Source organism: Plutella xylostella, chromosome 6, assembly GCF_932276165.1.
Source record: "Plutella xylostella chromosome 6, ilPluXylo3.1, whole genome shotgun sequence".
In the NCBI taxonomy this organism is placed as follows: Eukaryota; Metazoa; Arthropoda; class Insecta; order Lepidoptera; family Plutellidae; genus Plutella; species Plutella xylostella.
In genome coordinates, this window is record NC_063986.1 from 8,370,243 (window position 1) to 8,511,482 (window position 141,240).

At 36.3% G+C, this 141,240-nt stretch overlaps 1 protein-coding gene and 1 long non-coding RNA gene across 6 annotated transcripts; one reads left to right on the forward strand and one right to left on the reverse strand.

Moving 5' to 3' along the window:
* Window positions 1-13,526: 13,526 nt before the first annotated feature.
* Window positions 13,527-88,490, reverse strand: LOC105398748 (homeobox protein abdominal-B). Of its 4 annotated transcripts, none has more exons than XM_038119943.2 (7): window positions 88,356-88,490; window positions 70,396-70,462; window positions 46,297-46,368; window positions 27,217-27,274; window positions 22,439-22,485; window positions 18,908-19,480; window positions 13,527-15,921 (listed from the first exon to the last, which is right to left on the reverse strand). In XM_038119943.2, the coding sequence occupies exons 6-7, from the start codon at window positions 19,452-19,454 to the stop codon at window positions 15,533-15,535; spliced, it is 936 nt and encodes a 311-aa protein (XP_037975871.1). In that variant the 5' UTR covers window positions 19,455-19,480; window positions 22,439-22,485; window positions 27,217-27,274; window positions 46,297-46,368; window positions 70,396-70,462; window positions 88,356-88,490; the 3' UTR covers window positions 13,527-15,532. The 4 variants fall into 4 exon arrangements, with proteins under 4 accessions (XP_037975871.1, XP_037975869.1, XP_037975870.1 ...); XM_038119941.2 differs by having other exon boundaries at window positions 27,181-27,274; XM_038119942.2 differs by lacking the exons at window positions 70,396-70,462; window positions 88,356-88,490 and adding an exon at window positions 60,306-60,580 and having other exon boundaries at window positions 27,181-27,274.
* A 5,250-nt stretch (window positions 88,491-93,740) lies between these two features.
* On the forward strand, window positions 93,741-113,554 carry LOC125488704. Of its 2 annotated transcripts, none has more exons than XR_007266422.1 (4): window positions 93,741-93,873; window positions 106,893-106,954; window positions 111,373-111,523; window positions 112,391-113,554. It is a non-coding gene; the product is annotated as an uncharacterized LOC125488704 (long non-coding RNA). The 2 variants fall into 2 exon arrangements; XR_007266423.1 differs by lacking the exon at window positions 93,741-93,873 and adding an exon at window positions 98,557-98,691.
* Window positions 113,555-141,240: the final 27,686 nt, after the last annotated feature.

Here is a 141,240-nt window from a genome sequence, read left to right on the forward strand (position 1 = left end):
CCTCTCCTTCGTACCTAATCCATATTTTACAAAACCTTCTGTTAAAAAGTTTATAAATTTAAACACGAGAAATAGCACAACACAAAACACCAGTCTCAGAGACAAACGACGGACAAATGTCGAAAATATTCTCCGACAATTGTTTATTTTTATGAAAAAAAAAGAGAAATTCTCTATTTATAAGTAAATTCATTTGAATTTGCATGAAAATGGCCGAACCCAACACTCAGAGCTGCAAACAATAGGAGAGAATATCTGACCTACTTTTAGGGATCCTCTTTGAATGTATAATTAATGTAGTTGGTTTTGCGCTTTCATGGGTTGGTATAGTAAAGACGAATTGAAAAATTCTATCTTTTTTCGTAAAAGAGAGAATATTTTTTAGCTAGAGCTTTAGAGACTTAAAAAGTTCGTATAATATTATTTAATCCTTAAGTCGGCTTTATAATTTTATATATACCTATTGCATTGCGTGAAAACATGTGTACATAGTTACATACTTAATATGCCTTCATAAATATTTAGCTACGTACATAAATTAGCCTTCCTATTACCTTCATACGTTTTGAGTGTAAGACCGTCATCATCTTAAAAAAAGTTTAGAAACGCAAGTCATACAAAATTCCAATCAAAGTTGACAAAGGAGCTAACACATTGGACGGGACGAAAGCATTTGTTATGTTAATTAAATTATACGTTTCCGAACGCTGGCACCGACCAAGCAGCGCATTCCTGGACGAAACTGTTTGTGTTCTTTATTTGAAATTCAAAACCATGTCAGAATTCTCTCAATAGTTATTTTGTAAAGTAAATGTTCACAGTCTAAATTAAGGATATAGTTCAAATAGGTACTTAGGTTACTAAAATTACATGAAAGCTCATCTCAATGTTTCAATTGTTAACAATAAAAAAAAAAAAGATCCCGACAAATTGAGAACCTCCTCCTTTTTTTGAAGTCGGTTAAAAATAATATATTGTTGGGTATGATTAGGTAATATGATTTAGATCAAACATTTTTTGAATGTGAATACATTGCTAAAACGTTCATGACTTGTTTTAATTTATCCCCAGGTTGGTATCCTACTAGCGATATCAATATTTATTCGTTTAACAAGTTACAAGTAGGATCTACATTCAAAGACAGCAAAAAGGGCATGCAAATTGAGCAATATAAACATTCATTCAAGACGCTTTCTCCAAACTACAACTAAAAGGGTTCATTGTATCCTTATCAAAGGTTTTTTCATGTATTGGAAAATAACGGATATTTCATTATAATTGCTAGAAAATAATTACAATACTTAACACACATTTTTACAACTTGTGGAAAGAGTATTTTGATAAAAGATCGTTAGATAAAGGCATTTGGTACAAAATTATTCAGTCACAGCCTCCTCGTGTGCCTTGGTTCAGTTTATGCAAGATAAGTCGCGCTGAAATAATTACAGCTCATCGTTTGCGGTCTGGACACGCTCCGTTAAATAAGTTTGGATATCTAATGAAAAAAGTCGGGTCACCCAATGGCTTTTGATTTGATGGTATGTGGTAAAATAGAAGATGTCCAACACTTGTTGACGGAGTGTGTTCGGAACGCTTCCGAAAGAAGGGTGCTACTTAGCAGCTTAGGATTAGATTGTAGTAATGTTAATGTAGGTGTATTTTTTAGTATTATAGCTGAACCCACTTCGATTAATGCTCAGTTAGTTTATAAATTCGTAAAAAAGTGTCTAGAATTAAGAAGAAATTACATTATGTTTGTTAAGTTTTTGAATGTTTACTATATAAGGTTACGTTATGATGGGATTGACATGGTCGCATATGTGTACCAAAATCCCTAAAATTAATAAAGATTAAAAAAAACACACACATTTTAGAAATCCTCTATGGCATTCCATGCTACTTACCTAAGCTACATTTAATCCCATTTGATTAGGTACACGTTTCATATTATTTACTTGCCTTAATTTCTTTATAATAGGTTTTAACTTAATACACATTTTAACCGGGTTCAATCTGTCAATATGAAATGGAATATTGAATTAAATGACTGAGGTAAGAATAACTTTCCTCATTTAAACTACCTACATTAGGTATAATACCTACTTACTATCATAATATACATATAATGTGATGCTTATATGTATATATACTTAACTTTACCACTGTTATATATAGAACTACGTAGATACAGCACTAAGATTTACGTATACAAGTAAATGTGTAATTAGGTACCTAATAATGACCGTTTGCATATTAAGACACATGATCAAAGACAAAATATAATTAAGTATGTAAAATGAATGACAGTAACATGTGTTATAAAAACTCTATATCGCGGGCTTCATGGCAAAGGGGCGTATGCGCATCGACCCTACTTTTCAGGAGAGCAAAAAAACATCATAACTTTTTAAATAAGTAATCTAGCTTGCTATAATTTTGCATATACCTTAGTTAATTATTTTTTGTTTTAATTAAAACTAAATTTTTATAATATCTATGCTTTAAGTACACTTTATGGCGTATACGTCTATCTGCCTTGACGGAAATTATTGTATTGCTATCCTTTTTTTATCATATTATGTATAGGAATAATGGGCGTATAAACAAACTTTTTTATTTGTTATCCAATTATATTATATATATTTTATTTGTTTTACACTTAAATCATTTAATATACTGATAGCAAAATATAACCAAAAATGTAACTGCTTCTATTTTTTTCGAATTTCATACGCCCCTTTGCCATGGCGTAATTTAACGGATGTTCTCAATTTAAGAGAGATGATACGCCTATAAAAAAATAACAATCTATTTAAGTAACTATTTAATACATAGTAAAGCTGTAAAAAACACAGAATAATTTATTAGAAACAATAAGAGTACAAAATAAAACAAGAATTACTGTTAAAAAAAAATTTACTCTTAATTAAGTGAACATAAACTCAAAAAACTCCTTAAAGAAATGACAGAGGGCTGAGGCTGGAACTTCGCAGAATGCAAGGGCTTTCCTTGATGAACTCTTTCTTCAAAAAGAAGCCCCAAAGAAGGTGGACCTGGTGCAAGTCGGACTCTGTCACGAAAAATGAAATCGATTTCATCATCATGACTGATTAAGAGGCACATATTCAGATATCTCAGGTCGGTTTAATCACCGTATACTCAGAGGAACTCTGAATATCGACCTAAAGCTTGAAGAACGGCGACTGATGAAGTCCACCCTCTGACCAACTCTGCGCCAGACCACTGCATATTATTTATAAATAATGTAAATAATGATCTACATGAAATTAAATCTATAAATGTAAATGGACATATAATCACTGATCCCAAATCTATAGCTACGAATTTTAATAATTATTATATCAATTTGACCAACAATGCTAATACCAATAATACAAATCACACAGTTAATTTTAAAAAAAATAATGAAGTACAAAATTCCATATTTTTATCACCAACAGACGAAATTGAAGTGTACAAAATAATAATGTCATTAAAAAATAGTAACTGTGTAGGCTTCGATGGCATTAGTACAAAACTAATCAAGTACTGTGCAAGGCACCTCGCTCAGCCAATTGCCTATTTGATTAATTTATCATTTGAACAGGGTAAATTCCCTGACAGACTCAAGTTCTCGAATGTTAGACCATTTTTCAAAAAAGACGATGAACAAAATATGGGTAATTATAGACCAGTGACAAAAATACCTATCATATCAAAAATTTTTGAAAAAGTTATGCATGATAGGATTACTAGATTTACAGAAAAAAAAATATAATCAAAAACGAACAATACGGTTTTAGGAAACGTCGATCCACAACATTAGCAGGGTTTGAACTAATTCGTAAAGTAACTGATAACATGGATGGTGGAAAACAAACAGCAGCACTATTCCTAGACATGAGCAAAGCATTTGATTTTGTTAATCATTCAATACTACTAACAAAATTAGAGAAATACGGAATCAGGGGAAAGGCATTTGAATGGGTAAACTCTTATCTTAAAAACCGAACACAATGCACGGAAATTGACCGTATTATTAATGGTAAAAAAGAGACTTTTATGTCTGAGTTTAAAACAAACGCTTGCGGAGTCCCACAAGGTAGTGTTCTGGGACCGCTTCTATTTATATTATATATTAATGATTTACCGGAAGCTACTAAAAATGAATGCATCATGTTTGCGGATGATACTACAATAATGGTTAAAAATAACAATAAAGATACATTTAACTTAGAAATTAATGACACATTGAATACTATTATTAAATGGCTAGAAGATAATAATCTAAATATCAATTTGACTAAGACCAAAATAATGCAATTTTCGACATATAGATCTAATACAATTACACTTGACATAAATTATAATAATAACAATATTGAAGTAGTTAATGACATAAAATTTCTGGGTTTTATTATTGATAAAAATTGTAACTGGAAACATCACGTGCTTAGTGTCTGTGAACGAATTAATAAATTTATATTTGCCCTAAGAAAACTACGTAGTACCTCATCATTAGAGACTGCACTAGCTGCTTACCATGGATATGTCGCATCCGTCCTGAACTACGGCCTAATACTATGGGGAAACTCAACTGATGCAAATAAAGCATTTGTAGCACAAAAAAAATGCATTCGTGCACTTTGCAAAGCACGAAAACGGCAGTCTTGCAAAAAGTTATTTAAAAAACTAAAAATACTCACATTAGCAGGTATGTACATAAAACAAATGGCAATATTTGTGCGCGAAAATAAATACTACTTCCCTACACATGGTGATACACTGAGTAGACAAACAAGACACAAAAATAGATTGTGCTTGCCACATAATAAATTAAAAATTTACAAAAATAATTGCTTTTGCATGGCATTTAGTATTTATAATAAATTACCAAATGATCTCAGGAATGATACAATGACAGATTATACCTTCAAAAGGAGAATAACAAAATGGCTATTAGAAAAAAACTATTACTCAATAAATGAATACTTAAACGAAAGGAGTTTTTAGATTGTTATTTTATTCTGTGCGCTGATAAATATGTATTGTACAGATATATATATCTTTTTTAAATATTGTAGGCCTTTTGTATTATTATTTTTTGTATGTTTGCATGTCAAAAACTTGACAGGAAGTGCTGGACGAATTATGAAACTTAAGATCTTATTGTATTATTACCACTTTTACGCAAATAAATGATTTTTACTTTTACTTTACTTTTTACTGCAACGACGTGATCAATGCAATACAGAAAGATGGCACTAGGTTCTGTGCAATGTAAAACACGGGAAGGAAGTCTAAGCTTTCAGGGGGGACTCTTGGACTTACGGAGACCAAACGGCATGTGCTGGACCATTCCGTCAGAACTAGAGGCTCTCAACAAAATGATACGCAAGGCTATTTTCATTGTGACCTCCAGTGGTTTAACACACTCCGGATTGAAGAAGCTATTAAACAAAACCGGGGATCGAATGTCTTTGCCAGGCGACTTGAAGGGACCCTAACGAAAAAATTTACAACCAGCCATAGCAGAATCGTCGAATCTGAGCCGGAATGCACGATTGTACGCTTCACATGCGCAACAGCCAGAACCCCAGATGTGTAGGTCTATTGTTTTTCAAGAAAGGAGACAAATTTGCTCTTAAAAACCTATAGACTGATCACACTCTTGACCACGTGAATAAGATGTTTATGTACATTTATAACAGTCATCACGAGACTTGATTTGATGAATTTCAGCCGCTGGAGCATGCCGAATTTCGTGGGGGTTATAGCACCGTAGACCACATACACACAGTTCGGCAGATTATACAGAAGAAGGAAAAATATAATCGGCCTCTGTGCCTAGCTTTCGTAGACTACGAAAATTTTTACTCTGTCGAGATCTGGGCTGTTCTGGCATCCTTGCAGATATGTCCAATAGATTGACGATACATCGAGGCGCTGAAGTGCCTAATGACACTGAAACGATTACTGTCCAAGTATAGAACCAGCCACAAGATCTATCCATAGGCAAAGGGGCGTGAGGGAAGAGGACGTAATTTCTCCGATACTGTTCCGTGATGCATTGGAAGATGTATTAAAACTCTGGTCTGGAAAGGACTAGGCATCAATATCAACAGTGAAAGCATATTGTCATTTTATTTTGTTAAAAAAATGCACATACGTCTATATGACATGGCGATAATTATTTGAATGCGCCCCACTGATTCTTATACGCCGTCTATACGCCTCTCTGACATGGCGAAATTATTGAAATGCGTCCTACTGATGTTTATACGCCGTCTATACGCCTTTTTGATACGACACAAAATTATTGATACATCGTATACGCCTTTATGTTATTTATGAATATCTCAAAATCTAGTTTACTGAAAATTTCAAAAAAATTACAGAACGTGTATTACTAGTATAGGAATCGATTGGCATGAAAAACGCAAAATCGATTTTTTGCGCTTACGCCCCTTTGCCATGAAGCCCGCGATATGAATATTCGTTGCATATGCATATGCATGCGCACATTGACACCGAAAACGGAACTGCAATTTGTAAGCAAGACATATTCTAGCTTGACAAAAAACCAACGGACCAGAGCTAGACATTTAATTGTAATTATTTCAAACAACGTAAGACAGAGTTATGTTTAGCGCAGCAGCCGTCCGAAAATTTGTTTTTGTAATCTAGCCTCCTCACCTCCCATGCAAGCGTGATTAGCATACGCCTACCCGCGCCGGTTTAAGACTACACTCGACTCTCCCGATGCTATCAGTTCAACCCACACTATACCGAGAAATGCGAAAGGCCGCTGTTGTACCCTCGTCATCACATGAGCGCTAACTGGCATGACTCCTTTTTAATCGAACGGGTTGTAGTGAGGGCAAGTCCCTCTTGCACTGGAGTAGGCGCATCGCGCTCACTACATATTCAACTTAGTACGTAGGTATATGTAAATTTGAGGTTATACTCACGTGAAGAAAGCTTCGCTTCAACAAGTTCTCGCGTGCTGAAATTGCTTGCGTCACTGAACAGTTCACAGGATAACCTCCGTGCACTATCACATCGCGTATCAACGCTTGCGAATGCCGACTGATTTTTTTCCCGCGTAACGGCCATTAAACTTGTAGATTTCTATCTCACTCGGCCAGGAGCGGCGTTAGAAGGCGAGACAAAGAAAGGTTGAGGTTTATAGGTTGTTGATAGAATTGGTATCCGCTTCGTAACGTTTCGCCGCTGTGTTGCATATTTTTATAGGGTGTGGCTTTGCAGAGGCGGGCGCGTTGACGTTTCGGGCGCTACTGAAAAAAATTCGGGAGTTCAGTGCCGATGTGCAACCATTTTGTTTTTTTTTATCTGTGCGTAACAGTCACTGAAGTTGACATCATCAGGTGTGATTATTTAATTTATAAATATAGTACTCATAGGTACCTACCTACTTAAAAACTGTTAAGTTTATTTTGTAAGGAATCTTGTTTTATATTACTTAATGCTTATAATATTTCGCTATAGTTTTCAATATTTACAAATGCCTATTTTTTTACAAACGACGAATGGTGTAGCGGTTAGTGTCCGTGACTGCTATGACGAAGGTCCCGGGTTCGATTCCCGGCCAGGCAGATATTTCTTTAAGGACAGATATTTGTACCTACTCGGGTCTTGGGTATATAATCTATATAATAATTATGTACCGCCAATTTTACCATCTATGTTATGTATTTCCTCGTGTAATTTCTGTGTTTGTGTGCAATAAAGAATTATCTATCTATCTATCTATCTATGTATATATCTATTTATCTATTTATTGTGTATATATTATTATCTAGCTACCTTTCTGAAGCCCATATTACAGGCTCTGCCTGCCTAGTTTGTGGTTGAACGGGCGTGTGTGAAATGTCCCCACATATTAGAATGAAAAATATTTCGATTTCAAAAATAATTTTAAGACATAGTAAACAGAAGTATTCATCCCTATTGTTATTTTCTGTCTGTGTTAGTTTGAAAATATATTATAAAGATGAGAAAGTAGGTACATAGGTTCCGGTTCCGGTTCATATATTTTAAATTTGATAGTTATTTACAAAAAACTCTGAACAAAAAGTTCAGATTTTATCATAAGATTTTCCCAGCTACCTTCGAATCGAAAACGTCACTACTGAACTCTTCAAAGCAATCACGAAAATTACCGATCACACAGAAATTAAACGTCACTTTGCCCGCCCCGACAAGGCCACATCTCACGGAAAGCAGCCAAAAGATGTTTGGGAGGTACAGTCGGCAGCCGAAGCGCAGCGCAGCCGTACCGACCGCCGAACAAACGCCTTCAGCATTGGAGCACAGAGCATCAAAAGATGTTACGACCTACAGACGTGCGCCCGGCCGGCCCGAGACAGAGACACCCCACCAAACACACGAGACAGAAAGAGAGGCCAGATATTTTTGCACGTCGAATACTTTTATTATTCGCTACACAAACATTCGCCGGGTATCGAGCGAACTAGGGGTGAAGTTTATAGGAGTCTGGGAAGTAAGGGCTAACTTTTTGGTGAGCTCAGGTTGTATGCATGTTGCGGTGTTTATATGCACGTGGGAGTAGTATTGTTATTATTATATGTAAATTCATAGTAAGTAGATGATTTTTCAGCATGATAGGTAGGCATCGAAGTGTATTGATCACAGGATTGTGAAATTAAGGTTCTTATTAATATGTGTTAGTTTCATAGCATGTTTCAAATGTAAAAAAATATGATTAGGTTCTTATTCTCTATTCAATATATTTGTAGTTCTATTCACGGTGACCTATAGGTATGTAGGGTAGCCAAGATACCTATCTGGGCGGTGGAATATTTTCCATACCCTCGAAGTTTCAGGGCGGCATAATACGGAGATAAAATACAAAAGGTGCTCATTTCCTTCAGCTATTCGTGGGGTAATGCGGATGACAAAATATCCCTTTTCCTGGAAACCCGTATTAAGTTTTGTCATTCATAAGTCATGAGCTTTTGCCTCTTTGTTCAATTTCACTCTATATTTGAATATGGTAGGAAATATAACTTGGTTTGGATGTATGTGGACGCATATTTAGATAAGAGGACAGAAGTGAGTTGTGGCTGAAAATATGTTTGAAAACAAAGTTTTTTCAAGTATATAAATAAAAATAAATAATTGATTACGAAGTAGGAATTTAGTTAACATTAAGTACTTATGCATCTTACTATGAGAGGAGAAAGGAGCATCAGCACAAATTATATTTCATACTCTTCCAATAACAAAACACTTCACTTCCCAACCTTTCTAAAAATAAAAACAAAATACGATCGGCCTCTTTCATCCAATCCAATCAAACTATTACGTAACTCTCTAGCTAGTGATGTAACCCGTGGAGATATGTAGCTAGTGTTGTATTTACATGGCCGGGCCTAAGCTCCTCGAATAGATGCTGAGTTGGAGCTCATTCACATACATTACATATCGTCGTGCGTATGTGTGTGTGTGTTAGACTAGGGACCATATGAGTTGGTGCTTTGGAGAAAATATATACATATGAAGTACTTAATATTAATAGTCGTGCCGATTGCATAGAAATGAAACTTGCAAATTATCATCTTATTATGTCGTAAGAATATTCGATTTGTCGTGAAAATACCAGGGATATTGTGAAAACACGGATAATTAGAAAATGTTGATTAGTGATAGAAGAATCTCTCTCTAAGAGCCAGTTTGCACAATTACACATTTCAATACTGAAAAAATTAATTAGTGGTTAGCTGTTTTAGTTGGGTTATCGTGAAGAGAAAACGAAGTAACATTTACGTATCTGTATTTGACACTAATTAGGTACTAATTATTGTCAAATTCAGAACAATTTGAATCCAAAAATCTTTGCCAAAGCAAGTTCGCGTTAGGGGGCCAGTTTCGAAAGTCTTACATTTTTCCTCCACGATGGTGACCCTACCAAGATTCGATTTGCCTAATAGGGGCGCGAGGGGCGCACTCAATTACTGTGAGTGCGGGAGGTGTCCCGGAACATAATTACATTATCTGATAAATGCCGCGGGACCCAAAACTCCATCGTCGTGGAAAATTGGACGACCTCTTTTTCCCAGAAGTATATACTTACAAGTAGGTTTCGTGTTTGATGGGTAGAAATCGGAATGAGTATAAATGTAAGTAGGAAGATCATTATTTAAGTATACCTACCTACAATTAGTTTATTTAAGAAAATACACCTAAAATTAAATTTTTGCTTATTTGCAGGTATACCTAACTACCTAGGTTTGATACGGATGCTTTTTCAGTGCCTTAGCTCCTACAACTTTCTTGTTAACAAAAAATAGATAGTTAATTAAGAACGTTACAAAGTAAAATTTATTGGTTGAAGAAGTTTAGCTGGTCTTTCATTGTATATAAGTAGGTGTACAGACATAATAGCTATTATATGGACTATGTTACTATAGTTGAGTACATAATTATGTAGCTGAGCGCTATTGTACGACTGCTTGCATATACTTCCAGAAAGTAATTCCCCTTCATTTCATTTTCTCCTACCCAATTATCATAATACTCCGATTACTTTACAAAGCCGGGATCTCTAATGAGAAGCACAACCCACTTCACCGTTTATACTCCTTGGTTGGTATTTACCACGCACTCACCATTGAGTCGACTTTCATTACCGACAAACATGCGTACTGCGTTCGAAATCTATTTTATTATACCTCGTCCAGAAAAATAAACCCAAAGAACACCAACAACAAAATATCCAATCTCGATAACATTTTAAAACGTTGCAAGCTTTTATAAAAATAAGAGGCTTAGGCGAATCTTTCCACGCGATATGCGAATGATATCGGCATTGAATATTGTCCGAGAGGACACATAATGCTAAGGCAACACACCCATATAACCTGGACCTCAATAACACTAAACTTGTGATTTCATTACGGCTGCATATCCCCCACTTTATATACCCACCGCCTGTACAAAGTTGCCTTAATATCACTGCTTAAGATATCAGATATGTAGAAAAAAATACACCGGTAGGTGTAAAATATTGTCGATATTTTATCCTAATTATCACCGGTATACATACCTCTGCGGATTTAGAATGAGGATTTTATTCGACCAATCGCGGCGGCTTCCACATTTAAAAGGTTATAAATGGTGACCAGTGGGCATTGGTCTGCAGCGTATCGAGGTTCTGATGTGGGTTGATGGTTAGGGCGGATCGCTAGAGGGTTCACATTAGGTTGGGTAGTTTATATGAAGTTGTCTCACCGACTGGGTTCATTTATATGCTAATCGGAGGAGGCGGATGGCTGGAACCGGTACAGTCGCCGCCGAGGTGCATTCCAATATACTTTGTACGGTTATCTATACACCTGCTTTTGAGATTATTCTCCGCTGCCTGTCCTGTTTGAAGGACCCGATAAGATATTATGGGATTCGTGGTCGTTGTCCATGTGAGTTTCATGTTTTTTTCTTATTGAGTGAAAGCTGAGAGGATCGGGATGAGGTTGGTGTTATGTTAGAAACTTTCAAAGTAAGGTAAGTACTTACACACACATGGAATAGTGGCCCATTCATTAACCCTACTAAAGTAACTACTCCTTGACCTATGTACTTTCAAGAAATACATAGTAGGCATTGCAATAGTTATTTTCATATTTCGGAATTCTCTTAGTATTTTTTTTACATAAAAGCGCTAAGTAAGCAACTTTAATCTCCCGCCTAATAAGTTAATGAACCGACCTCCCACATAAAAATGAATCATAATTTTACTATCGTCTCTATATGGAAACTCCTAAGGCCTTAGTGAATCCTTTGTTGTTACTTACCCTTTTTGACTATACCTAATGTGTCTTTGTGTCATGTTTATTGTAGGTGCATGTAATATTATATCTTACTCACAAAGTTGACGACCGAATGGTGTAGTGATTAGAGACCCTGACTGCTATGTCGAAGGTACCGGGTTCGATTCCCGAGTTATATCAGCTGTCCGATACCCATTTTACAGGCTCTGCCTAGTTTGAGGTTGTATCAAAGGTACTTCATTTCTTATACCTAGTCCACTGCACAGACGTTTATAATATAGACGTCTGTGGTCACCTGTTAAAAGATGTTATTGAACAGAATTCAGAGATGTAAAATAATTAAGTATATTTAGATTTTTTTTCATATAAATGAGGAAACATTAACATGTAGGTATTCTTGATTAAAGTGTGATCCAAAAGAGAATGCAGCGAGGACGCCATTTTTCACCAACAAACTACGCTCTACCAAATGGTAAGAAAAGTAGCCTGCTCTACACTGCGTGCCGGCCACTCGTCACTAGATGGCGCTAGTGTTTTTCCAAAAAAATATAGTATCTTTAATTTAATATTCTATTGCAGGTACTTAATTACTAATCAGACAAAGTTATCTGATCGGACTGGCTAATCCTGGAACTGCTGTGACAAACGCTAGCCCTGCTCTAAGTTTGTCTTAACGTGATCAGAAGGGCTAGTACGGGGCGCATTTAAGACGTGACAAGAGTTTTGCATCGCGCTCACTCACACCGCGCAGCCACAAGAGCGAGCGCGACGGAGAACTCCGTGCTACAGGGCCAGATGGCCTAGTACGGGGCGCAAGACGTGACAAAGGTTTTGCGTCGCGCTCACTCACATCGCGCGGCTTTGAAAGCGAGTGCGACGCAAAACTTTTGTCACGACTTGACGTGCGCGTCTTTCGCCCCGTGCTAGGTCTTCAGCTTCAGGTAAAACGTCACTCGCTCTCATATATGCTGCTGTAAGTCGTTATATTCTGGACCCTAGCGATTATAGCGATAGCGATTTCAATAATGTTTTATACATGAACGTGAATGTGTTACGTAGCTATTACATATTAAGTACATAGTAGGTATGCAGATGCATACTGGATACCACCCCAGGTCCCCAACGTTAACACTGTTCAAATTGAAATCAGCATTGCATTTCGCTTGGCATCTGTCCCTACTATTTATCATATACCTATTTAAGTATGTTCCTATTTATATACCATATGGGTTAGTTACCGGTGACTTAAATTGCAAAGGTAGGTAGGTATGTAATATGTATATTAGGTACTCCAGTTCAGTGTAGTTTCTGAAGCAACCATTAATTTATCACAGCTAAAAAAACCTATTGGACGTTAATGTTAATGCCATCAATCAAGTGCAATGTTTGTAAAAGATATTTTATGTTTTTTTTTGCCCTTGCTTTTATTTTGTATTTTGTAGGCAGGATTCAGTTTGAGAAGACGCATGCTATTTTTATTCATCTTTGATCAATACCTAAGTACCTGTATTATGTTATAGGGTATGTACCTGACTGATACTTTTCACTCAGTAGTATCGAGTACACCTAAAAAATTTAGAGAGGTTATTAACTTTGAGACGTTTTCCTGTAAAAACATTGTGTACCTAGGTTTATATAAATTAAATCGTTATAGGAAAACCAAAATTAAAAAAATAAAGGAGGTTTTGATAAAAAGGGTAAAAGAAGAAGCTCCGAGACACGACGAAATATTTATTTTTTCCCCTTTCATACATTCTTTTCTAAATTCGTCATAACTTTCGAGAGCACATTCATTTACTTTAATTATTATACTTAACAAAACCTTACATTTTCTGGCGTGATTAACTACATTAATTCAACTGTACAATAATAATTACGAGACCTTTTAATTATACATAGTTTATATGTCTAATCATTGTACCTCTCTAGATATCAATGATTAATGGTGTCGTCCAAGTAAAAAATGTTTAGGTATGATAAATAATGATTCTAAAAGGCAACTGGTAAGTTAATCATATTAAATCTACATACAAAGGAACTGTCCACATTATTGATCAACTTAAAATATCTGATTCAGATTTATATGACGTGAGAATTAAGTAAATTTTCGTAGTAATAAAAGGGTTACAATATCTGCAGTTGCCTTTTAAAATATTTACTTCTACAAAGTATATGCAATTTTTTATTAGATATTCCGAATCACTTTGCTGTATGTATATAAATATCAGTACGACACAAATGCTTATTTAATTACACTTAAATGTATGTATCGTTAGATTTTTTAAGATGTTGCATTGATTATTTATTCAGTAGAAATTCGGACACCTAGATGAGGTCGCATTTGTACAAATGACCAACTTCTTTTATAAATTACGGGACAATACAGATTTATTTTAATGAATTAGATCCGAATAAATCTCTAAGTTTACAGTAAAACATTTATTACATAGATATTATAAAATAGGGAAGATGTAGGGAGCTAAGTAGTATAAGGATAATAATTCTAAGCTATGGATTCATATGCTAAATCCTAGAATTGGATTCTTAAATTGATATCAATAACAACTGATTGATGAACTGATTTATACCAATAGATATAAACTCAACTGAGCTGTACAAAACCCAATTTAATCGTACATAAATAACTGAACTGATTGCAATTGTTACTGAAAATAGAAAAAATAAATAATAAAATATTAAAAGAAAACAAAAATAATAATAAACCCTAAATGGAAAAGGCTAAAGCGAACAAAATGTACGGACCAATACAGGACAAAATTAATGCACTTGCCCACATTTAACTAATTGATTATAACATCAACTTCAATATTTAAAAAAATATCCATAACAGTAACTTAAAGAATAATTCTACTGGAACCGAGTTAAAGCTTTGTCAGAAATTTATAATTAATATAACAAAATTTACGAATTATGAAATTAAACAGTAATAAATATTTGATCATTCTGCTTTATCTTACTACCTATTAAAGAAGTCAATTGTAATGGTAATAATATGTATTTATATAGAAGTAATCCTTGCTGCCATCATGATACTGATGAAGATCGACATAAGAAGAGATATCTAGTAACTGCCACCAAAGCAACCCGAGTAGTACAACAATTTGGTAACGAAAATAAAACGATTAAGACTAAAGTCACCCTATGATCAGCGATACGAATACAACAATAAGCAGTCTCACAAAATATGTTACAAAATTTAATTTCAATAAACTATCTAGAAACTATTTTCATCGGTGACATTTTAATACATATTTTAATTCATACTTAAATAATTCAATACACTTTAGAACTATGCTAGACATTAATAATATCAGGAATCGTTATCTACTCATGTAGTCTCGTTACAATAACATAATTTCGTTATTTAATACTATACACAAATCGACAACACAATATCTTACTATGAGATTCTCTGGGACCGAGCGATGATCCGCAGTCACCACTAGCAAATTGTCCACATTAAGTACGAAACGATATAGCTAGTATAACGTCCCTTCGCTATTCTACCTGGGTAACAATTTGGACGTCTCAACGAATCCTCCCAGAGCCATGAAACCATTCATGTATGCACTCCCGTCACATTTGTCCTTAACTCATGCCGAGTCCACTTGAGGAGGTTGTCCTCTCTACACAGGGTTAGCTTCGTTTGTTTAACTGGCTATACCGTGGTGGATGGGATAGGTCCCAGAGAAGGGCGCGGGTCACTGATGATGCTTGGCGGGCGGCGCGTGGTGCAGAGGCACATGGTGCGGCGCGTGGTGGTGGCTGCCGTGGTGGTTGTGGTTGTTTGCATTCGAGTTGTTGTTATTATTCTGCGCCGCCTGCGCCGCCTGCCGCTGCGAGTTCTTCTTATTCTTCATCCTCCTGTTCTGGAACCATATCTTCACCTGTCTCTCTGTTAAGTTTAGATTTCGCGCGAGCTCCCACCGCTTCTGTTTTGACACGTACGCGTTGAAAAGGAACTCTTTCTCTAGCTCGAGCGTTTGGAACTTGGAGTAGGGCTTGCGTTTTTTACGCACCGTCACTTGTCCGGTCCAGTCGAGTGGGTTTGTTGAGCCGCATCCGACCCCCACAGACATGGAGAGGGATCCTGCACAAAATAAACATATGGTTAATCACAATTTTTATAACTTAACTAACCCTACTACTTATTGGAATAGTTTCAGGAATACTACGAGAACTCCGAGAACTAGGTCAAACACGCAATTCCCTGTTGGCACCATCACAGACTTCGATTTGTGCAGCTTGGCTGCAGCTACTGTAACTTTATGCAACTACAACTATTTCAATTTCACAAAATGAAAACGTTCGCTGGGACTTAGTTATTAACTGTTTATTAAAATAGCTCTATCCATTTATTTTCCCATGTTTGCAATTTTAATGAGCGAAAATTTAAATAGCACTTGATGCACCATCATGCAGTTCAGAGAGAGAGAGAGAGACGTTTCCTTTTTAAACCGTAATTTCCATGCGGCTGCATTCATAGAAACAATTGTTGAGCAGAGGAAGGCGGGCGTTAGATGTTTCATAATGGCGAGGCTAACGTGGGCGGTCGCTTTGATGAGATCACCGCCTACAACTTTGTATGCAAGTCGAGACCTTCCAGTCGATAGTGATGCATGCACTGCGTTGCACCATTTCCTATTATTTCAAATGGTTGCCACGCTTGAAACGTTGCGAAATATCGTACGTCACATTATCACGCAGATTTCTTCCGGGAGTTTTGTTTATTCCGAACAGTATAATAGTTTTAAATGTATTTTTCAGCTTTCAGTGACTTACACAAATGTTGCTCTACGTACTCAAGTTTTCGTTTTATACATTAGACCGCGTGGGACCAATAAACCTGCCCTACCACAAGACCGCAACCGTTTGTATTCGTAGCTTACGTTGTTGTATACATTCAAGTCTTTTTATTTTACTTACAATCGTCGTTTTTATTAGTCCATATATTTGAATGTTGATCATCATCCAGTCTATCTTATTCAAGACTATAATTTGAAGCAACCTAGTTGATTGAATTTTGATTTCATAATTAACTTTTATTATATGATTAATATACTGCAGTTTTTAATTGCTGCAATAAACAAGTATTAAAAACATATATTATATGAATGATATACCTACAACTTCATATATTGTTATCTTTACAATTGATTCAATACTTTCATTGGCGGTGGAGATTTTTCGAACAAAACTACATAACGTCTTCAGCAAATTTGCTTATGCAGTTATTTTTATGAATCAATCTGGCGGAGAGTTTCAAAAAGGTTAGATAAAGTTTCAGTTTGCAATTAAATCTGTTAAAGAATTTGATTCGTCCTTAATTTTTTTGTTCTTTATTGCATAATTAGACTTATGCTGCGGTAAGAGAAATGAACAAATGTTTGCCTGTGGAAGTGGAGCCATAACAATTTCGCATAGCGGAACCGATTAAAGTTAAAGACCGCAATCATTTCATACATCGTTTAAGAAGTCGTAAATTAAAAAATCAAAGTCAATGTCAACTTTACAGGTGCTGTAAACACACAATCATAAAGTGACGTGAACACTCGTGTTACTTTTTTAACAATTGTTTCCTTTTAATGGTCCATTATATGTGTGTTTTCGCAAAATTATGTCAAGTTACACCAGCATCGTAACTGAGGCACGATAAAACTCATCTTTATGGCTAGCAGGCGATCTACAGCATACTGCTGCACTCTCACCGCAACCGCTCATGAATGAAACAAATTTTTACGACTCTCATATTGACATGGTGATTGTATTTCCGTAATTACTACTTACTACTGCGATTTCGGATATAAACTCGTTGTATTGCATATCTAAGTTGTCGTCACGGTTTTATGTCATCGTAAAATTGATATACATCTGTAGTGTCTGAGGATCGGTTGTATGCAGAGTGGCTGGTCCGTCTGTTTCTACTACACCTAAGTTTTATCACCTCATCAGCCGGTAATGTGTTTATTGTGGCAATATTTCGTTTATTGCGTCTACTTAAAGATCGACCGTTTACTGTTTTAGCGCTCAGGTATAATGTTTATTTATTAGTTATACATTTTTATTGGCGCTTTATTTTACGTTAACTTTAATTTATTGTCGGTTGTATAGCGCCACCGTTTTACATTGCCTATAAAACGGTGCTTACGATCCGTTTTTAAACATTCGTAGCACGTGTTCCGTTCATTCATCAAATTTATGGTAGTCTGTGGGAAATTGTTTTGATTTGTCCGTTCCGTTTTCTTTCAAGCGAATGGGAAGGGATTTGATAGGATTTCGCTTTCTGTTTGTTTAGCAACAGGCTCTTTGGTTAGAGGGTTTATGAATGTACGTTATTTTACCTATTTATATCAGAGTTACGTGCCCACCTACTTCTTTTTATATTTTATGGATTGGGTAGAAGGAACTTTAATATCTATATTTATGCATCTATACTATATCTTATACGACTGATACTTACTGATACTGATGACTAATTTCGTGCCCAAGACAAAAGTGTAATCAATTTTGAAATCGACGGCCACCAGACATTTTCTTGTGACAGCTGAACCATAAACATTGCGAGTAACATGCGTGACCATAAAACATAATTTGTGTCTGCAAAATCGTGCCAAGTAGAAAATGCATGAAACTGAGTTCTAGAAATCCAGCCACGAGGATGCACTGCGCCGTAGTGTGAGTGCGGCTGACACTGTGTAGACACGCGCGCCTGTGTGCCACACGCACACATGCACGCCCTCACCCACACAGCGCCACCCGCCCCGCCATCTAGCGGGGAGTAGCCCGCAACTGCGACCATGAGGGGTCAAGGTTGACGAACTCTTTCAAAAAACACTTTTTTATTTACAAAACTTCAAATTATACAAAACATCATACAAACCCAAGTTCATGAATGCCCAGCCGGAGTTGGAAAAAAAAGTGTTCAGTAATAGAGTTTACAATTTTGTTTGTAAATTTCCTCCCAGCTCTCGTAGCTCCGATAACTCCGACCGGAAGATTACAAACACTGCATGCACTCGTGAGATGACTGCACTGAAACGTGACTTTACCTAGACGTTAACTCAGGTAATACTGACCAGGGAGGGATCCGGGCGTCGGGTAGGGCGCGCTGGAGACGGACTCTGACGGGTAGTTGCGGAGCCCATACTCGTGGGAGAAGCCGGTGGCCTCCGAGACCGCCGCGCGCCGCTCCTCGCCCACGTAGCCCAGCGCCTGCTCCCCCCGCGGCGGGTACGGGTAGTTCCAGCACGGCTGCGAGAACCCCTGGTGGCACCCGCTGTCAGCGTACGGCTTGTACTCCCCCCCGCTCCAGAACGGCAGCGCCGACTTGCGCTCCCGCTCCACCGGCAGGTTGTAGTACGTGGGGCCGGCCGGGTACTGGTGCTCGAAGCCGGCCGGCGCGTCCGGCGGGTACCCCCACGGCTGCTGCGCGTGCCGGATGACGCCCGGCTCCGGGTCGTTGTACCGCTTGGCCGGGATGTGCAGCGGCTGCGGCGGGTTGGAGCCCACGGACGCGGGCGAGGCGCTGGACGCGGACGGGGGCTGCGCGGCCGCGGCGGGGGGCGAGCCGCCGGGCGGCGACGCGTGCTCCTCGTACAGCGCGCCGCCGACGCCGTTCATCATGTTCCACCAGGCCGGGCCGGAGGGCGCTGGCGAGGCGGCCGCCGCGTCGAGCGCGCCGGGCCCCCCGACATGGTTGTCAGGGTACAGGGTGGCGGCGGGGCAAGCCACGGGGGAGGCGAGCGGCACGCGCGTTCAGGCGAGGCACATCGCACCCACCGCGGCGAGGCAGCACATGGAAATTAAAAAAGCGGTCCCGATTTAGCTGCCGCCCAGACACCAGGTGGCCACTGACGGTCGAGGGAACAGAGTCTTTGCGAAACGAGTCCGAGAAGCCGCACAATACAGTCACTGATTACGAAAAACTATTTTGAGAAAATGCTTTTTCTTATTGGAAACTAGTTGTTTTGGTTGGAACTTTTCATGTAGTCTCTTCTTGATTTTCAGTCCGGAGAGTTTTTCGTATTTGTTGTTGAAGTCGAGGGTGACGCTCGCGTATTATTATTTTGTTATCGGTGTTGGCGCGCGCGGGTCGAGTTTGCGTGTGGTGTCGCGGCGAGGTCCAGCGGGCGAGTAGACGCGCGGCGGGCGGCACAGTCGCGGCCGGAGTGGAGCGGGGACGGCGGGACGCACACAGGCGCGCGGCGCGGCGCCATCTAGCGTCGGGCGGCGGAACTATGCGCGCCCCCCGCGCCCCGCGCCCGCCGCCGCCGTCGACGAGCTAGCGTAGCACTTGCGTAGCGCTTCAGCTTACGGTGTCGAAAGTATAGAGACGCTCTAAATGTACAGATAGACTACTGAAAATGTACGTTGATGACTGAAGTTTCGTTTTTATTTTTGTAATGATTAATACATTGTTAGGTTATTTTCATTGATTTTCATAAAATTTTAAATTAAAAAAAGTAGGTAGGTAATTGCTCATTTTATAATTTTCTTATTATTAAATAAAACATTATTGAGATACATTTTTATAATAATTTGGTAATTAATTAGTTACTTTTATAAAGGACTTTATTTAATTTGCCAATTGAAATAACGTTTTAAGTGAAATGAAAAGGTCTCTAGGTAGAGCAGCCGGCCGCCTGAAGGGTTGCGGAGGCTCGGCTAAGTGCGTAGTAAACCGATTAATGGAGGCAAAATAGCCATAAACTGCCGTTTAACCAAACTGCAAGCGTCACAACCAACTCACTAATAAAAAACGCGTGACTTTATGATGGCAACTCACTCACATTTTATTGTGAGTATAAAATGACTTTTATCGTCTGTTAATTTCACCACAAATAATCGTTACTAGGTTAAATTATATTATGTAATTTTATGGCCAATGTCAATGGCACGGTCTTGCTCTAATGCCTTAGATATGCTTTGAACTTTGCAGGTTATCGCATTAAGTGGGACAAAAATGATTTTTACGTGATTTTCGTGCTCTATAACAGGATGGTGCTATATTTAAGTACTTTTTACCATCAAATAGGTAGTCTAGTATGAACGTCTTGTTACGAACATTCTGGCGGTAGATCCACCCTACAACGGAGTGTTATTTGGCGCGCACACCACACCCTTCCATACAAACTACACATTCAGAGAAAGGGAACAATGGACGGTACAACCAATAAAGGCCGTACGTACTACAATATTTCACACCTATAGCGACATGTTCTGTTTACACAAGACACGGCTATAAAATATATCACCCGTACAAAAGAAAAACATACATAAGTATCAGAATTACTTGTTCACACTCACAATTTACACCTCTATTATGCTAATACAAACCAAATTGTCAAAATAAAATACGCCAGGCCAGATACTAATTTCCCACACTGAAAAAAGTGCGTGTAATTACAACTTTGACAATGAGGATCAAGCGTTCAAAAGGTTCAAGACGTAATAAATTCTTGGTTATTTGTTAACGTGTCAACAAAAATAATAAGTTGGATTAATTACTGATTTAAAAACGAAAAATTGTACTTTCAGATTCTACAATAGGGACTGCTTGTTTAAGAGTTCACCGTGTGTCATTCATAAATATACCATGGGTTTAAAACGTACCTGACGGTACTGGTCATTAACAAACTATGGAAGTGAATATAAAGTGGAATCGAACTAACCATGGCCATAGATCGAAGTTGATAATAAACTCTACCATTTCAACGTTCGTTTAAAAGCATGACATGACAGTCATGTTATCTATTTCCACATAGCACAAACAAGGCACAGACGGGCCTCAGCCTCGTTGAATGACAGAACCAAACAGAGGAACAAGCTGCGCCTGTGCCGCGATCGTCTATAAATATTTACATTAACATACTCTCCGACATTCGTCCGCCATGCCGCCCGCACGTAAATAAGAACGCTTTCTTATCTCCAGCCAGCGGCGGCGTTGCGCAAATGAACGATCAGGAATGGGGCTACCTACTCGAGGCGGCTGCCATTTTGAGCCAAGTGTAATTGGTAAGGAGCAAGTTTCCGCACCGACCTGAAAATTTAAATATCGAAGCCGAACTTTCTTTTCGCCTCGGGTAACTTTTTTATGCTTTGTAAAGAGGTTGGAGCCGGCCATTAACCGAAAGAACTGTCAGTGATTATTGTATGGAACGCCGTAATTTAGTAGTTATGTCTCTCGCGAATAAGGACACGATTTTTATTTGCATTTAAATTGGATTGCGTCTGATTCCGCGAGCTTTTCCCACGCGTACGGCGGTTGAAAAACCTCATTTTTAACGGGAAGTAAAGATCAGTGACTGTAAGATGCGAAATATAATAGGTTATAATGTTCTCAAACATAGAGGTTTTATTATTACACTGCTCAGGATATTCTCGCAACAAAATAATCAATAAAAATATGTTTTTAATATCTCCGTTAACATCTACATTTTATAATAACTGCAGTTTTAATAAATGTCATATTTATGCATTTTGATCACCGCTGCCTTGCGGTTAAACAGGCAGTCGTTTCAGCCTACAACTTAATAAAATTCTTGTGCCTTGCAGGGCTGATGTTTACGGGAGGGGGAACAGTAAAGTAACTAAATTATTATATTCACCTTGTCTTAGACTGGCCAGCGAGGACTGCGTGAAGGGGCAAGGCAATCTGGGAACAAATCAACCACATGCAAATCGTTTTAATACATTACAAATTTTGTAGGTAGCTAATAAATAACGGGACTGCATGAGTTATTTAATTTTGATTACAAGTGGAACCTAAACTACATCACTTTGTGGTGATTAATCAGCAACATTCGAGTAAACTAAAAACAATATAGCTAATAGGCACCTAAAGCATGCAAGAAAATCAACGAGGTACAGGTACGGTGGCCTGCGCCTAAAAGTATACAGGCGGAGTTTTTAAAATAGCGATCTCAAGCTCACATGCTGGCTCAAGCACATCCACATAAACACCACTGCTACACACATCTCACAACACATTTCCGGATTTATAACAGATGTAGCTGGTCCCTTCATCATCAGGGATCGCTATTTTAAAAACTCCACCTGTATACTTTTAGGCGCACGCCACCGTACATAGACCTACCTAACACAAGCTCTAGGAATTTTTACCGTCAACTCTATCAATGATTCCAAAAGGAAGATATTTTCTTACCTAAATGTATGTAAATGTTTTTCAAGTACCTAACTGTTTTAGATTTACTACGATGACGTGACTAACAAGGCTAAGGAACTACGCTTAAATCATCACAGGCGGGCGTGTAACCGAACGCGCTCCAACGAATTTCAGCCGGGTTTATTTTTACATCACTACCTACCGGACTCACCCACCAACTATACCATTTAGAAACTCAGTTTGGTACAAAGAATAATTCTTTTCTATGGCTTGGTACTTTACTAGTCATGTATAAGCCTTCTAAGTCATTCGATACGGCCCTGAGTCACGAAGTTTACATAAAACAGGCTATTTTCGCTGAATACTGTCGTGTTTTTTCTTACTAACTCAGATTGGGGTGTCGAACGCACCAATCCACCTCTTGGTTGTAAAAAAACATGTTTACAGGGTTTTTTCGTGTTGACAATTAATGGTAATATGTGAAGGGTCGTAAATTTTGAGTTCTGTTGTATGGTAAGGTTTAGATAATCACGTAGTGACGATTGATTGTTAGCAGTTAGCTGGAGCGTGGAAATTTGGAAATATTTCGTCAGAAAATCGTTTGGTTTGAGAATATTTAACTCCCTCTACATCAAGTGGTAAGCTATTTGTTACCTAACTGTTTTGGCATTTTTACGTAACTAGGTATCCTTTATATGTGAAAAACCCTTAACTGGCATGTTTGTTACTGTTAACTTTACTATGTATAGACTTATAATTCCATGCCATTAGTTTTTCATGCTTCATAAATTAATTTATTTGTCATCTTTCTGTTGCCGCCGATGCCTTTACATGTATTTTTTTCACATTTAGTACCTACCTAGTAAGCAATGCATTCCTAAGTATTTCACACAGAGCTAAATATCTCACAATCAACTTCAATTGTTTTTTCTCCAGTCTGGCGTGCGATGGCCGGCTCCCGCCGACGCGACGTTTACGACTCAATCCAGTGCATGGCCCTACCAAATTGCTACACAATTTACCAAATTAATCTGGTCTACGACTCCTTGATGTTTCAACTCACTTTGCTTAATGAGTGCCGAGGTCAATTTAAACTGGCTGCCTTCGAATTGAATTATTCTGTAGTGACAGGCCATCGACGCCGTTATCTGTACACTTGCATTCTGTGATATATAAATTGTTATATAAAGTAAGTGCCTGCTCCCACGCTTCTCTTAATATTCAATGACTGTTTCGAAATACTTCCACCGCTGTATTCCGAGTACTACAAGTAATATTTTACATAATAACTGTTCATGTGCCGTATTTTATATCCTGTTTGCCCTTAATAATATGTTGTTTTGAACTTACATTTTACCACCCACTTATTTTATTTAGGTACCTTTGCGAGTATATATTTAGCTATATATACCTTATTGGAGCTGTTTTAGTCTTATATTTACCTTCAATATGTGTTCTTCCTTAGAGTTTGAATAAAATGTATCGCGTTACAGAACATCGTGATGACCGCCAGACAAGAAACACTGAACGTTTTATTGTCCGAGCGTTTGGCAGTTGTTGTGTATGAAGGAGCCATGTTTATATATCTCGGGGGGACTAAGGGAGGTCCGTCCGGTTAATGGTGCGAAAACTGACACGATCATATCTCAGCTTTACGACACGAAAGTAAGCGGAGTCTGAATCATTTGCAATTCTAACTCGCAGTTAGACACGCTCGGCCTGAGATCCTGATTCGAAAACAACAGTATTGTCACGCTTCATAATGCAAGTTATCCCGGGAATATGTCTGTAGCTTTGGTGATGTCACATATCGGGAATTTAGATCGCTGGAGAATTTTCTTGGAATACAAATATATGGCGTAAGCGTTCAGAGAAACTATTCATGTTATTCACACTGAAATAAAGTCGAAGCTTTAGATACCTATATATGTGTAACAAAAAATAATACCGTCGGTACGGCTACCTGTTTATAAGAGCAGGTGGAATTAGTAATAAGCAAGCATGCCAAGATATTAGCAATACAAAAAAAAAAAAAAACACGCACTCACGCCTTTTACTAATGTACTCCCTTGCGGGGTAGGCAGAGGTGCATTGCTGCACCCACTTTTCGCCAGAGTGTTATGTTAGTCCCAATGTAATAGGGGGTGGGCCTATTGCCATTTTACGGGCACATCCAAGACCCGAGAACAAATATCTGTGTTTAAACAAATAACTGCCCCAGCCGGGAATCGAACCCGGAACCATCGGCTCAGTAGTCAGGGTCACTAACCACTACGCCATTCGGTCGTCATATTAGCAATACGTAGTTACTTATATGTATATAGGTAACCTAAACTTTATTTTTTAGCAACCTAACCTAACACATATGCCAAGGTACAAAATATAATAATATTCTTAAAGCTAAAAGAAGGGGTAAATGAATAATTCATGGCTCAAAAGCATTTCTCTATAGTTCATTGGCACGGAAAGCCGCCATAACACCCAGTGAGTAGAATCCGCGGTACATACGCCGGGAGGGTCACTCTTTATAACAAAATACTAAATTACGGAGAGCTGGTACGCGAGCTAGAACTCTATCTCGTGCCGAAAGCTTTCGTTCATTCGTTTTTCGTCAGTATAGAGTTACCCCCCAGATCCTGTTCCATGGACGTAGGTATTGCACGCACAACACGCACACACTTTTGGTGGTCTCGATTATTATTCGATTACTTAGTATTCGATTCGTCTAGCCTGATTATATCGCCAAGGACAGGCCGCGTAGTGATTCGTAAGCCCGGAATAGATCGGGACACCGATAGTAGGCCTATCGACTCACTTAACTTCAAGCATAATTATGGTATGGAAATCCCGTGGTATTATTCGGTACCTACATATATTGTATTGTAGACCTCTATTGGAACTTTAGCTTGTTTTCCATTTATGAAGTCCCAATATGACAGGCGACTATAAATGTTAAATCCAGTACATTATGGGCCCAGTCAAATTATACTTGTATAAATAAATATGAGAGCAGTGGGAAATTTTAAGAATATAATTCCTAAAATTTGATTACAAATAGGACACGAAAACTTAACTTCAGGGTAACTCTTTTGTTCAAATGCCCTCTATTTTGTACCCGAGAATAAAGAAGTCAAAAGCTCTTATCGCAAACGACGCGTTCCGAATTTAAACCAGTAGGTATTTTATGCAACCATTTTGTTTTACAGATTAAAACATCGTCGTCAACGATTTACTTAATTGAAAGCAACAATGTTCACAATACTAAACTTATGCTTATATATTTTTTTAAATATACCTACGTTAAAGCTTTTCCCGGCACATAAATTTTGTTACTGAATTAATAAGACAGGAGGCGGCGAATCAAACGTTTTGTATTTTTAGTTTTTATGTGTTGCATCTCACAGGTTGTAGCAAAATATATTTAGGGATACATTTCTCATGCCTTGTCATATGGGATTAACAATAAGATATATTTTTTTATAATGGTACAGGTTCAATTCTACCATTATTTATGAATAGGTATGTCTGGTAAGTTTTTGGAATGATTTGATTTCTTTTTGTGATGAAATACATTACAATGATTCTTATTAATTAAATAATTCATTTACTTCTATCATTTCATTTAATCTATTATATATTTTATATACTTAGGTGCTTCAGTAAATCTAGTGGCCTAGATGCCTATTTTAAAATTACCAAATCCCTCCTTCACCACAATAAGATTATATTTAACTTTATATAGTGACCAATAGGATCTCAGTAACACTGTGCAAAAAGCTCAGATTATTTCATTATAAATATGTATGCGTGTGTGGGTACCATATTGTGTTGTACGTAGGCGCGTAGGTAGGTATATACTTAGGTACATGGTCAAACTGAAACATCTACGTGTTAACACATAATTCAGATATATCTAATACTCTATTATTATATACACTATATGTATAGGTACCTACCTATCGTATCGTATCGTAAGGAAATTAATTCCCTTCCATTAATTCGTTTGTAAGAATTAGTTTCCTTCATTTGCATACAAGAATTATTAAAATAACCTAGCCATACCATTATCGATGAGACTTAATAGCAATAATTATAGAAATAAGTGCGAAAGTGTATACCTACCTACTTATAATACAATTATATACCTATACCTAACTCGGTTACTATTGTAATGAAGTGCTTTTAAATGAAATAAAAAAGCAATAATAATATTAAAATTCAAACCTTAGCAGCATGTTCTTGTGGACGCCGCGGCCTCACCTGTTAAGTAAGGTCGACCGCAAGTAATGTCAGCTCTCGAACCTTACTAGGCTGTGGCCTGAAACAACCAAAAATTTACATGTTAAAAAATATTTCTTTTTGCTAAAGTCATTAGAAAAACTACTTCTTTAACACAGGGGTATAATCGTGACAGTTCTGACATTGCGAAAAAGAGACGCTTAGCTACATTAAGCGTAAGAAAGAAACGTTAAGCTGTAAATGTTTTTTGTCCTTTTTGCTGTGGCGCCTGTTTACGTCAGTTCTCTGTGCCAAACAATGAAACAAATGAAAAATCTGTGCCAAACAAAGGCTGACAGTTACAACAAAATTTTCTAAATGCTATTTATTTTTGATTTGCTAGTGATTTGTGGGTGTTTATTAAGTTTATTAGACTATTATCATCACTTAACGAGTGTGTGACATGGGTGGGTGGATTTTGTTCGGTTGTTCTATGCATATTGAACGAAAACACGATGGAATGATGGATGAGATATATTTTCACATGTAAGTAGATACTATCCAGTTTAACAAGCTTACATTCATCATAGTACTATCTATTGGCTCGATTTTAATATAAAACGATACTAATTTTAATACTGTAAGGTCTTTTAGTATCAATTTTAAGTAAAAATTACGAGGTACCATATCATAACAAATCACATGGTGTTGCAAGTTATTGAAAATTTATTTTACCCACAAATATTATAGTATGCAAAGAAAATACTAGAAATTGTAACGGACTCGGGTTGGGTTTACAAATGGGGCGCACGAATTCGGTTTTTGTGAAGATTGTATTTTGTAAAAGTCATTCTCCTCTTTCAAATGAGGTGCCTCTCATTGTGAGGAAACGTTCGTTTCGTTTTTTTCTTCTATGTGTGATTTCTTCTGTATAATATAAAGTTTATTGTATTGATACGAAATGCGTGTTTCCTTTAAAAAAAACCCCATCACATATTTGGCCCACGATTATAATGCTCATGCTCATCCATTTATCTCTGCTTCATAGGTTACCGACAGAAAAAAAAATATCAAGAAAATGGATAGACATTACCGGTCGCACAAATTGGGAACCAAAGAAACATACAAAAATTGTGTTCGGCACATTTTGAAGAGGATTGTTTCGATTGGACGAAGACAATGAATCATACAATCCACTCAGTTTGTGTATATTAAATAATTATATTGAAATCAAATAAGTATGAGTAAAGTTTTTTTTCTTATATCGTCGGTTGACAGGAAAAACTCACTAAGGCTGATTTTTCAATATTCAGATAAATGTTATCTGGGTAATACAAACATTGAGAAACATTGAGACGCAACAGCATCAAAATTATTTCCCAGCAAAACTTTTATCTGGCTATTGAAAAATTAGCCTTTAGTGTCTTTTTCCTATCAACCGACGATATACTCAAGTTTTGTTTTTGTTATTATGATAAGTTAAATTTCCCCATATTTAGGTTTAATTTTTTTGTCGGCAACATCTATGGTTTGAGTGAGAAAGAGAATAGTGCACACGGCGATTGCCAGTCTAGAGGTAGTAGGTCTATGTTCTTTAATTATGTTTTGTTATACATATTACATTTTTTTTTCATAAAAATATTAGCACATAAACGAAGTATCTGATTTTTTTCTAGGTTCAAAAGTTTCCTTGCATGGTCCAGTGGCGCCTCTAGCGTAGCTTTTTGGAACTATTTTGTGGGTGTTACATCTAGGTAGTGTATCTTAATTTCGTGTCCTTTACAAAATAAACCAGAGTAAGTAAAATAATTAATGAGCTTTGTATTGTAATTGTGCTAGCTATAGTACCTACCTACCTACCGTATAACTTTAGGATCTAGATATTTAAATGTTACTTTACTTGATAGGCACATATTATATGTACCTATAGGTATTCAAGTAAATTAATTATTATTTTTATTTTATTTTTATTTGTAAAACATATAAAAAGTTTAGTAGGTATAAGAAGAAAAAAAAAGTAGGTACATAAATATAACGTGCATTTTCTCAGCTGTAAAAAAAAAGTAAACTAAGATACAGTCGATATGTTTAAAATTATTCACAAAAATTTAACAGTTGTACTTCCAGTAGCAATCATACAAATTCATAAAAAAAAAACGTTTAATTATTTCTGAATTAGGTAGTAGGTGAAACGCACATTACATTAATAGATTCTCAGAGTAGAACCTAACTGAAGCGTAAACAACTAACCTAGCCCAACGTAACATAACACAGAATGTGTTGCTTTGTTTTATTTACTACCCAAAATAAGTAGTAGAGGGATAATAAAACCGCATTATAATGTTTGACGCCTACGACTGGCTAGTGGTTCAGTTTACGAGTACTTTGTAAAGACTCCCAGATATTAAACTGTACAAAACAATAAATTAGGAAACAATTTAAATAGTTCTTAGTTCTTACTGCCCTTATAAAAACAATGACTGCCTTCACAAATTACTGACTGTTATTTAAAATGAAACGGTTTGACATTTACAAAGGTACTTGTTGGCTACAAAGTTGCAAGCCTACGTACACTTGTCCAAAATTAATAATGCACATGCAGATCTTCACACCCGAATCATTTAATCGTAAGAGTCTTAATAAAAACACTTGCATTTTGCACCTTGTTCGAAAGAAATAGGAATCAATATCATGTGTCACATAATCGAGAACAACCGATCTGTCAAAGATTTCTATGCGCATTATCAATTTTGGAGCACTGTATTTTTTATCGATTCATATTATATGTTAAAAGTATGTAGAATAGTTCGTGGGATTCTAGTTTAAAGGCTCTAGTCAAGTACATTTTAAAGTTGGTTTAGCGTTAGTATGTAAGTACCGATATAATATACATACTATATAGGAACGTTTAGTTTTACAGCAAATGATTGCTTGTCACGACTTCCATTCGTGATATAAAACAATGTGTTATTAGAACATGGTAGAGCCTATAGGGATTAGAACCTACATTTCTGTATTTTTTTTAAGGTTTTGGATTTTTTTTCGTGCATATTAAAATTACCTATGTATATTGAAATTCCGTATTACCTATTTTCATTGGCATTGATATGGCAATGTATATTGTTGTGTAAGTGTACTGACTTATTCCTCCTTATAGAGTTTCCCCGTAGTGAGGTTCCATTAGCGGGAGGGGGCATACCCTCCGCTGAGAAAGCTTTAGAAATCTCAGCAGTAAATGCTCACAACCGCTAAATTCACTTTTATCGTCCCTTCCACTTAAGGAATTATACATACCCACATAATAATGTATTTCTTGAAAATCGCTTTCGTTTCCCGCCAGAACGCCGGATCATTTTTTCGATGCAATAAAATATTTATACGTCTCTAATCAATAATTCACGAGATTTTTCCGCGGATTCAGCTTGTTCTGAGATTCGTTAGCGACGTTTCAATTTATTTATTTTGTGTTTCTTTTATACTTTATGTACCTAATTACCTATACAGATACGTTGGCAACTAGTTATGAAATTATTTTTGAGGTCGTGATACACGAATAAGCATAACCTACCAGTGTAAAACACGCACATGACAAAAAGGTTTCTCAGTACTCGAAAACATTAGCTGAAAAACAGCTCACAGTAAATTTAGCCCAAGCATACCTAGTTGACATAAAGATTGTGCTCAAGTTTGGATGCACGTCTCGGTTCTGAGAAGCGCAGTATCGTGCATCTTACACCGTCGCCGCCGCCGCCGTCGCCGCTCGATCCAAGCCAAGATACCAACTTGTGCAGACGAGATTACACTAAGTGCTTTTTATGGTACTAACTTAATTGGAGCTTATTATACTTGGTGTTTTTGCATTTAGTCCCAACTTTGTTTTGTAGAATAGGCAGCTGCGGAATAGGTAGTTAATAGTTTAAAAAAATATATTTTCTTTAATTATACGAAAATTTTAAATAAATAAATAAATAAAATAAATAATTAATAATAAATAATTTTAAATATTGATTAAACACTGTTAAAAATAATTTGACGGTATTTTTTCATGCACAATCTTGCATATTTGTCTCATTTTAGTACCACTACGCCACCACATATTCCTAAGCTCATGTAATTTAACGTCTCGCAACATTTGATAAAATTTTATGCGTTTGTGCACCAAAAACGTGCAAGTGCATCCTTTATGGTGTGGCCCTCATTTGAGTCGGCGGAGATGAATGGCCGTCTTTGTTTCGTGGCATTTATGCACAGTTTTACTGCTCAGTAAACCAACAAGACATTATGTGAGAGATACCGACATAATCGTGATAATTATGATTTAGGAGTTGAAACACTGGCGTTTCGCATCGCATAAACTATGTTGTGTGTCTGCCTACCTGCGTGCGTATGATATTACAATGCCTAGAATATTGGTAAATTGTTGCTTGAGGCCTAGACTTTTTTACCTACCTACTTATTGGCTACTCTAAATTAATTCTTTAAGCAGAATGAGTTATTTCAATAAGTGACACGAGGCTGTTTATTATTTGTCTAGCTATAGGTCGTATTGTTATACATACATCTAGGGATATGACTGATAAGAGTAAATCGCCGCAGTTTCCTTGTTGTTATTTCAATATTGCAATATCAGATATAAGCCTGTGACTGCGAGGGGAGGACCGCTATGATTCAACATAAGTAAGTAAACCTCCGCAACATATGTCGTTGTCCAGATAAACTCATACATACGGGTTTTATTAAAAACATTTTGTTTGGGCATACACATTGTGATTGTCTTATTGAAAAATATGTTATTTCATTTTTAGCGGTACCTAGGTACATAGGTAAGTTTAGTGTAGATAGAATTGAGCATAATATCAAAAAGCTTGCTTTGTGCATCAGAGAACTGTTTAAAATTTCCGTCTAGCTTTATTCTTCAGTAAACCCCGGTCTTCTGTAAACATCAACATGTAACCCGCTGGCTATTTACCAACCGACAAAGCGGTACATCTGGGCTGAAAATAATGTTCGCCGCGCACCTCATTCTGAAACATTTGCGCTCGACATTTAACAAGAAGAGTCGCGTGCGGCGCGCTTTTCATCTCGGGAGCGCTACATTTACATTTTCGTCTCATTTATTTGCTATTTCGGGACAACCGTTGCCCCCTCCCTCCCCTGCCATGCCCCACCCCCCCCTCGCCCGAATAAATAAGTCCTCACTGTGCGTCGGAGGCGAGAGTGAAACGAAATTGGGATGGAACGCTCTATAAAGTCTAATTAACTTTGGAGCAAATGTAACGAAACGCAGGAGAAATGTGAGAGGAGCGGGGAATTTTATTTTCATATTTCTACATAATTTCGAGTAACGTTCTATTTTTGAAAAGGACTCATTATGCACAGAATGAGGGAGCTTGTGAAATCACAATGGACAAGTAATTTATAACGCCTAGCCGCAGGAAATACATCCTACCGTCTTACAAAAGGAAGCCGAAGGCATGTTTAGAATTTAATCGAGTAATTCCAGTTTTTATTAAGATATTTACGGGAACGAGAGTGCTTATTATTCAGGGCTTGTTCGTATAAAAACAATGTCCTTCGTTTAGTTAGGGGCGGCGCGTGCGAGCCCCGCTACATAAAGTGGAGAAAAATTCTGAGTGACACCCCTTGTTGGTATTCCTGTGATGCAGTGGGCAGGATGCACCCGTATTTGATAGAATTTAAAATATATATTTTTTATATTTCGAAATTGAAACTGAAGATCATAGAAGACGCCTACAAAGCAAATATGGGCGTGCCGGTTAGTACCTATTTGTTATACCAGTTCACATCTTGAAAAAGTGAAATAACGCCACCGTGAAATATTCTTAACCTTAAATTTTACAATTATTTGTCGATGGTCAAAATATTATCAATAATAAAAAAAACCGACCGATTTAGCAGGATGATCAGAAGAATGGCAAGAAAGAAAGTCGTTTAATAACGAGTGCGTTTAGCCGAAACAATTCAATGCTACCTATAAATTCCCACCCGGTCCATTCCGACCTGTTTGAGATTCCACTGGCGGCCCCAATAAGGCCAAGCACTATTTCTATGGACGATATTTCTGCACAGTTCGGGCCCAGATTTCTCTGATAGAAAAACATCGGGCCACCCCGTCCCCGGAATATAAATCGTCTAGTTATATTTTCCGGTACATTGGCATTCATGAAGTTGGCCAGCCTTCACGATCTATCCGCGAACCTATCGCGGGAACCGGATATTTTTGTGACATGCCCTTTGTCATCGGAAAGTTTTATTAGAATTATCGATCGACCGGGGAAAATTCTTACGCATGGTGGTATAGACATGAACACGGTGTGAGTTTTTTTAATTTGATTAAATATAAAATTCTAAATACTTACCAAAGTATATGGTATCCATCTATGGAATCAATAATAATAGCTTTAGACCAAGATAAACTTTGACATAAAATACAAAAACGACGCAGGAATTCTAATGACTATCTGTTCTGGCTTAAAATTAAAACAAGCTAACGCTGACTTACGATAAATGTTAAGAAACTTTAGAAACAAAGAATTCTATAAAAGCCAAACTTAATTAAGTTACTCCTACGCAATTTGCATAAAATTATAAACATCTTCATTTTATATTTAAAAATCATTTTATTTACATTCGACCAAACTGATATTTAAACATGGCGGCAGGTGTAGACTATGTTATTTATTTTTAAGAAGCATTTACTGAAGACGATGAGAATAACATCGGTAAAAAGCAATTTGTTTCTATATTGGACGCCGGTTGATTATTATATTTTATAACCATTTAACTGCTTTTATTTTGGTACCAAGCTAAGGTGGTAAGGCGTCTCTACAGCGGTGAATCATAAGAAATCATGGGTGTGTTTTTCTCTTTCACTCAGCTAGAGAAAGAAGAGGAGAGGTTGAACTCGACACCGTATAATTTTGAGCCCAAAATAGACAGAGAGTCAAGATATTTTAACCAAATTGACGCTTATTTCGCATAAATTCTCTGTAATATGCATTTCAATGTGCTTTCTCTTGTGAAGGGTTCTTTAAAAAGTCTCTGTATTCAAAGCCACGGTAATTATAATATAATGCAAATTTTCTCCTAAATGGGCGGAGGATATAGGCTGTTGTTTATTCTGCTTTAAAATACCTTCAGAACTAATTTTGGCATTTTTTTTCGAGTGTCGTCGGTATTATTTTAATTATCTATAGGTAGCTTTTACAAAAATAACTTACGGGTGTCGAAAATATGTGGGATATTTAAAATGGAATCGCTGAATATGTATGGAAGTCACTTTAATTGCATGTAGGCGGCTTGATAAAGAAATTCCGTAATACGAAGTCGACCAGCCCGTAATAAAGAGCATTCATTATTGTACAGGGTATTAAGATTGTATTAATGTATCTATAACTGTATGTGTCTTAATGTAGCTGTAGGTAGGTAGGTATAGAACCTTACCAATATCATTATGGATATTTAGCTATACCTACTTATACCTAGATGTTAACTTTTAACCAGTTTTTGTATCTCCCGTGCATCAGACACAATTTATGATCTTTATCATGTATATCATATAATTAAGAGGCAAGAAACTTATTAACTTCATGCAACCAACACATGTATAATTAATAATTAGTCTGTCTTAACTTTGCCGCCGGTGGCTTTTTTTACTCCTTATAAGTATTTTTTACTTTAGAAAAATTAATAAGAATAAAATTGTCTAGAATACATTATGTTTTTGTTTTCAATTAATATATATGCCTATGGAGAGGTACAAAATTTAGTCGAAGTTAGGTATTTTGGCGTAGTTACGATGAAAAAGGTGTGACATTTTTATTGAGAGAGCCATTATTTACTAACCTTCATAATTTTACCTACATTATAATGTATTTGTACCTATGTATAATGAAATTCTGCAAAGACATAATTGAACTCATGAAGTTATATCGACAATAATTAGGATTAGGTACCTACTAGAGTGTAACATACCACATACATATAGTTTTTGTTTTTCCTTATCCAATTAAGAACTTTTCGAATATAGGTACTGAGTAGTACTGACCTAACTAAATACTCGAGAAAACAATGTAGGTAACGACACAAATAAAACAACAGAAATACTCCAAAGCAAATTTTAGCACAATGAGTCGAGAATGAACGCGTCGATTTAAACAAAAATAACAAAAGGAAAGAAAAAAGGGTTACCAAAGAGGAGGTTGCGTAACAAAGGGATGAAGGGAGTATGAATATGAATTACTGTTTGTCGAAATTGGGGCGATATTTGCATAAAGAAAGCTCCACGGACCCACTAGATATTGTCACTGGCATTTTACACGACGACATGCTGACTTAAGGTCGGTTTCACAAGGTATTAATTTTCGTAGGTTGTTTCAAATTACCAAAAGTTATTTAGGATGACCCCCTTTGTCGCCCCTTTTCAGCTTAGTAATTACCTACCACTTCTGCAACAGCCTGTATATTTATTTTATAATATTAAAATAATGTAGTTATCTACCTATAGGCTAGATGTATAGTCTAGTGCCCAACCTTCAGACGCTAACAAAGAAACAGAATATCATCAACGTCTAAACTTCACTCTCAAAGAAAACGCTTCCATAGCATTTCCCTTATTCGCAGGAAACGTCATCTAGCTGAACTAAACAACTCATTCTGAACGAATGAAACCCGCACAACTGAATATCCTAACAGCCCATACTGGACAGTCAAATGTATTCTTTAGGCTGCAAAAAATACGGCATAGGTTCCTTTGAATAAGCAGTGAGACATAGATTAAATTAACGTAGAAGGGAAAAGCTTTGCTGTGTCAGTAAAGCTCCCTGTGACGAGTTAATCCGTTACCGCAAAACTGAAACTCTGCAAATAACTCCGTAGCTATATGGGCTCCTGGTATAATTTTGTTGGTGGGTGGATAAATTGTTTGTTGTTGTATGAATGTATGTAGTGCTTCCCATCTTTGTAATAAAAGGTTTTTAACGGATTTAATTACCTACATTATGTGAAAAAAATATTTAAGTATAGGTACCTACCTATAACTAGGTATTTGTAAAAATTATAAATAGTTAGTTATCTTTAGGTTCATTAAAGTGTCTATCGACAAAACATTCAAAATTCAATATACAAAATCTTAAATTGATTTCCGATCAAAACACAAACCCATTCTACGCTTTCGACTACAATCTATAAAACTGCACTTTAAACCGTATGTCAGGGAAGGTAGAGTCCAAAGTACAACAATATGGCTTTGTTATCGGCCCTTTTGTATCCAAATCGTGGAACGAGTTCCGAATTCAAATTATAAATACACGTGGCAGCATGTAGCGCGCGCGCCAATCAGCGCGCCGCTCGAGATGAAAGAAAAATGGCGGACTATCATTCCCTATTATTAAGCCAGTGAGAATGGACGGCTTACGGGAAACCAAAATGGATGCTTCGATTTAGTTATTTGGTCAAGGTGTGGGTACTAACTATAGGTAAGATTCTTTTAAATATAGATTTTTCTTTTAATTCTAGGTTGATCCATTTGTGTGTTTTTTTTTCAACTTAAATTCAGGGGGTTTCATTAAACTGAAGTAGGTAAGTATTTTTTCTTACTCACTGTTCCATGACATGGGAATATAAATCATCATCCTAATTATTTCTGTAAACTATGAACACATGGCCACTTGACTGCATAATCTAAAAAAAACATTATTTTGGCCTTGATAAGGCTGTAAGCACTCTTGCACATGTTGTAGGAACAAATTTTTTATCTAACTATAATATAATCTAATTACTTTATTACTGGCCTATGAGTACCTACCTAGGAGGGCCTACCTAATTGAGTAGGTAAGTACCTACCTATCGTAACATTTACAGAAAAAAAACATAGCATTGCATAAATTTACAATAACTATTATGGGTATTTATATTTATGTATATCTAAGTTAGATAGGTAACTTACCTAATAAGATATAGCTACCTATTTAAAAGTCGGTAGGTAAGTATAAGACTTGTATCAAAGCTGGCCATTAATTATTCCTAACTAATTGCGGCCATATTATAAAGTATGAAAGTATATTTCTGTTGAAGTGAAGGCGATAGGATCAGTCTGTCTGAAATGTTTGAACAGATGTTCGGGTGAACGACCTCTCTGCCGCCGATGCGTGCATAGATTAGGTAGAGGTTCCTATAAATAGATAGGACACCTTTTGTACTTAAGCTTTCAATCTAGACCTATGACTCAAACTAAATGGTTGTTATTTTATGTTTTTTATAAGTAAGTAGGTACCTTCTTAATTTTGTTGGTATTTACTACAAGTAAAATGTAAGTAGATTTTATATAAAAGCCTAAATAAATAAGTAAAGCATGTACTAAGGTAGGTACTTACTTATAAATACTTACCTACCTAATTAATTAAACTTGAATCGTTTTGTTAAACGGACGGAAAAGATAGTATCTTAGTAAGTAATTATAAAGGACAAAGGCAGGGTTCTAAGGACGTTTTGTACCACTATGGAAATGACGGGTTCCGTAATGAAAGTAACATGATTAGAGAGACACTGTACAGGTACACAAGTCAATTAATTACTAGATTTTTAGAAGCTGGGAGAAAAGAGAAAAAACGGAAAAAAGAATCTTTAAAATGTAGTCGCAATGGAACGTAAACATTCATACAGGAAGAATGGAACGTCAAGTGAAGTAATGTTTATGCCAAGTACTCTGTGATTTACGTCATAAATGTCTAGGTTGGATCTCAGTATAATGATAAAAATTGACAAACCAGAGCAGAAAAATTTAAATGATAAAAAAATGTGTCATGTCAACAACTAAACGTCAACACCATGTCAATATTGTCAACACTTGAACAACACAAGACGAACAACGTGAATAATAATTTGATAATAATATGTTATGTATATCAAGTTATATGTTTACGTTTAAATAAATACGGGACGTGCAACGTACATAATAAATAGGCTACTACTTTCATCATGGAATAATGTTATACTTATCCAACTTCTGAAGTTTTAAATTGCCATTCCGCAACAGGGATCTGCTATGCCATTTCGAAATGCTATATGTAAAGGTTCTACTTTATGGGTATGCATTTGGCGAGTAATGTAATGAAATAAAATATACTGTTTAAAAGATCATTGTTTTATTTACATAACATAATTTGCCTGGAATCAATTTTAGGAATTTTATGTTCCTATTACCTACTCTATTCTATTCTCTGTTGGCGTGTAAGTACCTGCACCTGGCTCTCTAGATGTGCTAAATCTAGATAGGTATGCAGGTTTCCTTCAATGTAAGTGTGATGGTATACATTTTAATTAAATTCAAAGAACACATTGGTACATGTCAGCGCCGGGATTCGAACTGCAGAACGCAGTTGTTCTTCTCATATTTGACTTAGGTATTTATCATCCTATGGTTCATAGAAAATATTGTCAGGATTTTGCGTGTTCTTGTTCTGCTGCTCTTCTCTGAAGAAGTGGGACGGGTGCCTGCCGGGGAGGTGGAATAGGAACCGGGTCTGGTTCTCCCCTTTGTCACATTTGTTCTATATCTTCAGCAGTTTCAGCGGTATTCAAAATATTAAATAATTAGGTTAGGTAATGGAAAATGAAATAACAACTACTATGACAAGATTGACAAGCAAGATTCAGTGTTATTAGACTTAAATATTCAAAAAATATCGATTATAGTGAATCGAATAAAGAGAAAAAGAAAATGGTTTACTATGGATAAAAGTCTTCAAGACTTAAATAAAATGATATTTTATAAACCAAATGTACTAGTTTTGGCACAAATAGTACCAGAACATGTAATTTATTGATAAATAAAATATCTTTTGTATTTAAGAATGTATCGATATTTCTATATTTCTATTCGATTACTTTTTTGCTCGGATTTGCTGGTAATATTCCGAGGTCTGGCACCACTGTTGTTACATTCCGTTCTCTATATGTTTGTTTTTACGTTCCATTATCCTTAGATTTAAATATTCTTCATTTATCATTTTTTCTTTTCCCCCGACTTCTAAAAATATTGTAATTACTGAAAATACCTTATCTACACTGTATCAATAAATGGTGAAAACATGGTTCTGAAACGCTCCAAAAAAAAGGCGGTACGCCCACTGCCGTTCTCCTTTAAATATATGTAATTTAGCCAAGTATGTAATAATAACAGGCAGTTTTGTTTATGAACAAAAGTATAATTTATAAACCTTAGGGTTAATTTTAAGTTGCTTGATGATAATAAACTGAAGTTAAATTATTAATGAACTCATTGTAATGTTATCCAGTGAAGGCACCAATATAATAATATTTTTATGAATTATTTATCACCTTATTTAAGTCAAGTTAACATTCATTAATATAATAATCGCGGTTAAGTTATACTTTTAATCATGTTTTTGTTAGAAATATAATATCAACTTAACAGCACAGCATGACGTCTATTTTAAATGAAACTAAATTATTATTTGATTTGACAGCCCGCTTATTCTGCCTACATTACGAGTACCAAAATTTTGTAAGTCATTTAATTAGACCTGTATCTAATTGGTAAATACCTACTTAGAATAAGGTACTTAATTAAGTAGGTAGGCAGGTATGTACGTATTATTAAACTGTGTTCCTATAAGATTCGGTAGGTAGGTACTTATTATAATTATGATTAGATAAGTTAGGCTGAAAGCAGAGTCGTGTGGTCTAAACTCAAAATTTTAAAACATATCTGGGAAGATAACAAAACAACTCTTTGAAAACGCACATTTTGAGTACAAGAGTAAACAATTTCATCAAAGGCAAACAAAGAAAATTTCCCGCTAAGATAGCGAAATAAAAAGATTCCCTTTGTTTCGCCCAAGACGTAATTCCAGACCGGACCATAATAGGCACCTAGTTGCCAACAAAACTCAAGGTGGATGATTTGAGAAAATAACATTATAAAAAAAGACGAAAGTAAAAACAGAGGGCGAACCTCTCCGGCGGCGAAAACTTCAAAGACATTATTATAAAATGTACAATTTAAATTCAAACATAAAACTCTCGCTTATAAAGTCCGTACGGAATTATTTTGTAATAAATAGCGGGAGATATGAAGTAAGCGTGATTGAGATTCGTCTCGGTTATTTGGGGAGCACTAATTTGTGTAGAGTAAAAATAGGGAATAGAAGGGGTGGATGACTGTGTAATAGATGGCCAGGTAGATAGTATAAATCTCTTGTGGGTGTTAAAAGCTTACGTGTGTATCAAAATATTTAGCTACTTTCTAACGTTGTGTTGTCGTATTTATAACGTTTTAAAGCTACAAAATGTAGGAGTAGGTACCTATTGGTTTGAGGAAATGTTTATGTGGCTGAAATAGTTTTTAGTCTTTAAATTGTTTTAATTTAAGTATTTAAAGTAGTCACAAGTTTTTGTTAGAATATAAAATAAGTATACATACTAGGTATTTATAATATCTACATAGGTACATAGTGTAGTACCAATTGGAACCTATAGGTACAAACATTCCAAGTTGCACCTTTCTCCTTCGGAATGGAGCGGGCGGACGTGGTTCGATTCCAATTTCCGAACAAAGTTTCCTAATAAAAACTTTCTTTGTTATCCGATACCTTCTACCTACGAACCTACGAACTCTTTCTTGCCAACTTTGAAGAATTTAAAACGTTTCTAAACGGAAATTTGAGATAAGGCTACTACAATGGAGCAGCAGATTAGTTTGGCTGGAAGGACCCGAAAGTTTTGTAGTAAAACCCGGTTTTATGAATTTAGTTTTGACGATTTTGTCGGTACGCATTGTTGTAAGCCAATCAATAGCCATCAAGGTACCTTTCATGAAAATTTGCCGATCTATATAGTTAGGTAAGCTTCTTTCAAAATTACAGTTATAACAGGCTCTGCCAAGCTTGGGGTCGGATGGTCGTGTGTGAGATGTCCCCGCACAATATCTAATAAATTTATTACAATTTGTAGTTTGTATCTAACCTATTAGGTAGAGTTCTGGGTAGCATCTATGAATTCGTAAGATAGGTTTAGGTACCTAATATAATAATATTGGTAGGTACCAAGGTACATAGGTAATTATTATTAAAAACATATACCCCTTAAAATAAGAATATATTTGAAAGTTTCCACGTCGGCTAGTAATGGAATCTATCTTATCTGTGGTGCACAATTTCTGAATATTCGCGCGGGTCTAATTAAAACGCGCGCCCCCACATTCCGCCGGGGCCTGACTTTAGTTACGGGCTCGTCCAGATTGGTTATACAGGGTGGATATTACATTCAAGGTATGGAAATAATTATGTGTAACTTCGTGTCCTAAGGTATCTATTTTGTTACTCTGTCTCTACTACATTTAATCAAATTTTAAAAAATCTCTTTTCAAAAACGTTGGACACTTAAGTGGGTACTTTTTTTTAGCACTGTGAAAATGTTATTATGATTTTTGAGCCTATCTGAAAAAAAAACCTATTGCAAAACAGGAAGGACTGGTGAAGATAATACAAATTTTCATGAAACATGGGACCCACACACTTGATCACTTCTCGTCTTAAAAATCTATAAGTAAACTTTATTTCGATCATAGAAGTGCTAGTAATAGAAAGAACCACAAAGGTAGGTGTATTATTATGCACATTTATAATATCTGTAGATCTAGCAACACTATTTTTCTAACCAAGGTGTTAGTCACAGGGGGTGCAACAGGAAGAGCCTACAAGATTCCTCCCCAGCTATATCCCTGCGTCTGTGCTATGAACTGCTGCGAACATTCCGCGAATAGCGACTGAGGAAAACATTTTCTTCCTTGTTCGATAGGTACTTGGTTTAAATTGGGTTGCGGTTTTAAACCTACATAGCTGTTTAGGTGCATGTGTAAATTGTGGACCCCTAAGGATAATCTAAGGTAAAAAATACGAAAAAAGGAAAACCTATTAACGAACAAGTTCTGCCGGTTTGTTTTTAAGAATTTTAATTTCTTTAATCAATTGTACTTTTACTAAAAAAGCAAAATGTACCTATATATTTTTTTTAAATATGTACGAAATAATTAGTTATACGTGATAGGAGATACCCAAGTATAGTTATGTACGTAAACAATAATTAGACTTTTTGTTAACAAAATATATTTTTAACCTGAAAAGTAACTCACGGGCACTTAGGTACGTTGCTAATGAATAAATAGAATAAAGCTCCCTCTCTATCTTTATAAGCATGAATTAACTAAAAAATGCCGCCGTAAAATAATCTAAGAATCGATCCATTCAAAAGTTATTTCCGAACGAAACAAACGCATTTTTCGAGTGAAATGAATGAGGAGGAGGCAACTTTCCCCGTCTAATCCCCGGAGCGAGACGGCCCGCACGCACGACGCCAATATTTCTAAATAATAATATAAAACAATAATACAACAGCTTAAGAGTGCCACTACATAAACTGCGCCCCGAAAATAAATGGATTACTTGTGTCCGTGCCGCCATCTAGTGGGGGGAGCGCGAACTGATGAGTTATTACCCCGGATTTTCCATCTCCCAACATGTTTTCACTTTAGCAGAAACAGTGAAGCAGCTACACCCCCCTTGTTCCCGAAAACCCATAAAATCTGGCCGAATATGTACGATTTGCGTTATTAAATTGAATTTGTTTTTCAACTCGTATGGTAATGCGAGTAAACAAATCTCGTAAAGTGGGATCTCGGTAAATACTGCTGCGACAGTAAAAAGTCTGAAATGAAATAGGGTTTTCAAATTTTCAATTTGATTATTGCAGTTTATGTGGTGCTGAGAATAATTATATCTTATTATGATAAGTACCTAGGTAGGTAATTCACTAGTCTATGAATTGGTATTTGTTTAAAATAACCATCCTAAAGAAATACCTGCATATATTTTGCAGCAGAAAACATAAAATGATAAACCTTTACAAATTTGTGTTTAACAACCTTTCTACCCAAGTAGTACCTACTACATACTACTAACAAGCTTTAAGAAACTTGTGAGTGATAGCCCTGCCTTATTAGCAGTAATGAGCAATAAAGTTGGTTAGTTTGTAGAACGGAGCAGGAATCATAATTTATCGAAGGCTTCGTGGTGGTGGAACACCCAAGTTGAGATAATGATAGGGAGACATGAAATAAACTACGTCTTTTGAAATGCACTGTACTTATCTACTTTCTAAAATTATGATGAAATGTAATGGATGAAAAAAAGGTATTTACTAGTGTAAAATATTGGTATTTGTACGAGTAGTATTGCTACGAGCACGTTACCTATATGTACATGGTTAAATTGTATTTTATTTAAAATTTAATAACGCAAGTTTAGGTACCTTCTATTCTGGCACCACGATAATAAGGCAAAGTGTAATATCGAATTCTTGGGTCCAAAAAGAAATAATTTATTTTTATATTTCTGCCAGAGGTTAAAAACCTGCACGTATTAAACGATCCAGAGGCCAAAACTTCTCGACTAAAGTCGAAACTGGAATTATTCGAATAATTTGTTGGTAAATTTATCATCGATAAATTAAGATGCTCCTCTCATTAGGCGGGTGGCGATGAGCGGGCGTCTGAATATCTGGGTTTAAAATATATTTAAATAAAAAGCTAAAATGAAACGACCGCACACGTTGAACATTTTACATGCCCCCGATTTTTGTAATTTACGTTAAACCGGCCATGCAGGAGCTTACATGCACAGATTATAAGCGATAACACTGATATTTTACACCGTCGATAAAATTGGAACATTCCGTTAAATATGCGTGATACCTACCTATGTACCTAATGTTACAATGCATTAATATACCTATTAAATACGTAAGTTTCAAAATATAACAAAAAATAATAATATTACCCTCTCCATCTTTCTCTCCTTCGCAAGATTGTTTTGACTTCGAACCAAATGGTCCGAGTTCGATGACACTTGATAATACTTTTTATTTTAAGATTTAATTTAAAAGCGAACATTTTGACACACAGAATAGCACTACTTTCGTATCTAAAAGTTGGAAGTGAACTGAGAATGATAGACGGCTGCTTTCTCTTGGCTGCAGAAAAAACCTTATTTGAATTTTAATAGAAATCTGGGTCAGTTAGTGTCGGTTCTAAGAAACGCCAGCGCACATTGTCACTGCGTCCCGTGAACGACCGTTTCTCCTTTGTCTATGGGTTATTAAAATTCAAATTAGAGCAGTTCAATACTATTGTTGCATTGTTACCCTTTCGTAAATATTGCATAACTGGTGCAAAGTTAGACAAACAAAATGAAACACTGAGATTTAGGTTTTTGTTAAGAATGCCGAATGTAATAAAACTGAGCGGCTTGTTTGGCCACGTGGGTTTCGCGCCAAATTGAAGCGGTTGGGATAGAGACAACCAAGGAAATCCATATCCTAGGTATTAATTTAAAAAATCAAAAAGTTATATGGAAAAGTGGAAAAATGTTTTTTTACTATTTTCGAAAACTTGTACAGCAAAAGTTTTTCAGAATGACCACCTGCATCACAACAACAACTCCGTAGCACTTTGCACTATTCCCTCTTTTCTGTCATTATTGTTTTTTTTAAGAATAACGCCATCTTGTTGAAAAACTATGAACTTAGTAGCTTAAAAGCTTGGTGAAAACGGAGTGAGCTTTCACCAAATCAAATGGGAGGATAGTGATTTGAAATATTAGGGAATCTTTCATGCTCCAAAAAATTACTTACAAGTAGTGTCTTCTGTCTAGTAGGTATAAGTATATTGTGTTTTGTTTGTAAGCATTTAATAATGTATTGTTGGAGAAGTGATAAAATAGAATTTGGTAATTAAACGGATGGGTGGATGGTAATTCTAGAATGAAAACTTTATTCTTAATAGGTACATATATTTATAGTTTTGGATCTAGTTTTATTAAATCCTTATCACATAATTAATGAAATAGGTTTATAAATTGTATCACCTTCTCAAATAAAGAAGAAGCTTTACCAAATTAGGATAAAGTTCTGTGCAGCGCCATCTCTACCATGAAACATTAACTATTTAGAAGTTCAAATTCAGTCAGGGGTTACAAACCTTTTCGGCAAATTTAATAAAATACCTATTAAAATTCTTAGTTTTAATCAGGCCTCACATTTTTATTGAAAAGCATATTTTTATATTTTTTCTCTTATTGTACCTTATTATAATTTTCATAACGTAATTTATTTGTTACATGGTTTTTGCCCAGAATAATTATTATTTGCATATTGTCACTATGATTCTATTTTTTTTTAATTGATTGTATCGTGTTTTTATGCATGAAATAAGTAATTATAGTATGTGTACATAATATACCTACCACCTACAAATCTCATTTAGAAGTCAGTTTTAAATAATAGGAAAAAAATAATGGTATAAAGATTATAGTTCTGTGCCTCTGAAATCGAGGTCCTCCCAATCCGCTTTTTGTGTACAGACACACACATCGAAACAAAATGTGTATGTGTGCGAACAAGAATCCAGCTGCCCGCTGCGATGTCATCTGTACCTCAATCGGCCATGTTAGTTTATTCTCTGTCTCTCTCGCACTCGGGTGCTACTTGCCGCGTTGGTTGAGAAGGGTGATCGGCAGTGGTATCTCTTTTATTTTCATGAATAAGGTAGATGGGAGAGTTGCCGGCAAATAGCAGCGTTCGTATTTCGATTCGAGTAGGGGAATGAAAAATGTAGAAGTATGGCGGAGTCTCGCTTGAACAGTTTGGTCGATAGGGGACGGGCTTGGACCCATATCAGCATAACTTGTTTCTTGGAACGCGATAGGTATCTCAGAGTGAGTAGGCATGTTATGAATACGTTAGTATTATTATTGTGGATGTAGTATTGTGGATTATTATTAATGGGACCTCTTGTTTTGGGTGTTTTGCGTTCTTTTTAGCCTTTACATATTTGAATGAATCCATAATAAAATAAGTAGTTAGGAATAATTAATAATATAAGTATACTTAACTGTTTTCAGGAACTACCCAGCCTTATAAAACAGTTATTATTGACGAGTCACTAGCAACCATACGCAAGTTAAGTATATAGTTAAGAAGAAACAGTGAAAAGAAACCATCCGTTAGAAATTAAATTTAACTTACCGTAAGCAAATAGCAAAATCTGAGGATTTATTCAGAAAAGTCTCTCTGACGCTCACACCATTTTGCTGAGATCTGAAAAGAGGAAAATCTTTTATTATTTATTATGCCTCGTAAATAAAATATGAGCAATAAATAGCTGACTGGGGAAATGAATGACCTCCATTCTGATTGACTGGTCAACAGCCTTCGACCTAAGGTAGGTATAATTTATAATCGATAACTTATGCAATCGATAAATTTTCCTGCTATAAACCGTATTATAGGCATGCACACTTTTCATTTGAAAAGACTAATCAAAAACAAATTATCTGCTACTTACAAAAGTATTAATTTTAACTATGTACCTACTTATGTAGGTTCATCGCCCAGTAATCGTCCACTGACAGACTGAGGCCTAGCTTCAAATTAAGAATAGTAAGGTACCTAAGCACCACCATATTATTATAGTACCTAACCTAACGCTATAAAGAGAAAAAGGGCTTACTTGCAGGTATACAGGCCCATTCAGATGAAAGCAATATCGCTGTGGCCAGTAGGTAAGTAATTATGATAATATCTACGAATATTGTTATTCGTATGATAATATGCTTACCGACACGGTGTAACGCTACAAATATAATACCTTAGGTCTAGAATAAGTACCTAAGTATATAAATGATATTCGTTTGCAAAAAATGCCCCATCGTAAATTAAATTGAGCCACCTGCCTTGAAGGTAGGTATTTTTAACCTGGGCGGGGCCTGCCCTGACCAGGCAGCCGTTATCCGGAGCAGCTTTTTATCATAAATTATGTACCTACTTGAAGAGAATGCACTATCCGCAGTAATTTACTACCAAGTGTACTTACTTACGTACAAATAAGCATATAAGTACGCACCAACGGTATGATAAAACATTTTTAGAACGCACGTTACACGATTTTGAACTCTACTGCGGTAGTCAAACAAGTGAAATCTACGTGCTTCTGAAAAGCGAACCTTGGAAATACACTTGACGGTGAAAAATCGTATTTAACACAAGGAAATTAAGGTATGGAATCGGTTATTTTAAGGAATAAGTATCTTGAGTCTGATACAGAACAGAACAGATAATCCTACCCAAGTGGGATACGGGTAAACTTTAACACTACAGTTTATGAGGGCTTAAAAGCTAATATGAAATTATCGTAAATTTATGTTGTAATGAGAGAGTCACTTTTAAGATCCTATTTTACTGAGACAGGAGCTTTTTTAAATATTTTGTACCTATGTTTTGGTAAAAAACCAAAAAAGCCAGACCTGATATTGTATCAGTAGAAACTGTACATAGTCGCCTACTAGTACCTAAGTTGATAGGTCTATTACAATGTCTTTAAATAATAAAACATCAAGCATGGATGTAACCCTGACCACAACTACTAAATACCATATTTTGCTAGCATAGTTACTAAATAAAAGGCTCAAGTATACTGGAAATCCATTAAAATAGTTGTAGTATAAATAAAAGTAATTTACTGCGGATCCCGAGCAAAGGTCGGCTGTAGCGCTTCGACGTATGACAAATCTAGGGTTGACAGTTAGTTTAGTACCTACATGGGACTCACTCACACATATGCCTAGAGTATATTAAATAGTGCGTAGCTCATTATATAAATATGTCTTGGTCAGAAATATTAGAATCAAAAAATTGTTCAGCATTACCCTCTTAGTCAGCCCGTCTCGGCTTATTATCTATAGGCCATGCTATAGGTACTGCTTTTTAAAACATTCTTTATTGGTAAGTATCATAACATCATTACATCCTTGCTATATCTTGAGCTAGTTTTAAATCGCTTACACCTGATAACCCTGAGTACCCTCTTGAGCCGTGATTGATAAGCAATAAAGTGAATTTACTACGAGACCGTCATAAACACACGTTAGAACGTGTAATCATCCATTAATCGTAATTTTACGCCTCGGAACTGTCAAATAATACTCAACAAACTATAAAAGTTTTTTCGCATAGCCGAGATAGAGATAGGTACTTGTAAATTCGTGGACAAAACTGTGACCAATTCGATTTATTTCTGTAAGTTAGTAATACCTGCCAGCTAAGAAAAAAACATCAAATTATATTTTTATAAATAAAATGTTAAGGTACCTAAGTAGGTATATGTTGGGATTGATAGTTAATAAGTACATAAATTAAAGTGTAGTTTAGATAATGTTGCCGAATACCGCAAAAGTTCATATTTTTACGGTATACTCCTAAAAAACTGGTGTTTTTACCAAAAGACACAGATATTAAACTAAATTTTACTTCGAATAAACACTTCGGCGGCTACTACTAACATATAACAACTTTACCGGCGTCTGAAAGTGACTATTAATTCCATGTGAGCAATAAAAATTGCATAAAACCACACGGAAGGAGTGACTAAACCCCAATAGGTCCATAACCTACCGCAAAAGTATGACATTACAACTGAACCCAATTGTTTCATTGTTTATCAAATAAAACTGAAACAGCCTTCGCTTTATGGCTGCGTTCAAGTTTACATGGACGTTGAACTTCCAATTGGATGATTACGGTATTTTAATGGGCCCCGTATATTTTGTTAATATTTCATTGTTCGGCTAAGAGTTTAATGATCGAGTAGGTGGGTGCATTGTTTTGCTATACTGGTGTGCACTGTGCAGTTCGTTATCTGAAAGCTGTAATTACAATAAGTTTTTACCCTAAAGAGTTAGGCCCGGGTCTCCTATTTACGCCGTAGGTCTCGTCCAGCGTCACGCCGTAGGCCGCGTCACGATGCTCACTATGGAAATGTACTGATACGGTCTCCCTCACACGCCGACGTTGGCGCGTAGACATAGTGAGCATCGTGACGCGGCCTACGGCGTGACGCAGGACGCAACCTACGACGAGAAATAGGAGACCCCGGCCTAAGAAAAACTGGAGAGCACAATTCTGAAGGCGCAGTGTAGTAGTAGTAGTGCTGTCAAAACCTATTCGACTACATGATAGTTTCAGTAAATTTCATTTTCCACTGCCAATTTTTTTGTTTGAGAATGTGAATTAAATTTAAGTGCCTTTAGAATCGACGCCATATCTATTAACATTCAACTTTGTACCATTAGTTACATATTTATGTACATTCTTATATTAAATTTAGGGTTAATTAGGTTTTCACCTAGTACACTGCTTATACCTAGCTTTTCTTCAAATTCCTTCAAAAAGGTAGCCAGTTCGATCGGCGCATGCGTACCGCGATCGCCCAAACACCGGTTGTTTAGTGATGTTGTAAATCAAATCATCAATTATCGACAGCCGTTTACATTGCATCGCCGCCGTGTAAACAATGCCTAGCATAAAACATGTAAACCGGTGCTTTACGGCTTTCAGATTCGGGGGAAAATCGATTTTATTCGCCGGATTTCTAATCGATACGTGAGGTAAGTCGCTTGGTGTATGGTTGTAGGTTATTGTTAGTGTGATTATTTTTTGTCTATGTTTAACAGCGGAAGTGGTTGCGGAATAGGTGGGTTTGGTAAGTATGGAGGATAAAGAAAGCGACTAGCGTAGGTATGGTTCCTTTTCAGGAAACCATGATAAATAGACTAAAATAAAAAGAAATCGATCCAGATGACTTACAAAAGTTAGCAAGGTACCTATATAAAATGCATAGGGTTGTGAGTACCTTATTTATTTTATGAGTACATATAATACAGTAAGTATGGAATTATTTACCTTTAAATGATCCCATATCACTAAACACTAACAGGTATGTAAAATTACAAAAGTTACATTATCTTTCTAATTTAGCTGCCATATGTTACAATAATAACAGCACTCACAAGGCACGGCTGTTCCAAATATGTGGCCGAGTGCGACCAACGATGGCAAAGACATAACTGAATCAGAGCGACCACCAATTGTATCACATACTCTCATAACAAAGCACCAACAAATTGATATGTTTATCTACAAAGAACTATAAATTCATTCAGAGCCCACCCTTTAAAAGGGTCCCACCCTTCTTATTTAAACAAAAAAAGTTGCAAAATATTACATAAATAATAAAAAAGTCATCTCCTCATACGGGAAGGGATCTGCGATGTAATTTGGAACCAAGCTTGGTTCCGGGCGAATGACCTAACTGTAAAACTTTCTCAAATTTAAATAAATTTTTGGATGACTATGGGTTTATTACGCCGTAAATAATATTTGTGATCATATATTTTTTCGAGTCGAAAGCAAATATAAAAATAATAATTTATCGTCTGTTCTCATACTTACTTACTTAGGTATGTAGGTACATAATTTAAAAACTGAGTCTGAAATCGCCTATAGGAATTTTGAATAGATACAGTGCTCCAAAATTGATAATGCTCATAGAAATCTTTGACAGAACGGTGGTTTTCGATTATGTGACACATGATATTGACTCCTATTTCTTTCGAACAAGGTGCAAAATGCAAGTGTTTTTTTAAGGCTCTTACGATTTTAATGATTCGGGTGTGAAGATCTGCATGTGCATTATTAATTTTGGACAAGTATCTTTTTTTACTTGAACATAATTTATTTTCCCTCCTATGCTATTTACTACTAAACACTGAAACAAAAGAAAAATCTTTAATCAACCTAAGTTTCATAACCACTAGAATTCGAAAACGCCGAACGAAAACACAAATCCAAATCTAAAAAAGTCATCAACAAAACCAGCGTCCCAAATAGTTCGAGATAGGGGTGTCCTGTGTTTTAATTCCGTCGCAGAGACGGGTTGATGGGAAAAGTTAAAATAGCTCTGGGCACGGCTTTAATTGGTCACAAGAGGCCGCCCCGCTGGCCCGGCGATTAAGAGCCGGCGTGGTTTGATCCCCTCTTTAGAGCTTATGTGCCTTATAATGTTGGGACTGGTATATATATATATACCAGTCCCAACATAACCAAAATTGTTGGATCTAGCCATGGGAATTTTGAATTATTTTGGGTTTTTTTTTTTTAATTTGTCTATGTGTTTTCCCACTGCTGGGCAAATACCTCCCCTTTAATTTTCCACTTCTCCCGATCCATTTTGGGTTATCGTACGAAAATGTTTTTGTAATGAAAATAGTAGGCCTAGGTATGTTTCATTTGCATAAGACAAGTGAAACGTAATGGTTCATAACGAGTTCTTATTTAATTTAAATTGTGAGAGTTTACTGATGCGTTAAAAGTAGAAGAAAGAATATCTTGACATATGAAGGTATATAATAGTTTGCAAAACCAATCTCTCGGAACTTATAGAAATTTCGAAATTCGACCTTCATAAAGTTTGAGTTCTGCTGCAAGTTTACAGCAGCATAAATCATACGCAACGAGGTTAGAAGGAGACAGCACTGGCGGAGCCGGATGTTGTCTCACTTCCTCTTTTGTGTCTGCTGGACGCGACTGAAAGGGTTATTCCTGAACCGTTAAGTTTTCAATGCAGAAGTTAGTATCATGTTATATAATTTCAGAAAAGAAGAAGGTACAAAAAATGCACTTTGCACTCATGATTACATACATGAATTTTGATTGTGTCATACGTAAATAGGTAGGCACTACTTATGTATTATTTCAATCAAATATCCATAATATAGCAGTTGGTACAGCTTTGGCCTGAAATTCTTATAAACATCCAATCACGGAAACCGCTGCTACAACAAACTGATCCATTATTCGATCGGGCTTAGTATAACCACCAATCATTCATATAAAAACAGCAGAAAACGAGTTCAATCTTGAAACACACTACAAAGATGATTCATTTGGGAAGTCCCTTAAGCAAGCACTAATTCTGTATGTTTATGAGTCGGTCCCGAGAGGCGTCGCTCCAGAATGCCAGATACCGACTCCCACGCAGCGGCACACGAATAAACAACAATTTTGAATTTGGAATATCCTCCCGCTCATCTCTATGTAAATTGAAAGCTATTTCGAAAAAAGAATTCTGATTAAAAAGTTAAGTCGACTTAGGTCGCGCGTTGAGGTCTTTTATAAGAATTTTGTTTATGCCTACGAGATTGCTACGAAATTTCGTAGCAATTTCGTAGTCTTTCCAAATTAAAAATATGAATTTCTGTTTCTAAGAAAATAATTATATTAGAATTCTAAATAAATGAAATACAAAAAATGCGTAGGTAGTTATTACCAATACGAAACAATCGATTTCGAAGCTAATAACACAGCCACTAGGCTCAAGCAAGAATACCACACGACAGCTACTCATTATCCCCCGCCTTAATTATTATTTACGAGCGCGAAATAAAAAGCAATTACTTCAGCACAAAGTTTATAATAATTGCAGACCATTGAGCTGATGGTCGTAACTACACTGAAATAACAGTGAAACGCAATGAAACACAAGTTTAACATTTTTAGTATTTCCACATTTGAATGAAGCGGGCACGCGTCAACCACTTCTTGAGCTATTACAACTGAATCTTAACTTTTAATGTAGCGATTAAACGGTTTTATTAGTTATTAACATGTGCTTTGAGTGTTATATTTGTAAAAACTATGTCAGTGCATTATCATTTAGTAGTGAGGTGGTGGGGGCTGAGTACAGTGGCGTTTCGTCTTTAGATGCAGATTCACATACCACTAGCTATAAATGGTGATAGTAATGACAAAAACAAACTTGATAAGTAAAATAATAACGAAATATTTAACTAGGTTTTTTATTAGGTGAAGATGCTTGTGATGGTTCTTTGTTAATGATGGCGCAGTAAGTAACCCTGATTTGTTGTGCGGTAGTTCGTGGGATCGACCCAAGACTCGGCTGATAATTGTTGTGCCCGAAGAGTGGTGAAATGCAGCTTGCCGTATCGGCCTACCTCGCAAAGGAGTAACAGTAGTTGTAGTTTACATAAGTACCTATACGAAATATTACTAATCTACACAAAAAAGGCTAAAATTTTAATACATAATAAAACTTCATAAGGAAATTTTACAATAAAATTAACATTAACACCCATTATAAATCAATTATTCGTTCAACAGTCATCGACTTTTAAATCGTAATAAAGTTTACAAAACGGCAGTCAATTTATTTATTGCTCTAAAGTTGTAAAACGATATTACATGGTATAATGATGTGTGGTATTGCTATTTATTTCTACCATTTCGGCTGCAATGGCCACTGATTCGAGCTTTATGATTATTGTTTAATTAAAAACAGATTAGTTACACAGAATAAACAAACATTTATAGTGCACCGTGAGGTTTATTGTGGTGTGAACGGCTCTATTCCTTTTTATGTGCTGGATGTATGTCCGTTTATTTGCCTTTCAGTTTCACGAAGGAACTTCATTAGGTGAACATGTACTAGCAACAGTTAATTTATCGTCAAATGCGTTATATTATTAATCTCTTCTTGTAGAAAATAAATCAAGGGATACTGTGGGGGTTACCTTCAGATTATGTAACTGTATTATTGGTAGGAGGCACCTACAAGTGATTTCACATATTATATTGGTTGAAAATAATACCTTCACAATATTTTATGTTATATTGCATGATAATGTAAATCGAAAACCGGCTACGACAGTGTTGCGCAAACGAAACCTACCAACCACATGCGTATAAATCCAATTATTTCACGCTATGCCATAAGCATCTTACAAGAACCATTCCACAGGCATTCTCACGGTCCATAATTCCTGTTTAGGACTCGATGTCATAGCAAGAACATAAAAAAATACAGTCAAGTAAGACACAGACATACACAACGCAACAATGTAAGGGCCACGCCACATGCAATGCCCAGCGATTTGCATCTGATTTATTTATTGCATCGAACAAAATGAAAAGTGAAACGCAAAGGATTGCCATGAAAGAAACCCCGATCTCATTGTAGACGAACCCTCTTATGCAAATGAGTTCACGCTGAAACCGAAAGCGATTTTGCAACAAAGGACTGGCCCTTACGCAACCTTTACATAAATTATCGATACGCTTTAAGTAAATTACGAACACCCTTTGTTAGGGAGGTTTGCGAGCGATGCAAGTCAGTGGAGGTATGACAACAACAAAAAACTAAATTATAGCACGCATTGTCTCGCGATTGCCCGAAAAGGGTGTTATTTGCATAATATTCGAATTAACTCTTTCGGTTAAATATTTTGTCTGTCTGCGGTAACGACACTTTCGTTTTAAAATTCACCTTTTTCTTTGTAATTGTAATCTTCCGAACTCACTCAGAGTTTGACTTTCGCTTAAGTAACAGTCAGTTACATTTCAAATGCTATTTTCGCTTTTACGTTCGTTGGCGCGTGAACATGTTAAATAAACCCTCGTTGCTGTATCAGTTTTGATAAATATGTAGCTGTTATAGTTGTGATTTATATTCAGGTGGGTTCGTGTCACGTTATAGTTAAATTTTTACGATGCTGATATGGGGTGGGTAGAGTAAAGCCGACGATTTGTTTATCGTGCAAGAGGAGGCGACGACAGGGCCAGGCAACATGCGATGACACAGAGATATCAAGTGTATGCCTGAATATACCGCTTTATGGTAAGTGTTATACGGACCCATTTATAGCTTTTAGTTTCCACAAACATATATTATGTCACGCTTGGCGAAGATAATATTGTTATTATTATTATCATCATAAACAATATGTAAAACCAACATATTTTCAACTATCACTTTCTTTGGTTTCATCGTAAATCATCGTGACTTGAACAATGAACATCCAATAAAAATTGTTTTGAAAAATAAATTATTAGCAATATGTTTTCATGCTGTTTTTTTAAAGAACAGTCTGTTATTATCTTTGCGTTCAAAAGTTAATTGGCTTGACTCAAACCAATCACGCTCAACCGACGATCACGCAAGTAAATAGGTGTTGTTCCTTCGAGTAAGAAATGGCGAAACAAAAAGAATACGAGATTCAATTAAAAGAGACTCACGATATATCTAAGTAAAAACTTATTTTGCTCGTGTAGTTTTTAACCCTTTGCGTTCTGAAGTTGTGCGTGATGATAATAGTTTTCTATTGTGTGGATGATGTCTGATTTCCCGTGATTCAAGCGGATATAATACATACCAAGTCTATATCTAGAGTCATTTTAATCTGCTTTCGATACAATACCTACCATTTTTGCAACACCCTGTAAATATTTTAGAACTATATGTTTTAATTTACAAGGCCTACCAACCAAAATAACTAAGATGCCCATTCAAAATGGCGGACAAAACCACATGCGGCTATTCATCACATAGCTCATAAAAATGAGTTAAAGTGACAGATCACAGAAAGAGTCCCCTGATTAAAGTACGACCACGAGTACCGACGACACGACGATAAATTGAAACATTGGAAAACGTTACTGAAAATTTTGGTCGCATAGACAGTAGCGACATCACAATGGTATATAGGTATAACCGAATAGGTTAAATAAAATGTACTTTTATTTCGATTACTTCAAATTGTCGTAAATCAAGCCCGCACTTTACAGCCCGCAGGCCTAATTATGATGGATACCACTCATATAATAAATCAATTAAAACGGACGTGCGGGCACATTTTTAGTTTTATATAAGAACTGTTTTTGATAGATGAGAAATTACAGTTCAAAAATAGTTTGGACTATGAGTCCCTAGACCTACCTACGTATGTACATATATGACACCTAGTTTCTAACATTTCCGTTGGAAAAAATATTTTCTCTTATTTCCCCAAAATGATTCCTCCTTTGGTTCAATATCCAGAGCTGGTACCTTTTAATTGTTGATTTTATTGACTTGACCGTTAATATTTTATGATCATTGATTATTACGAACTCTACGTGTAGTCAATTACATTGGATTAGCTCTATCGGTATTAACACATCGGTAAACTATTGATACAAATAAATATGGACTTGAATCATACAACAACGCAGAGCGGGTATGACTGTACTTAGGTACCTACATATAGGAAAGTAATCTAAACGGGCATTATCAAATACATACACCTAATTGTAACGATATCGATGGCGTCATAATAATGCATAATATTTTAGTGTTGGTAATTCAATTAAGCAATATCGATAAAATAATACCCATCTATCTATTTTCTATTCTGTTTTGTCCATGCCATAACTGTGTTTAACCCGCTGGACCAGCCGCTTTAATTTAATGATATAAATAACTAAAACTATTTTCTAAACGATACCTGTAACATTATAGAAATAATTAGAGTGAGCTTTGTAGCGTGCCCGGTGTAATGTACACCACATTGAACCGAATACAAATATATATTTCAAGGGCCATTATCTTTCAGTAACCGGGCGGTATCGCATGGGACGCCGAGGGCCGTAAATAAGACTGGCATTTCAAGAACCTTGCCAGTACTTTACGTGCATTCGCAAATACTCAGGTACAATGCGCCAATAAACATTTTTGAAACGCAAAAGCTGTAAGGAACACCCACGAGTCGCAGTAGATTAAACTTTATGGCGACTGAAAAAGGGCTGACTTTTGTATGTTTTTCGTACCATACATGGCACGGTTTGGGTGTGGTGGTAAGAACGGCGACTCACGATTTGAAAACAGATTTATGATCGGCCACGATAACGGGCTTGCGATAAAAAATTTGCCGTTTCAAAGAACACCTACCCACAAAAATACGTGGTTAATGCAGTTGCATTACATGCAGTGATACAAGTTTAAATTTATGCATGTAATTTATTTCAATATAATTATGAATTTTATACCTTTTATGAAATTAAAGATAGTATAAGAGGTATAACTAGTCTTTCTTTCTGCATGCCTACAAAAATTAAAATACAAGGTATGTCAATTAGATCTTTGTAACTAACACGCACGATATAAATTAAAAAACTATTTACCCGCTTGCTAACTTCACGAAGTCGTGAACACAGTAAAGTAGGTAAATTAAAAAAGATAACGAAAAACTTTTTCGCCGTCACGGTTTTACTTATCATGAAATTTTGTGCCCAACAATTTGTACACGTTTCTCTTATCTTGTACTAAGTAATACACAATGTATTCCATTCCATGGTACACGATACCTACGTACCGTAGTATTATTATGTAGGTATATCCTGATGGTACTGTATACCTTAGTTTTTAACTTTACAGATAGGTAAGTACCTACTAGGGTTTCTGCTCGAGAATTCTCGAGCTCGAGAAGATTCGAGAAATTCGGCTTGGTTCGAGACGAGAAAAAAATCTGAAGACTCGAGAATTTCTCGAGCCTTGAGATAAAAATTAAGAATATTCAATTCGAATTTTCCAGTGCCGTTTTTAACAACACACACGCATACCATGCGCGTGTATTATGATTTATTATGTTTCATCTCCATTTAAGCTAGTGATGCACTGATAATACCAATGAATGATTAAAAGATAAAGTAGTAATAGTTAAGTACTGTTTCTTAGTTCAGGTGGACCAAAAGAAGTCATCCGATGATTGTTTGGCTCTCATTTTTTTTCCAAATGAAAAACTTCGATCCTTTTTTTTATTATGTTTATTTGAACCTTTACAATTTTAATGGTAAATTCGAGAAGATGATATCGGCCAAATGGGCGCCGTCACAATTGATTGCCATACGGGCTTGTTGTAGTATATATGTATGTTTGTATAATATGTATGTATATAATTATGTATAGTATGTATTGTTTATGGTATGTATTACAGTATTATAGGTTTATATTAGGCTATTATAAGTAGGTACATAGTTAGTTATATTATTATTTTGTTATTGTTGGTACACCGCCCTCTAAATTGTCACTTTGTTTCCGCTATATATAAGGTTGCCTGTAAGAGATCGCCCTCAGCGATAAGGCCGCCTATTGTACATTAGTCTAGTCTATAAGTATGTTTTTTTTGTATGTCTGATTTATGTGGTGTTCAATAAAGCAATATTCTATTCTATTCTATTCTATTCTTGTTTTATGGCATTTCTCATCACTTGAGCGAAAACTTCGGGCGAGAGATTCTCGCACTTGTGTCGAATTATGTCCTTAAGTGCTTCCAGAGACACGGGTTTATTCACATAAACACGGGACTTCAAAAAACCGCAGATAAACTGTCTGAAACGGTTAAATCAGGCGATATTGCAGGGAAAATGACAGATAAAATGAAAAAAAGGCGACCCGAAAACTGAATAAACACAATTATTCCGCGTTCTTGGGGAGTATATCACTCCACGGCTTCTGAACTTGTATTCTGCATTTGTCTAGTCAGTCCACCAAATATCAAAACTGATTTAAAATTTACGGCCATTTGCACAACTGAGAGCTGAGAGCAACTTCCAAAAGGGTGATTACTTTTGGCCCACCTTGTACTAGTAATTAGCTGGCTGGCTGCTAGCTAGACCGCTAATTATGAGTATTACTCGTAGTAAAGTATTTTCTTTGTGATTAAGTTGATAAAGTAAAAAAATGAATTTTAGTGCTTTTAAAAAAAATTAAGGCCTTTTTCTAAAGGTTTTTTTAGAAAGGCTCGAGACTCGAGAAGACTCGAGAATTTGGGCTCGAGAATTCTCGAAGCTCGAGAACGAAAACAGGTCGAGAAATCAGAAACCCTAGTACCTACACTGCCGGGCAATGAAAAAGTTCCACTCACAAAATGCCGACACTAAAAGACCCCATTTTTTTCAAAGATTTAATTAAAAATTGGAACAAAATACTTCCGTTTTTAGTTGTTAATATCCTGATGCTCTGTTAAATGTACTGCAATGTTGCAGAAGACGTCATTTAAGCTAGCCTTTTCCGTTTAGAAGTAATTTGGTGCCTTTCTCAGTGGAACCTTTTCATTGCCCGGCAGTGTAGGTACTTACCTATTGAATCATCGTCTTGTTAGCTCTCCATAAAACGCTATCTGTCTTCATGCCAGTGCACTTTGGAATTAAATTTAAAAAATAAACATGTCAAACGGAATATAGGTACCTAATCTAAATACTGTATTTTTAATTGTACAGTAAATTATATCAGGCGAATACCGCCGTTGGGAGGCGGCCAGTGGCGAGGAAATAAAGCTATTGTTACGAACCCGTGATCTTGAGTGAGCCGGCGACACGGCCGCAGGAATGTGCCATGATACCTACTATACAGGTACAGGGTGTTCAATAGTAAGACGAATTTCAATAAGTCGTAGAACAAAAGTTGATTCAAAATAAGGAGCTGCTGGGTATCCCCATTTCTGGATATACCTACGTATGTATCTATCGCTTTTCAAATATCTTAGGTATAGGTGTATTACAGAGTGTACCACTGTCTTAAACGGTAGATACCTAAATTTGAAAGCCTTTTCCATCAAATATATACATATAACTAAGAGGCAAAAGCGATCAAACGTGCAAATATAGTAATAATTAGTAGAACTTTAATATACTGCTATAGGTAATATTAATAAAGAAATGAATAAAAGCAAATCAAAAATATTAGTTAAAATTGAACTAAGAAAAACGTTTTCAGTACGAGCGTCACACCGCCCGCCCTCTCTAAAAAGAGTTTCCCATAAGATTCTGGTACTAAAAGTAGTGAGAAACACTCGGAGATAGTGGAAGCATGGCATCATAAAGTAAAATTAATTTTGAAAATAATTTCAGTGTTTTATTCGTCACGAAAATACCTAGTAGGCATGTAGTAGGTACAAACATACATAGGTAGGAAATTACAAAAATACTTCCTCTACCTCTATACATTTACATACATAATTATAATTAATATGTTATGACAAAAAAACGATATAACAATACAATGCTATAATGAAGATATACTGAACGTATTGTTAATAAATTGCCTGTGACTTCTTTCATCAACGCTCCGGTAGGTTGGAGGTATGTTGGCAACTACGCACACTCTCTATTAGGCAGATACCGTAGTAAATAACAGAGGTTTTCCCCAACTATTAATTTATAGGCAAAACAAGGTAGGTGTTCACCTCATAATTGATTTCCATTCCGTGACTTCCGTGCAATCGATCGAAATAATTGATTGTTAATCGCAGTTGGAAATTCGCTGCGCTAATTAAATACGAACAAGTAAACTAGAACAAAAATCTACTTACGAATCACAAGAATAAAGACACAACCATATGGCACTAAAGTCATTGAGTCATAACAACTGTTACTACTAGGAAAATTGAGTCACAATAAAGGCACTCCGATTTCTTTAGGACACCGTTCGCGAACACGTAAACCGAACTATTTGCAAGTCATTGGATCTTTAAGCGTTTAAAAACAAAAGTATTTCAGGTATTTGAAATTTGAATTTAAAGTTGGAAAATAGCCGCCATCTTGGTCGGGCGTGCGTACGCGCCTGCGCGGCGCGACCAACGCGAAATTACAGGCTGGCTGGCGCGCCGCGGAGTAAAAATAAAACAAAGTTCAGCCAACGCCAGCCGTGCACGTGTGAGTGAGCCGGTATTTATTTATAGGCAAATAGCTATGTTAATACACCCAATACCACCTATACATAGGTATAACAACCAACTGCTGGCTTTTCTTCTTGCGGTTTCAAAAACGTCTTAATTTAAATAAGCTCTACATATTTAACGGGTTATGACGACGCCATAGGTCGCTTATACTTAGTAGTAAATTATGTTTCATAATTGAGGTTTTTAACGTGTTCAAGTTACATCCGCCTGGAGAAAAGATTAATTGTTAAGTTATTCTCAAAGCAATTAGACATAAATCCAGATTATATTTTAGAATCGCTGTGGTTTTAATAATTATGATGTCATTAACACACTGTTGAAAATCTTTAAAACTTAAACATTAGCTACTGAATAGAAAATAAGAACTATGATAATTCCGGAATAAAAGACCTTAGCCTAGGTATATGTGTTAAGCTTATAATAGGTACCAGCTTGCAGCATCCTTTTAAAAGGATTTATTTGAGTTTACATGTTTTTAATTTATGCTTCTTTAAACAGTATTAAAACAAAACTCTCCTTCTACAAACTGCTTGTGGTAGAGTCGAGAGATTGCATACGATACGATACGATATATTTCAGTACCGGGCGGCCATTGACCCCGCCGCGCCGCCCTGTGGCACAATCTTATGTGGAACCACAAAGAAAGTTCAATATCTTTTAATGAAAAATTATATTCTGTTCATGAGATCCTTGTTCAGAATGTAGAGTATAGCGCTGCTAAGGCATTGTAAATAAATTATTACTATTAGAAGTTTTAAGTTAAATGCAAAAGTGTAGGTACATACTTAAACAACTTATTTTAATTATTTTCAGGTTTTTTTATCTCAAACTGTATCCAATTCACATAATTAGGTAAGAATAAATGTTTAGTTATACTTAGTTATTGAGCCTATAGATCCTTTTTTACAGAACTCTACATTCTCTGCCTCCGTTTTACATGTTCAGATCACCAGGGTTACAGCGCAAAAGGGAGTGTATGGGGATAGTAATTATTGACTGGAATATAGAGGCATGACATTGTCTTTATAATATTTACCTATTTAAATGTAGTATAAAAGAAAAACATCGAAAAAAAACGTACTTAATGGTAAAGTAAACTACCAGACAGTCCGAGGAGTGTGAAATAAGTTTGTTGGTTATATATAAATATATAGCTTAATACAATTTGAAAAGACACACTATTGTAGAAAGAACTTCTATGATCTAGAATGACTTAATAGGATTTATTATCACAATGTCCACTTAGATCTATATTTTTTGTAAAATTTTCATTCCAAAACTAAACTTCAACATTTATAACCCGGCCAAACTTCTAGGCTTTCCAAACTAGTTTTATGACTTCTCAAGAAACTCGGCCTGATATAATAATTACCAGTAAAAACATTCGTAATAAAACCGTACACAATATTTAGTTGACGCAAACCCCCCCGAGAGATGCGATCACGTCTTCACCGTTTATTTATCCTGACTCGTCGGAATGTTGGTATCAACTATCAACCCAGCATGTTTAGTTATGTTATGATCGGTACAGATCGTTATCGTACCAAAGTTTCCCTACCCCGGTCCACATATCTCGAGATGTGCTCATAAAATTCCTCCTCCACTATTGTAGGAAATCATTAAGGATTCCCTATAAAATTAAATGAAGAAATAATACATGATGGATAATTTATACAAACAGATAAAGCAGTAACAATTTATTAAACTTTTTTTGTGATCTAACGATACAATAGCACCTTGATGCAGTTACAGTTCTGTTCAACAAAACTGTTGTTTCGTTATCTTTTTTTATCATAAACTTTTCCAATATCCAGAGTCGGCTCTTTCCGCGTTTTTTGCTACAGTATCAAAGATACGATCTGGCAAGACAGCACGCCTTGTGAAATATCCCCACGCTACTCCCCTAAGACGTGTTTCCCCTCTGGAGCGATAAATATGTCAGAAGAAGATATTACAGGACTAAGTCGGGCTTCGTCTTAAGTAAATTATTACTTAGGAACTTTGCCTGATGAGTTTCGCCTTCGCGTTGTAATAATGTTTTAGTTTTTATAGGCCTGGATTAGTTGGCTAAATTATTGTCTGGATGCTCTTTCTGTTTAGGGGTAAATGTGTAGTTTTGGATGAACGGTTTTGGTGGTGTATATTTAAACTTTTATTCTTTAAATTGTTTCACAATTTTTACTCAAAAAGTTACAACATTTGCAGTAAGTAACAAAAGCATTTTTCTTGATAAGAGTTTTCATACAGCCGTACCGTGGCAACAGGCAATATTTCCTGTGCAAATACAATCTACTTTATGTAGGTACCTATTCCAATTCGTACGCAGTGTTATCAAAATGCGTGCCCAAATTCAGTTAGGAAAGTGGAATTTCAATTTAGATAAAACACGCACCGCTTGTGCGTCAGTTTATGTTCACTGTGCGCATTGCCTTCATATTTCCTTTTAAATTGTAGTTCGGTATGGATGCGAGGCACGGAAAGGTAGGTAAGTAAATGACAGTTTCACACGATACCTACATTTTCCTAGAGTCCTTGGGAATAGAGGTATGTATGTAATTCATAGACTGCCTGGGTACCTACCTCTCATCACGACCCATTACGTCCCCACTGCTGGGGCACGGGTCTCCTTCCAATGAAGGAAGGGTTTAGGCCTAGGGTACCTACTGTATGTACCTATATACCTGCATTTCCTAAGGTTCAAGAACGAGGTAATATAAAAAATACACTCCTTTTCAAAAATTCCTAACCAAACTTATTACCAGCAACTAAAACCCCAGATCCATATTCCTCTCAGGTCAGGGAAAGCACTTAAAATACATTGTAGACCGGATCACGCTCCTTACAAAGCAAACAAAACAGTTTCCCGCAAAAAAATCAGGAAAAAGCGCGCCAGAGAAAAACAACGACGGCCATAAAAGAATCAGCAGAGTTGGCGGGCGAGAGAGCCGAGAGCTGGTTCAGCACGATGCGCTATTGGCCGGGCCGAGACCCCCCGCCACCCCGCGCCGCCCCCTCTCCGGCCGTAACTCACTGTTCACTTGTTTTTATGGCCGCCATTTTGTGACGTTCGTCCGCGCGGGAGCTCGCTCTAATCCATACTCGCAGTGCTACCAACACTGCTACGGAAAACTCTGTGCATGTGTGCGTGCCTGGTACAGTCAAGCTGATGCGATGTGGTGGTCGTGATGTTGGCGCCACTGGGTGTTCAGTTGAGCCGTTTCGCTGAAGCGTATATACTATGAAGAAGTTAAATAGTTTTGTGCTGAGAAAGGCAAGATAGGTAGGTTTATTAATGAGCCACGGGCTAAGCTACACGGACATCTTAAAAGTGCCTCTTATCTACTGTAATTAAAGCATCTACTACGACACAAAGACTTTACGTCCAGCTTTAAAAATTCAAGAATGAATCAGCAAGCGGTCGATAAGAAATAAAACATCGCCATCATCATTAAGAGGGGTGTGTTCGGCTTAATGAGTGACATCCATAGATGCATGAGGAGCCCCTCTACAGGGTGTCTTTACGTCTTAATTCCCCATTAGGCCTAAGAGGCCACTCGTTAACGCGTAGAGATCGAGGTGGAAATTTGCAGCTTTGGTTAATATGCCGACGGCGTCTGAATGTTTTTAATGCTAAGACTAAACACATATCTATAAGCTTTTATTTATACTTTACAGTACCTAGGTATACAAAATAAATACATAGGTATTGGCATTTTGTAGAATCTTAAAAGAAGGCTACCTATGGCTAATGGCTAGTCAGTCATCAAAATAGGCGTCTGAAACAATTTGAAAAAAAAAAAATTACTACCTAATGAGTTTTATGTTAGGCTAGCTGGTACATAAACACCCCAATATTTTTTGTTTGGTACATATAGTTACATACGACATACTCAAATCAATCGCAGAAGTTTCTAAGAAATTATAAGAAGGAAGAATGCAAGCATACGGTGTTTCTAAGAAACACATATTTACTCCGCCAAATCAATTATATTTAAGAGAATAAGTTTGATCATTCCGCTAGTAGTTACCTACCTAGACCCTATTTAGCTAGAAATAAAATGGAGGACATAATCATTCGCTATTGTTTTAATTCAAAGGCGCGTCTTCATTACTACAATGTGACTTTGTTAGCATCAATACTAATTGTTAGTAACTACTAACTATATGCTAACTTTAAAGTGACTATGATGATGGACTTGTTAAATAATTAAGTAGATAGGTATGTCGGTACGGCACTAAAGTATATTATAATTATCTAACTACTTATGTTATATCTAGAAGTGGATTGTGTAGGTACCTAGTACAATCTGTCATTTGGAAGAGCATTTTCCACATTCCTATCTATTATTTTGAAAATTATTACAATTTGCAGTGTTTTTAAATGCTGCGATAAATCATCTACATTATCTAATGCGTAACTATATAGTATATACAGTTAAGCACACTATAGTGTATCTACACTATAGTGTGCTTAACTGGTTTAACTGATTTTCAAATTAAATTAAAATTCTGCCTCTAGATACATATTATTTACCGCTTCACTAATAAGCATTAACACTATTTCTAACAAATTATTTGTTAAACATTTAAATTAACAGTAAGTAACGTTAAAGCTTAAGAAAGCTCAAGCCATTGTTATTCTAATGTTTACTCCAAAACTGTTGATTGTATGAAAAATTTACATTTATTTACCCTTTTTCGGTCTCATTATTGTTACCATAGGTCCGTTGTTAGCCGACCGTAAACATTAAAGTGAGATAATTGATCGTAATGGGCCATTAGGGGAAATTACGTTGCATAATTATAGGTAGGTACAGGATGTTTCAAAAAGAGTTACCTAATTATAATTTTTAAATCAGTCATTAAAGATAAGGTTTTCCTATTTTCTGAAAAAAATGCATTATACCTAGAACAAGAGTCTCTGAAATTGTAGGTATATAAGCGGTAACGGTAGGTATTTTTATACAGGTAGGTATAATAAGACTAATAAGGTAACAACGTAGTACGTATGTGTGTTAATTAAACCAGTTTACTTAGATAACTTTTTATGCCACACTTCAGTGCACAATTTTGATGCCTTGACATCATTAAAATTTCAGTTTGTAGGTTAGGTTATCGTCTACCTACATCATCATCTTGTCGTACCTATTTATAGGTTCTGAGGATGCAAGGAGCTCCTCAGTTGGGGCTGTTTTTTTTCATAATCACAAAAAACACACACACGCACTCACGCCTTGTACTAATGTACTCCCTTGCGGGGTAGGCAGAGGTGCATTGCTGCACCCACTTTTCGCCAGAGTGTTATGTTAGTCCCAATGTAATAGGGGGCGGGCCTATTGCCATTTTACGGGCACATCCAAGACCCGAGAACAAATATCTGTGTTTAAACAAATATCTGCCCCAGCCGGGAATCGAACCCGGGACCATCGGCTCAGTAGTCAGGTCACTAACCACTACGCCATTCGGTCGTCATAATCACCAGTATTATAACCATAGATAACATTTTTAATAATCACCAGTATTATAACCATAGATACCACTATTTTTCATCCCTCACGTGTAGTTTACGAAGCGTGAACACATAGCGTGAGTTGACGTGAGCGTCGTACGCCATTACGGGAGTTCCTGAGAGATTGATGGATCCCTTTCTTAAAATAACTGAAGGAACCGTGTGGGGGCGAGGGAGGGTTCCATGGTTGGACAGTGGAATCGGTAGAAGATCTTTTTTTTCATTTTAGTATAGAATATAATTTTATTTCAGACCAAGTCCATATAAAACACACAAACAAAACAGTAGAATATGTGTGTGACAATAAGATGATTATCTAACACCTAATTTGAAGATAGGTATCAGTTCTATTTTTAATATCGTTTGAATATAGAGTCTAGTTCTATTTTAACTATCATGTAGGTACCTATCCTATGTTATGTAAATTGAAATCAAGGTTGTATTTAAATTATGTTGCTCTACAGCACTGGATTTCCGCATACGGAAATACAAACGGAATTTTTCCTGTATGTTATTTACGATGCTGATCTACCGTAGTTTAGGAGAAGATTCTCGTACGCCAGCAGTGGGGACGTGATAGGTTGTGAGGATGAGTAAAAATGATTTAGTACTTTTGAACCTATCAGATCTTAATAGGTATACCCTTCCACCGTGTCTTGAAAAAATCGCTTTAAGCGATAAGACCATCTATCCTATTCTATTCTATTCTCTGTGGGGGTGTAAGTACCTGCACCTGGCTCTCTCGAGTGGAATCGATAAGACCATCATTTTTGTACCTATGTGTTAGTTCGTATATAAGTTTTGTAATTTATTTTCTGTTTGTGTACAAATAAAGAATATTCTATCTACTTATCTATTAAGATTATGGAAAAATCATTCCTTTCAGCAATGTTTCCGTGTGCTCGCGGCTCTAGGTGTTCCATATGGCGAGGTGTCGCCGAACTGTCGATACATTTCACAATTGTCGTAAACCGTAGGCGGAAGGGGGACGATAAAATTATCATTTTATGTCCTCCAAGACTGAAATGACACAGGAATGCTGTAAAACTGATTTATTGAACGCATCCTTAGTTTTGAAACTTTCATGCGTTCTGTTTCTTTGGTTTTCTGTTTTTGTGGTTGGTAGGAATTAAGGATTAGATTTTGACTATCATAAAAATATGCCTATATATAATTGTCCTTTCTATTTTTAGTAAGTTAGAAGACATGCACCTATCAGGAAAAGAAAGAGGAGAAAAATGTGTATGAGTTTTAAACCCTGACTTTTTGTAAAAACGCCTTGCCAAAGTTACTACTCAGGTGATCTTTTTTAATAATCGGCATCCGTTGTATGAAATTTTTATTCCACCTATCGGTAGACATAAAGAAGCTAATTTACGGTCAATCTTAAAGCTGCTAAGGCTCGTTAATTGGGGACTTCTAAAAGCAATTTGTGGGCCCGAATTCGCACGTATTGGATGAGCCTTTGAGCAGAAGATGGTACAGTCACTGAGACGCATCATATAGTAATAGTGTTACCTATTTTATATCATCATCATCATCAGCCTATAGCAGTCCACTGCTGGACGTAGGCCTCTCCCAAAGCACGCCACTTAATGCTATCTTTAGCTTTCCCCTTTAGCTATTTTATATGTTATTATTTATTTAATTACAAAAGTTTAAAATTATGTGTTACAGTTTGTACGACCACTAGTCATTCCTCTAGATGTAGGTAGGATAGTTAGAGAATGTAGGTATATATTATATGACCTATAAGTAATTACATAAAATTAAACATAGTAGGATATTGCACTCGTATTTTTTGCTATTTTATGCTTATAATGTTATTCCTGACTGAAAAATATGTATTTTATATGTTATCATCTGCACAAAGTTCTAAAAGTAGCGATAAAAAACAACCGCCGTTTTTCTTAAAGGTATGAGATTAAAATATGATTTTAATAAACCTATTAACTAATGACGCTTTTTTCTTAAATATCGGCATTGTGGTTTGTCTAGTTCATTCTACTAGAACTCCGATATATGCTCGGTGGGCCGAATGGTCATTACCTACAACAATTTGATTAAGACGCTTTCGGCCGCGCTTTTATTGCCCTATATTTCCTGATTAGAAACCCACCGCTGCCGCACTGAATGGAGATTGTGGCCACTGATCGGATTAGCTTTAGCTTCTATACCTACATAAATATAGGTACTTATAGGTATATAGGTACCCACATAATATTGGTAACTACCTAAGTACATGCACTTGCACGCATTTCTCAATGTATGAGGGTGTTATTGCATACTTACCAGCAATGTTAGATCTGAAGTACGAATGGTACAAGGTTGGAATATTAATGGATGAAAAAGTTTTCATAAAAACATAATGGCTACACAACCATACAAATTCAAATTCAAAACCTATTTATAAGTTAAGTACCATTAGAAAAATCAGAATAAATAAAGAGATAGGTAAATAACTTATAGATAAAACAATTGATTGTAATCAGCATACATTATCTCCCCCGTGCGCTTATACATAAACGCCGATTTAGGAATGCTTGAAATGGTAAATACTCATAATGTATAAAAAGTTTTACTGTGCGCTAATTAGCGTACCAACCGTAAACAAATATTTAACGGAACATTAACACGATCGTATCATAGCATAATTTAGGGCGTCCACTTTATTATGGGCTTGAATTATAACATTTTATCGCCTACCCCATGAGAACCGATAAGCGTCGAATGAATTGGCGCGACCTCTCGCGAAAAATACATTAAAACAAACAGTGCCGTAAAAATAAATCTAACTGCCTATAAAAGTGGAATAACTATCACTTAGCCAGCCGTCGGAGCTGCGACGTCGCGTCTTTCAAACAGTGCCGCCGGTAGCGGTGTAGGAAGCTGCAGAGTCAGTTATATGCAATATTCATCCGAACTGAAACTTATTACCTATAACACTATTTAAAATGCTTATTTTTTGTATTAGTAAGTACGTTGTCTACCTTTTTATTTATTTAAAAGCGTAATGTTGTAAATTCGCAAAAGAAACGTTAAATACTTAAAAAGGTAAAAGGTAGTAACGCTAAATTAAATATTTAACAACAAAAAATGTCGTTGGTGAGAAAATATGTATGCTAAGGATTATGACAATTTATCTTGCGAAGCCGGTAAAATAGAATGCAACTTTGTTTGATCATAGCTTTATGACGCGCTTGCAAGCAGAATCCACGCTAAATATGCGTCTAAGTTTAATGTATATAGATAGTTGTAAAACAAATTTACAGCGCTGTTGACGCCAAGTCATGGGGACGTAATATGTTGTAAATTAACGTAAGCACCTACGTAAGTAAGTTTAAAAGCACATTAAATAATGCTGAGTTATGAAAAAAATAGCTAAGTATGTACCTAATACTAAAAAAATACCCACCTGAGGGTGCCCTATCTAATATCTATGGCTTCCAATAGGTATAAGTAAGTAGGTATTTAGCTCTTTGGTTCAGCCAGATTATGTATAAATAATCTGCCAAAAAAGCTATCTAAAGCTAAACATTACCTAGTATATTATGGGAACCAGCATTGTAATATAAACTTTGTTTTCTAAATATTTTACTACTGTATGTTAGTGTTTAGTGTTCATTTCTTATGGTGTTGCCCTTAGAAGATAATTTAATATTTGATAAATCTTATTTTTTGTAATTTTTATTCCTATTAATACACCCATCTGTGACATAATACCCTATACACATAAAGATACACCTACATATAGTGCAATAAAATGGACATCTAAAGAGCTGAAACTGTTGGTACAAATTCAAAAAAGACCAAGAGCATTATCAAGTTAAAATCAAAGTGCCTGTATGTAACCGAATCACGTTCAGGAACTCAAGACGCACTATCAAGCCCAATATAAAGTTTATCTCGAGACCAACATAATAATAATGTGGAGAGTTTATTGAGCCGCGATTCGAACTCGTTATCGGCTTCAATTAAATGTCCTTTTTATTGGAAACCGTTCGGGAACGAAGAAACTTTACATTACCTACAGATAATATGACGCATATTTGAGGTGGAGGTATAGGTTGTATAGGTATTTAGTGGGTACATAGTATAGAATTAGATGATAGTTATATATGGATACACATAGGTTTATAGGCACATGCAACTAGTTTTAAAACGAGAAAATTATGCAAAATTTGGAAATAATTATATCATATAAGTAGGTACCTTAGAGAAGGCTCTGCTTGATTAATTGAACTGATTAATTTCGTTGGTTTTCCATTGTAACCTGTACCTGAAAGAAGAAAAAAACACATTAAAATATGATTAAGCATGGTAAGTGCCTAGTTTCTTTTCTACTGTGTTCTATTTGTAAGCAGGCTCGCAGACTCAGATTGACCTTTAAATTGGATTCTCTTGAGAAAAGTATTTTACAAAATGCCCCTAATATTTAAACGCTAAGAAAGCATCATGATCCATAAAACGGAGCCGGCCTCGCTACAATGAATAAAAAAACACGAAGAAGACGGTAAGCGCGGATCGCTTTCCTTCAATGGTTACTTTATATGTAAATTCTTGGCAATAAAACTGGGAACCCTTCTTCTCTAGGTTTACGCTGAAAGAGCGTGGAATCCGCCATTTTATGTATTCGCGAATCCGAGCAGTTTTATTAGTATCGAGTATCGATTCCGCCGAATCGGATATTTCAACGGAAAGCCAGCAGGTTTGGAAGCTATACCTAAATAATTATGCACATGATAAAGGGCAGCTTACCTAGTTAACAATCTTTTACAATATCGATTATAGAAAGAATAAAAAATAGTGCAAGCTGATATGGCCAGCCATATTATTATATGCCGACGAACTGATGACCGGTGGGGTAAACGAGTTCTCGAGTAGAGACCACGAACTTGCAAGGGAAGCGTGGGACGCTCTCTGATTGGACCTTAGACAAGTAGCCGGTAGTGTCTGGATGAGGAAAACCGAGGACAGAGTGTTTACAATTCAATGAAAAGTTGTACCAAACATAATCAAACCTTTTGTTATTTACAAGCACGTATGTTTATTATTACAAACATTGAAACACTGATTGATATGTGCTGTTACATAAACTCAACGAACATTATTGTATACCTATGTGCATTCAAAAGCTATTTTTACAATAATTTGTAAAATGATGTAAAATAAAATGATGCCGAACGAAATGATATCCAAAAAGCATGACGACCATTAATGCTAATGATAGCATATGTTTTGCTTACAACCTACACAAAATTGGCCATATTCTATGCATATAACCAAACAGCCTTGGCTTTATACTATATTTATGTTTAACCCATGCACACGTAGGTGTCGGATGATTCTGTACATACGTACTATTACGAAGGTATGAAAGAGACTGGAGATTACATTCTCTGTGGAGCGGTGGCGTGCGACAAGGATCTTATATTTCCATAAAGTGTACATTTTACGAGCACACCTGCACCCTCCCCGCGCCGCGCCCTTCCCCCTCGCACGTACGGGACTGAAGATTTTAACTTTTTAAATTTTCAAAGCTGGAACAGAACACCTCATGCATCCAAAACAGCCAGTAGGTACCTACACTAAAAGAAAAAAGTTAATTACTTTGGTTGGGTTTTACGTTTTCCTTTTAGATGAGAGATAATTTTATTTTGATAGTTGGTATTTTCTGCATGCGATGTTTCAGGATTCCCTGCTGTAAAGTTTTAAAATTCTTCAGATCAGTGAATAGAACATAAGTTATAAATACCGTCAAAGGAATCTGTAGGGTTATGAATTACCTAGTTATGTTTGAATAAGTCCAGTTTTACGTACCTAAATCTACTGTATGAAAAAACCAACTATATAGAAAAACTCACACAATAGGAACAAAAATATATCACCCAACCAATTATAAACTTATTTAATATTTTTTATTCAAGCCAAGATTCTATCTCTAAAGTTATGGTTATTGTGACACGTAATTTCGTCGATCTTTGTATTTTTTATTTATTCGTGTAACTAGAACCGTGTTGGCTTCACTATAAAATAAACCTTTTAAAAAACTGCCACTCGTACCCATATCTTGTGAGTATTATGATCTTTTTCGTTTATACCTTCAACTCAACCCAAAAATGTCCTTACTAACTTACATTTTCAAGGGATTAAAGTGTCTATTTTATAGGTCTTACGGATGTTTTTTTCATAATGAAATATAAGGTTAAAGATTAAGATGAGCAACGCCTTTTACATATTTTACTCATAATAATTCTGGTACGCAGAGTAGAGATAAATAATGATGATAGTTTATGTTTTCTCCTTTGATATATACAGCAGATTTGGTAACCTATGAATAGAGTTTTAAATTACCCAAAAATACCTAATACAGTTCCCATGTTATAGAAACAAACAGTTCATAAATGGCCAATTTGTAAGGCCATAGCAGAGCTCATTTCCTACTACAGAACTTTAAATTACTTTGCACTCACCGACGCAACCCAATAAATAAGGCTGAGTTAATCCCAACAATGTTGCAGAACATCTAAATTACCGTAGAGTCCTGTCCAGTACCTAAGATATATAGTAACATAAATTAGGATACGCCCTCTGTACTTATTGGTTGGAACCCCACGAAGCACAGCGGGACGGTCGATAGTCCCATTACCGACGTATCTTTCAGTATAAAGCCACATGAAATTATGGCCGATTATTTTGATTGCACCTACCTGTTTTGCTTTTTGTTTGGATTCCAGTAAGAGTTTGGTTCGAAGAATATTAAATGCCAATGAGTAGAATGATACGGAAGTATACTTGGTTTGGTAATTATAATAAATAAAAATCTCTATTTCACTCGTTCAATAAACTGCGGAGTTGTTGACTTGTGTATTTATTGTCTGTAGTTTTGTAGCGTAGAAACGGATCGCCTTCGGTTGTTTTGAGTTTTAGATCAATCATCCTCTGGACTATCATGGATTTAAACATCGTTTTGGCAAGGTATTAAATAACTTACATATTTACTAAGTTATATTGCAGATGGTTTCCTATACCGACTAATAGGTTGCTATTATCGGATGCACGCGGGGTGCGCCGGGCGCGATTCGCTTATTTCGCGTTTCTTTTGTGAGCGCCCCAAATTGCCGACATAAAACTACGGACCATCTCTACGCGGTGTCTGCATTTTTTACTGCCCACATATTCCAATATTTTCTTAAAGCGAATCCCTCTATGCAATTGAACCGCTTTTTGCTTTCCTTTGTTGAAACGTACTTATACCTACAAAACAAATATAAACTTTTTCATCTTCTTTGTTTTCAGAACAGCGCAAGAAACGTAAAGGAAATTAAGGAGGGGGCATCAAATATTCGCATTACGAAGCGGCGACGTTGCCAAAAACTTTTTTCATCACCAAAAAGATGGAGCGCCATAATGAGGGTTCGCTCCGCAAAGTCATAAAAACACCTACAACTTAATAAATTAAACGGGATCCTGAAAGATTTATCACATTGCCCTTATTGCGACTCGTGACTTCAGAGAATAAAAAATTAAGATATAATCATAGTTTTGGAGTCCGCCTGCCAACGTAGGTAATTTAATATTTAGACATTTCTTAGTAAGCCACCTAGCGTATCCTTCTGGGTATTTCAAAAAACACTACCTATATTTTTATATATAGCCTTTCCATTTCGAACTTATAGTTCCGTAATCTATTCTGAAGGCGTAGTGGGCCACGTAGGTATTCGCTCCACGTAGCGAAACCTTTAGGGGGTAGCAGGTGCTGCTCTATCCAAACAGTTCGGTGCTGTTTTATTGTCATTCCCACTTCGCGAATTGAATTTGAAACAAGCAGAGACGATCAATACCTCGAGCAGACAGTAAACCCCACTATCCGGTGTGCATAATCGGTGGAATGGAACGGAATAAAAGCAATGTTTAGAGCGATATTTATTTGCATTCCAAGTGAGCGAATTTCTCATTCCGTTTTCGTTGTTTGAATTTGTTAGATTTGCTTTGGGGAGACATGTTTTACGAGTACCTACTAAGAATGGTTAATTTTACTGACAGCGGATAAAGTCCACGTATTTTTTCAAGTCCATTTCATCTTCCGATAGCGGTGTCTTTTGAATTCATTCAACTTTTCTTCAGAACACAATTTAATTTAGCGACGAGGTTTGTTCACCCCACCACGTCTTCCGTCCAATTTTAATTTCGCCGTCGGTTCCCAGTTTGGGGGCTTAAGACAGCCATTATCTTACCCGTTTATATCTCCCATGTAATCTTGTTAAGAGGGCCCCCGCGCTTTCGCGTAAAACTCGCAATATCGTGAAATCCCGAGCCCAGGCCAGGCTTTCGCTGGATCTTGAAGATTTCCGACACCAACGGAAAATATATTAAATTGAGTTTTTTTAATGCAACATCCTGTATAGGTACTTAGATATTTAAAGATTTCCCCTTTGAGGCTTATTATTATAATGAGGGTCTTCCCATTATGTTCTGATAAAAAGTTCTCACTTATTCTAAAACTTTTACCTAACTAAGTTATAATTATTGTCATTGTATAAACACATCTGTAAAATAAGAGCACATTCCATGTCAAGTTACAACCATTCATTTATAATGTAGGTACTAGGTACCATCTTTTTAAGTAAAGTTTGCTATTTGTTCCAGGCCGCGGCCATGCGAGGAAAAATTGGGATCACCTCCAGCTATCCGAACGCACGAAAATGAAGAAGGTTGCATGACAATTAAATTTATTTAAATTGTTATAATAACTAACTATCGTTACAAATTAATGAACATATACCTACTTACCTACCTAGTAGTTGTTAGATCCATAACAATTATTTTTTAAACTTGGAATTCGATAAGCTTCGCTCAGTATACTTCAGAAAAGGTTTGATGAAAAATGCTATTCTTATTCAGTGTTTTTTTGTGTCCCCTTTAGCAGTGTTTCACTTTCAAAAAACGATGAGGTCATTAAGCTTACCTATATAGGTAGCTATCACTTTTTAAAGATATGCTATCAAAGTATGACCACAATGCATTTATATGATACCATGTTGATACCTATTAGATATTAGTTTAAGGTTCTATTGAAAGATATTAAAATCTATCAGCAACTGGATGTTCTTCTGCAGTTATTCTCAAGACATGATGTTAAATAGACATATTTTGTAAAAAAAAACATTTACTTCTGCTTTGTATCTTTCTTTTCGTATGAGAAAATAGCAAGATAAAAATATAAGATTCAGAAATCATTGGAGTGTACTATGTATTCATCTCAGCGGCCCTCCGAATGATGGGGTAAACTAAATAAAGTCCCCTGCGATTCAATAAATCGAGCATTATCGAGTAAGTAGTAAACTTTACGGCCATCACAGAGGTTTTGATTCGTCCGCTTCATTTATTAGCGTAAATTCAAATGGCACTTAAATGCGTATTAGGATGTTATAGCTTGGGAACTGTCTCTGTTGACAAAAAAGATCATAAGTATAGGTAGATCATGGGAAAGTTCTTAAGATACTGCATTATTTTTAATAAATAAGTCTGCTGCTCAGTCGGCCGGTAGACACTTAACTTCATTTATATGCTTTTTTTTGTTCCCACATATGTGTAAATTATTACTCGGCGATAATCCCGATCGATTTTAAAATAATCATTATACATAGGTACCTATAGTTACTGTATTATTGTAAAATGCAAATAATATGATATCCTCTCTATGATAAATTAAATCAAAACCTACAAAGAAATTATAAGTTACTGATGAATCTGATGATGAATCATATATATTCAGCAAAGCTCTAGTGAAAAAAGATCTTTATATATCACGCTTTAAACCTAGGTACCTACTTATGGATGCTTATGGACCTATATATCAAAAATATATAAAATAACTGTATAATACCTATATACAAGTAAGTGTATCTTCAGATAGCCAAAAAGGTCTTCCATTTTGAAAATGTTAATTAAGTGGATCAAAGGCCCCGTCTCATTAATCCCGTCCCTCTCTGCTACGTATTAAATGTCACATGATTGGATATTTTAATTATCATGTCTAGAGGGGACCCTCCACGGAGATGAAAAGGGTTGATTTTGACTAAAAAAGCAATGAGATTAAAGGCAACCAGTTTGATGGTGTCTTTGTTTTGAGGAACTTAGGATGTTTTTTTTTTGCTTTTCAAGTTTGTCGTTGGTTGCTTTAAAAAGTTGTAGTGAACTGAGCCTCCTATTTAACTACTTTTTATAAATGTTCTGCACATCTAATTTTATTGAGGATCAGTCAAACCAAATAAATACACACCCGGGCACAATTTTAATACGTGCTTCGATACGTAGGTACATGTTCTGTTAATAGGTAGGTAAGTATCTATATTATTTCTGTGTGATATTTCGAATCTTTATTATAGGTACCTACCTACATTCTAAAGTAAAGTAACCTAAAGAATGAATAAAATACATTACAAAGGCACCCGCCCAAAATTCTGCAGCAAAAGGAAAGTTTGCCAGTTTCCCGGCGCGATAGCGGCAGTCACGTCCTCCCCCTAGGGGATAGCCGGGGGAGGGGAGGGGAGGGGAGAGACATAAAAAAGTAAAAAGAATATCTGCCTCGAGATAGCGAGCACTTTTGAAACGGTCCCGTCGTGTTTTATTACTGAAGGCACGTGACTGAAAGAATGCTCTTTCTTTGAATTTGAACGTGAGATGGAGATGTTTGTAGGTAGGTATCTAAATGTTACTTAGGTTGGTGTCTTTCAGGCTCTGTACTTTTTTAACAGCCGACGAAAAAGAGGGGTGTTATAAGTTTAACGAATCAGCGTTTCTGTGTATCTGTCTGTGGTAGCGTAGCTCCCAAACGGATGATGTTCTAATTCATTTTTTTGGGTCATAGTTGTGTTACCCCGAGTGTTCTTAGTATATTTAATCAGAATAAGCCGTTCAAAAATTGCCTACCATTCGTATACAAGTAAGTATTTTTATATATTTTCCTTCTTGCCTTATCTATGTACCTAAATACATTATAAAGTATTCTTAGTAGTAGCGATCTTGGTTAACTTTTTTTTTTTTTTTTTTTTTTATTTATCATAACAAATCTTAGTTTTATAATACATTTTACTAGCATATTTTAACCACTAAGGTTAGTATTAATGCTACACAGTCGTTAACAATTTAGAAAAATACACAGAGAGGTTAATTGTAAACTAAAATTGTATCACACAAGATCAGCCTAAACTTTACCATTACGCTATCACGTCAACAAACTAAATCCAGCTCACGCGACAGAGCTTATTTAATACCTAGTAGCTGTTGCCCGCGAGCTACACCTCACCTTCAAAAGTTTTCCCGTGGGATTACAGAGACAAAAAGTAAGTAAGTATGAGTTGACCCTTAACGTCAACTTTCTATACACACCCAACATCATCATTTATCAAACGGCTTTCCCGTGAAAATGTAACAAACATACCTACCGACAAACTTTCACGTTTATAATATTAGTAGGGTTATCTTGAATAACAACAAACCTCCCTGTAAGATCTCGGACCCAAGACCGAGACCCAAGGGTCCATACCCCCCCTTCTATATTCATAACTATCATAAAAGGGGACCCTCTCAGCTTTGTCTAGGAAACATTAATAAAACGACCGGTCCATGTCCCCACTTTGCATACATATTATTTGTAAAGAACAGGTTCTTGTAAAGTAATAATATTTTATCTACCTTGCTATTTTAGAACAGCTTTTAAAGTTTCGATTAAATTTGCTACCTGTGAGATAACTCAATTAGAAGATTTCATGGTTTTAAAATTGTTTTAGGAATGTGATCGTTTGGCGTTTGATTTCCGGTTTACTACTACTACTAGGTATTTTCGAGAAGTTGCTGGAACTAGAGTATAATAATATCAGGTATATAGGTATACCTACTCTATGAGTTGGAAAATTCCTATAGTTATTCACATGATTATTTATTTAAAATATAGGTTGTAAAACTGTGGAAGAGGACTAGCTAGAGTCTTGATACTTTATTTAAATAAGTATAAGCACCCAGTGGACGTGCATTGCCTCACACCTTAACGTTATTTAATGCCACCGTAATACGGTGGATTATTTTCATTATAATGTATGTAGGTAATGTAATGTAGGTATGTGGTATGTAGGTCTGAGTCCGCGGGGAAGCACTGGATGCGGGCCGCCTCCGATCGGACAAGGAGGAAATCATTGGGGGAGGGGTACACTACAGAATTCCGAATTACTTTTTTACGAATATGAAAATAACGATTTTCATAATTACGAATTTCATAGTTCCGAATAATTCACAATCCCGAATTTTAAGTTTCCGAATAGCGAAAATCACGAATAGTATAATAAACGAAATTTCAAACAACAGATTTATTAAAATGACGAAAGTCAATTTTCCGAATATTATTATTTCGATGTTTCAAAAGTACGATTTTTTATTATATCGAATTGTTAAAATTACGAATTCCGAAGTTTTAGTATTCCGAAAATACAAATTCCGCAATGTTTCTTAGTAAATAGTCAGTATTTATTAACAGCATATTCCGTATACAAACAAAAATAAATAAGCTATATTATATGAAACGCTCCGCTCCGCTTCGCTGCGCTCCGCTTTGTTTTTCGATATCTATGTGCACCTAACACGCTCCTCCTCGCTTTGCTCGTCGTCGCACCTATCTTTAGGTTTAGGTCCTAAGCTTTTTAAGATTAAACACCGTAAAAATCCGAGCAATTGTATTGATTTGTCCTGTAACTTAACAAAAAGTACTACAAATAGTTTACTATTTAACAAAACTTGACAAACTTTGTTTACTCTATATTTGAAACGCTCCGCTCCGCTTCGCTGCGCTCCGCTTTGTTTTTCGATATCTATGTGCACCTAACACGCTCCTCCTCGCTTTGCTCGTCGTCGCACCTATCTTTAGGTTTAGGTTCCAGGGTTTTTAAAGTGCGTATGCTTTGATTTGTTGTGAAACTTAACAACAAATAGTTTTCTGTTTAACAATATGTGTTTTAAGCCGTATGTTAAACGTTCCGCTGCGTTCCGCTTTGTTTTTAGACATCTTTGTGCACCTAACACGCTCCTCCTCGCTTTGCTCGTCGTCGCACCAATTTTTTGGTTTAGGTTCTAAAGTTTTAAAGACGTTTATGCTTTTTTGTCAAAATCACGAATTATCATATTTCCGATCGGGATTTTAATTTTTCGTGATTATAATAAATCGGTATTTTATTTTTCGTATATTAAAGTAATCGTATTTTTTAACGTTCGTATATTTAATAATCGTAATAATAAATATTCGTGATTATAATATTCGAAATTATAATTTTCGTGATTTTTATAATTCGGTATTTAAAAAAATCGGTATTGCAATATTTCGTAAATTACATATTCGGTGTTATCAAATTCGGAAAAAAGTTTTTCGGAATATTTGGGTGTTCCCTTGGGGGAGGCCTGTGTTCAGCAGTGGACGTCCTATGGCTGAGGTGATGACGATGATGTATGTAGGTACCTGATTTGTAGGTTAATTAAGTAACTTATTACTTAGTTAGGTACGTAAGTAAGTATAAGAAAGTTTCTATAAGAAAAACTGGCATCTTTTATAACTTCAATTCTGTTCCATTGTAACTTCTTACACCTAAAAGCTCCTGCTAATACTTAAATAAAATTTTGCTACAAAGTAAATACCTTATGTAAAAAGAACTATGTGAAAATCTAGTGGCGCAATCTGTCCTTTTCCGAGTGAACTAAAGCAAGGCTGAAACAGCGCATGCGTAGAATTCAAAATGGCCGACGATCAATATCTTATAAGACCACCCCTTTCCTCCCCAATGAATCTATTCCCGCGTCTTACAAGCAGATTTAGGTCTTATGTCTTTGCAGTTAGAGTCATTTTGGGCATCGTAAATAAACTGAGACAAAATCGCAACGCTAGTCACTGAGTCGGCACAAGTTAGATATTTCATGAAGATACCTACCTAGTCTATTTTAGTAGGAAGGCAGGTATAGGTTATCAATATGGTTGGTACCTACTTACACAATTCAGGGTAGGGCATTAGGAACAAGTGTGGTGGGAAAATCATAGGATAGAATACTTAAGGTAAGACATGATATGAAAATGTACTCCAAAGATAATCTGAATAATTAAAAAAAAAGGTTAGTAGGCTTTGTTCTGATTGGTCTACAACTCTACAGCACTACTGACATATTTTGTTTAATTTCGATCAATATGTGTCGAATCAAGACTACCCATTTTGGTCATCGAGTTCAATGTAAATTTCCTATTAGGTAGGTTAAGGCAAAATAGTCCGAGTCCCACGACGAGTTATTCTAATAGTCTATCGATCGATGTAGAGTTTGAAAGAGTATAACTGCCCGAGTAAAAATATTTCATAGAGCTTTTATAGGTTTACAAATAGGTACCTACGTTGTGATAAACGATTTTTTGTTTTTTGACTGTTACAACTCTTGTGTTACAAAGTTCTGTTAAAACGTTCTCTAAACTTAAAATACCGTATCTAACATAGAATTCGCAGTTCAGCTACAGGACTAAATCACTTTTTCTATTCTATGCTAAAAAAAATATTTATTTTATTTATCGATTACTTGGATGATTTCATTACTTAGGTACTTATTTAATTCCAATAAGCTTTCACTCGCCTTTAGCTTAAAAAGCGCCTAAATGTTACCTAATGGGCATTTTTTATAAAAATTGATGCTCAAAATCTTTCTAAACTAAATCAATAATTATTTATGGAAAATAATATGATTTTTCAAATTATTAAACATTATGATAAACCTTTTAAACTTTAAACGCCATCTCTTGGTGAAATGCAAAAGCTTCTGATGAAAGCTCCAAACGCACTTGAGGCTTCTGTACTGGAAGAAGCGACATCTAGATAAAATGGACGGAACTAAATTGTCAACTAGCTGGAAAAATAAGTCGCATTGTAGTGTAGAATACTGTAGAGAGACAAAATGCAAGAGGTGTTTTATGAGTGCTTGGAAGTTCTTATGAGAATAGGTAGATAGCGTGATTTAGATATCCTAATATCTAATTTTATTTGCAATACCTACATTGATTGGGACCTACCAATTAATAGAAAAGCTTAGTTTAATTTTAAATTACCTATAATCGGTACGACGCTACAGTTATTAGACAACTTGACCTATTTATAATAAATTATTCTAGTATTATTTGCACACCTACCAGTCAAAGATACCTACTAGATAGCCTATAGACTAGATACCTAGAGCTACATACTACCTACAGTGTTGGTACAACTAGGTAAGTAAGGTAAATTTTACCTAAGTATTAACAAGTTCAAGTTAAGTAAGTAAGTACCTACTTATAAGTATTATAAAACTGCACTCCAACCAAACAAAACTATCACCAATTTTTTAAAGTCCACTCAATTAGCATAAATCATCATACAATTTAAATGATAAATTCCATGGAAGTTCAGTGTCTTGTCAGCCACGTCATTGGATGAATTGGGCGCCATTTGTAAAGGGCAGAGCTGAAGTAAGCCACGCCCACATTAGGAGGACCAATCGGGAGCCGCCCCGCAGTCTGCCATCTTTGCCTATGGCCCCTATGGGCCGAAAAATTGGGAGAAGGTGGGATGTTACCCAGTAGGCGGTACCCACCAAGCATGTTACCCGGCCAGATTGAGATGAAATAGCAGTTTTTCTTTTCTTATTTATATTATTATGATACAAAATTAAGTAGGTAAAGATGATAAATAAATATATCAATTTTGTTGGCGTGCTATGGTGAGGTTCTTTTGTGCTAATTAAATAGGTTTTTCTTTTCTTATTTATATTATTATGATACAAAATTAAGTAGGTAAAGATGATAAATAAATATATCAATTTTGTTGGCGTGCTATGGTGAGGTTCTTTTGTGCTAATTAAATAGGTTTTTCTTTTCTTATTTATATTATTATGATACAAAATTAAGTAGGTAAAGATGATAAATAAATATATCAATTTTGTTGGCGTGCTATGGTGAGGTTCTTTTGTGCTAATTAAATATCAGAGAACGGTTAGTACAGACCTACCTAAAGTAGTAGTAGTTAGTAAAGGCTTCGAATAAATTCAAAATAGTGACTAAAATACTTAACCATTCTTACCCTATAACCTAACCGAGAATACATATTTATGGTAAAGTTCAAAATTTTTGTAAGGTAAAAGTTCATTTAGGTACCTATATGTATAATAACATGTTTATTAAATCATCATTCATCGGATTTTAGCATGAGTGATGAAAAGTATTTTTTATAATCATTATCTTTAGTAAGTGGCTAAAAACTTTTTAACCAAGTCATAAATTTGAGGTAATGTAGGAATATAAATAGGTACCTACCTATTGTATAGTTATATAATAAATAATAAATATGTATGTCATAGAAAAGTATAGGCAGGTAAATAACAAATTCATACAATACCTAATAATAACAAAATTTAAACCACTTACTTTCAAAAACAATGACTAATAAGATGAAAAGCTAAGCGTTTACAAACACGCCCAGTCCACCAATAAATAGCGGCCGCTAAAGCCGTGCTTTTAAAAAGCGCGTTAAAAATAGCGCCAATAATTTGTGATAACATGTTACGGTAGGCGAAGCACCAGTTTAAACCATTTTATACCATTTTACTGTCCATTCGTAACCGTTTACGAGAAATAACAAGTTTAAAGCCGGTTTACGGTGCCGAAGGTTCATAACGTTTGTTAGTATTGTTGCTGCTGAGAAAGTTATGTTCGCTGCGATTTATGCAGTGAAGGTTGCATGCTGAGGTTTCATATTTCAGGGTTGCCCGCTTTTGTGCGTTGACTTTTAGCACAGATTACTAAATATTTAGGTAAGTACTTACTTAGTTCTTTTAGATATAGGTATATACTACTTTGGTATTACTTACGTATAATAGCACCATTAGTTTGAACGTTATATCTGCTTATCTGGCGACTCTTACGACGTAGGTATAAACTAATCAACAGACTTAGGTATTTACATGAATTTTTGTATGCAGGATGCTGACACCCTGGTACAACGCATACGCAAATTTTTATCCCCGAAATTCCCACAGGGAAACTTTTTTTTATTAGGAGCAAAAGTCACCTGGCGGGCAACAGCTATACCTACAAATAGCAGCTTCTATAGAAGAGTAAATGCGATTTTTTTCTCACTAAAACCGCAGTGGTCAAAACTGAACAGAAAGCAGCTAACCAGTTAGCGTACTAGTACCTACCTACGCACTATGCACCTAGGTATACCTACCTACTACAATCCAAGATAGCACGCCTCGAAGGTTGCTCCAGATTGACAAATAACCTAACCAACCTTAAAAACCCCCGCATTCAACCCTTAAAGTCTCATAACTTTTCAAAAGCTATGCCAATTTTGATATATGGCTAAGAACTCGGGGAAACGTTACCTACTATACCTATATTACCCTAATAGAACAAAACGAAAATCGGTTCAACCGTTTGAGAGCTAGGTACGCTACTACAGACACACAATACACAGACACGTTAACTTATAACATCCCTTAATGTCTCCATCGATTAAAAATAATCGAACGAGAGCTGTCATGCAATCAATACGTCTAATTCAGCAAGATAGAGTCGTGGTTAATGCAACTGCGTTTCGAAACTTCGTTTTTCATAAACTAAAGTGACCCCACTGTGCGCTTAATTTCAAGCTTAGTTAACTTTACAGCCTACAGTGATTGGATCTTGCTACATGTGATCGAAACAGGCATTAATGGCGATTATTTTTTCAGCCTACACCGCCCAATACAATTTACACTCACTATGCACTTGTAATTAGCCATCTCGGTTTTACTGCTTGTTTAATCAAATGTCCAATAAACATTTTTTATTGGTGAAAAGTTGCGCGGGAGATGGAAACAAGGTTTTTTTATTGTTTATACCTACCTAGATTCTTCCTGACAACGCTCGTTGCAGGGGTTAAATATTGGTAGTCTAGATGAAGGAAGGTCTAATTTAAATGAAGGAAGAAGAGTCCTAAAGTCCTAAGACATCTCTCGTCAGTAGCAGTACCTAATTACAAAGGATAATCGTTGCCCCAATAACCTTTCTTTGTTGTCAGCACTTGTTACTATTTAAAGGTAGCGTTTACCTTTCGGCATCGCATTCAGTATTCTTTGAAAATTCACACAAGTGCGTCCACTTCATCGGCTTTGCCGTCGCCGCCGTTTCTCCATACTTTTATAAAAATCCATTTGGTCCGATACGTACGATGAAGATAGGTCCACGCTTACCTTAATAAGGAACTGTGCGTTTGTACATACTCTACTAGAGTGAGTGAGTTTTGGTTTGAATGGCCATTGACTAATTTATATACTTAATGCTTCTTAGGTTGTAACTTTGTAAGTAGTAGTACTTAGTAATTAGTAGAATAGTAGATAGTATTCCTACCTACTTACACTGTATACTTAGTCAGTAAGTTTCGATAAGTAAGATGATAAATCATAAACCCCACGTTCCAGATTCGGCCCACTTCTAAAAGTCCCTTTTGTCCAAACTTATTCAAATGTGAATGCAAATCTGGCCACACAGCTGGACGGCTGTGAACCCGCTGCGTGAGTGTTTATGTGTGTCTATGTAGGCTACTATAAATAGTCATAAAGTACGTGTCCCTGAAATCAAATAGCTTCTGGTGCTTTCAGCTTTGGTCACTTTTGTTTCGTTCTCCTGACCATGAGATTTATTTCATTTGGATTTGGAATTTACTTAAATTATTTTTTTATATCTACTACTACATATTTATCTTAATAATACCCTAACGTATTGCTTAACCAAAATAATATTTCAAAACAGTAAGTAAGTACTGCCTCAGAAATAAGAATCCAATTTATAAACGCACCATTTCCTGAAACTTGTGTTGTCATTAGACCATCGTAGCCCCTATTTCAGGAGTTTTTCTCGCTATTTCTGTAGTGAAAAGTAAACACTGTCTAGCTGGTAGTTCGAACTCTTCCAGGCCATATAACAATATATAACATTTCGTGTTTACTCGGGTATCACTAACCAAACGTAAAAACTCTCACTCCGCACTAACAATTTCCCGAGCGCAACTTTTGCTGCGAGCGTGCATGTTTGTTCACACGTTTGCCTTCAAACGGTTCTAAGCTTTAAGGTAGGCCTCTGGTTTTTTATTCTGTTGGATCGTTCAGGAAACACCCGGCCCTCAGCCACGTGGGTGACTCTACAATATTATAGCTTTATGATGCCCGTTTGTTTCGGCCGTGAGGATTTTGTTGTGCTGATGCTTAATGTTCCTCAATATAATATAATATCTAATCTATACATGCCTACCTAGATAATGTTATGTGTCTGTAGGCTATAGCAACTTACTTATACTTAAGGTAAGCAGTGTAGACTTAGGCTATAGGATTTACCAGGAAATTTAAAGGATTCAGCTGTTTAAAACTGAAAAATAAAGTAAATGCCATTTGATATAAGTTTTGGTTAATTAGGTAGGTACTTATCTGTATAACCTACCTATTGAATTTTTCATTATTTAACTAAATCTCCCGCTCCCTTATCATCTGTATTTGATGATGATGATGTCCTCCACGACGTGTCCGTCGACGGCGACACCTTGTCAGTTCCTGGCATGTGCTCGTACGTGGCTTGCGAAGCCGAACTTGGTCTTAACCATCTGTATTTGGCAGTGGGTATATCACATAGGCTACCGATAGGTACCTACATATATTATTATAGTACTTACCTAGATGAAATTAATTTAATCATAGGTATCTTATTAACCTTAACATTCAGCTAATTAAAATAACTTGAAACGTGAATAATATAAACCAACCTAAGTACCTACCTATGTACCTAATTCCTATTATATGTATAATAACTAGCTAATTCCGCGAGCTTCGCTTCGCCTTAAAAAGTTTCCCCGTGAGAATTCCGCGATAAAAAGTAGCCTATGTTCTTTCTCAGGGTCTAGACTAGAACATCTGTACACCAAATTTCATTCAAATCCGTTCAGTAGTTTTGGCGGGAAAGAGTAACAGACAGACAGACACAGTTTCTTTCGCATTTATAATATTAGTTAGGATAAAAATATGGAGTTTGGTATGTACCTACATAGGTATCTACTTATAGGAAATTAATCTATTTTACGATGCCATTGCGTTTAATTGCTGTGCTAGTAATCGAAAGCTATAAAATCATAACACGTTAGGTACTAGGGCATGCAATACCGCAATACCGGTATTCGTAATACCGGTATTAGGGTCAAGATTCACGCTTTTTTCAATACCGGTATTGAAAGTTAATACCGGTATTGAAGTAATACCGGAATCGGACTTTTTTAGGCTATAATAAAGCGATTAAGATATAGAATTCCTATGTACTGTGAAAGCGCACTTGTTTCCAACCGTTTGATGCAGTTTTCGGCCGCTTGATATCTACTGTTGTCCATGCGTAAACGGATACTGGATGTAAAAATAATAATTTATTGTAAAATTTAAACTCTAATACTCAATTCTCGTAAAAATCTATTACAAAATACTGAATTTCTGCTTTTTCTCGTTTTATTTTGGCCTATACGACCTTTAATCACAATATATGCCAATTATTACAAGGAAATCTAATACCGGTATTAATACCGGGATCCCGGTATTGAGTTGCAATACCGGAACTCAATACCGGTATTGAAAATAGTTCCGGTATTGCATGCCCTATTAGGTACTATTTAAAATGTTAATGTGTTAAATTGTTCATGTTAATTCAGTGATTCCTTCCTTCATTTGATCCTTGTTGTTCAGGGAATCAACTCATGTGTCACAATTCTTTAGGTAGGTACCTACATCATCAGTAAATCTATCTAGGTATCTTCCGATATACGTGAGTGATGTAGTCTAAAAATTCAATTTTGGTGGGTATTATAATTACACTATGAGGTATGAAAAGTTCAGGTGGAACTTTTTCATTGCTCGTCAGTGTATTTTATCATGTTTGCTCTGGGCGGGATTCGAACCCGAGGTTTCACTACCGCCTATAAGCTAATGTGCCGTCAAATCAGCTGCAAAATTAAGGTATATTAGCTGTCCGACACCCACAACACAGGCTCTGTCTAGCTTGGGATAATTAATATAATAATGATATATTCTATTCTATTCTCTGTGGGGGTGTAAGTACCTGCACCTGGCTCTCTCGAATGGAACCTTTGTGCATATCCCCAAGGTCTAAACTGCCTTCCTAAGCTTGGACCATTTCCACACCACGCTGGTCCACTGCGGGTTGGTGGGTTCACATATCTAGATGTGCTAGATCCAGATATGCAGGTTTCCTCACGATGTTTTCCTTCACCGTAAGAGCGATGGTATAGGTACATTGTACTTAAGTTAAAAGAAATCATTGGTACATGTCAGCGCCGGGATCGAACCCGCATCTCTGGCGTGAGAAGCGGGCGCTTACCCGACTGAGCTACCACCGCTCTATATAATAATAATGATATAAAAATATATCATTATTATCCAACTGTGTTGATGAGTGTTGTTTTCAATCATTTCTTTAATAGGTACTTGCTTCAAAAATAAGGGAATATCCGGCGGCAAATGTATTTTAAGCAGATAGGTACCTCTAGCATAGCTTGGTAAGTAACAACAAAGTACCTATTACCATTGAAAAAACATTTATTTGTACTCATACAATCGAATCATTTTGAAGTTCATCAGATTCTGATGATAATGTTCCATAAATTAACGCACGCAGTATTTGGTAAGTATAAAGTATCAAAGTTATGTTTGCCGCCGCCAAGTCTTTGCTTGGTTAACGAAATATAAATTTTAGTTTACAAAACTTAACTACTGCAATCACGATTAATTAATTGCAAATTGAGTAAACCAAATAAAACTAAAAGTATTTAGCAATTTTAAAAAACACCAGATCAATGTTGCATTACACAAAATACCTATATACACATTCTTATTGGTCCAATTATTTGCGAGTCCCTTTCACCGTTCCTCAAACAAAAACCTCAAACGCTGACAACAAACATCCCTTCATCTAAAACAAGAAAAGAATTCACTGTAAACTGTCGACTTGTCGTACCAACACGAAGTCCGACCAAAGAGTCCCGACATTCCCAGAGCCGAGTGTTTGTCGAGCAAATAGACTAATTATCACTTACCCGCGACACGCGATCCGAGACACAACACAGCACAGATTTATAGTCGATAAAGGAGTATGATCACTTTAGTGGTGTTGTTTGGTAGTAAAGTAATGAATTGGGGGCACTGATGGCGGCACGGCCGGCCGCGGCGGAGGCGATGCACGTAGTGACGCGAGCGAGCGCGCGGGGCTAGGGCGGGCGGCGCGCAGACACGCAGGGCCAACACCGGTGCGAGAGAACACTCTACACGTATATCATAGGTATAATATAACACACGCTCTTGATGAGATTTGTTTATAGGTTTAAGATTTAGTAAGGACGAAGGAGTGTATAAAGGAAGGAATGATACTTTGTTTGACAGCTTAAATTTTTTGTTGTTCGGCGTTTGTGTGGTGGTAGTAGAATCGATAAGAGATTTTCATATGAAAGTCTTTATTGTGTGTCTGTAAGGATCAAAATCCCCTGGTTATCATTTGGTAACAAACATAGACATGGGTAAAAATCACCGCGCTTACAGGGTGATTTTTTTACGTGAAAAGCTCCCAGTAAAAGGCAGTTAGCACTCCATAATAATATAATAAATAGTTGCCGTGTAACGAATCATGCTGTGAATGGACGCACAATTGTGTTCATTGGCGGTGTATAAAAATCTTGATGACGTTTTATGAACCTTTCACGGTTAATGACCGCTTTGATGCGAAACACCCAAGTACCTTCGAAAGTGCCAAAGTAAATATCAAAACTGTAATAGACATTTATATAGAATCGCAACTTCATGGTCACGTGTTTTGAAATTCACTCCGATTTAAAGAGGTGATAATGGTGGTTGGGGTATTAATTTACTTTAATTGATATGGAGGTTTAATTAGTCGAGTTAAGTGGTTTTTCAGATGTGAAGCGGTATTTTTGCGTATAATAAATTTGGGTTCTTGTTCCTTTTGCGTATTTGTTATCAAATTTAAGTTATGATAAACACTAAGTAGTGTGTAGTTACGTACATCTGTATGTACCTTCTTAAGTTTACTTCACTGAAAAGGTAAAATAAAATAAAAAACGATTCTCACGTAACGTAACAAAATACAGACAACAATAAAATACTAAACTCATTGTGCTTAATTGATTACATAGAAATATCACAGTTTTATTAGCGCTAATGTAGGAAAAGTAAACAAATGAATATTCACAATTTGAACCTAATAAAGATTACTGGAGATATGAAGTGCATGAGAAATTAAACCACTCACCAAAGAATAAATTGTAAAAGTAATCATCAACCTTGTTCACAGAATATTCAAATTAACAACAACTGTTGCTACAACCTCTCTTTCTCTTTGATAAGATAATTTTGGAAATGCCTACTCACCGCTAAACTTTTAAACTTTTAAAACTAGGTAAGTAGGTATATGTAACTATAACCAATCTAAGAAGGAGATAATAATACCTACTTACCTAATTTGCATTCTGATATCACGGAAAAGAATCTTCATCAAATGCTTTTTACCGTTATTTTAGTTTTAAATTGTTTTGTAATTATAAATAGCACAAATAGGTACCTACATAGTTAACACCTAATAACCATCTTAATATTATTGTTTTACTACCTAAGAAGTTAGACCATATTATAAGCACTAACTATTCTCTACCGAGATCTTGTTGTAGTCTATAAATATAAACCTTAGTTTATGTTCTGTTTATTTCGATTTGATTATGATCATGCCTTCTAACGACTTTATTACTATTCCCGACTTAAATTGGTCATTGATTAAATCTAAATGGATTGATGCATATAAATTTTACTAATCGATCTACAAGAGCTCTTTTTTTATCCCAGTAAGTAGGTATATTCATTTATGACTTTATCATTGTAATAATGTTTTCTCTTTTAATGTCATTTTAATTTCTAAAAGGTGAAATACAACGGGATACACCCATAAACATTTTATTTACGATGCATTATTTTCAAAAGTCATTGTTTATCAAGTGGGGGTGATTGTTTTACGCAAGTCAGAAAAATAATGCGAATAACACATAGTTCAAAAAACATTGATTTGCGTGGTAACGTATAAGTAGGTAATTTAAACATGGAACGTCGTTTTCTCATCAGATATTAATGAGCTGAATAAGTAGATAATTAATTAGCTACCGCACCGACCAATGTCATTTATAAACGCAATATCATAAAACAAGTTTATTCCTTTACAACAGCTTATTTTGGACTCAAACTCTCACGAGCAATGAAAAAGTTTCACTTACAAAATGTCGACAACAAATGAAACATAATTGAAAAATCCTTATTTTTAAAAAACTTTTTATAATTGTTAATACTTTGATGCGTTGTTAAATGTAGGTACTTGAATATTGCAGAACGGTCCATTAACGGGACCTTTTCCGTATAGGAGAACCTAAGTTGATACTATGTCACTGGAACTTTTTCATTGCTCGCTAGTTTATTGATGAATGTTTTCTTAAATTTTTTATCGAAATATGTTGGTAATAGGCAGTGTCGGTAACATTCCGGTTAACGGACGTGCACGGATTGTGTTTGCCTGCGCCTGCGCAGAGTGACTTGCGCATGTAACCGATCTGTACCGATAGCAAAAACTTTAACTTGAAAAATTTCTGTATTACATCTATATGCAAAACAATACACTTTTTTCTAAGGTCATGTTGTGATATTTGGGGCACTCCTGTGCTTCATGATATGCCTTTCAAGATGCATAATGTTGACCTTTGAGACATCCTTAAAAAAATACTGCGAAATGTAGGTACTTATAATTTTTATAGTTACCTTATTATTCTGCTACCTTCAGTAAAACTATCACAAATTTTTCACATCATGAAACCTCGTCACATAATTTTCATGTAAATTTTCACTCTCTTAAATCTTCAGCTGACACTTACCTACATAACTATTCAATACAATACCTGCCCTTTTAGTTTTGCTGACGCTCCCCGCGCTATCTATAGGTGTTATTTGCAGAGTGCACCGCTAATTGCCATCTGGAGGCCCTGAACTTGACTCCGTATCCTTAGTTAACACCTAGCTCTATACCTGTAGACCTAGGCTATAGAAATATAGGTACAGACTGCAGGTTGTACAATACACGTCTACCTAGTTTAGGCTTAAGCAATATGGACAATATGGACATTAGTAGTAGGTAAATAGGACTTCTAAAAGGTTTATTCTTTTTGTTTTGACCCTGAATGAGAGTGCTCAAATGTACCTATTGTTTTATAAGTCATAGTGGGCAATTATAAATGCCTCTATCATCAACATGAGACTTAAACGAAAGTGATTTCCAGTCATCCTTACTTACCTCTTTACATTTCCAACGGATTTGAAGTTGGGCAGCTGTTACTTACAACTTTACTGAAATAAATATCCATTGTCAAACTCTGCTGTGGCAGAACAAACTCCAAGTATCCTTAATAATAAATTAAGTAATTATTTATGTTTTTATTTTGATTGGCACATACACCGTGGGAATAAAGATAACTAAAGATTTCCAAACCAAGACTCCTCGTCGAAATTAATCCTCGCTAACTAATCATCTGTACAACTTGCGAGATTCTCTTGTCATTATTAAAACCTAACACCTCAAATGATACTCACTAATTTGACAAAAAGCTAAAGGGTACGATTACGATGTCATTAGCCTACAGATAGGTCGTATGTGTTCGAATAAGACATTTTGTAACAATAGAGTGTTAAAAATATTATTGTTTCAATGAAAAATGTGTGGGGTAGAAATAGTAGACTGATGACGGTGAATTTAAAGATTCAGATTGTTTTGTATACCCTGAAGAAGATAAGAAATAAATGTATTTTACCTAAAGTTGTAAATAATGTACTACATTTCCTATAGGTACACATAGAGATTTAGACTAAAAAGTACACCTAGCGATGGATTGGTGCAATAATATCTTCTGGCTTCTTAGAATACCTATAAAATTATACAATAATAGTATTATGTAAGTAGCAGAAAACTTGTTTTCGCTCGCTGCCAGTAGTCTTTCGAATCGTCATGTGGATTGATCTATCCCTTGAAAAATCAGTTAGTCCTATGCTCGTTGTAAACATTTCCGAAATTGGGAGCCCTAAGCCCGTTGTAAACATATTTCCGAAATTGGGAGTAACTTTTTACACTACGAGCCGACGAGTGAAGAACAAATAAATAACAGCTGCGAGGACCGCAGGGACACAGGCTCACATCAGGGTGTTATAAATAGAAGTTCATATTTAGTTTCACACATTTAAGTAAGTAAGTAGATAAATGCCATATTGATAGTTAATAATCACTATTTCAGATCTTTTGTATTTGTTTGTGATGTGTAGAATTCTAAAATACTTATACACTATCCATAGTTTCATTTTATTATACTCCATTAGTACCTACCTATCTTTTTCGCGCTTCTATGTATAGGTACATGACATATATTCAAGATCAATAGCAATCGCTGAATCCCGAACCCGAACACATTAAAACGCTCCGGCGAGTCTCGCATCTTGATTCGATTCTAGAATCGTATCTTGAACAATTCCACGGGATGCCGAAGTGGATTGTTCCTCGCAGGACCCGATCGCGGTGATCTCGATGTTTACGACGCGACGCATCCCATCGCCTCGTAAACTTTAACGCGGACTTCGCTACCGAACCAACGCGCTATTGGAAAACGTTTGAATGTCGAACTGCTGTCGTGGATCCCTAAAAGGCTGCACGCTTGAGGTATGTTAACCTCATTTTGGCAGACTACCATTTATGGCAGCTTTCTTGCATGTGTCCGGGTTTAAAATGACTTTAGGACATACCTAATAGCGGTTATTCCAACACGATTTGAAAGGAAGATCAGTAATTGGAAATAACCCATGCCATGTTGTAAATCATCGCTCTATGACACAACCGCAATGCGGTGGAAATCCATTATACAGCTTCACTTTCTACGTATCTTTATAGGTATGTTCTCTCTCTGTGCGCCTATCTAGTATCCAGTAACTCAGAGTAATCTTACTGAAGAATAAACGTAAACAAAACACGTAGCTATTATTCGTTTCGTCACATCTCGGGCACAAACAGCGCCGCGCGCCGAACGCTGCTAAAGGGTTGTTTATCAAAACAACAAAAGGCGATCGGTAGCACCAACTTGTAAAAACATATTTTGCATACTGTAATGTAAATATTTATAGTAACAATGCGACGAGAGGAAGCTCCGGCACCCACAATGTGCCCCCAGTTGGCTTTCACTTTCGATTTTTTGCTGTTTTTAGGAAACCCTTCCATAAATATGCTACTGTTTGCGAGACTCATTTGCATGAGACTGTAGGACAATAAATGCACGTTTATTTAAGCGTTAAAAGTGAAAACGAAGGTTCAAGGTGATTGTCGGCCGCCGGTCAGTTAGACCCCGGGCCTGTGCCGTCTTACACGTTCACAAGGTGCTAAGACTTCTAAGTTTGAGCTGAAAACAATACCATAGTGATACGAAACACGGAAGATATTATGCGGTTTCCAAAACTTCTTGTGCGAGTCCAAAACAGGTATGCATGGTCCCTACTATAATATGAACCTCTTACCTTCGTTATAGAAAACTACCTAGTTAGGTTAACCTACTTCTTAATTTATTGATGGCTTATTAATGCATGCATGTACTCGTCTTGACCCTCATCATAAGGCTGTAATTGAGAATATTAAATTTGTAATGATTCAATTGGTTCAAAATCGAAACTACAATTTCATTCACCTTTACCATAATCTAGTATTTGGTCGGAACTGTGTTGTCCGAGTAAATATTAGTTCTCGCCAGTATTCGAGGCACGGGCGGCGGCGACTGAACTACATATTTCACACATTTGTTAACTTTGCAGTTGCTCTGGAGGTGTGAAATGGTTACTAACTGGTCATTGTTTGACAAGTTATAACATTTCTTTTCATTGGGTATGAATTGTAAATTATTTCTGTTTACTTCTTGTAAGTAATGTAAAAATAATTGTGGGTGATTCTCAAATGACGCGATTTAGGTATGTCCAAGCCATAAAATACATGAAATTGATAGTTTTATACCAGGATGTATTTTTTTTTGAATAATGTATCTTGTGACCGTTTTTATACATTAGTAATAAAATGCATAAATTTATAAAGAAAGCGACAATGATTTTTTTAAACTCAATATCATAAGTTCTTTGGCGCGTCCTTCACTTGATTTTATTTTTAGGTCAAGAAAAACTCACTTTTAAACGTAAAATAAGCTTATGATTTATATGTTATGATTATAACAGATACTTATGGTAACTGTAAATTAGGTTTCTATTCACTCTTAGGTTTAGTTTTCAAAAATATAACGCATTCAATTTTGTCCGAGAAAAAAAACTAACTTCTTTGGCGTAACGATACCGTCTTCCTACTCTGCGTTTAAACGATCACCGGATATAATCACCATGCGTCCCTGACCGTTCAGTCCCCCACTATCTTTGATCAGGAGCAGAGGAGCGTAAGTTTACGGAGTATGACGAAAAAATTTTTTTTTTGTGCCGTAACTTGTTTTGGTCAGGTGAGTGCCTAATTTCTTCGATTGTTACTTTCATGCTATTATTTGTTTTGGTTGCATACATATTTTTGTCCACGTATATCTATTCAAACAGTATGCACGTGTCAATAAGAGGTTCCAATTGTACATCAGCTTTCTGTTAAAATAAATTTTAAGTGATGATTTCTAATTTCGTTGGGAATAATTTCTTTGGATTTCTTTGGCATACTGCGCCAACGAAATTAGTTTTGATACAAATAAATTAGTATTGAGTATTAATTACGCTAACTTTATGCATTCAATGTATATTATGGTTAATTCTCTCATCATCATCATCAGCCAATAATCATCCACTGGACATAGGCCTCTCCCAAGGAGCGCCACAACACTCGGTTCTCGGCCTTCCTCATCCATCCACTACCAGCTACCCGCCTAAGGTCGGCTGTTCGTGGTCTCCACTCGAGAACTCGTCTACCCCAACGGTTATCGGTTCTTCGGCAGATATGACCAGCCCACTGCCATTTCTGGTTGCATATTTTGACAGCTATGTTGGTAACCTTAGTCCTCTGACGGATAACCTCATTTCTGATACGATCCATCAGAGAAACCCCAAGCATAACTAGAGATTTATGCTTGGGGTTTCTATGGAGAGCCATAGCACGCTGAGCTATTTTAAATCGGTGGACCAGTCCTACCGTCAGTGTCCACGTCTCAGCACCATACGTCATCACTAGCGGGACGCACTGTTTTAAGACTTTTGTCTTCAGGCTCTGAGGAATGGACGAGGAGAATATGTGACGAAGTTTCCCGAATGCAGCCCAACCCAGTCGGTTGCGCCTTGCAGCCTCCTTGTCGAAGTTGCTTCTGCCTAGCCGAATAGTCTGCCCGAGGTAGACATATTCATGCACAACTTCGATTGTTGCCTCACCAACGACGACCGGCTCCGGTTTCATGTGAGCATTGTACATGATTTTCGTCTTGTCCAAGTTCATACCGAGGCCTACACGTCGGGAAGCAGCATTTAGGCCACTTAGCATCCAGCTAACTTCCTGCAGAGATTCTGCCATAATAACGATGTCGTCCGCGAAGCGGAGGTGACATGTACTCGCCATTTATACATATGCCATGTCCTTTCCAGTCCAACGTCTTAAAGATCTTCCAATGCATTGGTGAACAGTTTCGGAGATATCACATCCCCCTGTCTCACTCCACGTTGCAGTTGGATAGTGGTCTTGTGGTCAGTCTAAGTAGCGGCATTGTACAGATACCTCAACACCTCGATATAGCGCCAGTCGATTTGGCATCTCTGCAAGGATTCCAAAACTGCTTAGGTCTCGATGTAGTCGAAGGCTTTTTCATAGTCCACAAAGGCTAGATACAGAGGCTGATTATACTCTTCGGTCTTCTGTATAATCTACCTTGCTGTGTGGATGTGGTCTATTGTACTAAAGCCTTTTTGAAACCCAGCCTGCTCCGGGTGCTGAAACTCGTCTAACTTTTGGGCAAGACCATTCGTGATAACCCTTGAGAACAGCTTGTATACATGGCTTAAAAGCGAGATCGGTCTATAGTTCTCTCTAGAAGCTGGTGTTGCCAGCTCCAATTTGGTGCAGTGTGGGACGAAGGGTCGACTTCACCAGACGTCTCCTCTCCAGCTTGACGTTGATATTCAGAGTGCCTCGGAGAAGTCGGTGAGCACTCCCAGTTTTAAACCTATTGTTCACTGGGACATCTTTGAATATGTGCCGCTTGTCAGTCATAATGAAGTCTTTTTCGTTTTTCGTCCTACCATCGGGGCTTGCCCATGTCCACTTCCTCTGGGGCCGATTCTCAAAGAAAGAATTCATCAGAAAGAAAGCCCCTCCGTTTCGAGGAAGTCTACAAGCATTTGCCCTCTCTGGTTTCTGCTACCAAAGCCATGATGTCCTACCCTCGAATCGTCGCATTCTTGTACTCCCACTTTGGCGTTGAAGTCACCCATCACAACGGTGTCTTGGGTCCTAGCAGTACACGTGATAGCCCTAGAGATATCCTCGTATACTGCTTCGAATTCTGTGTCAGAGTGTGTCGAGGTTGGTGCATATACCTGTACGACCTTCAAGGAATCCCTCTCGGTTAGTTTAAGTACTAGGTACGCTACCCGATTTGACACACTGCTGATCTCCACTACGTTGTTGACAAGGGTCTTGTTGACGAGGAATCCTACGCCACCTTGGGACAGTTGGTCGCCCTCCTGATGGTAGAAAATGTGGCCGGACTCCAGGGTCATCGTGTCCTCGTCCTCTTTACACTTTTTTATACCGGTGACGGGGCTGCCCATCAGCCTATGGGATTTAGTGTAGCTGTTTTTGGATGTTTATACCGCCATCATCCGCTCGCCAGAGCCTCGTCTGTTATTTAGCAGAGTGCACCACGGGCAGGTGAGGTTGGCAATTGATTCATTCGCATGTTTAGAACCCTTGCACCCTTACGTGATCAGGTAATTATGTTAAAAACAAATAAAGATATGCGTGATTTTAGTTTTGTTGTGTATTTTTTGCAATCTACGTATAAAACTAATTTCATTATAATAATTTCTAATTTCTATGTTCTTAAAACTAACTTCTTTGGGGCCTTTTATAATTTCTTTGGTGTGTTTTCTAATTTCATTGGAGCCAATCTAATTTCATTGGCCCAAAATTGTTTAAAATCGCTGTAACTTTGAATCGGCTCGATAGATTTCAGGGCCAATAAGAGATAACTAAAGAGGTCTAAAGCGTCTACAATATGTGGGGTATAATATTCAAACAACAGTAAAAAAAAAATGCGCCAAAGAAATTATGCTTTTTGAGCGGTTTTTGGAGAATCACCCTTGTACTAGTATTAAATTCATGGTTACAACATAATCCTAACTTAATAATATTATAAATGCGACAGTAACTGAGTCTGTCTGTCTGTCTGTCTGTTACTCTTTCACGCCAAAACGACTACTTATTATCCTGGAATTCGCACGGGAAAACTTTGTTTGAAAAAGTTTTTTTTTTTTTTCGCGAATTTTTAAATTCTGATTTCAGTTTCGGGCTTAGATATACCATGCTGCACATGTAGGTTTCGGCTTAGTATTTATACCCTTTTTGCAACACCATGTAGATAGGTACCAGTAAACATTTCGAATAATTGAGCGCGTCACTGCAGAATGCTAGAATATTCGATGATACTCAAATAGCGGTTTCGGTTATATAGCGGTTTCGGTTATATAGCTGGTCTGCAAACTGCAAATAACCCAAAAGTATACCCAGGAGAGACATATTCTTGCAAACCTGTCTGGCAGAGGCACATTGATGTTTAATATTTAGGTAGGTATGTGTACCTAACTAACCTACGTATGTTGTTATATTATGATATTAGCAAGAAGAAAATGGTCCATTTCTTATTGTAACACTTTACTATAAAATAATGTAACATAACAACATAATAGGTAGTTAGTTATAACGCTATAGTTATTAACAATCTCACTCTCTACGGGCTACCGCTGGTATCTTTTAAATCGTCAATTAATGAGTTACTAGGTCACATGGCCGAGTTGTTAAGTCATAAACAGTTGGACTCGTCAGCTGTGAGGCAATATAAGGAGTCTGAATAGAATCGGTTGGTTTATTAGACATCATATAACTTGGGCAATGCCCTCGCCACTGTCTGTTAGTTGAATGTCGGATCCAACACGGTGAAGTCACGCATGTTCTAAAATTAAATATTTAAACTTGGAATTAAAAATAAACAGTTGGAAGTCTATGGTTGAAGTGTTGTGCTATTGTAGAGGCAACGTTTTGATGGAGAGGATTCCAACCCAATGGTGAGTCAAGAAAGATTGCCGCCATGGTATCTTAGACTTTAACTTGCTTTTGTTGTTGTTTGTTATTCTTTTCCTTTACAGGCTCATGATACCTAATAATCGTCGTCTGTTTTACATACATCCATCCTATTATGTGGGAGGTATTCATTCCCGCATCCCTTATGGTCTGCCCTCCTTTCTTATAGGCTGTAGGTAGGTACTTACATAATAATAATAATAAAAAATCTTTATTGCGCAAAAGAAATGTTACAATATATTATACAAGGTAATAATACCTTTAAGTATAAACTTAAACTATATCTATGCACACGTCTGAATTGAACATTAATCACAGGGAGCAGGGGTCCCCAAATTAGGCTCAGCCCGTATCTTGGGGTACCAAAAATGACTTGACTAAAGTGAATTTATATTAGTAAAACATAAATAGTGTATGCCACACAAGAGTGAAATAAAATTTCAAAACAAAACAGAACAAACATAAAATTATCCTAACAGTCTTCTTGTTATAGGTAGGTATATAAATAAAATCTTAAATAAAATCTTTAAATCAATAGATAATGCTGGTAATAATTCTATTATAGGATATCCTCAGTACAATTATAATCTAGTTTGAGTAAGCATAACATATACAGAAAGAAAGCTGGAAACGTATAAGCGCTTACGTATGTTCCCGTGCTTATCAGCGCTGGTCCGGCAATGTATGGAAAAGTAAGCGCTTATAAGTACCTACACAGCTTTCTTTCGGTACACAGCCTTACGTACCTACCTAGGTACTTACCTAAAACTTTTCTATTCTCTGTGAGGGGTATTAATTCCTGCACTTCTTAAGGTCTGCCCTGCCTGCCTTCTTAAGCATGGGCTGTACTCCAGATTGTTCACACGATTCCAATTTATTTTGTAATTTAATTATTATGTAAAGCAATATGTAACAATTACTTCTACTTATTTTAGGAATCGTGCGATGCCTGAAAATAGCAATTTTTATCTTGAGGACTACCTACTAGGCATCTGTACTTGTCTACAAAGTACCAAAATGTTATTTTGCTTTACTTTTCAAAATTCCAAGGATCTTTTTGTAAGCCATTAAACAACTCTTGTAGAACTGTCAAAATACCTATGTGTTGGTTTCTTTTCAGCGTGCGAAAAATAGTGTGTTTGTTCATGTAGAAAGGTTTTAAAATCAAAGAAGAACTTAATTTAACCCTGTATTTTTTTAAACGGTTATCCATATTATTTTTATCAAATAAAGTAATAATAAAAATCAATCCTGTAACAAAAAATCATAAATATAAAAATATAGGTATAACACTGATAAATTTAATTAAAGCAGACTACTCTACGTACTGAAATAAGATAAACATATACTGAATAGAAAACACTAGGTATTTTGTTGTTAAATAAGAAGTAATGTTTAAGTTACGTAAGCGTCTCGTTCACAGTAGGAATTCACGATATAAAGTAGGTGCTCGCCTTCTGTGGCATTACTTGCATGACACGCTCTCCACAGCGTCAGTTTTCACATACTTGTCAAGAAATAACTCTTACACCACACAAATATAACTACAAATTAACTTAACAGAAGGTTCGAAAACACCAAATAAATGGAAAACGAGTATATTGCAAGTAAGTAGGTAGGTACTACTGAATGGTACCTTTTTGTATTATAAATCGCAAGATTATTTAAAAAAGGAACATTAGGTCGGTATTGGTAGGTAGATAAACATTAACTTTAAATCCGACGTAATTTATGAACTCATAAACAAATTCGGTGCCTTTTCCTTTTTTGAAATGATATCCAGCCAGGACTGTTCAGCCGCTTATCTTTTTTCTGGATCTTGGGTTGTTTGTTTTTTATTAAATTTTTGGCTGGCACATGTGTAGGTATGAGATAAGCCAAGGATATGCCCGCCCTTCACCCCCGTCGCATCTGGGCTCGTAAAATATTATCCTGGCCACGACATTTATGGCCCGGCCCGAGATAGGCACCTTGGAGCCGATACAATATGTTGGTTCTCATATTATTATATATCTGTGTTGAAATATATATTTATAAGTAGGTAATATTTAATTAAGTAGATTTTAGTTTCGTTTAGGTATAAATAGTAACTTAAATAAAACGTTTTAAAAGTAGACAGCAAAGGGTTCTTAACTGAAAATATTTTCGTTATTGGAATTAAGTGCAATATGACAGGTACATTACAGTTATATTTATGTGGGTAACTAAAATAGGCAGGTACCTAACAAGTTATAATTAGAAACTATAAAATAATTTTAGCCTTTTAATTTAGGATTATGGATTTAGTGGCAATAATGTTCGCACTCAACAATACAAACTATTAATTTAAATGGATCCGGTATAGTAAAATCTAAATTTTGAATCCGCTTGACTATTAAGTAACCGTAAAAATGAGCTTTTACGCATGTCTATAAAAATGCAATTAAATAGTTAAATTGCTGTAAAAGCGCAGAATAATGAACTTTGAGTAACACATAAGACAATTACTATTAAGATTTCTATCGGCCTACTATTTTCTTTTATGACTTGCAAATTTTATGTAACAAAGGCGATGACATGCTAAAGCAAATTGAGATATTAGCAATGAATATTTTGTTCTTTTGCTCTTACGGTGAAGGAAAACATTGTGAGGAAACCTACACATGTAGCTTTAGCACATCTAGATTATGTGAACCCACCAACCCGCAGTGGACCAGCGTGGTGGGAAATGGTCCATGCTTAGGAAGGCAGTTTAGACCTTAGGGATATGCACAAAGGTTCCACTCGAGAGAGCTAGGTGCAGGTGCTTGCAACCCTCTCACAGAGAATAGAATATTTTGTTGTTTAAACTTACTTATAAATACTAGGTCTATCTATGTATTTATGTGTATATTATAGGTACCCCTGCCATATTAGATCGAAAAGTTAGTCAAGACTGCCTATTGAAATCACATACAAATTATCCGTTTCATATAACAGAAATACGTTCGATGCTTCCATGTAAACCTATCTACATGAAACGATTTCAGAGTGCCAGGCGCGTCACCACAAATTAAAATAACTCAATAAATATAAATGCAAAACATCTTCGCATGCTTTGATAAACAATATACGAAGAAGATGTACTTAGATAATGGTGTACAAAAAAGGAGACCTATAACCAACAGTGGGCGATAGAAGGCTCATGATGATGATGATAATGATGATCAAGGGGGTGCGTATTGCGACGTATAAAAACGAAATGTATAATTTCACATTAATAACGTTCACAACATATAATGAACGTTACGTATAACAACAAAATCTATATTTTCATAAGGTATAAGATTCAATTGGTATAACGTACATTTTATATAAAATCAAAATATATAATACTTACGAGGACTAATATCAATTCGTATAACATACATTACGTATATCGATTAAAATATATACTATCATTTAGTATAAAGTTCATAATCTGTGTTTAATTACCCAACACCGTCAAACCCCCTAGCACCAAAACCTAAAGATAGGTGCGACGACGAGCAAAGCGAGGAGGAGCGTGTTAGGTGCACATGTTCGTCGAAACCAAAGCGGAGCGCAGCGAAGCGGAGCGGAGCGTCTCCCCACATAGCGCCAATAATAATAATAATGTCAAAACCCCTAGTACCAAAACCTAAAGATAGGTGCGACGACGAGCAAAGCGAGGCGGAGCGTGTTAGGTGCACATGTTCGGCGAAACTAAAGCGGAGCGCAGCGAAGCGGAGCGGAGCGTTCCCCACACATAGCGTCAATAATAATGGACGATACGACAAACTTTTATACTTTTTGTGCATTATACATTATGATAATTATATCCGTTGTAGAATATATGTTATAAACGTTATGCATTTTAATCGTTATATCAATTGAAATTATACTTTTTGAACGTTATTCTTAGCGAAATTATGTATTTAGTAATTATGCCTTTCGTTTGTTATGCACAGTGATCGTTATACTTAATAAATTTATATCATATGGGCGTATACCTTGTGAATGTTATGTTATACCATTCGTTTTTATACCTCGTATTACTTACCCCAATATACGAACAAGATGTAGGTACTTAGATTATGGTGTACAAAAAAAGAGACCTATAACCAACAGTGGGCGATAGAAGGCTCATGATGATGATGATAATGATGATCAAGGTGTAGTGTCATATACAAAAACTAACTACTCTCCGTATTTTATTTACTTGTTGTCGAGATATAAGTTTTAAGTTCAACCCAATGACAACAATTTACCAATGAATAAAGTCACAAATTTTCTAACCGAACTAAATTATAGTAGTAGTAAGATTGGTAGTTATTCGTCGGAAAGTTTATTTTGCACTGACACTCCATCTAGTTCGACGTATTGTTTATCAAAGTTCGCCAGCTTCCCTGCAACATAGTCTGTCAACTCATAAATTTCACCAACTTATTAATAAATCGTGATAAATAACAGAGACACACTCTTAGACAGGCCACTGGTGCATGCATCCTCTATACATCGGCCATCATTTGTGTCGTAAACTAACACTAATGTCCCTTAATATTGCTCTATATTTTATTTTATATCTTTATTAACATTTCTCGCTCGGTAGAGTCCATTGTCAGGCTTTACGTCCGAAGTTACGGGGCTCCTTTCATACCATTATGGCCATTTTCTGAAAACACTGTTTCTTTCTTCGGTTTTATGTGTTATTTTTGTTTAGTTCGCGGTACGTAAGTAAAAGATAAATGCTTTTTGGTACAATGTTGTGAACTTATGAACAGAGCATTGATAAGTATCTGTATTTAAAGCATGTACTCATAAGCTCCTATCTACAGGAATATGGATTTTAAGAATTTTAATTATTCGATTTTTGTTATTTCATTATGTCATTTTCTTATATTTTATATCTATTTGATTGCAAGAAATAAATGTAATTAAGGTTTTATGTCTCCACATTACTGAAGTAGGTGTACCTACATGCATATTTTACAGAAAAAATCTTATTAGGGCCTTATTTGTGTTATTTTGTCTTAAAACACATAATTAAAATAAATGAGATAATAATAATAATGAACCGAGGAACCTACTCCTAAATTAAAATCTCCGCTGGAACCTTAAACGAAACAACGAGCTCTGCACTCGCGCTTCGCTGAAGATGGCATAAATCAACCATGTTTCTGCCTTTTTAGTTGGCCTTAAAAATCTTTTTTCTACACACTTATTCCATTACCATTCGTCGTATACACACGTAAGTGCGCATTAAGTTCATGGATTATGAATTTTAATAATACATTGTAAGTAAATAACGTGAACCTTAAAATAAGATATATTTTTTGCGCGCATTTTGGCTGCCTTTTTTGCGAGTCCTTTAGGTACGTTCATTATAATACAATACATAAACGGGTCGATTTTCGGTCGGCTGGCGAGGGGCGGGGTGTTCCAAAGATTTATCTTTTCCAATATGGTGTGGGAATGCGCGAGGGTCGCGCCGCTTTCTCATTAGAGCCGACAGCGCCTCGAAAAATGCAATTCAAGTGGGCTTTTTTCAACTTTATTTATGGAGACACGCTTTAATTTAAATCTTGATAGGTACTTGAACGAGCATTCCATTAACGCACTTAACCTGAACGTATTTTCTTTCCTTTCACATGCGAGCGTCGTTAAGAATGTGTTTAAAGTTGAAAGCCTGATAGTTTCCCGCGCCCTTGACAGCTCGCCACAACCGTTAGTCGTTGATTCCTGTCATAAACTCATTAGGGCGAATAACCGCCCAATCGAGGTTTCAAATCATGGAATTAAAATTAGGTCCCTTTTATTGCTGGCCGTTACGAGCTGCGAAAAAAGGGGGTATAAATAACACACCTTCGTAGCAGCACGCGAAGCACAGCTCGCTCGAGGCAGTAAATTATTCGCTTATGGCCGCAGTCGATCAATAAGATTCATTAAGGAAAAATGTTGCTCATGCAGCTTTAACTCCCTCTTTGCAATTTTGAGTTGATGTTTTTTAGGTTGTGCTGTGTGCTTGTGAGATAAAATGGTCACATTTAAGTTTATGTAGATTTAGTTTTTCTTATTATTCTAATATTTTGTCATTTTATAAATTTACACTAGGTAAATAGTTCTTAGGTTATTAGTTGAATAATTTAGTATAGCGTTTATATTTATACCTACGTAGTTTAATAATTTAGTTAGTTCATATTTAATTTTATCTAGTTATAAGTTTTTCTAGCACCTGTTACATTTTACAAAGTCGTAATTTTAAATAAATTAATATATTTATTAAAATAACAGTGATAAGAAAAGGTTAACAGTACCTACTTGTACCTAGTAATGCAAATGATTGCACCGCCAGCCACACTTATTTCATTCTTACAAATTTATAAAATATATAATATAATAATCCAGCTATATATATTATAATAAATAGAATAGGCGTAGACAAGGAAAAGTTACATACCATGCTACCAGGAAAGCATAAACTGTAGGTAGAGTGATAGAGGCAGCCAGCCATCTCGGTATAGAGCCCGGGCCGATCGATGGAGCTGCCGCTGTGTTCGCTACTGGATCGCTATTGATCCGACCAGGGCTTCAGTAAACCGCGTATACTTAATGGACTTTTAAAGAATAAAAACTTTTTGAGTTTTCATATAATCTGAACGTACATACGATGGAAGTGTCGAATTACTTTAATTTACCTACCTAATCAAAAATTGTGGATTATCACAGTACCGGATTTCTTAGCATTTTAATTTAAAGCTGTAGCAATAGGTAGTAATTTTTTTTTCCCTAAGGTACAGCCGTTTGTGCCAATAGAATCATGCACAATAGCACGGAAATTGAACGTACGTACTCCACCTCGGCAATCTAAAAAAAAGTGAAACTTAAAAAGGTCATCGACACTACCACGAATCGTTCCCAGCTCGTGCAATTGTACCAATTATCTTACATTCGGCCGAGAGTGAAACCGGGCGCTGTAGGACTCTTTTTGTAGAGCAGATTTACATATTTATTGGGGCACATTTTATGGGGGTACAGAAAAACTCTGCTCGTTTTAATGGACAAAAAAGGCGGCTTCATGTATATTTATTGTGTCGCATCCTTTTTAGGGTTTCGTAGCCCAGAATTTAAAGTAAGTCGGTACTCGGTAGTGTTTAAGTCAAAAGCAATTACTTACTACATAGATCTTCATTCTATCTGCTTTTATCTGTATCTACAAACGTATAGAAACAACTCTGTAAATAAAGATAGATTGAAGTAAAACTATCTCCTAGTGCCGTCTAATGTTAATTAGGAAACATTGGCCCTAGCCAAGTGGAAATACCCTTATTTTTACAAGTTTAGCAAATTCCTAAAAACCAATATAGATAGAGAATACTGAACCCTAGTCCGACTCACACTTGGCCGTATTTTTTCCTTACGCGAGTTTTCAACATGAAGCAAGGGGCCACATTTGGTGACGCTCTTTGCATAAAAATATCGTGATCGTAAACTCGGTTCCACGTAAGCGTAGCATGTGTCGTTTTAGAAAAATATTGAAATATCGCTGAAATAAGGTTTTACGATGTGCAGATTGAGATAGGCATTAATAATGTACTAGGTATTTTCATGCATAATGATTCAGCTGATGCCTTTATAAGTTCAGGCCCCAAATTTTCAGTATTTCACCTAAGACTAAAACGTTATTTTTTTTTAACATATAAATTTATAATCATGATTGTTTGTATTCATCAGTATAATAAATTCGGATATATTATATCCGTGTCATCAACTTAAGAAATCATCACAGTCCTGAATAAATAACAATCTAGCAACGCATCATAAATTACCCTGCACAATTATAACCCTACTGCCTTAATCCAACGCCGGAATTAAAAAGCTCACATATCTTTGTTTCTTTCTTATTAAAATATTTTTATTACTCTTGAGAGAATGTATGGGTTTCCTTTATTAATTTATGCCTCCACTTCTGATGAGAGTAACATTTATTATGACAGAGCATGGGTGGCCCCTCAAACGTAGATACATTGTTGAAATATATTATTTACATAAGAGATTTATATATTCAATAAATTAATGGCACGGCTTGGATTACGTTTGCTTTACGTCATAAAATACGAACGAGTTTGATTTATGGCCGCTGTTCTTTAGAAAAGCTTGATTTGAGTTTGTAACTTAGTCTTAAGACGGACACTTTCTTTTGTTACAGGCAACAAAGTTACGCGGAGCTGTTGGTCTTTGAAAAGAAGAAATAAAGCTTCTCCACATACGGTAAGACCTATTATATTTTAAGCACTTCAACTTTTAAAGCAGTCTTTAACTCTATTTTTTTTCTGACACGAACTTTATCACCCAGTGTAATATCTATTCACGTTTCTACCGTTAGGTTTTTTCAGGATTCCTACAGGTAATGAAGTAGCCTGAGAAATATAAATATAACAAAATAAAACATTTATTTGTGAAACATACCTTTAAATATGACAGAAATACATAGGCAAGAGTGCGAGTCCTGTTCTTTGATGGACGTCGAAATTACAAGTATTTTAACTGACTGATTACAAGGAATTTGACCCGATCTCCCTTATCTGAAATGTTTCAAAGCGGGAACTCAACTCTACTCCTGACATAATTCAGTCTTATCGAAGTATAGAGTACCGAAATTGATATATGGCGGTGATTTGTACGCTATCTCGGATCATAAAAGTGTCTCGTGGTCGTCTGTCAGAATTTACAGCCGATATTAGAAGCATTCCGTTGCGTGACGTAATCCTGTTTTTCATATTATATTATTTATTTACCTATAGTTAAGATGGTACTCGAGATGAATATTGTTATTGCAATACAAGCAAGCCTTTGTATCTAGAATATTTTTTCAGGTACCTACATCATTTCAGTTTGTGCCAGCATAATGTCATATCATACAACAATAAAATAATTGTGAATTTAGATGTAAAAATCACTGAAAATTACGCGTACCTATATAGTACAAAATGTCGTATCCTGAATGTCTATAATACAAAGTTTCTATATATATTTTTTGCTGTGTGATTTCATTGAAATATTTTTCGTTGTTGTTAAAACTTGTCCGTGCTCATAAAACTTTGATCAAAATATCTGTCAAATACTGAGTTTTTAAAAGCCAATTTCCATAATGCGATCCAAACAACATGGCCAGATTAGGCAGATAAGAATTCACTGAAATACCGAAATATTCATTAATCAGTGGATTAGATACACAAGGAATATTTACGAGCAGACCGGAATTTAATTTCATTAGGTTATGGGTTCTTCCTGAACGATTTTCTGACTATTCTTGTTGCCATTTTTCATAAATTATAAATTTCGAGTCAGCCAATTTTGAAATTACAGCTATTTTGTATTTAACGTAGGTGCATGGGACGTAGATGCATAGATTATTGGTTTTAGTTTATAATAGGTACGTATATTTCAACAGATTGTAGTTAGGTATATAGAAAAATATACTTTGACAAAGTACAGAAGCAGAAGCACTAGGTTAGTGTGTGCGGTAAATACCTACCATTGAGATAGGTATATACTACTTATTTACCTAATCTTACTTTTTACCTACATACTAGACAGGTACTTATATTATACATTTTAATACCTACACATAACCTACAAGAAGTTTGTTTCGGAATAAACCGGAGACTTAAAAGGCACCATGTTGGTCGCCCGCTGCGCCCGCGCCGCCTCGCCGTGCGTATTTCACCCAGCTGTCACTCGCCGACCAATCGCGAGCGGGCTCACCGCGCGTTCCAACTTTAAAAATGGTAGAGATAATTTCATTGTATATTATTTTGTGACAGGTCGTTATTTTAAGTTTTTATCGGAAAGAGCTTTCAATATATTTCTCTGGTATCTTTTGGTCCTGACTGCTCTCGGAATTTTGTTTTTTACCTGCATGTGTTGTGTTATGAGAAAAAGTTAAAATACCTTCGTCAAAGCTGTCTTACCCTCTATACCTATATATCTAAAATTTTAACGCTGATTCACCTGCCATCTGTTAATAACTATCTATAGCTAAGTCAATTTACCGCCAGCGTCACCTATATAAAGTTGGCTATTCTATATTCTACCCGAGCAAAGTCAACTACTAAAAACTTCCATAAAACAACAATTTCAAACGGGCCATTACGCGCGGGAAAAACACAGCATCCACCCCCCTTTTGGGTAGCCGGGGGGTGGTGGGGGCGGCGGGTTTATGAAGCGAAATTACGACTTAGACGTTTCAAACAATAACTTTCCCCATAAATGCGGACCGATTCGTTCACGCGTCATAACGCGCAGCTTTGCCTTAGAACGCGGGAAATTGGACGAAATTCGGGAGCAAAAAGACGGCTTTTTTTTTCTTGCGAATATTATATATAGTTAGGTATACAACAATAATAATAGGTAGGTACTACGCAGAACCCCGCATGCAGCCAAAGCCGCTATACTAAATTAATGTTTGTGATTTGATTATGAAATTTTATTTTTACAAGTAGGTATAAGAAGGCTGGTTTTTGCTGCCATTAATAATTATTTCTTGTGTGACATAACAATTATAACTTTTATCTTTACGGAAGCCATAAACTATGATAGTCGTTAAATAATATTTATCCATATTATAGTTCATCTGTTCTTCATTTAATTTTATGAAGATCTAATTAAGTATCAAACAATGGACACCTATATACGTGTTTCTGAGCCGGCATTTTTGATCTCATTATACTCAGCACGTTAACTCTAACTTGAGAAGAACGTAAGTAACATTATCTGCCGACCCCCATTTTACGTCTAATCTAGAAGCTAATAAAATTCGCTTATAAAAGTTTTCAGGTGCGCTGTAAAAATATGATAACGTGCACGTATGAGACTTTGCCACTCTGATCATTCCCATGAATAAAAACTTACGTATGATTTGTAGTAAATATAAATATATGTTATGCTGGTCAAATTAATCATCAATTAATCAATCACAAATACCTACATAAAATTATGTACTTAATTAGACAATATTCATATTATCAATGAGTATCAAATAATAATCTTGAGTGTTGAAATATTCAAAGGCCTAAGAGGTACCTAAAATAAATGATTCATTTCAGATTTACTTATATTGTACTATTTTTGTATTCCATTCCAAACATAAAATTTTCATTTAGATTAAACATCATATACCGGTTAGCTATGAACAATAGATTATGAAAAGTTCTCTTAAATTTAGCTTTGCATTTAATACATAACAGGAATAAGCCAAATCAAATAAGAGCACATACCTAGCTGTCGTGGATTAAAATTGAAACGGTTCGTGTGGGAAATACGTTTCCTGCTGAATTCGCTCAGTAAATTACTTTTTTACGGCATTTTTCAACAAGCGCTTGATAAGGAACGCTTCCAGTTGCCTACAGCTTTCACGATTAAACAACTAATTAGTCAAGAGCACTATAAATTATTTCATGTGCCTGAAAGTTTTATTATTTTAGACTAGCTTTTCGCGCGAGTTTCACCTTAAGATTTTCCAGTGGGTCTTCCAGGATAAAAAGTAGCATACTTATTTGTTCCAGGGTGACTAAGATAAACTTGGCAAATTTGATTAAAAAAAAACTATTTCTGATGAAAATGTAATAAGCATTAATCCATCCATACACTTAAAAAAGTTAACGCTTATTAGGATGTTCTGTGGTTTGGATAGATAAAAAAACTTACTTATAACCTACTAAGTGTCTGCGGGTAAGTACCTATACGGGTAACACTACCCGTGACCCGTGGTACTTATTTATACATGTACCAATTAATCCATTTCTGTTGCAAGCGAATAGTCAATATAGTATTTTTAAATTTAAATTTTCTTGCTACGCTTAAATTGAGATTAAATCTACGAATGTCATGCTTTAATTTATCTCGATTTAAAGGGTTACTATCTAATAAAAGTATACCCTACAGAAACTCCGTACACAGTATACCTACCACTTTCGTCCATAAAACGAAACTTTCCTTATCTATATTACGGAGCCTGGCATCCCCATTTAACGTCAAAGGAAAAACATTATCCTTTCTTCCGAGCAATCATAAACCCTTATCTCGGGGAAAGCACTGAAGCAGGCAAACCAATCTACATAGCGCTGATACCGACTAACCAGGATATCCTGACCTACCCCTCCTCCTTTTTCACCGGGAAACCCCGTTTGTTTTCCGGGGTGAGGGTCATTTTCGGGGCTCAGGTTTCAGTGGTGTTGATATTGTAATCTTGAGTCGAGCACAGTGGGAGTTTTACGATGGCGGCAGCGGAGGAAAGCTTTTATATTTATTAAGTAAAGTTGGGCTTTCGGCGATATTAATCCACCTTTATAGGCGAGGGATGGCTGTGGCTTGAGAATGCTAATGGATTATTTGATTTTGCCTTAATTCTCTCGCAAACTTCGAGTTTTCTATATAAATTACAGAGAGGCTACATTGTTTTACTAGGTACATATAAGTACATGAAATTTGTAGGCACTAAGATCTTATTGGTATTTTAAGTTTGGCTCCAGACCGCCATAACATGCTCAGTTATAAAAACGCCTTACCCTACGCAAAGATTTTACAATTTAAGAACACTCATCTGGTAATCCGTTTAAATTACGCCTTTTCATATTCAACGCGATAAATATTATAATTTACAACTGGTATACTTTGTATCTTTGCAGAAGTTGCAGCTTGGGAGAGTGTGGAATATAAGGCGGGGTGCACACATAGGTACAAAGTTGCGTGTAATTTATGGCGGCGTGGTTTATGGGCCGCGTTCGCACATGCGCCGTACTGTCGCGGAGCGAAGCGTCGTAAAGCCGCCGGGGTCAGGTATGTGACGCTTACTTGCTGCTAGCTTTTGCATGGTCTACATGAATACAAAATAAGAAGACAATAAAACTGAGTATTTTTTGCAACGATGTAAAAATTCTAAAAAAACAGGTGTGTAAACCATCTTGTAATGTATAAATACAGGAAGGATATAGTAGGAAAAGTACGAGTAGGTAGGAGCAATTTACAACAAAATGCACAAATAAATAGATACTACCTAATAAATGAAACTGAAAGTAAACATGAAATTACAGTAGAGTTTTAAAGTATATTTTATGCGCCGACAACAATTTTCCGTAAAAAATATTCCCGGGGCTGAAACTCATAAGAAAATTAACACTAATTTCAATTAATAAAACGTTTTACGCCTACTTAAAATAACTTAGTAGTGGTGGAGAGGGATCACCATAAAAATAACACTTAATTTTCAGTGCGCAATTATTCTGCCATTAAAGGGTGCGCTTAGCTCACAAGGTGCACACCGATATGGGCACTGTTCCATACCTAACGCTGAAAAAGAGGTGCTATAATTTTGAAGTGTATCTGTATGAGGGACAGTTGCCATTTTGACTAAACTGATTATGAAACTAATTGAATTGTATTTCGGGCCGACCACCTCAGACCAATAGCCAACAAAGCATTGTCTGGATGAGGAAAGAAAAGTACTGTAACTATTCTAAATGAGACATAATACCTAATCATGTAGCCTTAGCTAGTTGGTAACAAACACAACACTAAAACATGCCCACCGTTTGTTAGGCCATTTACAGGGTGTTGCAAAAATTTTTTTTTTGTAAATATCCAAAACTTGTAGAACAAAAATTGTTCAGAATGACACCCTGTATTTTTTTAAACGGTTTGTTTCAGGTGACCTACAGAAAGGGGTGTTTAGGAAGAGCCTGCGGAGCCGTGAAGAGTTGCGCATTACCGAACGCTCCGGCATAATAGAACCCCACTTCTGCCTCCACTATAATTATAATTACAGCCCAAGTTTAAGTCGATTACCTACTTAACGTGTTCGTACTTTAATTTAAATGAATGCAAGCTTTAAACTAATGTGATATGAAAACAGTTTAGTTTTATCCAGGATTGGGTAATTTTTTTTTAGGTTCACGATCATAACTATAATATCTAGTCAACTAATGTAATGTAACCTACCTCTACAACAACATAATAATTTAATCTAATAAAAGGTAGAGATTTCATTAAGCAAATGAGGACGCCTTTTTGTACTATTTCGTTTTTAGTTTATAACTTGCTTTTTGTATGATTTCTTTTTCGTTAAAATAAGAGTATGGTATAGTAAAAGCCTGTGTAATCTTTTATAATTACTTAATCAGAAGCCCGCATAGGAAAAGGCAATTATTTCTAGTATAACGTTTTTATTAAAGACACGTGCGTCGTATTGAGGAATGATAAACTATGTAATAAGTAGTAATGTATGATATATACCTACCTTACCATATTATACTATATTATGATAAATTAGTAGTTTTTTATTAATTTGTATGTTTGCCCATCTTTTTTGAGGAAATACGTTTAGGTATAGATACATATTTTTCTCTACAATATTCAGTTGCAAACTCGTGACCAGCTGACCAGAGCCTGAGTCGTGAGTATGTAGGTATGTTATGTATTTTATAGAGGAAGACCACTATAATTTTCTTCTAGACTAGGAACCAACTTTTGCATTGCCGTCGCTGCCGCTAAATTAAAGTAATTTAGCAGTTTATTGCCGTGCCAACACAAATATTATAATTATAATACCTAGTCCACTAATTAGTTGTTCATTGTATTATAACTTTATTGCAGTCATTAATATTAAACTATGAATGCGAATTATGCAAAAAAAAAACTTATATTTTACGTAGGTATTATAATTTGAGTTGCTATTATATCACAGAATGTTGCTTACCTATGCTTAGTTTAGTTAAGTGTACTGTAGTTTAATCATCAATAAACGCAAGGTACCTACCTTATTAGAAAATTATTATGTTTAATCGATTTTTAGTAGGTAGGAGTTTAATTTAAATTTCCAGCGTATTGTTACTACTACCTACCTACCTACCTACCTGTGCATTTGCATCTGCAAAGTATCTATAAAGGCATATATACTCATAAATCTTATAGGTAGATAACTTCAGGAAAGCTTGTTATAAGCTACGGTGTTAAAAAAGTTAGCCAAGGAGGATGACTCAAGGAGAATGGTCATTTAGATCAGTTTTTTTTTAATTTCCAATAGTGTAGAACATTAGTGGTTCAGAACATGACTGCCTTAGTCAACCTCTTTCGGATTTTACACTTTTGATTAACCTATTTACAAAAAAATACTTACGATTTGCTAATTTGTATTTTTATTTTATTTCCAGATATGCAGTGCAATGACCTCATTAGAAACTTCTGCTGCTTGAAAATAATTCTAAGAAGGGAACCAATATTCTAAGATTTCACCGAAGGGTTCTTTACACCCCAATATGCTGTCCTTTACTTACTCCCTTGCAGTGCAGCGTCGACCTCTCTTTCTTTCGCTAAGCCTTCCATCTCGCTTTAACTTCCGACAAAGATGTTCTATCTCTGTTACACAGTAATAAAAATGGCGGATGCTGGGGGATCCCTCTCTAAAACGATGGCGCTTAATACAACGAGATAGAGTTGTGGTTAGCGCTGCTATTTTGTTTTTCCTAAGCTTCAGAACGCTGAGTTAACCATGTCTCTATCTCGTTGTATTAAGCATGCTGATTGCATGAAAATTCTTTTTCGTTCGTTCGTCGATTTAGAGAGTGACCCTCTGGATCGTGCTCGCAGCGCCCCCTAGCGGATATTGCGGAAGAGGGTGAGTTTAGTTCGGAAGTACGGTTAAAATGAGATGTATTTTTAGGGCGGAGAAATGGAATAAATCTTTTCGGACGAAATTAATGTTACCGTTTTATTTGTGTGTTTACTCGCTCTGTGTTTATTTTTAATTTGTCGTAGTGTTCTGTGCTGTGTCATAGAACCGTATGTAAGTACTTACATTTTCAACTCTATTAGTATGAAAGCTTTGTAGGTAATAAAAATCATAAGTCTTAGGAAAAGACCTTTATTACTTACTAGCAGTTCCCGCGCGCTTCGCTTCGCCTTAAAAAGTTTTCCCGTGGGAATTCCGGGATGAAAAGTAGCGTTTGTTCTTTCCTAGGGTCTAGAGTTCTAGACCGTATGTAGGTATACCAAATTTCATTCAAATCCGTTCAGTAGTTTTGGCGTGAAAGAGTAACAGACAGACAGACAGACAGACTAGTAAGGACTAGTAAGGATTTATACTTACAGTATAATATCTTGCAACACAATATTTAAACATAATTATACACCTTAATATAAAATAGGTATACCTCAGTAAGTACAAAAAACTAGTTCCGCCTTTATACTATAGGACATAGATAGGTAGGTAGGTACATTACGTGATACCTAGCTACTGAACCAAGAGAAAAGCGTATCCGTATCTCCATTACGGGACCTATAAAAGCCGCCATAACTTGCCCGGTAGCTGTAGTATAATTATACTTGGTGGCCGAGAATAATTACCGCTGAAAGCAATCATTAAAGCCCCTGCTCACTAATCAACGGCTAATGGCTCAGAGAAAGTTATGTGTAGAAGAAGCTTAAGTGCTTTTGTCTGTCGGAAAGAGATGAGAAGAGTGTCTGAGGAGAGAGGAAAGTAAATTAGTTAAGTTTCTATGTGCTTACTCTAAGCATTAACTGTGTTGGCCTGATAATAAAATACTTATTAAATTTATTTTCTGTAAGTACCTACATTATACAGGTTGTTTACTAAGCCGAAACCAGCATATGCAGCATGTTATATCTAAGCCCGAAACAGAAATTAGAATAACAAAATTAGCGAAAAAAATAATTAATTTTCCATAGAAACTTAGTTGGTTACGTATAACTTCTTACTATGGTTAATGTTTTTTTTGCAAATTTTGATATTCTGATTTCAGTTTTGGGCTTAGATATAACATGCATACCATTTTTTGCAACACCCTGTATACCCCCTATGGTAGGTAAGAAGGTAAAGAATAAACTTAAGGCTTAAAACTGTTCAAGGTCCTAAAAAATTTTATAAGGCTGAAAGAGTTTACTCTATCGGTACTGGTTTTTTTTTAATGAAATTCCATTAAAAAAAACCGGCCAAGTGCGAGTCGGGCTCGCGCACAAAGGGTTCCGTAGCAGCAAATATAATATTACAGTTAAATCAACCTATCTCAAAAACTATAAGAGATACTTTGATCAAACCAAAAATCGTTGAAAGAGTTAATTAGCATGCATCACCTCTATTTTTTTTAGAATTTTATACCCCGTAGTTATAAAAATAGAGGGGGGGGGGACATACTTTTTACGACTTTGAGAGCTGATATCTCAAAAACCGTTCACTTTAAGAAAAATGTTTTTTAGAAAACTTTATATCATTTTAAAAGACCTTTCCATTAATACCCCACACGGGTATGTACATCGAAAAAAAAAATTTCATCCCTCAGTTACATGTATGGGGGGCCCCACCCCCAATTCTTTTTTTTACTATTTAGTGTCATATTTTTGTAGCGGTTCATACAACACATATTCCCATCAAATTTCATCACTGTAGTACTTATAGTTTCCGAGTAAATCGGCTGTGACAGACGGACAGACGGACAGACGGACAGACGGACATGACGAAACTATAAGGGTTCCGTTTTTGCCATTTTGGCTACGGAACCCTAAAAAACCCTTTCATGAATGAAGAAGAATGAGTACGAGCTTAGTCATCCCTTTTCGACTTACTATACCTACCAACTATACACTATACGAGAACTATAGATAACAGGTACCTATGTTCTTTCTATCTATAGGTTCTATATATTATATCTATGAATAAAGTTTATATCGGCACGTGTCAGCACTAATTATAATTGTAAATACAAGTACCTAATCTCAAATTTAAATAAGATGACCCTCTTGAACCCTCTAAGGCTAAGGGAAACAGTCTAATGAACACCACTCTGTCCACCCTTCGTACCAACGCCAGCATATTCTGACCCTCGACTCACATAATGCCTCCTCAATAAGACTCATCAAGAGGAGCTCAAGTTATAATAGTTGACGATAACAGGATCGCCCTTCAAAATAACAGTCCAGTCTAATAAGATCCATCCAACTTGGGGAAATAAATGCGTTTTACATTTCAAGTTAGATTGGGGATCCAATTTAAGGCATTACTTGTTTAATGCAAGTCACGTTAGAGGAATCACGGAGTGTGATTTATGTACAGGGGGTTCCTAAACTTCGACTATAAATGGTGCTGTTATTTTAGGGTCACCCGAATATAGACGGACGCTGGTGTGAAATGCTGCCCAAGAGGGTCTCGTTTTTCTAAATCAGTTAGATTTATTAAATTTTTTAAGCTGCCAAAAAACATAACGTTAGAATCATGAACATTGTCGATTCTAGTGGATTGGATTACCTAATTTGATAGGCGGTTTACCGCAATTTGTAAGACATCTTGATCAGCGCCCCTGTCGGTAACGTAAGAAACTAATTTAAAGCATATGTATTACATAAACTCCGGTAAATTACCTATCGACTAGAGTAGATATTAAAAAAAACGATAGTATTTAATTTCTGTTAACTGAAAGTTAGTATTGCAGTATTTGAGCTATCTCACATAACATATTATAGGTAATTACACTACATCAACATAAGTTAAAAGAGATTAGAGATTGTTCTGCAAAGCAAAGCAAAGATTAATTTTATATTTCGTTATAGGCGCCATCTATGATATATTTGTAGAACTACGTCTGAAGCTTTCTTGCTACTTTTATAAGGTATTTTCCAAAAGTGTAATGTTAAGATTTCTCAGATTCTGATAAAGAACTTGGTTGACCACTCTCTCAGCACCTTTACAAAACTTTTGAGGTTTGAAATTATGGTATTCATTACAAGCGACTACTTGGATACGTTTTACGAAATAGGTAGTTAATAGGTAAGAAAGTATGTATAGTTGAAGACTAGTATAATTTTCCTGAAGCTTTCATTAATTTTTAATAAAAAAAGTGTTATTTTTGTGCACATATTATAAAAATATTAATTACATAAATATTATTATGAAAAAAAGAGCCATCTGTAGAGGAATTTAAGAACTAATCAGTATAGTAAGCTCTCTTCGCAAGCTTTTAAGCAGCGACATCTAGTGAAATATACGTGAACTACAATGGCAGCTTAGCTTCAAAATGTTTTTTTTAGAGTTAAGAAGGGGAGCTTTTGAGAGCTTTGCATTATAGTCCTTCTAACATTTTTACAGCTTGGATTTCACTTTCCAATACTCAAGTTTTAGTCAAATTTATCTGCTTTGGATCTTAATCCTTTAACTTTCTGTCATATAGTAACACTGCAAGTAATGAGAGTATAATAGCTAATATTAAGTATACCTACTATAAAACCCATATATGATTGATGTAGTTCTGTTTTTCTCCACGATCTTTATTCTGCGGTGGGTCAACAGTAGTAGTTCTATCTCTATCGGCCGCCATTTTTGTCTCTATCTTTGGCGTCACGTGTAAAAGCTCAGCCTGTCTTCACCGTCAGATAGTGCTATAAGCTAGTGATCTTTCACGCGCAACGTTCTTTATTAAACACTACCTGAAAAAAGTTTATAATAATAAATAATAAATAAATCAATTTATTTTCAGATTATCAAATCCATACAATGTGTTAGTAACAATGTGTCCTTAGCCTATGTTAGTAAACAATATAGTCACAAAAAAAATAAGTAAAATAATAACCAAAATTGAATAAGATGCATACTAAACATTGAAATAAAATGACAGGAAAAAAATATATTATAATAATTAAATAATACAGTAAGATTTATATAAATTTAAAATGTCATTCATAAAAAGCATGTCATATAGAATATAAATAGGATTATGTCAATGCTACAGCGTAGGTATGACGGATGGATTAATTTGGAATCACTCTTGTTTCAGATTAAACATTAGTTATTAGCAAGTATTGTTTATTGTGAGGTTTACAGTGAGGTGCATGGATAATAATATTAATAATGGATGTATAACATTCCTATCGTATCAATAACAGTTCGGCATTGATTTCTTACTATCGACCGAATGGCGTAGTGGTTAGTGACCCTGACTACTGAGCCGAAGGTCCCGGGTTCGATTCCCGGCTGGGGCAGATATTTGTTTAAACACAGATATTTGTTCTCGGGTCTTGGGTGTTGATATTTATATTTAGTATCTATCTATCTATGTATTTGTGTAGATATATCAGCTGTCCGACACCCATAACACAGGTTCTGCCTAGCTTGGGGTCGGATGGCCGTGTGTGAGATGTCCCCATATATTTATTATTTGTTTATTATTATTTTCAATTAATGCCAGCGATTTAAAAATGTGTTACACACATTGGAAGACGCAAATTGTAACCTGACGCCTTGATCGAAAGATTGACGCCTGTATAACCCAACCATGCAAATAACCCATAAACTGTATTATTGCAACAAACTGTTATGCAATTTAGAAGCTTTTTTTATACGTTAGAGTTACATTAAATTTGTATTTAAATGCATTTAGCTCGCAAGTTAGCTCACTAGCTGGTAGTGTGGCTAGAGGTTAACCACCAATGAAATAGATGCAACAAAAATTCAAACTATTTTCGACTCAGTATTAAGAAGCTTAAGGTTTATTTTTCATTGCTTTTTATGATCGTTTAGCTTGGGGTTGAACACAGTGAGATAGGTATAACGAAAATTCAAACTATTCTCGACACAATGTTAAGAGCTGTAAGGTTTATTTTATATTTTTATATTGATGTTCAAGTTGGACTTAGCTTATACAGTATATTTCGTGCTTACCTACCTAGTCATAAAAACTTTTCCTGAATTTCGATTTCAGACTTTATAGTGATCCTATACACAATGAAAGTTGCTGAATATACTTATTTCATTGTCACATTGTCACGCAGATGACGACGGGAAGGATAACATGTAACCCTGTAGAGTAAAAAAAATAACGGATGGTGGGTAACATAAAATAAAATAGATAATCTGCAAACAATGTTCATTCAAAGAATTTACATTTTATTACGATGCTTGTAACAAAACGTACAACGTCAACCGCTTTTGGTCAAAACACCGTACTTTATTGGGTCATAATTATTCAATTCACAATGAATTAGATTATTACCGTCATTGTCTGAAAAAGGGTAAAATATGGCATAGTAAAAAAGAACTATGGCCGGTTACACGGATTTAAGACTTCTTTTATTAAATTTCTGAAGGATTTTTTTGAATCAAATACCACGCTGTAGGTACATCTACCACTAACCATAGGTTGTTCCCATTGATCAAATAAAATAGAATTCCAATACTGATTTTATGTTTTTATTGCTGTTCTATAAAATAGTATCAAACGTTAGCTAAGCACATCTTAGTCCAACCCTTTTTGCTTATTGTTAATAATAAAATGCACATCAGTTACGCTTGGGCACTGGATGGATTCATACAAAGTCGGAGTGGTTCTAAATTGAAAATACACTTTTAAAAGTACTTATTTAATTCAAGAAATTTTGTAGGTATTATGTAACTAGTGAAAAATACTCGGCTTGTTGCAAAGTGATAAGAGTACTGTGCTTTCTTATGGTACCTTCCTGCTTACTGGATTTTTGCAGGTAAGCAAGCAATTATCAACTAAGTACTTTAAAATTACTAACGTAACGTAACTTAACTTCTCTAGAAATCAGTAAGATAGAAGGAGAATCTAGGAAAATTGAAGGAGAACTCAATAGTCACGTATCAGCTATGGCCGCAATTTTGATCCTGCAATCCCCAAAAAAACGACCAATCCTAAACACCGCATCCATCCAGCCATCGCGACGAATTTAATAAATGTGATTTTGCAGCGGGTAGCCATTTTGAAAATAACTTTCAACAGCGCATGCGTTGTGAGAAAGCGGGCGCGCCGTCCAATCATAGCGCTCCATTTCACCGGCCATTGCTAAAAGGCGGGAGCAGATGTCATCGTGCATCTTTTTAATCGATTTCGGGACTCTTTGAATTCGGAACACGTGTGTCGAGATAGATTTTATGGCCGAAAGGGGATTTGGGTCGAGCTAGTGGATCGACGAGCCAAGTATGGCTGTGAAATACTTGGATTGTATTGGATAGCTGGTAGTAGTTACTTAATGGTGGAATAGGTCTGTACAGTAATGTTGACGAAGTCATAGTTGCTTTTGTCAAAATAAACTTACTCTCTTGGCATAAGTATAACTATCTTAACATAATCTTAAGAGGAATGAAAACGACCGTTTCTTCATACGAACGTAGCCCCCTGTTCCCTCCCTGGATAATGCCACTAGAGCAATAAGTTGCTTATATTTAATCTATCGTGGCCGTAGCTAGCTAGGTACTTACGTTTGTTTTCCTTTTTGTCACATATTAGTTACAAAAAAAGATATGAACCTTTAAAAACCAAAAAAATGGGACAGATTTTCCGCTGTGTTTCTTCTTCAATAAAACTAATATTACGACATCATACAAAAAAAAACCTAGCCTATACTTTTTTTCTTATTAATAATAATAAAAAAAAAACGCACTCACGCCTTGTACTAATGTACTCCCTTGCGGGGTAGGCAGAGGTGCATTGCTGCACCCACTTTTCGCCAGAGTTTTATGTTAGTCCCAATGTAATAGGGGGCGGGCCTATTGCCATTTTACGGGCACATCCAAGACCCGGGAACAAATATCTGTGTTTAAACAAATATCTGCCCCAGCCGGGAATCGAACCCGGGACCATCGGCTCAGTAGTCAGGGTCACTAACCACTACGCCATTCGGTCGTCTATTATTGTTATTAATAATGAAATAAATAATTAAATCGATGGAGTATTGGAGGAGAAAACAGGGGACTATGGCGCGACACCAATAGATCTATGGAAAACCTTGTTTTGAATTCACGCGCTCGTTTACATCGGTCTATTTTTGTAATACTTAATCTCGAAGCGAGGATATACCGTAGCTTGGTAGACCAACCTTATTTTTTTAAGTTAGGTAGGTACATTACACACATTATTAATTTTTAAAACATGATTTATTCTAATAATAATTAATGGAATATCTCTTGAATGAATTATTTTTATTGTGTTATGTTGGGGTCGAATATCCTACCTACAGGACCAGAACCATTTATTACTCTGTCACCAAAGGCAATAAGGCAATGTCTTACAGATAAAACACTGTCCGAATCACGAGTACCTGTCCCGTAGTATATCACTAATAGCAGGATTAATAACAGGACATTGTTGCGTGAATAAACACTTATATACCTACCATAGGTAACTCAACTAGTCCCTTATGTAGGACATGTAAGGAAGTAGATAAGATGATTGAACATATTCTGGTAGCTTGTCCACCTATATATTACAGAAACAAGATTATCTATTCTTGGACCAACAGAGCGCCTATCTCAGCTATTGCAACACCCAGGCTTGCTGCTCCAGTTTACTCGGGAGCTAGACTGGCTAAGCTGAAATCAAGGGGATATGTACAAAGGTTCCACTCGAGAGAGCCACGTACAGGAGCTTCGCCCCCTCTCAGAAAAGAATACAATAGAATATGTTATGTGGAATGAAAAATTGTTAATTGCACAATGCTAAGAGCATTTTCTACCAGCCAACCTACAGACTCATCACGAAATCTAAGAAACTACATGTGCCAGGACTGCTAGGAGTCTGAAATTTTGCATGGGGGTTTCTTTTAGGATTTAGGTGCTCGCTAAGACGGGATTTTATGAAAATCAACCTCTATGGGGATAAAAAGGGGTGTCAAAGTTTGCATGAAACTTCTATAATTTGAATGGAAGGGTTTTGAAATTTGGAAGGTAGGCAGGATCTTAGGTACCGTAAAGGTGCACCAAAAAAGGTTATCCTGAAATTACCACAGGAACGGGAATCAGCAGGAAAATCCTTTTTTATGAAAAATCTAAACTGCTTAAGTGGTAACTTAGTAAACTTAAAGCTTAGTTACAACAGGATGTTTAAAATTCCCACGGGAACGGGAGTTAGCGGGAAAAAACGTTCACGTGTGAAATCACGAATTCCCACGGGAAAATCTTGCAAGGCGAAGCGAAGCTCGCGGGAAATGCTAGTTTTATTATTAAAACATTAGAACGCCAGCCCACTCGTAAATAGTGGCAGACCGTTATTATTTGTTTTCATTACATAACAGGACCAAATAAATCTTTAAAAAATATCAGCTGGTCCATACCAAGATAAAGTTGTGATGGAGTTCCACCTCCATATTGCAAAAAAAGTACATATTGACGCTGTAAAAATTAAACGAACCAAACTTTTCGCGTACGTACATGGGAGTAGCACAAGGTTTTCAGGGTTGCACAGACTAAACTACTCTCAGGGAACCTGAGGGTTGAACACTGAACATGGTCTATAAAAGTACATTACAATTAAACTTCCAAAAAATATGTAGTATAAACACATTGAACCTTGTCTCAGCTAAGATCATTCCTGTGACATTATGGAGACGTTTTGCGTTTTTTTGGTCTATCGACTTATTGTATGAGTCATATCCAATGAAATGTAATTAATTAACAATAACAATTATTTTCTCGAAAGTATTTGTGCGTTATTCGGAAAATTGTGAACTGTCACAGAAGTCATCGTGGCTGAAACGAGGTTCAAGTAGGTTAGGTGGGTACCTACTAGGTAGGTCCTATTAATTTATAGGCAGGTACCTCCAATTTCTAGGTACGAAAACCATATTATAAAATATTAGAATAACTGCATAAATATGTAGGTACAGTTCCCCAAAATTGATAATGCGCATGCATAGAAATCTTCGCCATTGTTCGGCAGCGGCCGTATTTTCCGAGCGCCAAAAAACGATATGTATTTATAGCTGAACACAAAAGAGTAGAGATTAATGTTTTTGGAACTAAACAGATTTAAACCTGGCAATAAAAAAAACTTGTGATTTGTGGTCTGTTTCTATGGTTTGAATGTCAAACTCGCCCTGTTCCTGTATAAACAAATCGAATTTTGCTTAATTTTGGAGTTTTGTGGATGGTTGAGTTTGTTCACGAAGTGAAAATGAATAAAACCATTCGCAGCGAAGCTAGACAGATGATTTACAGCGTTTACCTACGATATTTGGCGGAGAATGAGGCTGGAGAAGTATTAGTCAATACATACGATGTTTATGAAAGAGCAGCGTTTTATACTGGTGAGTAGGTACTTAATTTCTAACCATTAACATACATTGCTTATATTTCTTGTAAAAAAGTACTATTTTGATGTAATAGAATGCCTTTCAATGTCTATTTGTTATTCTTATAGAGGTTAGAAAATACTAGTGTCAAACGTTACATGACATCAGGGTCTGGATGCTAATGTTGTTAAAACATCAGGTCTAGATACTTTTTTACTAACCCCCGACTCAAAAAGGGTATCGATAAGTTTTATAGCTGTAGGTGTCTATGTGTGTCGGTCTCTCCGTGTTAGAGTACCTATTGTAAAAATATGTGTAAGAATATGTAATGCCGAGTTGCAGAAAGGGACTTTAAGCTAATTTGGACATTAAATCTATGTCTGTCTCTTTCTGTCCGTATACTGTCAAAGCAAGGCAACAATACATTTAATGCCGACATTAACTTAAAGATCCTTTCTGCAACTCAGTGTAAGAGTCGGTATAAATTCCCCAGACATAATAATTTGCAAGTCACTGCTTTTCTGACCAATTAAATAATTTGTTGCAGGAAAATCGGTAAACACAGTTTTAGAAGAATTGCCGGGGCACATTTGAACTTTTCCTGAGCAAGAAAAAACTGTAATAAAATATCGATGTGTAATACTATCACTTTTCTCCTATAATAATTACATAATGGGATAACCAACACGTGTTTCAGTGCAAAAAAACATTATGAAATACACAATGAAATAAAAGTTACAGTTGATTTGATTTAATGAAATTCATTCAAGACTGCCCCCCTCTCCCCTGCTAATTTCTTCTCTTAACATAAACCTCCCCAAAAAGTGGCATTTTATAATTAGTAAATATTTGAAACATTTCTCGTTTTGATTTTTTCTGCTAAAGTATCGTGATACTTTTGTCCGTTTTCTATACTATAATAGTGTGGCCACTTTCTTAGATTGCCACGCCCTCAATTATTCTTTTATGTTCAGCTATAGAGTGGTTAAGAGCATTTTCTTCATGCATTTTTTTTTGGATTTATATGTTTGGTGCTAAAAGAGATATTGATTATTGATTTATCAGTAACGAAATTTGAGTCGATAATTCATAATATTGTCATAATATTAAAATTTAGTACTTTTCAAATGTCTTACTCAAGCTGGTGTTAATATGGATGAAATAAGGTTTGAATAATAACACAAGGTTTATATTAGAAGAAGAAATATGGATTTCAAACACAGGTTTACATTAAAATCTCAGTTCAAAAGTATTTACAGCGCTGATCATTCACAATAATATTACAATTACAAACTTGGTCTTTTGGGTATGGCTTTATTGGCAAAGTGAAGTCTATCAATGTGACGTATATTTTTTTCTTAAATGTGCCTCATAATATGGCGTCGTCAAAAATAATTGAAAGTTGAAATTAAATTCTCATTTGAAAAAAATATCAAGAACGATGTGTAATTGCAGCTCTTTATTATTCCACAAAAGTAATACTGATCTTGACCTTGAGACCTTTGACTGATCGGTGACAGCCACCGACCGCCCAAATTGTTTTCGATTATGTGTCACATGATATTGACTACTATTTCTTTCGAACAAAGATCAAAATGCAAGTGCTTTGTTTAAGGCTCTTACGATTCAATGATTCGGGTGTTTCCGGGAATACGACAGTTTGCGAAGATTTGCATGTGCATTATTAATATGGGAGAACTGTACAGTGAGCTGCTTTAGTACACTTTTGAACCTTGTCAAACTCACTAACTGTCTATTCATTCATTCAAACATTGACGTTTTGTTTAGTAGGTATTTTGACAAGGTACAAAAGTGTATAGCTACTAAAGCAGCTGACTGCTACTGTGTGTGTTTTGTTTTTTTCCACATGTTATTTTGTTTGCTACGTGTGCCGCCGTAGCACCGCCGTAGCCCGTAGCCGTTAAGGCGCGATCAGACGGTTCAGACGGTTAGACGACCGAATGGCGTAGTAGTTAGTGACCCTGACTACTGAGCCGAAGGTCCCGGGTTCGATTCCCGGCTGGGGCAGATATTTGTTTAAACACAGATATTTGTTCTCTGGTCTTGGGTGTTGATATTTATATTTAGTATCTATCTATCTATGTATTTGTGTAGATATATCAGCTGTCCGACACCCATAACACAGGTTCTACCTAGCTTGGGGTCGGATGGCCGTGTGTGAGATGTCCCCACATATTATTATTATTATTATTATTATTATTTATTATTCGAGTGAATATTCAGTCGAGTAAACCCACAAAGTAAACCGTTCATTTTCTTGTCATTCCATGTTCACACGTCTTAGTAGGAATGACAAAGTAATGAACGTTCATTTATTATTTTCAATAATATTTCGTCGAGTGATGTCGTGCGTCTCGGAATCTTTTCGATTGTGATGGGCTCCAGAAAAAATGGCCCAATGCGAATGTTCATTCTGTTTGCAGACATCATATTTTATGATAAGATTTTTTGACTTTACGAAACACTTTCAATGATATTATGATTCAATATGGCCTGTAGAAGCGTCCGTAGTCGAGCGGGCCTCAGTGATCGTAACTGATCGCTGAGGTTAAGCAACAACTGACACGGTCAGCCATTGGATGGGTGACCAATTTCAAGTGGTGCTTTTCTGGACGCTTCCGTGCTTCGGACGGCACGTTAAGCCGTGGGTCCCGGTTGCTGCTTCGGCAGCAGTCGTTAAGCCTAGTCAGAGGCCTTCGGGCGGCTTGAAAACATCTGACAGTCGGGTTGCCCACTTACCCGACAACTCTCTCAGCACAAGCTTGCTTGTGTTGGGGTCCACCAACCCGCACTTGGCCAGCGCGGTGGACTAGGCCTAAACCCTTCCTTCATTGGAAGGAGACCCGTGCCCCAGCAGTGGGGACGTAATGGGTCGTGATGATGGCCTGTATGTTGGTAGGTTTATTAAGACCTTTACCCGGCAGTGGGACACTAAATAAACAGGCTACTTAGATAAACATTGGTAGGCAGAGTATATACTGACTGTATGTATAGATACATAGATATGCTATAGTGACATTACGAGAGCAATAACCCGGGTATAACGGACGCACAGTTTTTTATCGCGGCCATCCGAATAGCTTTTTTATTTTTACGACGGACGTGTCCCATCTTCTTTCCATCGTCTACTTCAATTATTTATACGCGCTATAAAACTGCAGCTTCTGTTTGCTACTGAAGCTTTGTGAGGTGTACCTACCTACGAGTCTAATATATTGTGTAGGTATGTAGAGCGACGTATTTTTCATAGGCACCAAGCACTTGCCTATTATGTACTTACGTAACTACCTTATACCTACGTTATTAGATACAAAATAGAAAAACAACTTGAGTAAGTAGGTACTTATAACAATTTCTGTACGAATCTACATACCTTATGTTAAAGATTCTGAAGGCGTAAATTGGTACTCTTAGCACTGAAGAAACATTTTTTTTAATGTATGTTATTGGTATTTATACATAAGATCGTACCTAGGTAGTAGGTACCTACGATTTTTTTTAGCTAATACGATAAAAAATATACTATGTGTACCTACAATGGCCAATTTAAAACGCAAATTGCCATAAGCCGTAGAACAAAAATTGTTTGTCTTGACCTCCCAAGTCACCCTTCGGCTTAGTATACCACTTTTGCAACTTCTTATATAGATCCTATCTATAATTATAGCATTTTCAACATGACAACAACAACAAAAGTAATATGACTAATTTTATTACATCTCCCCCTAATATTTGGAGTCAGAAAATACATCATAGTGGTTTACGTTGGTGTTAAAATTACAAAGATTGGTAGGTACTTATACGAAATTGCCTTTTGAGGGGTGACTGAGACAGGAAAACTCCTAGCTATGTTATTTCTGCACATGATATAAAATAAAAAACTGCTTCGTCTGTAAGACAAGTACGTCGCGTTTTCAGTTAAAAGTTACATATACAGGGTGTTGCAAAAAGGGTATACTAAGCCGAAAGCTACATGTGCAGCATGGTATATTTAAGCCCGAAACTGAAATCAAAATTTCAAAATTCGCGAAAAAAAAAAGTTGTTCTTCATACTAAAAAGTCACTTGACCAACAAATTTTCTATGGAAAATCATTTTTTTTTCGCGAATTTTAAAATTCTGATTTATAGAATAGAATAGAAAACATTTATTCAACACATAAACAGCAACATTATCAATACACATTACAATTAAACACTTAAACTAAACCTTATCGACTGTTAGTAATTAAAATTTAGACAATATTTAGTTCTAGGTTAGTATCTCCTCTGAGTAAAATTTGCAAGGCTGAAGATTTTCTGTGCTTTCCACAACAGGCTAGCCCAGTGGCGGATTTACAAATTTGCCGCCCGTAGGCCATTAATATTTTGCCGCCCCTACTGACTTTTGAAATTCAATACGTTAGTTTAATTAGTACGATTGTGAACTTAATCATATTTCTGTCATTTAGGTAATTAGATTATTTTTGTAACCCGCTATGTACTGAAGAGTTTAATGTGTTAACCTAAAAAGTTTAATTTGACAGGCAAATAAACAACCCGTAAAAAGACTTCAACGCGTAAAACATCTGTACTTAACTTTTAAAAATCAATTTTCAGCAAACTTATTGTCTAAGAACTCCCGTAGAACACATGTGATACAAAAAAAAAACTAAATTGAAATCGGTTCATTCGTTCAGCCCTCCTACTCTTAAAAGGCAATGTAGGTATTACGTCTGTCTTTCGTTGTCAACATTTAAAAAATCATAACTTCTCTTCAAAAGCGTTTTTACAAAAACATTACCCTCCACCTTCAGCAGTCGGGTAAAAAGACTAAAAATACTTATGATATCAGCTAGGTAATGCCTATTTTAAGAACCTAGAAACAAAAATATAATGCATACAATTTAGAAGTTATTTTACAAAAACGCCAAAAAAGACTTTTTTGGCCAAAATCTAAATGTTGCCAACGCAAGACAGACGATATACATTGCCTTTCAAGAGTAGGGGGGCAGCAGTGTGCAATGCGAAGTGCTATCCAAGTTTGGATTAATAATAATATGCTCCAAATTCTGTTTTCGCAGTAGCAAAGATAGATATGTATGTAATGATCCAGGATCTGGTTTTATCGAAATATTACAAAGCGTTTATTAATCGTTTTCGTATTTTATAATAGTAATTTATACATGGATGGTACAGATGATACAAGTATAATTAATTATAAAAAAACTACTTATTTGCCAAATTTGCCGCCCCTCTCAATCTGCCGCCCTAGGCACTGGCCTTTTTGGCCTATAGGTAAATCCGCCACTGGGCTAGCCTAAAGTTTTCTTTATTATTTATCTTATTCTCTTTTTTATATCTTAGGTATAATTTAGAATCCCCCAGGATTATCTGCCCCCAGAAAACTCGGGCATATACCATCCTTAATTACACCAAACCATATAATACTATCCGTACCGATTCAGGTAGTGCCTCTTATCATGTGGATACATTCTTTAATTCAGTAAAAATAGATCAAAAGGAAAAATAGGTATGTTATATTTAAATCTGTATTTTGTATGCTTACTGTCAGTCATGCATTGCTAGTGGTTTCTCTACCATAGTCTACCACATAGGTGTCTGCGCCCGCAAAGATAGTTTGTTCTTACTTACTTACTTACTTACTCCGCTGGCTCAGCGACCCGAAGTGGATCTTGGCCTCAGACACAAGAAGTCGCCACTGGTCTCTATCCTGCGCAGTCTCTCTCCAGTCGCCTGCCTGTAGTTGGCGCAGGTCCTTGCCGACTTCATCGCTCCAGCGATATTTGGGACGGCCAACTGGCCTACGACCGCTTGGTAGTTTGTTCTAGTTAATACATAAAGTTCAAATTTGCAATGTATAAAGTTACTATGATCTATGATAGCGGGCCGATGTCCCCACTCCCCACTACTTGCTCCAAACATTAAAATAGGTATACTTCACTCTATAGTTAAATTTATAATATTATTAGGTACCTTTACTCTTGAAAGGCAATGTATTGCGTCTGTCTTGCATTCTCAACATTAAATCAATCATAAACTCATTATTTTGTAGCCTTAGTAGGCCTGTTTTTCTCAGTGTTTCGGTTTCAAAAACTCCAGCTAAATTATAATAATATGGTTTTTCTTCGTGCTAAAAGGATTAGCCCAATAGTAGGGTCAGTAGAAAAACTAAGCAAGGTCTTAGTAATCCTGTTTAAGGCGTCCGTCTTGTTATGTTACGTGATAAAATAAATAACTAGGTACCTACTATATTTTAAGTAAAAATTAAACGAAGTAAATATTTTTACAAAAAATGAAAGTACTATGCGCGTTGAATTCTTTTGCTTGTCCGAATAAAATACATAAGATCTAAAAATACATAATTCCTTATGTTGATGACGATCGATAGGTGAGTGTAAATAACTTATACAGAGGGCCTGTTTCACAATGTCTGGGTAATGACTAGCTGTGGGATAAAGTAGCCAATATCCAGACATTGCGAAACAGGCCCAGAATGTTGCAAAACCAAGCCAAAAGTGGTTGACTGAGGGGGTCGATCTAGACAAATTTTATTCTACAGCTTTTTGAAATTTGCACATAAAATATGGCTTCTCTATAGTAAAAAGTCACATAACCATGAAAGTTTTTATCATCTAGGTCCCCTGATTTCTCATATATTCACCTACATATTTTATCTAGATGAAAGTAAAAGCCAGTGCGAATATATTAAGGAAAATATACATATGTGTTAGTGTTTAAGGTATGTAGGTTTATTTTATGTGTGTGTACAAATAAAGAATATTCTATATATCTATCATGCATATAGTGAGGTGCATATTAAATATCAAATCACTCAAGCCAAAAGAGGAGCCGATGGGAATTTGTATTGTATGGGCCCTTCGCCAATTTACATATACAAAGTCATGACAAGGTGTAAAGCGTCCCAAAAGTCAACTCAGGAGTGGCCAGAATATCGCAATAAATGACCTCAGCAAAAAGTAAATAGTATTCGAGATATTGTCACTTTTATAAATTTGCTGGAAATCGACACCACGGTTCAAAATACAGCATTACTCGTTATTTTCTATTAAGTATTTATCTTTTCAATGTGACCAAACCATCTCAACATTCCTTTTTCAGTTTTGGTTAACTACGTCTTCTTTCATTCCGAGTCGCTCTCTTATTACACTATTTCCTTTCCTATTCTGTTTCAGTCGAGACAAACTTTTCAGGGAGCACCTATCTACAGTATACTGTATTTCCATCCATCTTTTGCTATACCCATTAACTTCTACTTCCACACAGTGTAGGAAGGAACGTCAATCTCTCAGGAATAGCGAAACGAGCATTTTGAGACACGCGTTGGGGTCCTCATGAAAGATTACAAGATCAACAGTGACTTAGAAATAGGTATCATAATATTATTCCGTGGGCCGTTACAGAAACCGACTTAAGTTTTAGTGCAGATCTCCATATCCAATATATCCATATACCTATCCATAAAATTTCGTAATTTTACAATGTGTTGTTTTTCGAACCCGACAAACTTTAAGGGTAGATTCTACGAGTAATTTCATCGAGAAAAAACTCCCATATGTGGGGTCAAATCTCAATATTCTAGAAATGGCGGCCATTTTAAAGTTTTAGATAATTAGTTTTTTCTTCTTCTTCATAAAAATCATATCTCGAGATTTAAACGTCCGACGAACATGAAATAAAATGCTTTTATCCGCAAAAAGTCATCTCTATCCAATTAAAATATCAAAATTTGATAAAAAGTTACATAAAATAAGTTAAAAGCACCTAATCTAGTTTTTTTGACGGTAAAAAACAGAAAAAAATTAAGCACATTTTATTTGAATTACTTTGAAAATAGCCCCCCGTTGAGGTATTTTTATGTATTTTTTTAAAACTATTTGAGTTAAGCTAAACAATGATACCAAAACCGTATCTCTACGATGAGGCAGTCAAGAATTATTGAAAGTTCAAACACACCTAACGGAGCTCATGTACCTAAGTTGATTTCCATTCCAATTCCATTTCCAATCAGAACTCTTTCACTAAAAAATAATAATTAAAAAAAATAAAAAACCGACTTCAAAAAACCACTAAAATGTAAGTAATAATTTAAGGTTTACACAAATTATATGTGACAGTACAAATATACCTAAGCAGGAACTGTTCTTTTTTGATGTTGGTGCAGTGACAAAGTAATCTGAAGAAATATGGCACCAACTTCAAAAAAGAACAGTTCCTGCTTAGGTATATTTGTACTGTCACATATAATTTGTGTAAACCTTAAATTATTACTTACATTTTAGTGGTTTTTTGAAGTCGGTTTTTTATTTTTTTTCATTATTATTTTATTTTATAGTTTTTAGTTTATTTGCAATAATTTTTAATCAAAAGTAAGATGCAAATGATACCAAAAAGTCCTACTAATCAATACGAATCTTTCAAGCCTAAACACGAGGTAGTTGCTATATACCGTTGAGGAGTTCCCTTGACTGCCTTCCGTTTCCATCATCAGATCAGCTCAAGGTCACCATCATATTTTATTGTTATAAGAACTATATTTACGTTCTTAATTTCATTAGAATCGGTTAATATGTGTCCAAAATGGAAATTCATACCCTGTTTTTACCCCTTTACCCACCCTTAGGGGTGAGATAAAATTCTGAAAAAAAAATGGGACCACCTGGAAGCTCAACCCAATACAACAAAAAAAGAATTTTCAAAATCGGTTCATAAACGGCGGAGTTATCGGTGAACATACATAAAAAAATATATAAAAAAAAAAAAATATATCCCGACGAATTGAGAACCTCCTCCTTTTTTTGGAGTCGGTTAAAAATTATGCAAGAAACACCAAAAAAAGTGGTTAGGTGTATTTTCTCGATGGAATAAAATTGTATCAGGAGGATACAATTTTATTCCACCTCGTCCAACGTTTATGTAACTTTTGAAAAGTCAGCCTTACAGCGATTCCATCCAGACAACCTTTAACTGTAAGGATATTAATACATAATATGCAGGACGCCACCATGCATAACATAATATAACATACATCACGACCCATCACGTCCCCACTGCTGGGGCACGGGTCCCCTTCCAATGAAGGGTTTAGATATGACTAGTCCGCCACGCTGGCCTAGTACGGGTTGGTGGACCCCAACACAAGCAAGCTTGTGCTGAGAGTCTGATGATCTGAGATTGTCAGATGTTTTCAAGCTGCCCGAAGGCCTCGGACTAGGCTTAACGACTGTAGACTTAACTACTGCAAAAATTGTATAAATATAATATTATTATTTTCAGCGCAGTAGAGAAAGTAATAGGTAGAATAAAATACTGTTCATTATTTTGGATTTCTTTGCTGGGACGCAGATTGATGGCAAATTAGTATAATTCTTCTTAAATAATTTTATGGATTATAAAGGAATTGCATAGAAATTACCTACTAGATGACTGAAAATACTGTTGCCCATTTTATTGTTCATATTAGGTACGACCCAAACAATACCGTTATGGGGGAATTTTATCATAATTTACGACACCAATAAATAAGTCCAACAAATTCCTATAATCCAATATCCCATGACGTCGAATTTACGACCACAAGGGCTCCCCGACCCTCGTATTATGCAAGTCATGCAATTTTCTTGCCAAACTTTATTATTCTTTTATGTTTCGTCTACTTGAGTAATGAAAAACTATAAAAGCGGTCGTGTGGGGGTACGCCGAGGGTTGTAGGGGCGCTTTATTGCCTTCTCGCCAATGGCAGAATGGCATTTTTACGACCTTGCCAATTTTATGTCCCACCAGTAAAAGATGGCAACCTACCTAGCGTAGGTAGAGAGCCGGAATATATTTAGGAAATTTAGTAAAAAATAGGTAAATCAAGTATTTAATTATTAAGATATAAAAGTTAAATTCATCAAACCTGATAATTGTTTGAAGGTTTGAGCAGAAATTTTAAAATAAAATAAGTATAGGCATAACCTACTTATCTAAATTAAATAGAAAATAAATATTAAATACGCAAAATGGTTTTGTTAATTGACACAGATTTCGATCGATCGTCTTAGTTGAAACGAGGTATATAGGCAAGTAGGTATGTAGATATTACTTACACTAATGCTAGCTAGTCACCCCATAGATATTTCACGCATAATGGCCCACCTTGGAGGCTAAATGCGGAAAATCAGCTCGCTATGATAGATAGTAATGTATTAGGTCCTTACATATGAAATTGGCGTTTTGTCGTACTGGCCACTTTGATCTCAAATATTACCTTTATGGTTAGGAATTCCAAATTCAAATTCATACAGCTATTTACTCATGCATTTGTGTTTCAAACCCCCTAATTCATTTGTTTTTTCTTCTTTTGTTTTTTTCTTTGTGTCACTTTCTGTTTACAAAATGGAAAACTTGAAATATCGCGTTATTTACGAGTATGAGTTCCACCGTGGCACCAGTGCTGCAGAAACGGCTCGAAGGATTAATGATGTGTATGGTGACGGTGTCGCAAAATAAAACACAGTGCGTTTTTGGTTCCAACGTTTTCGTTCTGGAAATTTCGACCTGCAGAACAAGCCTCGTGGACGGCCGGAGACCAAAGTTGATAATGAAGAATTGAAGGCTATTGTGGAAGCAGATCCATCGCAAACCACGTCCGAGTTAGCTGCAGGCTCCGGTGTTAGTGATAAAACTATTCTAATCCACTTGAAGCAAATTGGGAAGGTGAAAAAGCTTGAAAGGTGGGTACCTCATGAATTGAGTGAAGCAAACCGACAAACGCGCGTCGACTGCTGCGTTACGTTACTCAACCGGCACAATAATGAAGGAATTTTAAATCGAATCATTACCTGTGATGAAAAGTGGATCCTCTACGATAATCGGAAGCGCTCAGCGCAATGGCTGAACCCTGGCGAACCAGCCAAATCCTGCCCTAAGCGAAAATTGACTAAAAAAAAGTTGCTTGTAAGTGTTTGGTGGACTAGTGCCGGTGTCGTTCACTACAGCTTTCTTAAATCTGGCCAGACGATTACGGCAGATATCTATTGTCAGCAACTGCAAACCATGATGGAAAAGCTAGCTGCTAAACAACCGAGGCTGGTCAATCGCTCTAGGCCACTGCTGCTTCAGGACAACGCTAGACCACACACTGCACAACAGACGGCTACCAAATTAGAGGAGCTTCAATTAGAATGTCTTAGACTTCCACCGTACTCTCCGGACCTTGCTCCAACAGATTACCATTTTTTTCGCAATTTGGATAACTACTTGCAAGGAAAAAAAATCAACTCCGATGGGGCAGTCCAAACCGCCTTCAAAGATTTTATTGATTCCCGCCCGAATGGTTTTTTTTAGTAAGGGGATCAATGAACTACCTATGAGATGGCAAAAGTGCATACATAGCAATGGTACATACTTTGATTAATTTAAAATATTTAATTAAAAAAAAAAACGACTTTATGTTCCTCCTATAGAAAACGCCAATTTCATATGTAAGGACCTAATATGTAGATATTTCCTATCTACTAATGTAGAGCTAAATCTCGAAATGGTTATAGATTTATAGCAGCTTGAGTTTTGTGAAACGTTTCCTATCACTCTCAATATCTAAAGAATGAAATGAAAATGAGTGGCCATGGCCATAGTTTACATAGAAGATGGGCCTAAATTTCAACTGCCTGTGACACCAGTTGCTTATGTACACTCACGGGCAATGAAAAGGTTCCACTGAGAAAAGCACGAAATTAAAAACGGTGATATTTTGTTCAAATTTGAAATAAAATGTTTCAAAAAATTGGGGTTGTTTGGTGTCGGAATTTTGTGAGTGGAACTTTTTCATTGCCTGTGCGTGTATTACATAGGTTCATCATAAACTCGCAAATATAGTTTATCTGGTAGAAATCGCTTATAGTGATAAGACCGCCTCTTGTTTAAATTTGTATTAGATTAAGATCTAGCAGCGTGCTATGGAGAGAGCTATGCTTGGGGTTTCTCTGATGGATAGTATCAGAAATGGGGTTATCCGTCAGAGGACTAAGGTTACCGACATAGCTGTCAAAATATGCAAGCTGAAGTGGCAGCAGTGGGCTGGTCATATTGACGGCTTTAGGCGGTAGTGAAGCTGCTTCCGAAGCTTGGGGCCGCGGGTTCGAATCCCGCCCAGGGTAAACATCCGTGTGATGAGCACTTGTGTTTGCCTTATGTGGTTGTCGTTTATCTATTTTATATGTACCTATCTATCTACGTATCTGTGTAGGTATATCAGCTGTCCGACACCCATAATACAGGTTCTGCCTAGCTTGGGGTCGGATGGCCGTGTGTGAGATGTCCTCAGATATTTATTATTTCTGCCGAAGAGGTAGACGAGTCGTTGAGTTGAGACCACGAACAGGCAAACGCAGCGTGAGACGCCCTCCTGCCCGCTGGACCGACGTCCTTAGGCATGTTGCCGGTAGTGGCTGGATGAGGACGGCCGAGGACCGAGTGTTGTGGTGTTCCTTGGGAGAGGCCTATATGAAGCAGTGGATGATTATTGGCTGATGATAATTATATAATGTGTTGTTTTTCGAACCCGACAAACTTTAAGGGTGTGTTCTACGAGTGATTTCATCGAGAAAACACCCCCATATGTGAGGTCAAATCTCATTCTCAATATTCTATAAATGGCGGCCATATTAAAGTTTTAGATACTTAGTTTTCATAAAAAATCATATATTAAAGTTTGTCGGGTTCGAAAAACAACACATTGTATAAAGGTCTAGTGTTGTTTGATAAAGCCAAGACATTCCTAATAGTATTCCAGAAGAGTATCCTGGTAGCTAGTGACGCTGCAACGGTTCACCCACAGTACAGTCGATTGCCCCAAGAACTGTTAGATAAATATAATAATAATTATGCTCATTCTGAAGACAGACACTCTAATTTTAATGCCGTCAAACTATAAATTTAGCTAGCAAAATATTGTATTTACAAAAATACTCAGGGTGTCTTGCACAACAAAGTTAATCAAAATTAAATCTATGATCTCTTGCTCTGACATTGATGTCGATTCTGAAGGCAAAATTCTAATTTTAACGCTGTCAAACAAAAAAAATTGCTAGCATAAAATGACATTTACGGAAACAATCATAGAGTTAAATTTTAAACAAATAAATTAAGGTTTTGACAGATCTAAATTTAGAATTTCTGCCTTCAGAATCGACATCACTATACTGTTTAATTTTGATTAACTTTGTTGTGCAAGACTGTTGTATATGTCTACTCCCACTTACGTATGTATGAGTAAGGTCAACGATACCTCAGTAATAAACCAGCTGTTTAACCGATAACTAGTTTCATTGCGCACATACATCCCACTGGCGACGAACTTTCAAAGTACCCACATAATTGTGATATTTTAAAAAATGGCTAATTTTCTAGGAAATGTCAGTGTTTTTGACCATAATTCACAAGACTGGCCTATATTTTATGGACGTTTAAACCAGTTTTTAAAGTTAAATAACATTAAAGATGAAAACAAGTGCGCAGTGTTGCTAACCCACCTATCGGATGGTTCGTACCGACTCGCGAAGAATCTAGTGTTTCCAGCGGAGCTTGAGTCGGTAACGTACGATGACCTGGTTAAGAAGTTGAACGAACACTTCACACCGAAGCTTTTTGCTGATAGAACGAAGTTCTATGACGCAAAGCGAGCTAATGGGGAAACCGTCGAGGAATGGGCAGCGCGTCTCCGGGGCTTGGCAGTCTACTGTGACTTCGGGAGCTCGTTGGATATGCTGCTGGTAGACCGGTTTGTGCTCGGCCTGAGTGCAGGGCCAGAGCGCGACCGGCTGTTCGAGCATGACGCCACCACGCTCACGTTTGCGAAGGCAGTAGAAGTGGCGCAGCAGGCGGCGTGCGCGCGCCAGGCCAGGGCCGAGGCGAGCGGCGCGGCGGGAGCAGCGGCGCTGGCGGCTGCGGGTTTGCAGGCCTTGCAGCTGAAGCAGGAACCGCTACACTTCGCGAGGGCGGGTGCGCGTTTCAAAGGCGCCTCCGCAAAGCCTCAAGAGGAAGCTGATGTGCGTTGCTTAATCTGTGGTCTAAAAAGTCACGGTGAAAACAAGTGCCGGTATCGAAATTACCGTTGCCAAGTGTGTGGTGTGAAAGGCCACTTAAAAAAAGTATGTGGAAATAAAAGTGTGCGTTCAAAATTACATAATCTGGAAGTCGATGAGCCAGAGGTTTCCGATGGAAACGAGTGCAAGGAATGCGAGGTGTTTAATCTAAGGTACGTGCATTATGCCCCGATTATATTAAAGTTGACTTTAAATAATGTTAATTTGTCAATGGAGTTAGATTCGGGCTCGGGTACAACTATTGTTTCTGACAAACTATATAACAAGTATTTTTCTGATCTACAACTAAACGATTGTAATTTAAAAATGTGTTTATATAATGGACACAAAATCACGCCGCTAGGATATTTCATATGTAATGTAACATATCTGGGATTAACGGAACCGTTAAGAATTTATGTGGTTCAAAATGGCGGCCCACCGTTATTAGGGCATGATTTTATGGCAAAATTTAAAGTTAACTTGTGTGTTGGAAATAATAGTGTAACAATCGATAATCAGTGCTTAAGTGAAGTATCTAATTTATTGAAAGAATTTCCCGGGCTATGGTCGGACGAACTCGGGCGATATAATAAATTAAAAATCGATTTAAAAATGAAAGTAGGGGCTGAGCCTAAATTTTATAAACCGCGATCCGTACCTTTTGCTTTAAAAGAAAAAGTGGAGGATGAAATAAACCGTTTGGTTGGTTTAGGTATATTGGTTCCCGTTAATTATTCGAGGTACGCTACGCCGATAGTACCAGTCTTAAAAGAAGACGGAAAGGTAAAAATTGCTGGGGATTTTTCAGTAACTTTAAATAAGGATCTGAATATAGAAAAATATCCCATGCCGCGTATAGAAGAAATATTTTCTACCTTGAGGGGAGGGGAGCATTATACTAAGATTGACCTTAGTAACGCCTACAACTAATTTGAGCTGTCAGAGGCGTCCCAGGAACTAACAACCATAAGTACATCGAAGGGTTTATTTAAATATACTAGGCTGGTATACGGGTTGGCAAACGCACCCGCTATTTTCCAGCGAACGATGGAATCGCTCTTGATAGGAATAGAAGGCGTAACATGTTGGTTAGACGATATCGCGGTGACGGGCCCTAATAAGGAGACACATTTAAATAGACTGCGTGAGGTTTTAAATAGGTTGCATGATGCGGGTCTTAAATTGCAAAAAAACAAATGTGCCTTTTTCCAGGAGAGCGTAACTTATCTTGGTTACGTAATAGACAAAAACGGCTTAAGAACGTGTCCTAAGAAAACTGAAGCTATTGTTAAAGCACCTTGTCCCACAAATGTGACAGAAGTAAAACGATTCTTAGGTGTTGTCAATTACTATCGTAGTTTTATACCGCGTGCTTCATCTTTACTAAGTCCGCTTCATGAGTTATTGCGCGACGGTGCAACATGGCAGTGGACGGAGCGGCAACAGAGTGCCTTCGACAAAGTAAAGAGTGAATTGGCGTCGGAGCGCGTACTGGCGCACTGGGAGCCGTCAGCGCAGCTGGTGCTGGCGGTGGACGCGAGCCCCACGGGGCTAGGTGCGGTGTTGTCACAACGCTATGGAGACGGGACGGAGCGACCGCTCGCTTTCGCTTCACGGTCACTCACGGCTAGTGAAAAGAATTATAGTCAGATTCAGAAGGAAGCCACAGCTATTATTTTTGGAATCAAACGGTTTCACCAATATTTATACGGGCGCACGGAGCCTTTTATTTTGAAAACTGATCACCGTCCTCTACTATCAATATTTGGCAAGAAAACGGGTGTTTCTGTGATGGCGGCTTCTCGTTTACAGAGGTACGCGATTATATTATCTGCCTACAATTATAATATCCAATATATAAATAGCACAAATAACTTAGTAGCGGATTTTTTTTCACGGGCATCTCTAGTACAAACTAGCCTTCCAGAAGAAAGTTTAGAGGAGGATGACAAGTCATATCTAAAGTTTTTAAATGCAAATGTGGCACCCGTTACATTTAAAGACATACAAGTAGCTACAAAAAATGATCAGGTGCTGCAAACGGTAATCAAATATATGTTACACGGTTGGCCCAGAAAAATAGTATGTTCACAAATAAAGCCTTATTTTAATTGTAAAACGGACTTAGAAGTCGAAGATGGCTGTTTATTCCGTGGCCACAGAGTAGTTATACCATCCTCGTTCCGTCATAAAATGCTAGAGGAATTACATTCAGGGCATTTCGGTATAGTAAAAACTAAGAGTTTATGTCGCAGTAGGCTATGGTGGCCGGGGGTCGATTCTGATGTAGAAAAGTGGGTAGGCTCATGCGACTCTTGCGCAGCCGTGCGCAGTGCCCCACCGCGCGCGCCACCCGCGCCCTGGCCGCGCCCACCCGCGCCCTGGCATCGCTTGCATATAGATTATATGTCTATCGGAGCAAGGACCTACCTTGTCGTTATAGATGCATACAGTAAGTGGCTTGAGTGTATACTGATGAATAATGGAACTTCAACTGAAGCACTGATATCAAAGTTAAAATTATTATTTTCAATATTTGGTGTGCCTCTAGTAATCGTATCGGATAATGATGTAAAAATTAACTCTGTACAATTCAATGAATTTTGTTTACTGAACGGGATGAGGCATGTGACCTCGCCAATCTACCATCCCTGTAGCAATGGGCAGGCCGAAAATTCGGTAAAAACTTGTAAAAAGATGCTCAAATGTATATTGAATGAGAATTTGTCTAGTAGAATGATAGAAGACAAGCTGTTAGGATTTCTTTTCGATTATAGAAACACAGTTCATTGTGTAACAGGGAAAACTCCCGCTAAATTATTGTTAGGGCGCGAATTGAGGTCAAGGTTAGACCTAGTATTACCACAAAAGAGTAATGATAAAAGGTTTAACGTAGAAGATCCTAGAAAACATAGGCAATTTAATCCGGGGGACCTGGTCTGGGTACGTTGGTACGTGTCCCGGAAGGAGTTATGGACAATGGGTACGATCTTGAATAAAATAGGATCAAGAATGTTTGAAATATTTGTTAAAGCGTACAATGTAAATTGTGTTCGTCATCTGGATCAGCTTATAAAATATACGGGTAGTGTATTACCGGAGGATTGTGTAAGCCGTAGTCGGGATGTAAATGAGAGTAGCGACTACGAGGTTCCGCCTGCTCCACCCGCACCAGCCCCAGCAGGGTCCAGCACAGACGCTCCCGGAGAGCCGGGGCCCGAGTCCCTCGATACCGCTGTGATCGGCTGCGAGCCTGCCGCTCCGGTACCGGTGGAGGAGGATGACCAGTGGTCGGAGGCCATAGATAATGACCCCCCTAATTTGTTACAAGATTGTCAAAGAGAGGTAAATGACCAAGT

What these genes read in the sequence shown, in the direction of transcription:
- LOC105398748 (XM_038119941.2), bottom strand. An exon ending in GCTGGCCAGTCTAAGACAAG is followed by an intron (nt 19,481 to 22,438) that starts GTGAATATAATA and finishes CCGCCTCGCCAG; the next exon opens with CGCCCTCCGGCCCGGCCTGG. An exon ending in GACGCCCGGATCCCTCCCTG is followed by an intron (nt 15,922 to 18,907) that starts GTCAGTATTACC and finishes TATTTTGTGCAG; the next exon opens with GATCCCTCTCCATGTCTGTG.